Genomic DNA, 144179 nt, shown 5'->3' with positions numbered 1-144179 from the left:
TAGGTAACTTTTGATGGTGTTATAGAGGTTTTCCGGCATGTTGGCTTCGCGCAACCTCGCCAAGACGCTCGGCCACCAAAGTGAGTCGAACGCCCCAGCGAAGTCCACGGCTATCACTAGGAAGTACTTTGTATTACATCTGTTTACCTTGGTCAGGAGGTGAGTTAAGGCATCCACGGCGGAGGTTCCCCGTCTGAAGCCGAATTGGTTTGCTGAGGCCAGGCCTGCCTCATCATAGTAATGTTGGATCCGTGTGTAAAGTAGTCGTTCAAATAGCTTACTGATAACTGTCATAAGTGCAATGGGCCGATAGGAGTCCGGAAGGTGTGGTGGCTTTGTTGGATTCTTTAGGATGAGTTTAACGTTTGCCATCTTCCAGGAATTCGGGAAGATACCTTCTCTGAGACAGAGGTTATATAGGTTTAGTAGTAAGTTCGGAGCGTACTCTACCGTTTTTTTTGATAATTTCGGGTTCCAGAAGGTCCGGTCCAGGGCATCTATTTCCCTTTATTAGGTCTGCTGCATTGCTGATCTCTTCCATGGTGAAAGGGTGCTCTTTTGTTGCCGTTTGATGGGTCTCGTTGACCTGGCAAACTCGGCTCTGTTCTGTTGTCATTGTTTGTATCTCTGGATGAAAGGCAGCGTCAAGGATATTGTTGATGGTGTGTTCCCAAGTGATAGTCAAGTTTCCTTCAGGTGTTTTAGTGGCTTCAACTACTTCCCCTCTGGGAAGTTTGTTGGTGACGACCTTGTATACAAGTCCCCAAGAGGCGAGAAACGCCTATACAGCACAAATTAGAGAAAGCAAAAACCAATCCTGGGAGCGCCTGGTCTCCACCACAATAAGATATCTGCAAATTGTTGTGTACTCTACTGTTTTATATGCCTCTGAAATATGGGCCTCTGCGGCACCTTCTCTCACGAAACCCATCCTCGCCAGCAAATACTGGATACTGAATTGGGCAATACAATAACATCGTTTTGGTAACGAATGGGCCTGGAGTACTGGGGTCCATAGTTCAAATACACATATAGTTATAGTTATTACCCAGTTTATTAACAAAACAAATTATAATAAAATATAATAAGATAAAACCAGTAGCTTTCGGGACGCGTGTCCCTTTGTCAACTGACAAGTTAATACAAATTTTTGAATACAATACAACGAGCAAAGTGGCACGTTAATCATGCGTCATTGTTGTTGCACGGACGTGTGCTGCTTCTACGCCACTGATCATCCAGCAATAAAACGGTAGTTTCCAGGATGGGATGTAGATGCATGCCTTTCTGGCGATTTAATGCCTTAGAATTGTTTATTATGTTGAGTGACTCTAGCCATAGGCGGTGGCGAAAGTGTCGTGCGTGGTCCACTATCTCAAAGTCGCGTTTGGGGTCAAGATCGTGGTTGGTGGCCCAAAAATGTTCTGCGACCGCGGACTGGTCAGTTTCGGCAAGCCGGATTGCTCTGTCGTGTTCTGTGAGGCGATCTTGGAGACGTCTTGATGTCTCCCCTATGTAGCAACTGTTACAGTCTCTGCAGGTGATACGATACACCACATTGCTGCGTAAGACAGGTGTGACAGCGGTCTTCACGTTGGAGACAAGTGACCTCCGTAGCCGAGTGGGCAGGAGCGGGAGTGCAGTAGCACACGCTCTTTGTGTAGACCGGGGTTCAAGCCCCTGACTGCTGAATACGGTCGATCTGCCAACCCGCACTGGACCAGCGTGGCAGATTATGGTCCATTTCCCTCAGCATGAATTGTTGAGGAGGCTTCCATCCTGCAGTGGGTTGATAATGGCTGCACTTTACTTTTTTTTTTTTACCGTAGGTTCCTGCAGGGTAATTGCACACATTTGATGTTGTAGCTTCTAAGGACCTTCGAGATGCGTCCTGACACTCCTGGATAATACGGAATGTAGGCGGACGATATACTGACCTGCTTCGGAGGTCTTGGGTTGGATGTGAGTTCTTCTGCCTGTAACAGGCATCTGCTTAGTACATGGGGTGGATAACCGCATCTGGTTAAGTCCGTCTTCACGCGGGAGATCTCGTTACGCCTAATTGTGTCGGTGCTGGAACGGCTCCAAGCCCTGGAGAATAGGGTGCGGGCAGTGCTATTGAGATGGCTTGGTGCGTGGCCGGACCCGTAGTTGGTGAATTGACCGCACCACATGGGTTTGCGGTATACTGAGGTCTCTAGACGTGGGCCTACGCGATGTACCAGGACGTCTAGAAACGGGAGCGAACCGTTCACCTCTGATTCTATGGTAAACTTGATGAAATTAGATAGGGAGTTGAGATATTCCAGCAGTGTAGTTTCAGAACCCCTTGGTATTACGGTAAAGATATCGTCAACGTATCTACACCATGTTGTAATAGGTGTAGGTGGGTTCTGGTGTATCTGCTCCTCCAGGTCTTCCATGGCGATGTTAGCTACTACGGAACTGACAGGGGCACCCATAGCAGTGCCATGTACTTGTTTGTAGAGTGAGTCTTCAAAGGTGAAGATGCTGCTTGATAAGCATAGGTTGAGGGCGGTACAGATGTCATCAGTGGATAGTGATGTCCTGGATTGGAGGCTTAAGTCGTTCTCGAGGAGCCTTCTGGCGCAGTGCACGGCCTGTTGGACGGGAATTGAAGTGAATAGAGAAACCACGTCGAATGATGCCATGACCGAGTTGTCAGGGATAGAAATGTCCTTAATGAGGTGGATGAACTCACTGCTGTTTTTTAACGGTGTGCGATGTATTACCTATAAGAGGTGAGAGGAGGCGCGCGATATGTTTGGACAGTTCATACGTTGGGGTACTGCAGCAAGACAAGATATTCCCCTCAGACCTATAGTGTCTTGCTGCAGTACCCCAACGTATGAACTGGCCAAGTACTTCCCACAGTACAAGTCCTTCTAATGATCGGAATAGACCTCCAGAAGTTCGCTTCGGATCGCAATTTCAGCGTTCACTGACCGAACTGATTCTGCTATTGTATGGCCCCCTGATGTCGACTCTCAAACAGATATCCCCGCCTGCTATCTGAGGCGCAGAACGGCATCTCACATGATGAACTCTTTCACATGAAAATGCGAAACTGTATACAGACCAACTTAATGCACGCCTGAGATCCGTGATATCAGTGAAATATGCTGGCTTATGAGCATACGTGTGTTTTATAATTTAATTACTTTGTACAAATGTACGTGTATATATCTTTGTGTACTGTCCGCCTCAGAGCTTGTATATACCCCTAGCTATATATTTGGTATTCATTTATCTTATGGCATGTTTTAATGTCTCGTTTTAATTTAAATTATTTAATGTCATGTTTTAATTCTCATCTATTTGTGATACACGTTTTTATGGTATCACATAACCTTGTCAAGCTTCTGGCTGTCGCGGGCACATATTGGATCTTTGCTGTATATGGACGATATACGCCGATGAGCCAAAACATTATAACCACCTACCTAATATGATTGTTGGTCCTCCACGTGCAGCCGAAACATCTTGTACCCGGCAAGGCATGGACGCTACAAGATTTCTAAATGTGCCTTGTTGTATCTGGTACCAACACGTAACCAGCAGATCCTTTAACTCCTGTAAGGTCCATGGTTGAGACGCCACAGATCGGAGTTGCTGTTCCAACGCAAACCACAGATGCCCGATGGGAATGATGTCTGGGGAATTTGGAGGCCTGAGCAATACCTGGAAGTCTTCCTCATGTTCCGCGAACCAGTCTCGAACAATTCGGGTGGGGGGTAGCATGGCGCATTATCCTTCTGAAGGACGGCGCCCCCAGAGGGGAAGACCGTTGCCATGAAAGGGTGTACCTGGTCAGCAATGATATTTAGGTGGACATATGTTGTGTCTTATGTACAGCGGCACCTAAATGTTAGTTCAACTCTGCCATGGTACACTGTGATGAGTACAGAGCTCTGTGAAATGGCCAGATACAAGTATGGTGTTATGTCTGCGAAGTGTGTGTGTCTTGTTCTGTTGTTTTGTTATATCTGACCACTTAGCTACTAGGGAGCAGCGATCACCAGGATGGCTGCTCCCTAGAACCCGTCCACGCCACTTGGAGGTGGGCCACAACAACACGCGTACTGCCAAATGAAAGTGACACGGTAAGAATCCCGCATCCACTGGAGGAAAAATCAATTCCAGTAACTCTGTAATTGATTTTTTCTTGCAAAAATTTGCAACGAAATCCCGTACCACTTTGAGCCCAAACCGGTGGTACCAGCTGGTAAATAAAAAAAAAATAATAAATAAAATAAAATAAAAAAATAATAAAAAAATAAAAAACAATAATAAAAACAATTATAAAATAAAATAAAATGAAAAAAATAAAAATAATAAAAAATAAAAAAGCAATGAGTGTAAGCAAATAAAAAATAAACAATAAATAAAAAATATAAAAAATAATAAATAAAATAAATAAATAAATAAAATTAATAAATAATAAAAATAAGAATTCTCAAGAAAAATTACAATGAATGTAGGCAAATAAAAAAACACCGCCAAGAATAATGAATTGAGCAGTGGTCATGTAGATTAGTGATGGGGTGGCAATCAGCAGTAGTTGAGTCGTTAGAGAAATCAGTAGGTAAAGTCTGGTATCCCTTGTTTCATAATAAAATTTCAGGTAGACATCACCAGGGCGACACATGGCAGAACAGAAGACTCAGTGGAATTAATGCCAGAATTGTATGAAGGGAGGAAAAACATACACAGTCAACGATGATAGGTAAAATCACAATTCAGTTATAAGGCAAATATTCTGATAGTAGGGAAGCCGGTTAACTGGCGCCGTCTGTTAAAAATGTCTTTTGCAAATTCTTGGAAGGTTTCAAGAGTTTCCTTATTTGTAATTAAATCGTGTTCATTTCCAGGAACAAAGTGATGAGATGTAGTTTAGATCTCTTGCCGAAGGTAAATTGGACACGAGTAAATTACGTGTTGCAAGTCCTCGATGCCACCGCATAAGCACTAATCTGTAGTGGTCAGATTAAACTGTAAGAGCTTCGCATTCAGTGATCCATGACCTGTTATTAAGTATGATGTGCAGAGACTAGGGAAGAACCATTTCTGTACAGTGTTGGAAGAGGTAAATGAGATGTCACGTATAAACGACTTGGTTACAATACCTTTAGTAGACAAACACCACCTGGATTGCCAACGGTTGGTTAGAAGATTGCAGCATTTCTCTTTTTCTTTCTTTGGGTCAGCAGTTGGATCGACAGTAATATTAAGGAGGGTAATATGTGGACATGTGTATATGTAATGGGCGGCACCTAGAACGTCTGTTCAACTCTGCCTCGTATCTCTCTGATGAACAGTATCACTACAAATGGGCCAGATGTGTGTGTGACGTAGGTTTGTGTGTATTATGTGTGTTCTGTTGTTGTGTCTGGCCACTTGGCTACCCAGAAGCATCAGTCACCAGGACAGATGATTCTGGGTACTCGTCCACACCACGGGAAGGTGAGCCAGTCCCAGTAAAACACGCACTGTCTCAAAAGAGACGCTGATCCACCTAGTGTTGCCAGAAGGTGGGCCAGGATCCTCTGGGGACCCATTCCAGAGGGGGGGAAGAGGGAGGGAAAAAAAGAAAGAAAAATTCACCTGTAGATAATAAATGAATAAAGAAGAAAAATAAATTTTAAAAAATACTAACAAATAATAATAAATAAATAAAAGAAAAATAAGAAATAAAAAAACTAGTTATACTGATTAAAAAAAAGTAATTAATAAAATTAAGTAGACAATAAATTTCAATAAGGCCATATCTAAATGGCAATTTAAGCAGAAAAAAAAATAATAAAAGAAAGCATGTGATTTGGTCGTAGCTCATAGAAGCGTTTAAGAAAAATACATTCCAGTAGATCTAGTCCAGGACATTTGGCCTGGATTCATCCAATGAGAAAGGCAACGTTGAAGTGGGGGTGAAATACGATTCATTTAAATTTCTGATTTCAGCCTGCACAGATAAGGCAAGGGTTGGATCGTGCTCCTGGAAGAGCCTGTCTAGTATTTTATTGACAGTATTGGTCCAATTTAAAGTCTTCAGTAAAGTCTTCATTATAACTGTATTAAGGATATCTCCTGGATTTATTTTGTTTCTGCAGATTTTATAAATCAAACAATATGGCACATCATTACCAGCAGTTTTTATCAAATTTTCCAGGATTCCAATTTATTTTATTTTTTTTTTATGGTTTTGACGTATAGTTTCTTAGTATTTTTAAATTCTTGGTGTAGCCTTGAGAGTTCTGATGGTAAGATATTGTTGTTTCTTCGAGCTTTTTGAATGGTTTTTCTAGCCGATGAACTTTACGTCTTAGTATCGTGAGTTCTTGTGACTACCAAGGAGTGGTTTTGGTCGTCAAGAACTTCTTCCTTGTTGACCTAGAAGTGGCTTTCAGAACTGTCCTTTGAATGAGAAGTGCTAATTCTTCAGGATTATAGTGAGAAATAGCTTTCATATTATATGAAGGAAAATCCTGGATTATTGATTTTTCAAAGTTGCTTCAATGAATATTACGAAGCGAATATCTCACTAGGTCCCTTGGAGGTTGCCTCGGAATTTTAGCTGTTTTTACTAATAGGAAAGAGATGACCCTGTGATCAGATGTAGTCAGATCAGTGTTTACCTCCCAATTATGAATAAATGAGAGTAGGTTGTTAGTTACCAATGTAATGTCTATATTTGATTGTCGTAAGGAGGTAGAAAAGGTATAAGGCTGGCCTGGAAGGTTATTGACACTCATTTGATGAGATAAAATGAGGTTCTCTAAAAATAGTAGTAGTAGTAGTAGTAGTAGTGGCATGTGATGCAAGAAAGCAAGCGTATGAGGTTATGCAGCATCAGCTAAAAAAAAAATTACAGAACAATCCCCTCTAAATATTTGTCCAGTTCCCCTTAAATCTATTTAACCTATCAACTTCCACAACGACAGATGGAAGTTTGTTCCAGCAATTAACCACCCGCTGGCTAAATGCAAATTTCCTCACGCCTATTCTACATCTGTCCTTCCTCAATTTCAATTTATGCCCCCTTAGGTTCATAATCTGAACAAGTGGAAGAATTCCATCAGAATTCAGCGTGCTGAACCCATTCAAGGCCTTATACATCCCAATCACATCACCTCGCAGGTGCCTAGTCTCCAGCTGCTGCAATTTGCAGAACTTAAGCCTCTCCTGGGAAGAGGATCCCTTCATTCCCCTCACCAATCTTGTTGCCCTTCTCTGTATACGCTCAAGCAAATCTACATCCTTCCTAAAATGAGGCCTCCAGACCTGCACGCAGTACTCAAGGCGTGGCCTGACCATTGCCTTATACAGGGGGACAATCACCGCCTTTTCCCTGCTAACAAAATTCCTGTATATCACTGACAACACCCCATGACCTGCCCTGGCAGCCTGTCTGCATTGCTCAGAAAACTTCATATCTGACTGCACAATTACTCTCAGGTCTTTTTCATTTTATACCTTAAATGAAATGTAGTACCACACAGTTGGTACGTTTCTCTGGGGTTACTTCTACTCATATGCAGTACTTTGCATTTTTTAATGTTAAACTTCAGTTGCCACTTCTCAGCCCATCTGCCCAAATTTTCTAGATCCTTTTGCAGTAACACACTGCCATTGCTGTCATTAACAATCCTGCCAACCTTTGTATCATCTGTAAACTTCGATACTAAGCCCGATATACCTTCATCAATATCATTGATAAATATACAAAACAACAGTGGACCCACCACCGAACCCAGTAGGACTCCACTAATAACATTAGTCCACGAAGAGCAGCACCCATTGATTACCACCCTCTGTCTTCTGCCACTCAACCATCCTTTTATCCATTGTAGCAACTTACGCTTAATACCATTCTGCTCCAATTTGTACAGTAGTCTTCCATGCGCAACAGTGTCAAAAGCTTTTTTGAAATCTCAAGTATATGATATCAAAATTATTTTTTGCATCCAGTTCCTACGATGTAACCACATCGTAATAACCAATCAAATAACAGATAACTGTCAGACAAGACTTTCCCTTAACAAACCCATGCCGTGTCTGAATTATTGCTGCAGTCTTGTCTAGATGATCCTGCAATGCATCTTTAACCAGTGACTCCATTATTTTACCCGGAACAGAAGTTAAACTAACTGGTCTGTAATTACTCGTGTCACCCTTCGATCTCCCTTTGTGAATTGGGGACACATTTGCACATCTCCAGTACGTGGGGACCTCCCCTGAGTCCAAGGATGCTCTCATGATTATGGCTAAGGGTTTGCTTAGTTGCTTTGCCACCTCCTTTAATATAACTGGATAGATCCCGTCCACCCCAGGTGCCTTTCTTATGTTTAACTTCAACAATTTCTTCTCCACTTTGTTCTCAGTTATTACAAAATCATTAAGTATCCTGCTACAATTTGATAACCTTCTGTCATTTTCAAACCTTAATAATTCCTCAAGTGTGAATGTAGATGCAAAATACTCATTCAGTTTGTTTGCTATCTGAGCAGGATCATCAACACTCGAACCATCGATAACAAGTGGATCAATCAGATTCATCCCATTCCTTTTAGAGTTTATATAAGTAAAGAAATCCTTGCTGTTTTTCTTAGCATCTTTTGCCAAAGATTTCTCGTAATCTGCCTTCGCCTGCCTAACCTTCTTTGTGACCTTATATCTGCCATAGGCTTCTGAGTCGCTTGATAATTTATATGCATCCCATGCATTTTTCTTCTCTGTCACGAGTCTTATTAGTTCATTTGACAACCATTTAGGCCTGAACCTTGAACAATATTTCTTAATAGGTATGAAACGTTTAGTAGCTTCCACTATTAATTCCTTCAATGCTTCCCACTTAGAATTTGCTGTTGGTAACATCGTCAGTTGGTCCCACTGTACAGAATTTAAAATCTGTCTGAGACCACTATACTCACCTTTTTGGTAGCAAAAACCCCTTCCTTTACCCCTGATGGTAATTATTATATCTTTAAGTAAATCCCACATCAGTGCACTGTGATCACTGCCTCCTAATGGTTCCTTTATCTGCAAATTCTTAATACACGAATGATCACTGCTGATAACCAGATCAAGAGTATTACCCTCTCTGGTTGCGTCTCAAACATGCTGCTGCAGAAAACAATCATCCAATAAATCCACAAAAGTCTTACTAGTGTGTGAGTGACCAACCCATAAGTTCCAGTCTATATCTGGGAAGTTAAAATCCCCCATTATAAGACATTCTGATTTACTAGCCCACACTATTTCTCTGTATAATTGTTCATTGTACTCATTCGAGTCATTAGGCCTGTAACACACTCCTAATCTTATTTTTGGAAAAGTCATCCTCTCGTATCTGTGGATTTGCTGTGCCACGGAGAAGATTTAGAATTTGCATCCATTAAAACTGGCAGCGCTCTGGGTTAATAACGTGAAGCGCCGAGTCTACGTAATGAAGATGAGGAGCAATATCTGTAGATGGCGGGCAGCGTTGCAAATTGTGTACAAAGACTGGAAACTCTGACTATATCAAGGTTTTTATTGAAGATAATTATTGCAGATTTCGGTTCCTCATGATTGGGTTGAATTATTCTTGAGGTCATAGAGTACCCCATAACTTTATGACGGGAAGGAAATTGCTCCTGTAGGCAAATCAGATCAAAAGGCGATTCATTTACTAAACGGCGAACCTCACGGCAACCAATCTTGCCCGATGAGCATTTAACTGTAGTATATGTACTTTACCGGCTGTCGCCGGTAACGTATCACTTTTGATTCCCTTCATTTCGGAGTGAATGGTTCGTGTGGGTACAGTTTCTAAAGCTCGTAAATATCCTGGGCAAGAAGTATTCGAAAATGGAATGCTTGTGATCCTTATGTTTTCGTTTGCAAACTGAGCAGACGGGTGGTTCTTCCTTGTGAAGACATCCATTAAATACATGTCCTTGACGATTACAGTGCCCGCACGTAGGCACAATCTGTTCGCATGTGTTTGATGTGTGACCGAACATCAGACAGCAAAAACACTTTGTCTTGACAGTGAAATTTTGAACATTATGGGCTGACCATCCGATGTAGATTCGATCTAGTGAGGTAACAATGGAATGAATCCGAGGAGATACTTCCAGCATCCAGTTTGATGAATTTTTTTGATCTAGCTTTTGTCTTAAAACGAAAGCTAATTTGTTTTCCTATTTCTTCTTTCGTGATAGTAAAGTCTTTTAGATTTTTATGAAAGGTGTCATCCAGAGATGGTAGACGTCAGAGTGCCCGGCACATGGATGATTGGACCCAGGTTATTCCAGCAGAACATCGCCCAAAGCATGACACCGCCGGCACCGTCTCGTTTTCGTCCAACGGTGCATCCAAGCGCCATCACTTCACCTGGTAAACGACGCACACGTACCCGGCCGTCCACATGATACAAAAAACCAAACTATTATATTTACCACCCGAATAATTAAATTCATCAGCCGTGCTGTGTCTTATGTCTGTTAATTGTGTATGTTCTATGGTCGATTTGTCTGTTTCAGTGGAAAAAACCTTTCTATCTACGCCTGAGACCGACTAACTAAGCCACGGAGTGATCCACATGGTTCAACAGGAAACGTGATTCATCGGACCAGACAACCTTCTTCCAATCACTCAAGGTCCAGTTTCAATGCCCGCGTGCCCATTGTAGGCCCTGTCGCCGGTGAACCGTGGTTAGCATAAGCACTCAGAGCGGCTTGCGGCTACGCAGCCCCATTTTCAGCAGGGTTCGATGTACTGTGTGTTGTGACACGTTTCTCCCGTCACCATCATTCCAATTACCGGCGAATTGCGCCACAGTCTCCCTTCTGTTGCCACGTAGCATCTGGAAGAGTCTTCGCTCACCTCGAGCATCGATGAACCGTGGTCGTCCAACACCTCGCCGGCGGTTCGTGGGTTGCCACTCCTCGGACCACTTTCGGTAGGTACTGACCACGGCTGACCGTGAGCAACCCACCAGCCGTGCCGTTTCGGATAACTCTGACCACTGCGCGGTAGCACAGTGATATTGTCACTGTCCTCCCCACACTAGGTGGAAAAGACCCGGGTTCGAATCCCGTCGATAACGCGAGGAACTTTAATGGGCTTTTTTCACTCCGTGGCTGAGTTAGTCGGTCTCAGGCGTAGATAGCAAGGTTCCCCCCCAGAAACTGGGGTGTTTAGTCTAGCAAACAGACAAATCGCCCATAGAACACACGCAATTAACAGACATAAGACACACAGCAGGGCAGATGAATTTAATTATTCGGGTGACCGAAATATAATAGTTTGTTTTGTTTTTTTTCTTTTTTTTTTTTTTTTTTTTTGATATGCTCTGACCCAGTCGTCTGGCCATTACAATTTTGCCCTTGTCAAACTTGCTGAAGTCCGCTGCTTTTTCCACCTGAACAACAAGAGCAACACTGATTAACGGAGCTCAGTATCAGGTGTGTTTTATACCACGTCCCGGCCCACGCACGTTCTGTAGTTGCTTCGATTTGCATAACGACTCGCTGGTCATAATTTTTTGGCTCATCGGTGTATGTAATGTGGTTACCATGTACACAATATTGTGCAATAAAGATTTCTTCTTCTATGATTATGATTAGTATTCTTTAACACTGTGTGGAAACTGTTTTGATTCAAATCCCGCGAAGACTGGAGGAATTTTTATGGGCTTTTTTATCACACCGTGGCTGAGTTAGCAGGTCTCGGACGAAAGTTGTACATTTTTTCCCTCACGAAGCTCAAATTTTTCATTCAGCAAAATAGCAAACCGTCCATAAATACAAGCAGTTTACAGACAGAATACTCCGATGCTTCATACATAGGCATAGTTGCTCTGTCGCAAAAACATATTTGATATATGATGTTCCATCTTCCGCGTAGTATAGCAGTTGCAATTACCGTTTTCCCACATCGAATGAAAAAAGACCTGAGTTCAAATCCTGTCAATAACACGAAAAAATGTTTAAGTTTTTTCCCAAAACGTGGCTGAGTTCATCCGTCTCAGGCGAGGGTTGCATGGTTTTTTCTCCCAGAAACTTGGATTTTTCGCTCAGCAAACCTACAGAAGAATACACGCAGTTACAGACACAATATGCTTGCACCTCATAGTTGTTATTACATATCCGTTAAATAACAGTGGCGTTTTATCACTGCTATCTGTGTGTAGGCGCCTCCGTAGCCAGGTGGGAAGGAGCAGCAGTGCGTAGCACACGCTTCTTGATTAGACCGGGGTTCGAGCCCGTCACCACCAAATACGGAGGATGCGGAAAGGTCAGGGAATGACCAACGCATATTCCCGGAGCAATATGGCCTTAGTTGCTAATGCTCCTAAAAACCAAATAGCAAACAAACTGCTATCTGTACATATACAGGCCAGTTGATTGTTTTAGAATAAGAGTCAAACCATCTAAGAGGTATCAGTATATGAAGTGTCACACGATACGCTAACATTAGTTGTATCAGTATGTCTAGGCCCTCTCAGAGGTCTAGAGAGGCCCGGCCACATCCAGATTTTGAGATCCTTAGCCATAATAAAAAATAAAATAATAATAAATGAAGATACTTGAAAAAAACATAGAGCACAAAAAAAAAAAAAATGCGACATGTGCAAATGCACTAATTATTGAGAAAAAATCTATTTGAAAAATTATTGAGACCCTATTGATTTTGAGGCCCAAGATAAATCCTCATGGCTCCATTTCAGTAAATTGCGATTGTGTTTGCAATTTGAAGGATGACAAATCCAAGTTTGTGAGGAGAAATTCGAACTTCGCCAGACGTTGATCGATCCCAATCATTTTGCACCCGATGTAAAAGGGCTGAGGACATAACCATTGTCCTGGGAGAGATACATATTTTTTTCCCCCCAGAAATTTGAGATTTCCATTTGATTAAATCAGCCAAACCAACCATAGAATAAGCGAAATTTACAGACAGGATACAATGATGCCTGATGATGATGACCTTGGTACCTCGAGATAAACAACCCAGTCTCTCTCTCTCTCTCTCTCTCTCTCAAACATAATTTGTCTTACATGCTTGCTAAATGGATTCATCGAAGCATGCTTTATTGTTTCTGTGCAGTTATTAAGCCAAATTTTCATAATGTATAGAAATGGCCGCTAAGTCTGTATTGTTGTCACCACCGATTCGTTCAGTTATTTTTCTTTTGTAGGGACATAATGGAAAAACATTTTGCAATATTAGAATCTGTACTAAAATAGTATTACGAAGTACGAGTTAACAGCTTTAACTGTTATTTCGGAACGATTTTGTCACAAAAAGAGAGCGCTATAGGAAAAACAAAAATAGCTGATTTCACAGGTGCAGAGAAAGCACAGTATGCTTTATTCGTGGGAAACCAAATCCGCAATGAATAACTACACAGATATTTATCACCTGTTGATATGCACGAATCCTTCACCGCATCCCTACAAATTAAAAGTGTTAAAAGCAGGCACGGATAAGAATAAATAAAAACGAAATGCATTCTGTTGATATGGTTTGAAAATAAAGAGCACATACTCGGACATATAATTTTTAATGAAGAGCGTTCCTTTCATGTTAGTGAGAAAGGTAATACTCATTGTTAGAGTGCAGGGCTATGAGAGGACTAAAAACTATCTGCAAATCTGCAACACGTGCGGGACATTCTTAATATCTTCCATGCTTTGAGCTGAACAAAACTTTATGAACATTTCTTTATTGAAAGGACAGATAATGTCTTCGCATATCTGGATATGTTCGATGACTTTTTATTACCTGAAATCAATGATAACATTCGGGAAGCAGGAATGTTCAGTAAGATGCGTCCCTCTCCATTATCTACTGTAAGTAAGAGACTGTCTAAATTAGCAATTCCCAGGCTGCTGGACTGATTGAAGAGGTCCACTTAAGTAACTTACTCTTTCACCGGGCCTAACACTGCTCGATTTCTTTCCCTGGGGATTCATTACAGTGGCAATTTATTACCTACCGTTACCACAGTCCATCAGTGAATTGAGGGAGAGGATTACTACCGCTGTCACCCCTGTAACTCCTGCTTTGCTCCATAAATTGTGGGAGGATATTGAATTTCATCCAAATGTCTGCTGTCATCTCCATTGCGTACAAATTCAAATTATTTTATTAGAGTCACCCAGAATGTCTGCTATATACCCATTTATGTAATGTGCCTGTAAATTGCGTGTGTTCTCTGGTCGATTTACCTGTTTTGCTGGACGAAAAACACCCCAGTTTCTGGGTCCATTGCGTACTTGAGCACGTGTAAACTTTATGTATTTCTGCTTCACTTGGTTTCCTTTCATGTGAAATAGAGTCGTAATTGTATGTAGTTGCAAGGCCACTTTGCAATTACCCTTGTGGTATTAAAGATAATTGCAAGTATTGTATTTTTTAAGGAATTTTTGTAACACCAAAAATTGCTGAAAAAAGTGTTTATTGTATCATAAAAAAAGCAGCGTGTGTACCCTGTACGCAAAATATGTGTTATTTTATGTGAAAACATTCTTGTTTTGGACGAGGTTAAAGGGTCCGAACACGTTTAACATTTTAAAGCATTTATTTTATTTTATTTTTCGACAGTTTCATCAATTTGAGGTTGCAATACAATTCAATGGGTAATTTACTTACAGTGGGTTTGTGATAGCTAGAATATGATACGTACACTTCAGATTGTAAAGAGTGTAAATGTCTTTGAAACACTGCATCAATTATAGTTCTATGATTAGTAGTCAATACAGATCTAGAAGTATTTAACATTAGTCCAAATTTATTTTCTAAGAAATCAATCAAAGGTTTGGATTGAGGTCTGCAAAATTGAAATCTTCACTAAGTATCATTGGTATTCGGCCGCACTTTTTGTGAGAAAATTGTTGTGGCAGCGTAGCTCCTTCAATCGTGTAATGAAGTAAAACGAAATGGATGAATTCGATGAGGTGTTCGATCTTTTGGTTAGGTGAAATGTAAATGACCGTTTGTGTGGCTGAAGAAGGCATTCAGTCGCATAGATTTCTCCAACGGGTCGAACACTCACTGATTTTCCAACAGTTTGTCGATAAATCACTTCTATACGAGAAGTAACAATATGAGTACGATTTTCTCTCTTATGATAAACTGCTACACCGCCAGCTTGTTGATCTTCTCGTTTGAATTGAACGATACAGTCGAAGTTAGGTATGTTTATTTCTTTGCTGTTATTTAGCCATGTTTCAGAAAGTAGAAGTAAATTGGATTGTTGGGTGACTGTAACAGTGAGATCGTCACTGTGAACACTTAAACTTTGACAATTTAGAATGGAAAGATCTTGTCGTTTACTGATGAACTCGTATAAAGTATCTTGTATGGTAAGTAGAGGATTACCCGACAACCTGGTCATTTCAGCTTGAGGTGCAAGAGTGGACGTAGCGTTACTCAGTCCATGATAAAATTTCTTTTCTCCATTTGTAACAACCCATGTTTAGTCTCTAGAACAAAGTTTCCGGCATCCCCCTCTCCCCATACTTCTCCTTCAACCCATGCACGGTACTAAGTACTATAGGTTTTGATACCTTTCGTGTTTGGGGTTTTCATAAAAAAATAATGTAAATATCATTGATACCGGTAGTTGTTCGTGATATTTCTCGTATTCATAAACCACGGAACTGAAAGTACCTCCCTGAGATTTATGGATAGTAATAGCACAAGTCGATATTAGTGGAAAATGATTTCGTTTAGCCGAGATCATTTTGTTGTTATTCAACGAAACACTCGTACTTCTTGCTTGAGTACTGTTGAAACCTGTGGAGGATCTACAACACGCGACTGAGCTTAAATATGATTTTGTTTCTTTTTATATGATGCAGTCGAAGCTGGTTGTTGCAGTATACTCTGTCTAGCCGGTTCAGGAATCAATTGAAAATCCTCAAGTAATTCATTTGAACTCAAATGAATTACTGGTTTTCTGAAAAAATCTTCTGGATCGAAACCTTCAGGAAATTCTTGAATATAATTTCGTGATGTTGACGGTCCATCTTGTTGATGAGAAGTCGATGTAACGTTTTATTCTCACGCCCGCTACTTACTCTACCGAATCAACGATAGTCACTGAATTAGTATTGTTAGCGTCATTTAGGAAGTTACGTCATCTGCGTCATTTCCGTAAGAAATTTTCGTTACCAATTGCTTTTGCTTCAGTTCGAAAATGTAGTAATCTCAAAAAATATATAGTTGGACTTGTTTATCTGATCTCGTTTTGATAGACTGCGAATTTGCTCTTTTTTCGTGAGGAGTAGCTAGTTCCATTTTATGGAACAGAGTTCAAGGAAAACGTTGTGAATAAAACAAAAACAAAAAAAAACAAAAAAAAAAACAAAAAAAACTGAAAATTACATTTTTGATTCTTTTACTAATAAACCTTATATTTTACATGTACAAAATAAATAATACATTCTTAATAAAATATTTATTTTTGTTGTCACAAGAATCTCAGTGAAGGAGTGTTGATGAGAACTACATGACTGGTTATTTATCAGTAACTGATAATCTGTATTTCTGGTTAAATATAAAGGCCACCATAGCCGAGTGATCAATTCGAGAGGGTGCATAAGTACACGTGCTTCGAGTTCAAGCCGTTACTACTAAATACGGTGAACTCTTCTGATCATGTGGTCGTCCTGGAGTATAAACAGGAAATCTGTTACTTTTTATATACTGTATAACAGGCATAACTTTATGTGCTATTCTACCCAAACTTTCGCGAAAAACTCCACATAACAATTAAACACATTAATTGATGCGTTCTGCATTTACGTCAGTATATCGAGTCTGTAATTGTGTGTATTCATAAGGCGGTTTTCTGGACGAAAAACCTGAGTTTCCGGGAGGGAAAACCATGAAACTCGCATGAGATGTCGTTTTAAAATCGGGCAAGGATTGTTGCATCTGAATTTTATAAGGAAACAGTTTTAAGCTTTTTCAAACAATACTTATAAAGCGCATGTTTGTTTTAACCCCAGCTGTTGCAAAATCGTTTCAGCTATTTTCTTTCGCTACGAATGATGGCTTTCTGTATATGCGCGCTATTTGGGATAAAACCTTTTCACACAAAACACTAATTAGTAGTACTCTCACTTGCTTGCATAATTTTCCCGCTGGCATACATCACTAATCAGTTTTAAAAAAAAAATCTCGTATGTTACTGTTGAATGACTTCAAACTCACTAGTGCCAGTCCGCATCGAAAAAATATAAATATCTAAAACTGTTGCTTCTTTTTTTGATGATCCTGTGTATATAGAGTTTCGTTTTTAAATAGAACGTAGATTTTCGTTTTATAAGTCTGCTATTGCATAAAACAGTGCTTTTTAACCTATGTTCCGCATAACTTTAGGCTTTGCAGTGTGGTCTCTGGGAGTTCCTCAGAGTTTTTGTAAATTTCTGATTATTGAGTTTCCAATTTAATCTTTACACATATATGTAGACGCCTACTCTTCGGGGATGAAAGGAGAAACTGCATCTATTCTTATTTGGGCAAATTGAAAAAGTATGTAGTACATTTAAAAAGTTCCCGGAATCTCACACTGATACTGTATTTGGATGGTTTGCGGTGCGGCCGTAAGGTTTCGTGTGGCGTTGACGTTGACCTTGGTGCGCGTGCATCATAGCTGATTGATTGCGAAATTTCGCAGTTTGAATAGAGTGCTAACATCAAGTTCTTCTTTAAACTTGCAGAGAATCTTCAAGCATTACAGAAAGTTTATGGAGACGATGCTATGAAGCAAACAGCAGTTCACAGTGGTTCAATCAGTTTAAAAATGATCAGGAAACGCTGAAAGATGAACGTTGTTTCTTGACACCCTTCGACGTCACGGAACGACGAAAAAGTTATGAAAGTGAAGGGACTCGTACGAAATGATAGGCCAATGACTGTTGTTGAGATTGCTTATGAAGTTGGGGCGCCTCCGTAGCCAGGTGGGAAGGAGCAGCAGTGCGTAGCACACGCTTCTTGATTAGACCGGGGTTCGAGCCCGTCACCACCAAATACGGAGGATGCGGAAAGGTCAGGGAATGACCACCGCATATTCCCGGAGCAATATGGCCTTAGTTGCTAATGCTCCTAAAAACCAAATAACAAACAAACAAGCTTATGAAGTTGGACTGTCTGTAGGCTCAGTACACATAATCCTGAAGCAAAATTTAGGAATGCATTGCGCGTGTGTGCAAAATTTGTTCCACGCTTGCTGTCGGACGATCAAATGGACTACGGGAAAGTCATCGCAAATGATTTATTCGAAAAATCTAGGCTCCGAACTTCCTAAGAAAAGCAGTTACTGGGGATGAGAGTTTGGTGTTCACCTACGACCCTGAGATCAAGGTGAAATCATCCGAATGACACACAAAAATGTCCTCATGGCCCAAGAAGTCTTGTGCAACAAAGTCCAATATCAAAGTCATGCTGATCGTCTTTTTCGACGATGAGGGCATAGTGCACCGCGAATTTGTGACTAGGGGAGAAGTATTACTGCTACTTACTACGTTGAGGTTTTGGTACGTTTGCGTGAGAATATGAGGGGAAGATGACTTTCATGATGCAGGATGGCTGGATCCTGCATCATGAAAATGCGTTGTAACACGGCGATGGCAGTTCTTGGCTGCGAAAAAAATCACGGTCATGCAGTAGCCTCCCCAGGGCCGGTCCCAAAATTTGTGGAGCCTTTTTAAGAATTACTTGCGGCGGTAGGCTCGTTGATAGAAATGTGGATAAGAAGCGGATGATATTATTATTTAGACCATTTGAGCGCGGGGCTCTGTTCGACAGAACCGTTTGGACACTTTTAGCTTTCCCTGAGCCTCCCTACTCCTCCGACCTTGCACTGTCTGACTTCTGGCTGTTCCCTAAACTGAAAATGGGGTTTCGGGGTCGTAGTTTCGCTACAGTGGATGACAACAAAGAAAATGCCGAAGCGGCCCTACGTCGCCTCCGTATCCAGGTGGGCAGGAGCAGCAGTGCGTAGCACATGCTTTTTGATTAGACCGGGGTTCGAGCCTAGGGAATGACCACCGCATATCCCCGGAGCAATATGGCCTTAGTTGCTAATGCTACTAAAAAAATCAAATAACGGCCCTACGTGCGCTAAAAAACACAATTTTAAAGAATGTTTCAAAGCTTGCGAAGACAGACGGAGCAAGTGTATGTGCAGAGAAAGGTATTTTGAAGGTGATTAGAATAGTATGCCCAACTGTTCACCCAATAAACTTTTATAGTAAAATTCAGGGAACTTTTTGAATGTATCTCATATATTTTCGCACCGTATCATTTTATAATTTAAAAAACTTAAAAAATTTTTAAAAATTTTGTTTTGTGTTTACAAGATGCAGATTATATTTTGCATAAAATTGCAAATAAAATCCAAATCACACGCGTACAATAGTGAACTGTGAAATACAATAACTTTGACGCTAAGGTTTTTTTTTTTTTTTTAGTTTAGGTTGGCAATAGTGAATAGAGACAGAAGCTGCCGTCTGCGTCAGAGGTCCGTTCGACCGGCGCGTGTGTTCCGTTAGGAAACATGTTTATGCAGTTTTGCTAGACAGACATGCACAAGTCCACTGATAATGAATTCTTACTTTGTGATATTTGCATTTTGAAAATCTACAGCTCTGTGCTTAACATAAAAAAAAAAAAAAAAAAATCGTTATGCTTTAGATCTGGCGTGGTTAACATTTGAAGGCAAACAGGAGACCGATCGATCTTCCAGGAAGCCTTTCATTGAAAACACTTCCCACAATATTAAATAAATTTTCTGTTTATACACTAGTACGGCTCAACCTTATGGTTACAGGAGTTTTTCAAGATAGAAAGAATATAAGAACAGCACTTATATTCTAGAAACCCCACTCTACCTAAGCACTTTCGGCCGATATCTAACCCCTCAACGCTCCTGAAAATCCTGGAAAAAAGTATGCTGCCCACTTTAATGAATAAGATTCTTGGAATAAGCCGCCACAGATCCACTCCCCATCCGAAACCGATCCAAAGTGACGAACCTCCTTGAACCATGTATACTATATTGTCCGCCTTTGAACAGCACGAGGAACTCGCAATCACGTACCTGGATATTGAAGCTGCCTTTGACGCCATAAACGTATCGGCGCTCCTCCGCTTACTGGAAGACCACTATCTAATCCTCTGGTTCATAGCATCACTCCTCCATGAGAGGGTACTACTGATCGATGCCTATGGACAATCGTACAAAAAGGCGATCTCTGCTGGTGTTCTACAAGGAGGAGTCCTATCTGGCTTATTATTTACAGACATCATTGCGCCTCTTGTCCGTAACAATGAGAAGATCATCACGTATGCAGATGATATAAAAATTCTAACGCTTATTGCTTCCAACAATCACCTTGAGGCTACAACGTGTATCAATAATAGTCTCATCAACGTCGCCTCTTGCCTCAAACAGTATGAACTCTCAATCAACTCACAAAAAACAAAACTAATGGAGTTCTCTCTCAAATCAAGCCCTACAATAATAACCCCAACACTCGATGGAATTGTAATGTCTGCCACTCCTACCTATGCAGATTTGGGAATAGTATTTGACCCAAAACTTCGGTTTCATGCTCGTGTAGACAAGCTCACGTCCAGAGCAGCCTCTCTCCGATGGGCAGCTAAACAACTAATTTATGTTAAGGAGCCTCATATAATTAAGAAATTCATCAGAACAGTAATTTATCCCCCACTCCTTTATACTGCTGAAGTGTGGGCATCAGCAGCTACTACAAAGAAGAAACCAATCCTCGCTGCAGAATTCTGGCTACTTAAATGGGCTAACCGGAAAGCTTGTTTCCCACCACAGGACAGAACTACAGTCTTGGCTACTTCACCGGGGATGCAGCGACAGCGTGATATTATTGAAATACAACGACTGATAGCTACAGTTAAAAATGATCACCGGTCAGATCTCAATACCGTGCATTTGGGATTCGTGTTACTGGCACTCTCCCGCATGGCAACGGTGGTCGTGAGAGAGAGAGAGATAGATTCATCTATGTAACGTTCTGGATCTTTTCAAGCTGTCGGTCAACCATGATGCTCTGCTCGAAGGCTTTATATCTCAGACCGCTTCCTCCCAAACCAATTGTTACCGGAAGTACAGCACCTCGACGCTGACTTGCATAGGTTTTGCAGCAATAAAACCTACAGGAAAGAGGTGTTAGCAGCTCGCTCCAATCTCAGAATCCAATAAGAACAAGTTCGTGCGCCCTCCACACCATCTGCCAAGCTCTCCTGTGCCACGACAAAATTCGTTTGACAGAGAAGTGCCATTCATGTATATTATATATTTTTATTGTAAATATAACTGTATGATGTAGCTTGTAAATATAAGTGTATGATGTAGCTTGTAAATATAATTGTATGATGTAGCTTGTAAATATAACTGTATGATGTAGCTTGTAAATATAGTTAATACTACGTAATGTGAGGAAGTGTAATAACATGTTTACATTTTTAATTTTACAGTGTGCACATAACTAATTATCTATTCTGATGTGAGCCCCTGTTGGCCGTGACGGGACAATTGCAACTTCACTTACATATAAATACGTATCTCCAGTAACTTCCATTCAAATAATTTACACCAGGGGCTCACATCTGGTGAGTATGGGCTTGGCACAACCCAGGGTCCTGAACGGGATATCATCATCATTCTTCTCTTTCTTGGTGATTCCTTTCTACTTCTGACTCTCTCTCTCTCTCTCTCTCTCTCTCAGGGTAACTCGGGAATTTTTTTTTTCTTTGGCTGGTGCAGTATAAGCCTCAGGCTTCCTTGCACCATATGGCTAATAATAATAATAATAATAATAATAATACATGCGCAATTGTGAGAATAGGCTTTATTGTAGGCTCCGTTTTACTAAACTATTTTTTTAAACTGACGGTCGGTCTCTGCAGGCTGCAGCATGCCACTTGATTATATGGACTTTTTCCTTTGGTTATTGGCTTAGATGTGGAACTCACTGCTGTTTGACAACCTAAAACAAATAAACAGACTATTAGTGCACGAAATTTATAAATATTTATATTAATTAAATATTACCATACGTAAGCCCAAAACACATTTCCTACTTTTGGTTCACCCTGTAGTTTACATAACGTGTAGTTTTTATTCCTACGTAACGGACTCCATTATTTATATCTAATTTGCTGTGCTTTGAATGAAAAAATGAAATAACAGGATAAATTGCATCTGAAATTTATAATTTTGTGCTGTTTCGATAAACACTGCTGTAACTTCGTAAAAGTAATAATACGATATATATTTTTCATATGTATGATTAGTATTTATGATTTGCAGGAAGTCATGGAAAAATATACAATCCGTAAAGTAGTTGTGGTACTTAACGTCAATTATACGCAAAGAGAGTGGAATCTAAATATCCTCGTGGTTGTCCCTGTTTCCTTTCCTTTCATGATTACTCAACCGTTAGCCACTGGCACGAAATGGATATCACGACATGTTTACTTGTTTCGAGATAATATTCCTATACAATTCTGTACGTGACTCTGGCTGACAGATAGGTTGGGTATTGATTTCTTCAACAGACATCAAATTCATAAGTCTGGAAGCACTGTCATTATGTGACCAAACTTTATTGAGCTATGGGACTTCCATTTATTAGACAAGGCTGCCGTGTAAACACACTCCTTCCACTTTAATTATATTATATAAAAATAAGTTTTGATGCATGTTATTATGTACAGAACGTAAAAACAAAAATTACCCAAATGAATACAGGCGAGAGAGAACCACGCCTTTTTGTGCGTCCTACTGTCCTTGAAAGAAGTTTAAAAAAAAATGTTTTTATTTCATGAGATGGAGAAAAACTTGCTAAATAATGACAATGACAACAAATAGCCTTGGTGAAGCCACTACATACACTGAGTGATTACTAAATTATAACCACTTATCTAATACCATCGACTTCACCAGATGTCTGAAGACGTTCCCAGGGATTTGCAGCCATTATGCCTGCAAGGATTTCCGCATTGTCGGAATAGATGACACCGCTTTGCCTCATTTCTTTCAGTTTGCTTTGCAACGCTCCACATTTTCGTATTTTTTATGTATTATTATTTATTAGTTTTCTTTAAGCTTAGTGTTCTTTTTTTTAAATGTTAATGAAAATACGGAATTTTTTCTCCATCTACAATACTGAAAGGATTAGTTCTATTATTTAAGCATTAGCATTAACATTAGTAGAGGCACATGATGCAAAAAAGCAAGCTTATACAGCATCAGCAAAAAAAAAAAAAAAAAAACTCATTTTACCCAGCTGTTCACTTCAAAAGTTTGTCCAGTTGTTTCTTGAATTTATCTAAGCTATCAACTTCGATAACGACAGATGGAAACTTGTTCCAGCAAACTGCAAAAAGAGAGTATATATTTAAATTTTATTTTCTTGATTTTATACAATATATTTCCTTTTCTGTGCTTCAGATATGTTTAATTTTGGTTTACTGTTTGGTTTAGTTTTTGATTTATGTATTCTTCTTGGTGACTGGTATTGAGTCATAATATCAACACTGAAATGCTGTGAATAAATTGTGCAATATAATAATAATAACTAGGGGGCTTTGCTCGCCTATCCCCCGCGCACGCTTTTCTACCTAAAATGTAGAGGTATACGGAGTAAGTTAAATCTTTTCTACGTACCTGTCGAAAGCACTGGTCGATATCTAATCAGGAAATGACCTATGTAATTATTTACCTGTGCATTTGTAGTGTGCAGCTTTCTCAAGTAGAATAAATATCGCGGTAAAATTCCAGAACGGTGTGAACCCTCCAACATCCCCTCGACATGGTTACCTGTACGTGGTGAGGGGACCTCCCAGTGATGCTGCTGGTTTTCCAGATTAGCATCACTGGAATCTAACGCCCATACCTTGGTTCCAGGGTTACATCTTTGGAATCCGGCGTGTGCAACCGTGCGCCGCGACCCGTGTAATTCGGAAAGGGGGATCTGGTGGTTGAGGGGCCTAGCCTTAATACACCATTTTGGCCCCTTCTTCGACAAGACTGGTGGTCCCGGACCGGCCCGACTGAGATCAATCGGCGAGTAGTTCTTACTGCTAGGGTCAACTGCGTTCCAATAAGTCTCCCTCCCTTTGGTCCTGGGACAGGATTCAGGCTTATTGGAAACATGGGTATGGTACTCCTAAGCGAACTTGGCGTCCCATTCGTGTACGCAGTACCTGCTAGTTCACGAGTGGGCGTCCCCTCGTAGGACTCCGTGGTGGGTGAGGTACTTAGGCATCAGACACTTTTCCTTTACTCTCATGAGTAATTTAAATCTTTCTTCTGGGGCCCCAACAAGGCCCCTACCTAATCGAGATGAAACCACAGAAAACACCTCTGCAAAAAGAGCCAGAACTGAGGATACACCACCATCAGTGACACCGCTTTTCCTCATTCTCCATTCCACCGGAGAGCAGTCAATTGGAAAGATGTTACCCTTCTTTATCCAGAAAGGATTAGAAGGGTTGGCAAGATCACCCAAATCTGTAAAACGACTGTGTTCTGGGGACTTTTGGTCGAAGCTATAAATATAAAACAGGCGGAAAAAATCCTGAAAGCCACATCAATATGGGGAATACCTATAACCGTAACCCCCCACAAAACTTTAAACTCTTCACGAGGTGTCATTTCAGAGTGGGACCTTCTTCATGTCTCTGAAGAGATCTGCTCTGAATTGAAAGAACAAGGAGTGACGGCTATCAAAAGAATATCAATACGAAAGGATGGGAATCTCGTCCCTACCTGAGTTCTGATCTTAACATTTAACACCCCACGGCCTCCAAGTTCCATCAAGGCAGGGTACTTAAACTGCCCAGTGAGGATTTATATTCCAAACCCACTGAGGTGTTTCAAATGCCAAAAATACGGCCACTCACAAACAGCTTGTCGTGGTAATCCTGCCTGTGCTCGATGTGCGAAAGACCACGAGAGCAAGGAATGTTCAGCTTCCAAACCGATCTGTGTAAATTGCCCACAAAAACATTCTGCCTACTCCAGAGCATGCCAGCGGTGGAAGGATGAAAAAGAGATCCAAAAACTGAAAACAGCTGAATATCTCCTACCCAGAGGCTAGAAAACGCATACAACCAATAAATAGCGGGAAGCCTTCGTATGCTCAGAAGGTTTCTGCGAAGTGCACTATCGGTACACAAACAGAGATGACTGTACCACCAAGAGAGTCATTCACTCCGACTGCACGCTATTTATTGAGTTCACAAAAGCCCACCAAAAAAAAAACACAGTCAGCTGCCACTCCTATATCCGTACCTCCTAGTGCTCCACCACTACCAAAACCAAGTGGTAAAAAAGAGCAACCAATAACAGAAACAATGGATGTAGAGGACAAGGAGGTACCGACAAATCAGTCTTGGAACTCTTTGTGGAGGAAGAAATGGACACCGGACAGGGTCCATACTTCCCAAAAAGAGATAAACCCAAGACTGATAAAAGTAAGCCCTCAGCAACTCGGAAGCCACCTGATGGATGCACCAAGCCAAAATAATGGCTAAATTCCTACAATGGAATTGTCGTGGCGAAATACTGATGACATCAAGGCCCTCCTGCAAAAGCACGAACCAGTTTGCTTTTGCTTGCAGGAGACTTACCTAAAGGCAAATGATGAGCCCACCATGCGTAACATCTCAATTTTTCGTGAGGATAGAATTGCAGGTGGTCCTGCTCATAGAGGAGTCGCTATTCTTGTGGGCAACCAGACCCCAGTTCAGCCCTTGCTAATTACAATTAGCATAGAAGCTGTTGCAATTCGCCTTACAGTGGGATTTTTATTAACCGTGTGCTCTATTTATTTGCCACCTGGGACTGACATCTCCCAGGAAGACCTTGATGATCTTGTAATGCAGTTGCCTTCCCCTTTCTTACTTCTTGGGGATTTCAATGGACATAATACCCTGTGGGTAGTGCTAGCATCAATGGAAGGGGACGAGTCATAGAGCGTATGCTAAATGACAATGATCTCTCCGTTCTAAATATTGGAACAAACACCTTCCACATGCCTACCCGTACGTTTTCTGCCATTGATCTATCTATCAGCTCCCCTTCTCTTCTCCCTTTACTCACTTGGGAAGTGGAGGAGAACCCATATGGAAGTGCTCACTTCCCTGCGATAACCTGCTTACACACTGGGAGACCATGTCTGCCTTTTAGGTCACCACGGTGGAAGTTTAATCAGGATGACTGAAGTGCCTTTCAACACCTGGCAAATTTTGACATCTCTGCAGTCAGTCAGGAGCTTATCAATGATGCAGTCACGTACATAAGAGAAAATATTGTCCATGCAGCTGCAACTACAATTCCAAAAACGTCCACCCGGTTTCCTCCGTATCCAAAACCATGGTAGAATCCAAAATGCACAGCAGCCAAAAAGGCTCAAAACAAAGCTTGGGGGATATTTCGACGATATCCTACCACTGTCAATCTATTAGCCTTTAAACGTGCACGAGCTAAAGCACGCTACATAGTCACGCTACATTCCATCAGAGTCAGAAGGAATCATGGATCCGTTTTACGTCATCGATTACCCAGTCAACCAGTGCTAAGGTGGTCTGGGAAAAAATCCGGAAAATGAAGGGGAAATACACAGCACACCCCTCATCGGTCCTGGAATATAATGGATGTACTATTGCAGACTTTACTGCAATAGCCAATGCTCTTGGGGAAACATTTTCTAACATCTCTGCAACATCATCTTACTCCCCATAGTTTCTGGTCTTAAAGTACGACAGTGAAAAACAGGCCCTTAAGTTCACATCGAAGGGTTTCCACCCATATAATGGGCCATTTACTATCCACGAGCTGAAAACAGCACTTGCCCGTACAAAGGCTACCGCTGTTGCACCAGACAACATCCATTATGAAATGATCAAACATCTTTCACCAGAATCCATGCACCGTCTGCTCTTCCTGTACAACAGAATCTTTCTTGAAGAGCATTTTCCGGATACCTGGAGCAAAGCAAATATTCTTGCTTTTCGCAAGCCAGGAAAGGATCCCAAATCTCTGAAAAGCTATCGTCCTATTGCTCTGACTAGCTGTCTGTGCAAAATATTGGAGAGAATGGTCAATTCTCGTCTCTTATGGTATTTATATTCGAATGACCTTCTCTCCCGATTTCAGTGCGGCTTCCGAAGAAACAGGTCCACACTGGACCACTTAATTAGACTGGAAACATCTATCCGAGATGCTTTCCTAAAAAGAGAACACTTGGTGTCCATTTTCTTTGATATGGAAAAAGCGTACGACACAACTTGGAGATTTGGTACTTTAAAAGACCTTTACAATCTCGGTCTAAGAGGTCACCTTCCCGTTTTTATTAAATTTTTTTTATCGCCGTTATTTCCAAGTTTGTGTAGGATCCTCCCTTTCGCGGCCCTTTTGCCAAGAGGACGGGGTACCACAAGGATCTGTCTTAAGTGTCACGCTTTTTGCCATTAAAATAAATTCTGTTTCTGAACAACTTCATCCAACTATAAACAGTGCACTCTACGTCGATGACTTCAGCATATTTTCTCATTCATGCAATATGAGGGTTATTGAGAGACTGCAACAAGCTACTGACCGTCTTAACTCCTGGGCCTCGGCCAATGGTTTCAGGTTCTCACCGGAGAAGACCGTTTGCGTCCATTTTTGTCGCAAACGTAACCTCTACCCTGAGCCTGAATTACGACTTGGACAAAGCACCATTCCAGTTGTATCAGAGATGAAATTCTTGGGACTCATTTTTGACAAAAAGCTGACATTTGTCCAACATATTCGTCAGCTACGCACAAAGTGCACGAGAGGGCTTAACATTCTCCGCTCTCTCTCTTCTACCTCTTGGGGGTGCAGACCGATGCACTCTACTCTGTCTATACCGTGCACTTGTACGCTCAAAATTAGATTATGGGTCTCAGGTATATGCATCTGCCAGAAATAGCACTGTTCGTTGGCTTGACTCCATCTATCATCAAGCCATTTGTATTGCTACTGGTGCATTCAGAACATCACCTGTCCAAAGTCTGCATGTCGAAGCAAATGAACCACCCTTGTCGCTTCGACGAATGCAGTTGTCTCTACAATATGCCTTCAAGCTGAAATCCTGGCCAGACCACCCCACGTGGACATCTGTTTTTGAGCCACGATGGGAAAATCTTTATAACACACGACGCACTGCCAATCGCCTATTCGGCATTCGTGTTCAAGAGCTACTCAATGAGCTTAACATCTCGGTAGACAAGGTTGCTCGATCACCAAAGAAGAAGAAGAAAATCTTTATTGTACAGTAAAGATACAATAATGTGCCCGCCACAGCCAGGAGGCCAGGGGCTTGACAATGATATAGAAATATAAAAATATGTACAGTATAAAAATTTGTGCAGTATAAAATATTACATAACAATTAAAAACGTAGCATTAGCCATTCAATAGATATGAGTATGTACATAGTTGTGAGGCAGACAGTACACCAAGGTATGTACACGTTCATATGTACAAAGCACATATTTAAGCATATTCACACAAGTTAGAAAATTTCACAGTGCCAAATTATTGTTCGGTATTGCATTTTCTTGTGAAGACAGTTCGTCGATTTTCCTGCGACGTGCCGTTATGCACCTCATAGGAGATAGAAGATGGAGATATCAGTATGAGTCGACATCAGGGGCCAAACAAAAGGGGAACAAGTTCGGCCAACGAGCGCCTGTAATTGCGATCAGAAGCGAATTTCTGCAGGTCAACTCCGATCATTAGCAGGGCTTGTACTGTAGGAAGTACTTGTCCAGGTAGGAATCTGTCACTGATCTTCAGCCTGTTCCGTTGTAGCTGAAGAAGAGGGGTGGCTCGTAAGGACGGAAGTGGAACATGCCACTGGCATATATCCCAGAAGTCAGGGGAGTTGATTTTGCCAACCAGCATTTTGACTGTGGTCACAGTTCTCCTCATGCTGATTATTTGAGGCAGCCGTGGGATTTGGAGTTGGTCGGCCATGCTGGTGGTCCTCTGCTGAGGGGGGAGTCGATGTTTGTGGGTTGCCCACTTCAATATCCAGTATTCACTGGCGAAGATGGGCTTCATGAGAGAAGGTACTGCGGATGCCCATATTTCAGAGGCATACAGAAAGGTAGGATACACAATGGTTTCCAGATATCTGATTGTGGTTCTTGCGTCTGTGTTATGAAGAAGATGTTGACGGGCAATCCAGCGCATTCGGTTGATCTTGCGTAGAACACATTCGATGTGACAGTTGAACCTAAGGTTTGGGTCGAAGGTTACACCGAGATCTTTGTGTTTAGTAACACTTGGAATAATTGCGCCCTCCAGTGAGGGTTGTATGAATGTGGGACACTTCTTCAGAGAAAAAACCATAATAACGGATTTTTGGGGGTTCAGTTTGAGACCGAAATGGTTGAGATGGCTAGAGAAAGCTGTGATCGTATTACAGATTTCCGATGTGATCCCTCCCCTGTCGGCTGATGGTGGTATTTCCGTTAGGAACTTTATATCGTCGGCGTAGGTAATGACATCATCTCTGTTACACACAAACGGAATAAGGAGGGCTGTAAAAAGTAACCCCGATAAAACGCCACCTTGCGGCACACCAGCATTGATGGATCGGGTATAGCAGAGGTTACGATGAGTGAGGTACACTGTTCTGTTCCGGAGGAGCGAGTGCAGAAAAGCGAAAACGTCACCTTTGATCCGAAAGAAATTGGTTAGGAGATTCAGAAGGGCTGAGATGTTGAGGCTATCAAAAGCAGCTTCAATATCGGCATAAACAACCGCCATTTCTGATTTGGCCTCAAATGCATTTAAAATTTCCGTTTGGACTGCCAGAAGGTTGGAGACAGTTGATCTATTAGGGAGAACATAATGGAGTTGTTTTGATGATTGTGGAAGAAGATGGCGTGTTATATGCGGAAGAAGAACTTTTTCCAGTAGCTTTAGGAGCGTGGATGCAGTGGAGATCGGTCTATAGTGCTTCGGCTGGCTTGGTAGTTGAACTTTAGGTAGTGGGGCAAGACTGTATTTGCTCCAGGATGCCGGAAACACTCTATGGGAGAGGATGGAGTTGAACAAGTAGAGCAGAGGATCAAGGATATATGGACTGAGGCACTTTACGATGAAATGTGGGACATTATCGATGCCAGCGGTGCATGACGGACGCAGCGAGTTGATGGCCTGACGAAGCTGCTGTCGATCGATTTGAATAGAAAACAGCTCATCATCTGGACTTGAAATGGGGTCTGGTTGGTAATCATATGGTTGTGTGATGTTGTCTTGGAATCTGGCTACATAGTTGATCCATTCAACTGGATTGAAATTGGAATCTGGTTCAGAGTTATGGGTATATGGCACTTTGCCTTTGGATAAGGTCTTGTCAGTGTATTCTTTAATGGCTTGCGATTTCAGTCTATTAAACAGTGCTCTAGCTTTGGAGTACTGAGTTCGGTCATATGCTGTACCAGACTGTTTCCATTGTTTATGGAGGGACTGTTTGCACTTGAAACTGTGATTTAGCTCCGAAGACCACCAAGCATTAGTTCTAGCGGAGATACTGACCTGTTTAGCTGCTGAGAACATAGTAACAGTGTGCAACCATCTAGTTAATATGTCTAGAGCCAGTTCCGGATCTCCTGATTCGAGAACTTCCCAGGGAATTAATCTTGTTGCATAAAGGCATCTGTTCGGTTGTAGGAAGGTGGGAGAGATGATGATCTTCCTTTTGACGTAGTGGGAGACATTAAAGTTGGGCGTTGGGAGCTGCAATAGGACTACGATGGGTTCATGATCGGATTCAAAGTGAGTTTCGGGTTTAATGTCGACGCTACAGGAACCAGACGATAATATGAGATCCAGGCGATGAAGACCTCTAGTTGGGCCTTCGTTTATGATCCTGAGGCCACTAGGTGCAATCTTAGCCATAAGTGACTCATGAAGATGTTGGAGATTTGGTGGTAAGTTAAAATCCCCACAGATGAGGTGGATAGCAGATGTGTGAAGCGTATTTATTAGCCAGGATGCAATATCATTGATTGTCTGAGCATCGGGGGTTGGGGGTGTATATATTGCACCGAGATCTAATAAGCAAGAGTTGATCTTGACCGTTACTATCAATGCTTCGAATAGATTGGATTTGCTGGAGACTACATGTACGAACTCAAGTTTACTGGCATTTATGAAAACAGCAACGCCCCCACCACAGGTATGAGAGCGGGAGGTGAAGAAAGATTTGTAACCAGCAGCTTGGGCGGAGGCAATTGATTCTTGTTGTGGTTCCAGCCAGGTTTCAGACATGCAGATGACGTCAGCCATTTGGGACAGAAGCATCTGCTCAAGTGTCTCGAGCTTATTCCGAATACTACGAACATTTTGATAAAAAATCTTGAGTGTAAGGTGACACGAGACCTTCACGAGTGCTGATTCGAGGACATTATTTATTTTCTTTGTTGGCTTTTTAGCACGGTTAGTTACAATAGTTGGTATGAGCTGAGGGTGGATTTCATTGTAGCTGTGGTATTGCAGAGATTGATGAGAGGTTTTGTCATCGGGGTATGTATAGGGCTCATCATCGTGTGACCCTGATTCCTGGTTTTGGGGCTTCTGAGAATAGGAATGCCTATCAAACCGTCACGCTTGGGAGCAGTCTTGGTGGGATAGCGCATTAGCCATGGCTAGGCGTGGGGTGATATTGGATTTAGGTTCATAGTATGGCCTGAGTAGTGATCCAGACGGCCAGAGAGCAGTCGCTGATATGGAGCTGAAATTCTGTGCATCGCACTCAACTTTGAACGATGTATGCAGTGACGGACACAGTAAAGTGCAGCTCATGCATTATGTATGACGCGATATCATCTGGAGTTGTATTTGGGGCCAGTCGGGAAACGAATAGACTTCGTCGAAGACGGACAGTTGGTGGATTCATCGCCTGCAGCCTGGAGGTGGCCGAGGTGCCCATTTTAAACGATCGCCTTCTCTTTAGTACATTTGGGGTTCCCGTTTTACCTTCTTCAGGATGGCGAGGCTTACTGCAGTAACTCTGGGCCACAAGTGTAGGAGGAGGTGCAGCTACAACTTCCGCCCGGGATGGTTGTAATGTTTGCAGTGGGGGGCCGCAATTGTGGATTTCAGGTTTCTTCGGCATTGTAGGTTGATACACTCGGCTTGAGTACGAGTAAGGCTCGACGATAGTTTCAGGATTGGGTTTCCATTGCAATGTAGTAGATGGCTTCTGTGATTTGTGGAGTGGGACACTAAGTGGTTTATCTGGATTAGCTGATTCTTCCGTAGGATTGGCAGGGTTTCTGGTCTGGTTTTCCTGGCAAGGAAGTTCTTTGGCTATCTGGATCTCGGGGCAATTTAGTGTTTGGCCAGAATTCAGTGCATTAGTGCTGTAGGATAAGTTATTGTGATCCTGATTAGTAGCGCAGGTCTGAGTCGTAGCGCATTTAATAGCTGGACCACCATCATTACATGTACACAAACTTGGATCTTGAGAAAAGTTATCAGCTATGGCGGATACGTAGTTATTAGTAGTGCAGAGCATACGGTGTTTGATATCTTCAAGTATTGATGTTATAATAATTTCAAGTGATTTACGGTTCTTGAAGAGGCACGTGGAGTGGCTAGGAAACAAAGATTCAGCAAGCGAAAAGTCAGTTTGTGTAGACACATTAGTAAACATGATAGAGGGTGGGGAGTTCCTTCTTTGGGGATCTGCATGCATTGTTGGCTGTGCATGCGGGATATTGGCGAAGTCTTCTGTTTGAGTTGCTACAGTGGCGACACTGCGATGGTGGGACTTATCCTTTGCGTCTGTTAAGTTAGAGAAGCTAGAGTCTTCATCATCAGGGTCAACCGAACAGGTTGCGGCGTTAGTGATATCACAATGGGAAATAAGCCGTTCCACGGATCCGGCCCTTATATCTGGGAAGCAGTTCGTTGGATGAAATGTATCAGCAGCTGAGGTGCTGGAAGTGGGTGATGTATCATTATCATCTGCTAATGGAACTGCGATCGCTTCACCAACTTGATTATCTGTGCAACTGGTAAACTGCTCGCAGGACCTAAATTTTTTCGGCTGGTTGTTCTTGCAAGGAACGCACGTGAAATTCTTGCGACGCGGGGCATTTAATTTATGTAGGGATTTTAGGCCCGAACATGATTCGCAAAGCAGGGCGAAACATAATTTACACGAGACCACTTCACTGACTTCTTTGTTGCAGCGGCTGCAAACGACAGTAGTCGTCTTTAGTTGATTTTTGGTGTTCCTGGTCGGCATTGCAGTATGACGGAAAGCGACAGTAATGATTTTAGTAGTTACCCTACCAGGGCGGAAAAACGAAGGCGAAGCAGAACACTTTTGACAATTGCTCTAAAGGGATTAGGCGGTGTTTGTGGTAGCACAACTCCCTAGTTTATTTCAGGCGAAGTCTTTAAAACAGCCGGAGGCAATGACCTAGATACCAAGAGGTGGGAGCACTCACAGTCGTCGAACACTGGTTGTCAATAGCCAACTGCTTTTGTTCTACAGTTGGACAATGGAAGTACTGTATCGTATTGATACAATCAGTCAAGAAATAATATATTAAAAAAACATTACCTGAGGAAGATGTAAGCGATTTGGCATCATTACCGGACAGATCATCACCAGAGGAATTCTTTAGAACATCTTTCTCGAAAATCAAAACAGTATAACCGCACAAATTAGTAACTTTAATCGGAGCTGATTCGCATGCTGCCACACACTATACGCGCACGCGCTGAAATCAAAATCCCCAAGAAGTCCCTTCCACCCTGGCATGCACAAACACCAGCATGTGACTTCTCGCTCAAGATTGCGATGAAGTCTAATACTTCGTCTTCTGTCTACCTTCAGCTCTGTTCACAACACCGTGCAGAACATTCTGACTTCTTGCCAATTTATACAGACGGCTCGAAGTCAGAATCGTATGTGGGATCTGCTGATGTTTTTCCAGATAATACCATATCAGATGTTGGGGTGGGGAGAAGAAAGACCAAATAGTCACGGCGCCAGATGTTGGGGGGGGGGAAGAGAAAGAATTTGTTTCACGGCGTCAATTGTAAGGGGAAAGAGACTGAAGCCAAATAAAAGGAAATTAATTATAGTTACGGCAAATTACGGCACCTTTCATCATGCATGTTCTAGGTAACTGGTCCACTCCCCACAGGTGTTACCTGGACCTTCTGATATGGCACTTGCATTACGCCTTCACACTTTAGAAAAGTGGGATGCTCCCAGTATTTTGCATCTTCAGTGCAGATTCGGCGTAATGTGTTCGTCTCGTGGTTTTGATTAGGACTAGGTCTCGTTTACCCTCAACATAGGAGAGAGAAGAGAAACTCACCTCTCCTATTGCCGCAGTTTGGACCTTTTAGCGTTGTGTAAATATTGAGGGACTTAATGAAATTAAGTTCATCAATAACCCTTATCATTTTGATCTTATTCAAGTCTGGCGATTACTGGTATGATTAGGAGCTTAGCAATGAGGCAAAATTTCAATTTAACAAACGTTTATTGAAGATATATATAAAAACACATGTACACATCACTCACATTCTCTTAAACTCTTCCTGATTAAAACTTCATTATCAAAACATGAATTCCACCAAAACAAAGTATTACAATGATTCATTTGGTTATTTTATATCACTTTACAAAGGGTCATACCGTTAACATAGTAATATAAAAACTCTCATATATATATATATATGGCCATCGCCATTGCTTAAGTATCAACATCCTACGTTTAACCAATCCCTCAGTATAATATTTAAGAAAATGAGATAATTAAACCTTTGTATTAACCATTTAATATCCATGCTACTCTCCAAAATTATGTTCCGCGACATATAATACATATCATGCTTAACATAGTAAATCATAGGAAGGAATCATCTTCTTTTAAAACTTAGTTATTTCGTTACTATTAAAGGTTTGCCCTTTCACACGCACATCTTACACATAATAAAGCTTTTCTGCTTACCTTTTTTATCTTCACCCTTGACTCTATGGGCTGGCTTCTCTACTCGGGCGTTTTCTCCTTGCTTCTCTGGAATGGCACTTAGCTAATTCTTTACCGCACTTTTCACTTCGATATTTAACACATTACCAAAAGACTGACCGACCAACTCTTGTCAACCACTCGCAAAACTACCAACAACAACTCTGACTCCGACTACTCCCCTACTCCCATCAACAACAACAACCCCCCGATCTCGCTAAGGACCCCTTTTTAAACCAGGAGCAGCTCTCCATGTTTAGACAACTACTCCCTCTCATTGGATGTTCCAAGACCGGGGTCAGATCCCAAGTGTCTGAACAGCGCGTGATGGATAAGGAATCATCACCCCATCCTCCAGAAATTTCCACGACCATCGAATCATAGGTACGTCACAACTCTTTTGGTATAGTTACCACTGTGGCTCTGCGCATCACATGCACAATCTTGACCATTTTGGGCAAGCAAGCTTTTCTTAACACCAAAAAACACTTAGAGAGAGCTCAAGGTATTTTTTTATTATTATTTTTTTTTTTTTTTTGTTTGTTGTTTTGGTTTTTAGGAGCATTAGCAACTAAGGCCATATTGCTCCGGGATATGCGGTGGTCATTCCCTGACCTTTCCGCATCCTCCGTATTTGGTGGTGACGGGCTCGAACCCCGGTCTAATCAAGAAGCGTGTGCTACACACGGCTGCTCCTTCCCCACCTGGCTACGGAGGCGCCGCTATTGCATGTTCCGTCGTGAACGCAGTGGGAGGGGAGGTAAGGTGGTCTTTTCTATTGAAAATTTAAAAGTTATTGATTGTAGTTCCTTTGACGATTAGAAGGCTAAAACATCAAAATGAAAAAAGAAGGGATGTGCCCTTTCGTTTTCTTTTACCTGCCCTACCTTGACTCTATGGGCTGTTATTTTAATCTAAATATTGTGTCTGTTCATAAACTGATATCTAATATGATAAGATTAGTAGATTTTAATTTCCCATATACAAGTAAATCATATGAGTCTAGAATGCTCTGTCATCGTATGTCAGATATGATCAGGTGTTACTTTTTCAATCAACTAGTTAATAGGGAATTCTTGACTGCTAAAATACAGTTATCGGTTGTATTGATTGTTGAAACGAATAATGTAAACTCCTCTGAACTAGTGGTAGAGCCAGAATATAAACAGACAGAACATTTTTTGTTAGACTGATCACTGAGATTGGTACTAATTTAACTAATTTTCTTTGATTAAAGTATGAGGATGCGTGGCGTTTTTCAATCTTCAAACGTCCTCATATTTTAATCAAAGAAAATTAGTTAAAGCCCCATTTACTAATTGCAAAAAATAATTGTTATTCCACATTTCTAATTAATACATTATCTATATTTCTATAATAATAAAGATATTAGTCCATTCTGGGGATTTGTTAATGCTAGTCGAAAAAACACTAGTAATTTTATCCTTAAGTTAATTTTCGACGATAAGGTGGCTGCTTTCCCTTTAGAGATAGATTGTTTGCAAAATACTTCGAGCGAATTTATTCTGTAGATGGACAGTTCCCGTATAATGTGTCCCTCAATAACCTTGCTGAACTTCATTTGACGCATCCCTTAATGCACCTCAGGAATGACCACAAGTATGATCCTCTTTTTTCAGCCGATGAGGAGCTTTCAACACTATAGACAAGACGCTGTAAACAGCGTCGCTAGACATCGTTGTAGCTCGGTTAAATTTCTTAATGCAATTTCTTTTTAATAAATCTCATTCTTTAGGTATTTACGCTACGTATTTTAAAAACGCTTATATAATACGTGCATATAAAAAAAAAGACGCTATGACTGACATTAAAAATTATAGACCAATCACCCTTCGGCATCATGTTACCATACATTTGAGGAGGATCGGTATACACGTATCTTAGAATGAGCGAAAATTGAGTTTCGAAAGTCTTGTCTGGATAAATTGTAACTCCTACCAAATTTTAATTCCTGGATATTGTATGGTATCTTTACGTACAATAAAGATTAATATATAAAATTCCACAGATGCTGAACAAGGTTCATGGAAGCAAGTTACGAAAGTCAGGGCTGACAGAAGTTTCGGATTATGATTAAGTCGCATTATTATTTATTGTGCATGTCAAATAATAGGCCTATATTTTGTATAGCAACCATCTTATTTCACAAGGGGGGGGGGATAAAACTTTTGGCCAACTGTGTAATAATTGTAATGGTTAAATTTCGACTTCGATAGCTATAAAATGAATATGATGAATAAAATATAAATACGGATCGTATTAAAAATCATTGAACGTAAATAATAAAAAGCTTAGTCGCAAGTCTGAAAAAATAATACTTAAATGATCTATATGGATGTATATTCCATGAGTTCAAGCTCGATGAGCAAAATTATTTTATCTTCACATCCTATTTTTGTCCAATCCAACTACCTCCTCCACTACACGTACTTGACAGCATGGTTATAATCTACATAAAATCACCTTCCTGTAAAGTTCGCAGCTAAACGATATGAATACTTGTACTGTGTAGATCATTGCTTTCAGCTAAATATCATTGCTTCACTAATATTCTCTCTTTTAACTGTTAAACTCTCATTTAAGTGTATATGCAGTGGCGTATTATCATAAGCTTTGGACTTGATTCTTCTTCTTCAAGAGGAATGTTTCCATTTACAATGGGTTTCCTCAGCCTTCAAGTTATTTTTTGGTAGGATTTTTTTCCGCACACAAAGTGCAGTTCAAGGTGTCTTGATCAAATTCAAAAAAAAAAAATTCAAATTATTTTATTAGAGTCACCCAGAATTTCTTCCATATACTCGTTTATGTAATGTGTCTGTAAATTGCGTGCGTTTTCTTATCGATTTGTCTGTTTTGCTGGACGAAAATAAAGCCCAGTTTCTGTGTGTGGGTGGGGGGGATCTTGCTATCTACGCCTGAGACCGACTAACTCAGCCATGGAGTGAAAAAAGCCCATTAAAGTTCCTCGCGTCATCGACGGGGGTACCTCGGACTTGGTTCACTGTATGTATATTTTATGTAAGTTTTATTTTCTTTCAAGTTCAGCTGCACCATAGGATGATACGCCTCTGTTAATCTGCCAAACATGACGGCAGTTAATCTTAAACTTATAAAGATCCCGAGTCGTCTGCCCATTTTTTTTCCTTTTCCCTACCTGTAATTTTATTTTTATTGGTAACATCACAGCCAAAAACAGCTTATTTATACAAGGTCTGTTCAAAAGATATTCGGAATTACGTTCGTTGTTTTCAATATTGTGACGACAAAGCATGACGTGTTGTAATATGTGGCATCTTCACCTCTATACAGTAAGCTGTTCACTCGCTTATGCAGGCTGCTGTTGTTAGCCGATAACAACATGTTTTCATGTACCTTCCAGAGGTGCTTTCAAGAGTTGGAAAATCGTTAGCTTAAGTGCGTCACCTTAGAAAGACACTGTTTCGAAGGGAATTAATTCGCTTGCCACGTAAGTACGCTTATTGTGGCCGTATCATAGTGACAGTAAGTCCGAGCTTCGTTTGAATAGGCCCCGTGGAGTTCAGATCAACGGAACGCTAATAATTAAATTATTTAAAAAAAAAAAAAAAAAAATATATATATATATATATATATATATATATATATATATATATAAAGCAGCATGTGCACAAAATATGTTTTATTTTATGTGAAAACATCTATGGCGGCACTAGAGTAAAACCGTTTAAATTTTTGAACGGTTCGATCGAAACACACTACTTAGAAGGTTGATGTTGATCAACCTAAGTAGTGTGTTCTTAGAAGATAGAACTTAGAAGGTTCTATCTTCTAAGTAGACAGAACTTAGAAGGTTCTATCTGCTTCTCAAGATCAAAATCTTGAGAAGCAGATTTTATTAAAGTTTGCATTTTATTCTTGCATAATATTACTACCTGCTGCTTACTCTACATAATTAACGTTAGTGACTGACTTGGCATCGTTTAGAAAGTGACGATTTCCATATCTTTAATATGAACTTACTCTACCGAATCAACGTCAATGACTCAGTTAGCATTGTTAGCGCCATTTAGGCAGTGACGTCATTTAAAATCCAATAGCCACCTAATGGGAAGTGACGTCATTTCGTCATTTCCGTAAAAAAATTTCGTTAACAATTCGGCAGTTATGAGTTTTCTCGTTATCTTTTTTATTATTATTATTATCATTAGGCGTATGGTGCAAGGAAGCCTGAGGCTTTTGCTGCACCAGCCAAAAAAAAAAAATTTCTAAGTTACCATAAGAGAGAAGGGAATCACCAAGGAAGAGAAGAATGATGATATCCAGCTCGGGACCCTGGGTGTGCCAAGCCCATACTCACCAGATGTGAGCCCCTGGGGAGCATCTTTTGAAAGGGTGAGCATCCAAGTAATAATGTTCTTTTGCAGATTGCGGTAGAAAGAATGAGCCTTGAAGTGGTTCATTTCCGTATTGCTTTAGAATCTGGATCCAGAGAGAAGTTGGGCTGTATTTTCTCCAAAGCCTAGGTGTGGTATAGTTTCCCTTAAAATCAGTCTTGTTTCTGCGAGCAATCGGAGGTTGAAGAAAGAAGTAGTCTTAAAGTGAATTGTAGTACTTCTCTGAAATTTTGGATTTATGTGGACAGGTGTTATACAAGATGCTTTTACACACCTTCAGTCTTAGATGTTAGGCTGCCTGATGGGTTCCAAAATGGACGATGAATATTAAAAAAAAATGGCAGAACCATCATCTTGAAAAGCATGATGGTAAATTTTGGATCACATCTTCTGATTATCGAATAGTAATTTTTTGATAATACTGTACTCTGTTTTTGGCGCGTGGTACGTCATAATTGAACATTTAAACGGATTGATACGAGTATTAAACCCGTTACGCTTGGTGTCTAACCGATGATGCGCAAAGATAGCTTACCGGTATTTATGAGCATCACAAAGAGCCCCGATGCATAGCCCCTAATAAAGAAACAGATAGTTAATTAAATATACCAATAGGCTCCATGCTAATCTTGGAGTGCTACCTAGCACAGGGCTAGCGAACCTTCCAGGTGCTCACATCTGGTGAGTATGGGCTTGGCACACCCAGGGTCAGTGGTTTTCGACTTTTTTTAATAACGGCACCCCTAAGTAATTTATTTTATTTTACGGCACCCCTACTCAATTTGCTGCCTGTTAGATCCGATTCTCTCTCTATGTATATATATATATACGTATACAGTATATCTAATATTTAAAACAATGTGTTATATGATAGTTATTACAATAATATAACTATAAACAAAATTGCAATTCACAATACAAATTATATATATATAAAATAATTTTATTTTTTATATAGAGGTGCTAAATAAACATCAATTATAGATTATCACAAAATTAAACAGATATCGTACACCTTTTTATAATGAAATAAACATATAAATTAAAAAAAAATAATAATAATAAGTTTAAGTAACTTAAACCCGGTTGAAAACCTGGGTAGTGGGTCCTGAGCTGGATATCATCATTCTTCTCTTTCTTGGTGATTTCCTTCTACTTCTGATTCTTGCCCTCTCTCTCTCTCAGGATAACTTAGAAATTTTGGCTGGTGCAGCATAAGCCTCAGGCTTCCTTGCACCATGTGGCTAATAGTAATAGAGTGTGTGTGCTAAAATTGCTGATAACTTTATGAAAAAATATGGTTGCTTGCCCGTGTTCTGCTAAACTAAGTTCCTTTTATTTAACCGCTAGGTAAAAAAAAAAATCAAAAAAAAAAATCGGGATAGCGGTGTACGCTGCGTGTCGAGAAGATCTTGCATGCCACCTTGGACACGTATAGGTTCTTCGGTCCCGATCTAGCACATCTGATACTGAATTACCCTACGATTTATCGAAGATAACTGCACTTTCATAACTAAAACCACGTCGTTGTAAGTTTTATATACAAAAATGTAATGTTAACTTTACAACAACAGAACAAGAAGTAAATAGTTCTGTTTATATTTTTGGCATGCTTCATAAAATAGGGCTAGCTGTGGCATTAGGGTAACGTACATGTTTCCGTTTTAACTCCAGGATGACAACAAGGAGAGGAGTTGAACCCCGTCTCTGAAACCTCGGTCTTGATCCCCGGTCACTCAAAGCACGTGTACTTATGCACCCTACGGCGTGACCACTTTGAGAGTAGAGCCCGTACGCTTCAAAAAAAAAAAAAAAAAAAAAAAAGCTATGAACTGCTCTGGCCACACTAGTGTGGCTGAAGCAGTTATAAAGGAAACTTTTTTATTTTATTCAAGCTTCTGTTGTTTTTAAGCAGTGTGAAAATTAGATGTCATTTGTTGGGACCATGAATTGACTTATGTGGTCAGTGTTAAGGACCTGCTTTCGAATCCGTACACAAAAAATGCACAACCCATTGATAACTAAATCCTGGCCAGGAACTGTTAGAGTATAAAATGGAAGTTTATTTTTCATCGTAATTCATTATATATTATTCAATGATCAGCAGTAGTTCAGTAAAAGTAAATGAGGTTCCGTACAATAAAAATATTAACTGCGTACTGTACTCTGTTGCTATGCGCCTTTAGAATGGCAATTATTATGCTCAAAACAGATCGGTTGCTATGTTTATATCAAAGATGAACAACGCCTATTGATCTTTCATAACCTTAAAATGTTTCATAATAGCATATATCACGATAACTGAATAAAACTTTCTTTAGTGTGTCGTTTGTTAAACGCCAAGGTCATGAGGCTTCAGCAGTGGCAGTCCCAAGACTTTATAAAGAAGGGGACTAAAGCTTCCGAAATCCAGAAGATAAAACCATGCACCAGAGGCAAAACTATAAATTGTGTGCCCCACCTGATCTTAAACGACTATACGAAACTAGCTGTAGTTACCCCCAGACTTTCCTCCACTTGCGAAAGGGAAGAAAGTCTGGGGGTAACATTTACCTCCAAAATTTAGGGGTCACAAATTCACTGATTTGCTGTAAATCTTAAGTCGCGATATGAAGTCAATCACGTTCTGATTCAAGCAATTCGGAAGAGTTCGGATTTCAGTTGTCGTGCATTCGAATGAATAAACGTGCCTCTCAACTCGCCAGAAACGGGCCCGGGCCCGTTTCCTGGATGATTTGACTCCGCTCAACATTTTGAATATTATTAAGAAAGTGAAGTTGGAAGATCTATATCCCAACATACGGCTTTCTTTGCGAATTTTATTAACCACGCCAGTTTCTGTAGCTACTGGCGAGAGAAGCTTCTCAAAATTGAAATTAATAAAACCTTATGTGCGATCATCTATGTCACAAAAAAAGGTTAAATTCACTAGCCAGCCTTTCGATCGAAAACGATACAGTCCAAAACATGTATTTTTCGGGATTAATTTTCTATTAAAAAAGCTAAGAAAGTAAAATTTTCTTAATACTAAATATGTCTTCCTATTTTTGAGTCATTTTAATACTCTTTAGTCAATTTACTTTTGACTCATTTAGTAGACAGTTACTTATGCCATTCTATTTTTAAATCTTTGAATATTTACTAGTTACCCATTGATTTTTATACAGAATTATAAAGAATTTGTTGGGATTTATATTAAATAATTATACTATGTTTTATTCTTTGATACAATTTATATTATAATAAATAACATTATTATATTGCAAAATGTGGTTAATTTATTTATTTTCTAAATAATATACACTGGTGTTCAAAGAAAGTGCATCAACCCTTAAAATTGCAATTGTCGTCCGAATAACGTAAGTATACGAAATATTTCTTACAGATTGCATCAGATAAGATTGACACGCGTTGGTGATGATGTAATATTGCATTAGCTGTTACTTTCAGCTATATAAGCACACTCTGCAAGAGTTGCAGTCATTCCTTGCGTGTATCAGGATGGTGAGTTAAGTCAACTGACGCTACCAAGAAAGAGTGCTATTGTTGCTTTACGTGAGGAAGGATGTTCGTCCCGTCATATTATTATTATTATTAGCCATATGGTACAAGGAAGCCTGAGGCATATTGCTTATAGCGTGTCTTGTAATCAGTCGACAGTGAGTAGATTTCTTTCCAAACTCAAGAATACTGGTTCTGCTGATAGGAAAAAAGGAACCGGACGCAAACGAGTCTCTACGCCAAAACAGGCGTAGAGACTCGTTTATAAAAGGTTCTGCGTTTTGAAGCACTTATACCTTAAAAACCGTAAAGCTTCTTCGTCTGAGCTGAAAAGAGAATGGGAAGAACATACAGGAGTAGTAGCAAATGCAGTAACAGCTAGAAGACACGTCTTCAAAAATGGACTTGTAACCCGTTGTCCTAAGAAGCCCCTCCTCGCACAAAAAATGAAAAAGGCCCGATTAATTTGGTGTAAGGAGCATGTCAAATGGACCCCCGAGCAGTGGAAGTCAGTTATTTTCTCGGATGAGAAGAAATTCATCCTGCATGGCTCTGATGGGAAACAAACGATTAGCCGTAGACGTGGTGAAGAATGCCATCCAGACTGTATGGTGTCTAGAGTGAAATTCCCTACCAGCCAAATGAAATGGGGGTATATTTCGTGTCGCAGAGTAGGTCACCTGCAATTTATAATAGGTTCCGTAAATGCCAGTGGATACCTGGCTATATTGGAAGGCAAATTGCTGCCAACCATTAGAGATAATTTTAACCTACCAAGTAACTGCATCTTTCAGGACGACTCTGCTCCTTGTCATCGGGCGAAAAGTGTTGTTGTTATTTGGTTTTTAGGAGCATTAGCAACTAAGGCCATATTGCTCGGGGGATATGCGGAAAGGTCATTCCCTGACCTTTCCGCATCCTCCGTATTTGGTGGTCACGGGCTCGAACCCCGGTCTAATCAAGAAGCGTGTGCTACCCACTGCCGCTCCTGCCCACCTGGATACGGAGGCGCCATAGACGAAAAGTGTAAGTAGGCACTTCTGTAGTTACTTTAGCTTCATTTCTGCATTAGAGGTTCGACAGTAATGTGTTTACATTTATTACAGGTGAAAAAATGGTTGGAAGAACGGTCCATTACAACTGTTAGCTGGTCAGGAAACAGCCCAGACCTGAATCCTGTAGAGAACTGTTGGCATCGTGTGGAATCTGCAGCTGCCAGAAAGAAACCAAACACCCTTCGTGAACTCCAGGAAGCCATTATTCGTGTTTGGAACCACGAACTATTAGTTGATTATCTTCAGAAATTGATCTTGTCAATGCCTCGACGGTGTGCTGTTGTCATCAGGGCCAGAGGCGTCAATTAAATATTAGTTTGCACCTGGTGACCTTTTCATTTTGTTTTCCATTTAAAATGATAAACTGAAGCAAATCGAGGGCTTCTGATAACCTTTCAGCCATAATTGTCCTGTTTACCAAAACTGTTGTATAAAGGTTGCAAACAGAGCTGGATTTAAACTTGTTGTGATCCTAAGCTGTAACATGTATGAGGCCCTTCACAGGTTCCCTGTGACAATATTAAAAAAGAATTTTTAAGGTGGAGCGAGGACCATTGTAATATGTGGCCAAGCTGCATCTTGTTTGCTTATGTCTAAATCCGGCCCTGGTTGCAAATGCTCATTTTGGAATATTTTGATAGCACCTGTCAAATATTACTTAGCTTTGCTTTAACTATTAATAAATATCTTTTGTTTATATTTATATTTGTGATGCTAGTCATTAATGTAACATACCATTGCGAAAAAGGGTTAGAAATGTGAAATTCCTAGGTGATGCACTTTCTTTGAAAACCAGTGTATTTGATTCTCCTTCAGGTGCTCTCATATATTGTTTCTTTCTTTTTTTAATTAAAAACGTATTTTTCAGTTAATAGTAAAAATATAATGCATAAACTTAATAGGAAGTTGAAGAGGGTGCACCAAAAAATCTCACACAGGATGCTGATAGACCTTGGGTCGGTTCTGCCGTGCAGTGCCGAACCTGAATAGGAGTAGGAGCATGTATGCTTGCATGTATACCAATGCTAGAAGTATAGTAAATAAATTTGATGAATTTGAAGTGTTGGTCAAGACATCAAAGGCGGATATTGTTGAGATAGCAGAGACGTGGTGTCACACAGATATAAGGAATGCTGAACTGGAATTTTGGTAGTACAATGTGTACAGAAAGGATAGACAGGATAGAAAGGGAGGAGATGTTATGCTGTTAATTAAGAAAAACATAAAATCAAAAGAAGTGCATCCAGTTGATATAGATGAACAGTGCACTGTTAAGTCAGTTTGGTGTGACATAAGCAGTGTGAAAGCAAAAATAAGAGTAGGAGTGTGTTATAGGCCTAATGACTCGAATGAGTACAATGAACAATTGTACAGAGAAATAGAGTGGGCTAGTAAATCGGAATGTCTTATAATGGGGGATTTCAACTTCCCAGATATTGACTGGAACTTGTGGGTTGGTCACTCGCACACTAGTAAGACTTTTGTGGATTTATTGGATGATTGTTTTCTGCAGCAGCATGTTCGAGAGGCAACCAGAGAAAGTAATACTCTTGATCTGGTTATCAGCAGTGATCATTCGTGTATTAAGAATTTGCAGATAAAGGAACCACTAGGTGGCAGTGATCACAGTGTACTGATGTGGGATTTACTTAAAGATTTAATTACCATCAGGGGTAAAGGAAAGGGTTTTTGCTTCCGTAAAGGTGAGTACAGTGGTCTCCGACAGTTTTTAAATTCTGTACAGTGAGATAAACTGACGATGTTACCAACAGTAAATTCTAAGTGGGAAGCATTCAAGGAATTAATCGTGGATGCTACTAAAAGTTTCATACCTATTAAGAAATATTGTTCAAGGTTTAGGCCTAGATGATTACCTAATGAACTAATGAGACTCGTTATAGAGAAGAAAAATGCATAGGATGCATATAAATTATCAAGCGACTCAGAAGCCTATGGCAGATATAAGCTAGTCTGTAATCAGGTGACAAAGGAGGTTAGGCAGGCGAAGGTAGATTACGAGAAATCCTTGGAAAAAGATGCTAAGAAAAACAGCAAGGATTTCTTTACTTATATAAACTCTAAAAGAGAGGGGATGAATCTGATTGGTCCACGTGACATCGATGGTTCGACTGTTGATGATCCTGCTCAGATAGCAAACAAACTGAATGAGTATTTTGCATCTGCATTCACACATGAGGAATTATTAAGGTTTGAAAATGGCAGAAGGTTATCAAATTGTAGCAGGATACTTAATGATTTTGTAATAACTGAAAGCAAAGTGGAGGAGAAATTGTTGAAGTTAAACATCAGAAAAGCACCTGGGGTGGATGGGATCTATCCAGTTATATTAAAGGAGGCGGCAAAGCAACTAAGCAAACCCTTAGCCATAATTATGAGAGCATCCTTGGACTAAGGAGAGGTTCCCACGGATTGGAGATGTGCAAATGTATCCCCAATTCACAAAGGGGGATCGAAGGGTGACACGAGTAATTACAGACCAGTTAGTTTAACTTCTGTTCCGGGTAAAATAATGGAGTCGATGGTTAGTTAAAGATGCATTGCAGGATCATCTAGACAAGACTGCAGCAATAATTCAGACACAGTATGGGTTTGTTAAGGGAAAGTCTTGTCTGACAAATTTGATAGGATATTATGATGTGGTTACAAAGGAACTGGATGCAAAAAATAATTTTGATATCATATATTTGGATTTCAGGAAAGCTTTTGACACTGTTGGGCATGGAAGACTATTGTACAAATTGGAGCAGAATGGTATTAAGGGTAAGCTGCTACAATGGATAAAAGGATGGTTAAGTGGGAGAAGACAGAGGGTGGTAATCAATGGGTGCTGCTCTTCTTGGACTAATGTTATTAGTGGAGTCCCACAGGGTTCGGTGTTAGGTCCACTGTTGTTTTCTATATTTATCAATGATATTGATGAAGGTATATCAAGCTTAATGTCGAAGTTTGCAGATGATACAAAGGTTGACAGGGTTGTTAATGACAGTAATGGCAGTGTGCTACTGCAACAGGATCTAGATAATTTGGGCAGATGGGCTAAGAAGTGGCAACTGAAGTTTAACCTTGACAAATGCAAAGTACTGCATATGAGTAGAAGTAACTCCAGAGAAACGTACCAACTGTGTGATACTACACTTAAGGTGGTAGAAAATGAAAAAGACCTGGGAGTAATTGTGCAGTGAGATATGAAGTTTTCTGAGCAATGCAGACAGGCTGCCAGGGCAGGTCATGGGGTTTTGTCAATGATATATAGGAATTTTGCTAGCAGGGAAAAGGAGGTGATTATCGCTCTGTATAAGGCAATGGTCAGGCCACGCCTTGAGTACTGCGTACAGGTCTGGAGGCCTCATTTTAGGAAGGATGTAGATTTACTTGAGCGTGTACAGAGAAGGGCAGCAAGATTGGCGAGGGGAATGAAGGGATCCTCTTACCAAGAGAGGCTTAAGTTCTGCAAATTGCAGTGGCTGGAGACTAGGCACCTGCGCGGTGATCTGATTGAGGTATATAAGGCCTTGAATGGGTTGAGCACACTGAATTCTGATGGGATCCTTCCACTTGTTCAGATTACGAACCTAAGGGGGCATAAATTCAAATTAAGAAAAGACTGATGTAGATTAGATGTGCGGAAATTTGCCTTTAGCCAGCGGGTGGTTAATTGCTGGAACAAACTTCCATCTGTCGTTGTGGCAGTTGATAGGTTGAATAAATTTAAGGAGGAACTGGACAGGCATTTGGAGGGAATGGTGTGATTTTTTTTTTGGCTGATGCTGCATAAGCTCATACACTTGCTTTCTTGCATAAAATGCCACTGGTACTACCACAACTACTACTACTACCACCTGCCAATATTGTAGTGCTGCCACTTCCATGGGTACAAAAATCTCTGGAATCCACAATCGATACTTATATTTTATTTTCGTCTCCAACCCCCCTTGACCACAGTGTGGATTTTTTATTGCTATATGGTGATTAAAGCTTACTAGAATACTACTTTCGTACCCCCAACTTCTTTTCTCCCCATAAAATCCTGGGCCTGCTCTTCGACGCCTATGGAGAACGAGTAGCAGTTTTCCACATGGTCTTCTAGCTTGGGGGGAGGTAGTTTGCCCCTCTAGTGGTACCAATATTTTTTAGACTATTTCGTTCCCACCCAAGGGTTTATTGCCGAATTATTCGAACATGTGTGAGGTTGTATAGCTTCTCTCTCTCTCTCTCTCTCTCTCTCTCTCTCTCTCTCTCTCTCTCTCTCTCTCTCACGGAGACTGGAACTTTTTATTCCGTAACACAAACTAAAGGATCGTAGAATAGGCAATTTACAAACCCGATATACTGGAGCACTTATAGTCTTTTTTGATTCGGCGCTTGTTCTAAATGGTCCAATCTAACCTTAGTTTTGGAAGCTAAAACAACTGTTCTAAAATAAATGCAGTTACGCCTGCCTGTTTCTTGTGTTTCTGCATTGGCTCCGTCCCACTTGCTTGAATTACCGTGTAACTCGCTAGTAACACTTGCTTTAAATCAACACATAGCATGAAGTGCCTTTTATCACCTTCATTTGATTTCGCGAAGGCTTTTCAAATATTATATAATTTTTATTTGTTGGATTTGTTTAAAGACACAAAATTCTAATTAAAAAGAAAAGTTTGTTCATCTAATGATAACAGCTTTCTTGCCTTTTTCCCCTCTTTGTATAAAGCCATTATGAAGTTTGGATAGTTTTACCGGAAGTACATTTTTTAAGCGCGTTGGCTTGCACATGCGTGTATGCCAAGCGTTGTTGTGTTCACCATATCCGGCTGCATATAACAATTCATTGGATGGGTTTTTATGAAAATTTTATTTTAACATTAAAAATGTTTTTACTGGCGTTATTCCAAAAATTTTGTAAAGGCGTTACGGATGTGACGTCATCTTCACCTTTCCCCAGAAGTAACTTGTATTGACGCAATCATACTTGTATGATGGCAACAATAATTTATTTTCTACTGGACCAAATTTAATGAAATTTTGCACGGAGCTTCATCTTAGCTCTAGACTAGAGGAAAAACTTTCAAACCTCTGAAAATTGCAGTAGTTTTTCGGGGATAATGGAAAATATGAACATGTGATCAAGGAAATTTTCTCGCGTAATGAACGGGGTAATGTGGACGTATTGCATATCGTTGGAAAGCTTTAAGATACAAAAATATTAAGATACGAAAATTTTAAGATACAAAATTTTTTTCGAAAACTGGGAAATGCGTTAATTCGAAAACGCATCTGGTTTCAAGTCACCTGGTGTTCATGGAAAAGGCCTCTGCAGTCAGGAACTCTGTAATTCATCTGTAATGCTACTAAATAACACTGATTCGAATCTGTAAAACGTCTTTTTTATGATAAAATAAAAAAAATACGTGCGTACTGCTTGTATAACTATATGTTAAAATATTAAAACAAAATAAAATAAATGTTGTATAATAAGAATAAAATTCAATAAAATATATAAAATTAAAAGCGATAAGTTGTTTTAAATCACTAATACAGGAGCTTTCGGCAGCAGCGGCCATGTCATCAGATATAGTGCTTGCAGGATGACCGACAATCTATATGTACCACACATCTCAACAGGTCTGCGACATGAACTATGGAGTCTGCGCACGGTTCACTTCTTGTGCATTGGAACCGGAAAATGGACGGGCCACTCTAAACCGTTCATCTCTTCTTAGGATAAGGGCTTCAAAGAGTGGGTGAATGCGACAGCCCTTGTCCCTATTAAGATTGTAGTGCTCGGACGAACATATTCTTAAACTGTCCAGCCATTTCCGGTTCCAAAAGCCATGTGCCTTATCCATGATCATGGCTTCTTTAGCAGTAATGCCATGCCCAGTTTCCCAGGCATGTTCCATTGCAGCTGAACCTCCATAATTTGCAGTCTTAAGGGCTCTATTATGTTCCCCCAGGCGATCCCGCAGCCAGCGTTTCGTTTCCCCCAACAATCAGGACACTCGATTTCATATATGACCCCACTAGTGTCATTACCCGCAATAGGGGGCACCTCCGCAGCCAGATGGGAAGGAGCAGTAGTGCGTATTACATGCTTCTTGATTAGACCGGGGTTCGAGCCCGTCACCACCAAATACGGAAGATGCGGAAAGGTCAGGGAATGACCACCGCATATCCCGAAGCAGTATGGCCTTAGTTGCTAATGCTCCTAAAAAAAAACCAAACCAAACCAAAATCAAAAAACCTGCAATAGGATCTTTAGTTGTGGACACTACTGTGTGCAGCCTCCTACTTGGCAGCTGCACACAGCGTGTCTTACATGAACACAAGATACAGGAAATGGGTTCCGAAATGCCTGGATAGTAGGGGATGTATGCGGTGTCATTACAAGTTCAGTGAGACACTATGAAATGAGGACTGCTGTTATACAAGTTATTATATATATATGTAGCTTGTACTCAGTGGTGAAGCAGCACTAAGGCTGTGAACCTGGGGACCCAAAAGGAAGACTAAAATTAGAAATTTACATTAAAAAATTACGTTGTACTAGGACCCAAGCTGATAATGATATGGAGGGTTGAGATTCATAGTGGTGTAAGTCAGTCTATTCTGATTTTTGAGACAAGGTGTTTTGTGTTTGCATTCATAAAAAAAATTAAAAAATTTAATTTAATGAATTGTGATACACATGGAGGTTAAAAAAAACTAAAAATTTACATGAGCATGACAATTTTTGTTAATATTCAATTTTTTGGACAGCAGTGTTTATATAATTGACTTACACCATTATGTTTCTAAGTAGTTTACCTATTTTAAAATGGTAAATTACTGTAATGATATAACTGTGTAATCAAAATTATTATTTCATACAGAAGAGATTATATTTTTTCGCTGTAAAAAGTACACTATAACAATTTTAAAAAACCTGAGCGATAAGCACATTGGGAATTTTTTGTCAAAATAGTTAAGATTGTCTTAGTTGTTGCAGAATGATCATAAAAAAAGTTAAGATGAACATAATAAATTTAATTATAATGTAAAAGATGGTCACAAAATTAAAAAAAAATTATAGTTGGTTTTTGTTGATGTTTTCATTTTTTTTTAAAAGAAATGAGTCATCATCACTAATTCGATAATCATAAAACACTATCACCACTTCTTCCTCGTAGTCAGATAAGTGATCTAGATCGTTAACTTTTTTGAGCTTCTAATACCTTTAAAGAAGGCATGGTGAACTGGAGGGATGTATTTGAGAAGGTATAGCATGTCTCTTTTCTTTAGAAAGTTCAGCACTCTGGGACCATCATACAACTTTTCTTGTTCAGTACTTTTCAAGCCCTTAGGTCAACCCTCCTTATTGGGTTTGACATTCAGTTCCCTGAAAGGGATGTCTTCATCCAATGTACACTTGTAGAAAATCATGAATGGGTTTTCCTTTTTCATAATGGTGCCATTGTATTTTCAACCAGTTTACATTTTCACCTTCAACATTCTTCTTCCGTTTTGTTATGCCTTTTTCAAGAGTTTCTGTTTTCAAAAAAGTAATCTTGTTGCATCTTTACAACCATAAACCTGTTGTGTCTTCTGGCAGACTTCATAGTATTACCATCCATTCGAAACACAGATAATCTTGTTTTTTCCAGCTTGCTCAATCAGCCCAAAGTCTGAGTCATTTTGTAAGGTAAGAGCAGCCAGAAACCATGAATTCTATGACTTCAACTGAAGTTGCTTGAATCAGTTTCATTAACAATAATGATACCTTGATGTTCTGATTTTGGCCAGTGCATGTGTCACTGTATATCTTCACATGCTTTTTTTGTTCAACTTAATATGCTTAGTCAGGTAAGAAGCAATCTCTTGTGAACCTCTGGATGCAATGGTCTCATCCCAAATGTACATGTAGCCAAGGTTATCTATGACATCATGCAAACCTAAATTATAGCAGTACATATTGTACCTATAGTAGGCCTCAGAAACAGTTAATTTTGGGAATGGTAGAGCTTTTTGTAAATCTATCATGATTGTATAGATGTCAGAATTTCCTCGGGCATTTTTCCATCAGCCCTTTAATTGATTTCTTGCATTCTCTGCTTTTGCCAAATGAAAAACATGTCGCCCCTCTAAATTACCGGTCCTTTCTTTGTCCATTTTTATACATCAATCGACTGTTTATACTTGCCACAGGCCTTGCAAGTGTCCTTTCGAGGAAAGTGAAAATGTAAATTAAATTCTGTGTTGAAGACACGTCTATAGTAACACTCTTTAAGAGGTTCAGTCTCTCTTTGCTCACACCATTCATAATAAAGCACATACATTTTTCTTACGTTCAAGTCAGGGCTAAGGAACTTCCTGTTCAGATTATCTTTTCGAGTGTAATGATTTTGAAATTCTGGGAAAATATTAATGTGATCCTTAAGTAACTGTTTTTGTTTGTCAGTTATCTTTTGTGCCACTATATGTTTACCCCTTAAATCTTCTGCAGACTTCCCTTTACTTTTTCTAAAGCTCTTGTCACCCTTCCATCAGATACAACAAAAGTGTTGATAAAGAATTTTTTACAAACACGTACTGTGGTTTCTTTTTGAACGTAAGTCAGATTTGTACATTTCCTCCCTAACTGCCATTCTGAGGCCACCTTTGCTTTATAGGTTCATGACGTATAAGACTGCATAAATACGCATTGTCGAGAAAAATCGGCCATGGATATAAAATTATCACATTGCTTTCTCCCTTCCTCTTCTGTTAAGGACTCTATGCATATTTTTTTACAACCACAATTTAAGTTTTCGAACCGCTTACACTCAACTGTGTTCCTTTTAAGTTCACATACGCCTGACTTGAATTGCGAAGTCTTCTGGCTACAGCTCTTTTTGATTCTTTCCTTTTAGATTTTCTAGGTCTGAAGGAAGTTTCCTGGTATGCTTCTTCTGCTTGGTTGGCCTCTTGATGTGCTCCAGTTCTTGAGATTTCAACTTAAAAGACATCTTGCTACAACAATACAAACTTGAAACATAATCTCTATCATACAAGCTGTTTAGGAACAAAATGGTGTAAGTCAGACTTACTTCACTATGATTCTAAACCTTTTGCTCATATTGTTAACTATTCAAAATAAGTGCTGACATATCTCGGTTATAACTGCAACTTTGACTTACTTTGCTATGAAACTAAACAGTGGACACCTAGAGAAGGCAGGAAATATGAACAGTTCATATATATAAAATTACTGACTTACACCACTATGATCCTCAACAACCCATATGTGAATGTTCATACCATTGGAAAGATATTCACTGTATAGTGCATAGGGAATGCACTGAGTAATGAAGTGTGATGAACTATATTATGTTATCCATGTACCAGATGAACACACGTGGATATATACTTTAGGAAATTTTTCATATAGACTACATTGCACCCACAGTGAACATTTGTAGGTATGGCTTAGTCTTTTTGCAGCCATGTATGCAGTGGCACATTTGTGCATAAGCATGCATCTAGAGCCCCCAAAAAGTTTAATCCAAATACACAAAATTTTGTAGCAGTATACAACTTCAAAATCCCACAGCACTTTAAGGACTCCAACTGTTCTAAATGTGCATCCAGCTACAATTACATGTATTGTGGTTGGTTTGTATTTCTGAATGAAAAACCAGAGTTTCTGGTGGGGGGATAAAGATACCATGCAACCCTGATCCAAGACCTAATTCAGCTGTCATGTGAAAAATGCCTGTAAAAAAACAAAACCAAACCAAGATTCCCAACTTTAGCTATTGAACTGGTTACTGACCTCGGGTGAATGTTGGATAATTGCAGTGTTTAATAACGAAGTCTGCCCAAGAAGGTATAAAAGCAGATAGCATTCTTGCATCCTGTGGAAAAGGCTTAGATTTGATTGTGATTGCCAGATTTAAGTGTTTTTTTATTATTATTATTTTTTAAACTTAGCAGTTAGATGGTCTCAGAAGCAAATTGCACAGTTATTTTCTCCTCTGAAACTTGGGTTTTTCATCCTCCAAAGCAAGCAAACTGATCAGGGAAGATATACAAATTTATAGACAAATTATAGTGATGTAGGTTACATGAAACAAGATACACTATATTGCAAAAAGTAACCAGCACCTGCATGTTCCAACGAACCTTTTATTGATACATAATTTTTTGGCCTCATTATATTCTCATCAGTAGATGCTGAACTAATTTTTTATAACAGGAAGGCAGTATTTTGGTCCATTTCTCTAGCATATTAGTCAGTTCAGCTGCTGACCTGAAGATGACATTCCAGTTCACCCTAAAGGTGTTTAATGGGATTAAGCCCAGGTTTCAGGCAACCTAATGAGTCCTTTGCACACCTGTATTCAGACCAAATCACTATAGCTTAGCTGTGTAGCATGACATGCATTATCATGCTGAAAAAGAAAAGGTCCCTCCCCATACTGCTTCCATTGTGTAGGAAAAAACAGAACTGTCTCCAGAATATCAATGTATGCATGGCATCTGTTGTTCCAGGAATGACAACTGTATGTAAATGTGGTTTTTTTTTTTTAAAGTAAATATGAAAAACAATTCCAGATGATGACAATATCTGCCAAACTTCATGCCTTTGATGAATGACACTCTGTGGAAATTCCAGTTTTCTGGGCGTCCACCAAATCCAGGTATCAAATTGAAAAACTGATTCATTACCTCCTCATAAGACAGCTTTTCATATTTTGGGGACCAATTACTTTTGGTTTGAAGTCTGTTCAAATGATTCATGGTTGTAGTAACACCATGACATTTCTATTTTGTGATTACATCAGCCACCTCTAGGGTGTTGAAAGTTTTTCTACAGTGGTGTGAAAAAATTGATTGCTAATTTTCTTACTTCCTTCTAGTGTGAATACAGTTGTTTTTATACCTATTCCTGACAAGTGGATGGCAGGTATGGTTCATTTTTCCTGAATCCCAGCAGTATCCAGATAGTTATGCTAATATAGTGTATATCTGAATGTGGATTGTTTATATTTTAACAATCCATTTGTGACCATATTTTAAAAAATAAAAATCAGAAGATATGTCTGCCAAAGTGGTGATGCAACATGTAAGACTGTGTAGTGTATGTGTGAATCGCTAACATGTGACTGCCACGCAAATTGCTTGTTTCTATGAATATAAGTGTACATTGTGCACCTTAAGAGATTTTGCTGTCAAAACAGGAAGCCGGTGCTTCAAAAGCTTCAATGAATTTTATACTGGTTTATTTTTAATGCTTTTGTCTTATTGATTTTAGTGTTTTAACTTTTACAATATTATTTATATTGAAATTATTTTATAATTTATTATTTATATTGAAAATATTTTATAATTTATTATTTATAAAATTATTTTGTAATTAACAGTATTATTTATTTTGAAGATATTTTTTTGTATCACTAGTATATACTTATATAGGCTGAGTTGGCTTTGCATTATCCCCTTTTGTAAGAATGACTTGTTTGTGATGCTGGTGAAGGCTCAATGTTGGAAACAGCTGATATGACTGTAATTTCAACACGTGGCAATTAGTTCTAGAGTATCTGTGAGGAAGAATGGGTTAGCATCAAGATATTTCCGATTTCAAACATGGGATGATTGTGGGGGCAAAAAACATGCTGGTGCCAGTATCTTGACAACAGCCAACAAGGTTAAGTGCACTCCCATTCTTTGGTGTTACAGGTCTATCGTGACTGCCTCAACAGTGGTTAATAACTAGTCAAAGATCACATGTGGGACAGCCATACGTGGTTGATGCCTGTGATGAATATATCTGTGTCTCATCTCATGACACAGTAAAGTGGCCCAACTAACCACCCAGTACAATGTAGAAATAGCAAGACCAATACCAACATGGACTATGCACTGGACATTAACTTATAGACTATAGCAGTCAAAGGCTGTCACTCTGGGTGCCCATGCTCACTGCAAGGCACAAGAAACTGCACCTTGCATGTATGCATTAGCACTGGACCACTGACACATGAAATCTGTCACCTAGTCTGATGAAACCCATTTCCAATTCTATTATGCTGGTTTTATGGTTTGGAGACTGTTTACATGGCATGCCCTAGGTCTTCTGATCACCATTAATCAATGGCTCAGTGGGAATACTCACCTTTCTATCATTGCTGATCAAGTACATCCCTTCATAATGATAGTATATCCAGACAACTCTGGCATCTATCAACAGGACAATGTACCATGCCGCAAGCCCTGGTAGGTTGCTAACTGGCTTCAAGAACAAGACAGTGCATTTGTTGTCCCTGCATGACTGCCCAACTCACCCGATCTCAACCAACTGAGCACATTTGGGACCGATTGGAAAAGGACATTCCAAGCTATGATCACCACTTGACAGTGTTCTGGCATTAATGGACACATTGTACAATGCATGGGTAGCACTACCACAGGATATCCTGCAACACCTTGTGGAGTCCATGCCAAGACATGCAAATCTGTCTCAGCATGTAATCGTACTGTAAACTGCTAATGAGCAGTTTCGTTAGTTGCTGTTTATGAAACTTTATTATGGAACATCATGTTTCCAACCCTTGAGGCCAACAAGCAGAATATAAATTCTAATGATTAAGATCAAATTATGTTACTGATGATTTTAATTTTATAAATTTAGCATATTCTCTTATCATATATTACTATTGGGTTGTTTCCTGTAAGATATTAATGAAACTACGTCATATAAGTGTTTTTTTGTTTTTTTTTTCCGGTAGTTTAATTCATACTTTTAGTATTTTAGAATGAATATTGGTCTGAAAACAGTACGAGACTGCTGTTCAATATATCACTTATGGCAGTATTATTATTCTTTATCTCCAGAATACTTTTTACTGTATTTTCTGGACTATAATACATAGAATTTATCTAACACTTCTTTTACAGTAAAATTTTACCTAAAGTTCTCCTGCATTTTATGGTCTGAAGGTACACTAAGTGTGAACAGGGATTTTTATAAATTTTATTTTATTAATTTTTTTAAATCTTCACCTGTGGCTAGAGAAAGTATAGCCATCCAGGTAGCCTTCTGAAGTCTAGCACTTTTAGCATATAACCAGTTCACATCACATGTAATGGAAGCAATAAAAAGGATGGTTGCTGATGGTTCAGACCATAACATTTAACATTTGTACTAATGAGTATGAAAATACAGTAATGACAAGTTTTCAGCTTTCCACAATGAGTAAAAACCTCATTCTACTCTAACATTTTGTTTAATAAGCATTTGCGAACTTGCATTTCAAATATATGCAGTAAAATATGGTACATAATAGTCTGATATATTTCATGGATGGGTTTTGTTGTGTATTTTATTACAATATATCTGACGAGTGACAATTCAGATTTGTGTTACAGATTGAATGCCAGGTATGAACCAAACACAAATAAAAATTTAGCAATATCTATTGCTGAAATTTGAAAATGAAAGGATTTTGCTGTTTCCTTGAATTGTATTCCATCTTCACTTTTTTCATGTCGGAATGAATATCACCATCAGATCCTGCCCCATATTTTAGAATCTGGTCTTCAAAAAGCATACCAAATCTAATATCACACAATTAGTTGTAATGATGTTTAGGATAATTATGGTCACATATGGCATTCCAAATGCACAACTAGGATTCTCAAAAATAGTAAGTGTTTAGCTATTTTGTTTTAAAATATATTCACTGCTTGTAAACAATACAGAGTAATACAATATAAACAAACATATACAATAAATATACAAGTAATACGACAAACAATACAATATATATTTAAAATGGAACTTTTATTTATTTACAGGTATTTACAGATACTAAAAATTATTTATACACACTTCCCAATTTATTTCTTATTTCAGTAATATCGTCTTTCAATTGTAGTATGCATTTTTGCATCTCCTTCATCATTTTAAATAACTCAGATGCATTGTGTGTTGAAGTCTTTTCCAGAGATTCAATTTCTTTTTGTACATTTTGTAAAACATGAATAAATTCACTTCCTGTGCATTCAGAAAAATTATGTTTAACTAGGTTCACTGCAAGTTTTTTTGTTGCTGCAGCATCATCTTTCATAGTTTTGATTTCATTATTCTGTTTTTCTATGAAATCATTGATATTTGTTTCCATCTCAGACAGTTTACATTCCAAAAAGCATTGACAGCCGTGTTTATTAATTCTTGTGCTTGGGTCACTTTCTGTATTTCTGAGACTTGGAGATAAACAATTTCCAATGGAAACTGTATCTTGCAACAGAAATTGTGAATCATTTTTTACTTCTAAAATCTGATCTTGATCCACATTAGTAGAGGAAACATCCTGATACAATTTATCTTTTTCATTGTGCCTCTGATTTGAAGCCAAGTGAAATAAAGTTTCACTAACCGAGGACACAGAATTTACCTTGAGATTTCCCTGCTGATCAGCACAGTGTTTCAATTTTTCTGAAAAGATCATGCTTGTAGAAGGCTTGTAGTTTGAGGATGAAGTAGTAATATGATTAGCAGTAACACAAAATGCTTTTCTAGGTAGATTCTTAGAAATATCACTGATATTTTCTCCACTTAGCTGTACAGAATCTTTCTCCTGAAAGCAAGGTGTCAAAACTGTCAAAACATCAGAGTTCTCATTTTCTTTGCTAATTAAACTATTATTGGAAGAATTACAAGATGATACTTCTGCTATAAGTGGATTCCTTTGACTTTCCTCAGGTATCCTTGATAAAAATCTAGAATTTGTATTTCCTGAATTATTTATTATTTGCTCACTAATATTTTGAAACTGAAGTTTATCATAAATCCTTACATTTTTTGGATCATTACTGTTTAAAATATATACAGGTGCTATTGGTTCAGTAGTAGCTGTTAACATAGAAATGGATTTCAGATGTGACAGAGGTATTGAGTATAAACTTGTAGCATAGTTTAACCAATTTCTTTCAGGTAGTGACATTTCAGGAAAGGTTTCTAAAGATTTTCCAAGTAATATCCATATTCTTCCATTACACATAGCAACTCCTTTTGGCTTCTTCTTCTCACCTAATGACTAATAGAAATTATACATTTTTTAAATTTGAAGACCTATGATAATTAATTCATTATTTACGTAATAGTGGCCAGAAGCTAAGTAACAAATCCAAATTAATAGTTAAAATACTGTCTATCTAGTATATAAGTTAAATCTTGAACACTGCAATAAACCATAAAGAAAAGAAACAAAAATTGTCTAAAGTTTTAATGTCATCATATGCACTGAGTATAAAATCATAAACTTGAATTAGAGTTTATTATACACAGCCACTCCCCGTACTACTGAACTTATGGAAATTTGACTTTTATGTAGGTTTTTGCCAGCCAGTGCAAACTTTAAAAAATTGCGGAAACGTATTTTGCACCCCATAGGAATAAATGGAGGTATCGTGAAAATATCATAATGTGAACCCAATAACATTTTTTTTTTTTTTTTTGGTAATTCATTCCAAGACCTCAGAAGTTAAAATTTTTACTATATAACTAAGCTATTTATCTCTCTAAAAAGTCATTTTTATAATGGAACTTGCACTACACTTTCATCGTTAACATAATTATGTTCTGTTATACGAATCAGTTTTGAACGCCTTTGTGATATTTTTCTAAAACACTTTTCTGGAGGTCACTACCATAAAACAATAAAAACAATTTGCATTTTCTGGTTTATTGGGCTTTTCTGTTAACGGGTAGTAAACTATCTTATTGCATTTGCGATAATACCGATAACTGGAATTGGGTTTTTACGTTATGGTATTATGGTGAAACGAGTTCTCCTTCACTGAAATCTTCAATCATACAAAAATATAAATAAATAAATTTTCAGAATCTTCTCTTTATTCCTATTTACTTATTAAAATGGTGAAGGGAAAGGGACCAATGGAAAACACAAGTGCTGGCAGTGCTAGGAAACGAAACAAAATTGATTTAGAAATGAAGATGATTAATTAAGAAGTACAAACCAAGACAGAGTTTGTCATCTATTGCACGGAATTAGGTCTCACTGCTTGAACAGTGAATACTATTTTAAGGGACGATGCACTTATAAAAGAAAATGTTAAAGGACCAATGCATTTAAGATCAACAGTGATCACAAAACAGCATTCAGGTGCTGCTATACTGAAGATGGAAAAGCTATTAATAATATGGATGGAAAATCAAATTCAGAAGCAAGTGCCCCTGAGTCCAATGACCATTCAAGCAAAAGCAACAAGTATTTATGAAGATATTAAGGATAAGCAAACCCTTAGCCCTAATTATGAGATCTTCCTTGGACTCAGGAGAGATCCCCATGGACTGGAGGTGTGCAAATGTATCACCAATTCACAAAAAGATGACAAGTAAACATAGATCTGTTAGTTTAACTTGCGTTCCAGGGAAAATAATGGAGTCACTGGTTAAAGCAGCATTGCGGGATCATCTAGACAAGACTGCAGTAATAGAACACAGCATGGGTTTGTTAAAGGGAGGTCTTGTCTGACCAGTTTTTTTTTTTTTTTTTTATGAGAACCCCAAACACGAGAGGTATTATAACCTATAGTACTTAGTACCGTGCTTGGGTTGGAGGTTGAGAAGACGAAAGAAGATATTTGTTGATATTGGACTTGAACTTCTGTAGATTGTAATTTTCAGGAAATACGTATGAAGGAAGGTTGTTCCAGAAAACGGCAGTTGAATGAATAAATGAGGAAGATGAAAAGTTGGTTCTGTGGGTTTTGAAGTTGGACAGTAAATGGATGTTGGCTGGTGGCGGCACGTGTTCGGACTGTTTTGAAAGAGAGAGCGGGAATTATAGAAGCCAATTCAGAAGAACAGTGCCCATGGAAGTATCTGTAGAAGAGGCATGCAGCAGAAACAGTGCGTCTATGAGAAAGCGAGTGGAGAGACTCTGTTAGAGATGAATCATTAATTAACCTAACTGCCCTCTTCTGAATGGAATCAAGAAGCCTGAGAGAGGTTTTGGGGGCACCACCCCAGATGTGGGAACAATATTCCATGGCAGGGCGGATTTGCGATTTATACAGAGTGAGCAGCTGTTTGGGAGAAAAGTAACGCCGAGAGCGAAAGATAAAACCAAGTTTTTTAGATGCAGAGGAAGCAATATTTGTAATGTGCTTGTGCCAAGAGAGATTAGAAGTCAGGGTAATCCCCAAAAGAGATATATCACTTTGCCTAGAAATCGGAGTGTCACTAAAGATAAGCATAGGAGCAGAAGAATCCTTTTTGCGAGATATAAGACAAGATTGAGTTTTAGAAGGGTTGAAATCAACTAAGTTGTCTTTGCCCCACTGGAGAATTACCTGAAGATCGGCATTTAAGGAATTGGCAGCAGATTTTCGAGAACTTGAAGCTGATTGAGCTGGACAAGGTTTCTCAAATTGGAAAGTTGAATGCAATGTGCTATCATCGGCAAAACTGTGGATAGGATTTCCAGTCAATGGAAGAAGGTCATTGATATACAAGAGGAAAAGAGTGGGGGAAAGAACTGAACCTTGGGGGACACCGGCATTAGTGGAGAAGTTAGAAGACAGAGAGCCATCTACCATCACCCTCAGTGAGCGATCAGAGAGAAAACTGGATAACCAATTACTAAAAACAGTTGGCAAACCATAAGATGGAAGCTTGTTTAGAAGACCTTTATGCCAAACACGATCAAAAGCCTTTGAGATGTCAAGAGCAACTACTTGTGTTTCACCGAACCTTTCCATTGAATTAGTCCATAAATGGGTAACATAAGCCAGAATATCACCAGTGGATCGACACTGACGGAATCCATACTGGCGATCGTTGATCAGACGGAAGGTTTCTAGGTAGTTTAAGAGTTGGCGGTTAATTGATTTCTCCATTACTTTAGAAAGAGTAGAAGTAATTGCAATGGGACGATAATTGGATGGGAGGGATTTGTCACCCTTTTTAGGAACTGGCTGGATATGAGCAAATTTCCAAGCAGAAGGAAAAACACCTTTGGAATAAGAAAGTGAAAAAAGGCGGCAAAGAATAGGAGTAAGTTCAGGAGCACAGGTTTTGAGAACAAGTGGAGAAATACCATCAGGACCTGGAGCTTTCTTAGCATCAAGATTCATCAAAATCCTTCTGATATCCTTTTGACGGAAGACCACAGGAGGCATTGAATGGAGCGTGTTAGGAATGGTGGGAGGTGTTTTACCAAGATCATTAATACATGAGCTCAAAGAAAAATGGGATGCTAGCAGGTCAGCTTTATCCTTGGCTGAAGTGACAACAGAACCATCTGGTTTGGACAGAGGTGGGAGCAGAGATGGGCAAAAGTTGCGGCCAATAGCTTTGGCAAGAGACCAGAATGCTCGGCTACCATTAGGGCAAGAAGCAAGTTTTCTACTCTTAGCCTGTTCAAACTCTAGTTTGGACTGATTAATAACTGCTTTACAATATTGTTGCGAGCTTTGGTGTAGGCAGAAAATGAAACTGAAGAATTAGAAACAAGCCAATTACGATATGCAACGTTCTTCTCTTGAACAGCCTTAGCACATTTATTGGAAAACCAAGGTTTAGATAAAGGACGAGATTTTAAAGTGGAGTGTGGGATAAAGGATTCCATTCCTGCAAGAATAATTTCGCTGACACGATCTGAGCAAACATTGATATCAGAAGTGTTGAAACAGTAATCAGACCAAGGAAAAGAAGAAAAGAAGTCTCGCAGGTCATCCCATTTTGCATTCTTGTAATGCCAAAAACAATACGAGGTTGGGAATAGCTGTGAGATAAAAGTTCCGTTGGAGAAGAGGCAATCACCAAGTTGTGATCTGAAGTGCCTAAAGGACCTCTCACTTCAACCTTGTACTTAGAAGAGTTGTTTGTGAGAAAAAGATCAAGCGTATTGGCTGTATGATTAGGATTGTCCGGTATTCTTGTAGGTAAATGAACAATCTGTGCTAGGTCATTAGTAATTGCAAAAGCCTCAGCATCTCGACCTGCTGGGTCTGTGTGACTAGAAAATGGAAGCCAGCTGGAGTTGTGAACGTTAAAATCACCAAGGAAAATTACCTCACTGTTAGGAAAGTTGGACTGGAGAAAGTCAAGTTGCAAAGAGAGGAAGTCAAAGAGCTCCAAGTGATTAGTGGAGTTGGGAGAACGGTAGAGAGAACAGATGAATTTTACACAATGAGGTAGAGAGATTTTAAGCCAGAGAAGATCAAAGAGAGGAGATTCCAAATTGCCAAGTCTCTGACAGGGAATATCAGAACGGACATATGCACAAGTACCACCTTTGAGGCGAAAGGAATCATACAGCAAATAATTTGGACATCTGAGATGAGCAGTAGTTGAATCAACTGATAACTGAGATTCAGTCAGAAAAAGTACATGGGGTTTGGAAGACTGCAAGTGGAAATGGACATCGTTGAGATTAGAATTGAGACCACGTATATTTGTGAAATGAATTAGGAAGTCCTTGGGAGGTTTAGATCTTTTCGCAGATAAGCTTGCTCTATTATTTTGACAATTCATGGTGTATTCAATAGTAAGAAAAAGTGGGTGGGACATGCTGTATGAAGTAATGAAATTTTTGGATATGGCGTACATGTGGTAAGAATATACCCAGATCCTTGACATAACGTGGCCTCGACAATGCTCCCCGCATACACACTACTCGGACTCCCTCCAGTCACTGTCTGGCAGAGTAGAGGTAGCAAGATTATACACTAGCTGATCCGGAAGCTTCCTAGAGAGTTACCAATAGGTTCAGTCCGGTGTACTAACTAGCGGCCGGCCTGCGAACGCCGTTTTAGAGCTGTACCCTCGAAATGTAAGGAATATTGGATCTCGCCACGACATTCATCATAACCTCAAAGATCATCAATCATAGTGCATGATGGAAGAGATAGGGATAGGGAAGTTTGATTGGATACTATGATGTGGTCACTAAGGAACTGAATGTCAAAAATAATTTTGATATCATATACTTTAAGGCGGCCTCCGTAGCCAAGTGGTCAGGAGCGGGAGTGCAGTAGCACATGCTCTTTGAGTAGACCAGGGTTCAAGCCCCTGACTGCTAAATACATTCGATCTGCCAACCCGCACTGAACCAGCATGGCAGATTATGGTCCATTTCCCTTGTCATGAATTGTTGAGGAGGCTTCCATCTTGCAGTGGGTTGATAATGGCTGCAGTTTACTTTTTTAATTGGATTTCAGGAAAGCTTTTGATACTGTTGCACATGGAAGACTGCTGTACAAATTGGAGAGGTATGGCATTAAGGGTAAGTTGTTACAATGGATAAAGGGATGGTTGAGTGGGAGATGACAGAGAGCGGTAATTAATGGACACTGATCTTCATAGACAAATGTTATTAGTGGATTCCCCCAGGGTTCGGTGCTGGGCCCATTGTTGTTTTGTGTATTCATCAGTGATACTGATGAAGGTATATCAGGATTAATGTCCAAGTTTGCAGATGATACAAAGGTTGGCAGGGTTATTAATGACAGTAAAGACAGTATGCTACTCCAACTGGATCTAGATAAATTGGGCAAATGGGCTGAGAAGTGGCAACTGAAGTTTAACATTGACAAATGCAAATTACTGCATATGGAAGGCAATGGTCAGGCCACACCTTGAGTACTGTATACAGGTCTGGAGGCCTCATTTCAAGAAGGATGTAGAGCTGCTGGAATGAGTACAGAGAAGGGCAACACGATTAGTGAATGAAACAAAGGGTTGTTCTTATGAAGAAAGGCTTAAGTTTTGCAAATTACAGTGTCTGGAGACCAGGCACCAGCGAGGTGATCTGATAGAGGGGTATAAAGCCTTGAATGGTTTGAGTATGCTCAATGCCAATGGGATTCTTCCTCTTGCTCAGAATAATCACCTGAGAGGGCATAAATTCAAATTGAGGAAAGACAGATGTAGGATAGATGTGCAGAAATTTGCCTTTAGCCAGCAAGTAGTTGGTTTGTGGAACAGACTTCCATCCCTTGTTGTGGAAGTTGATAGCCTAAATAAATGTAAGGCTCAGCTGGACAGGTATTTTGAACGAATGGAAGGGTGAAATGGGAGTGGTTTTTTTTTTTTTTTTGGCTGATGCTGCATAAGCTTGCTTTCTTGCATCATATGCCTCTACTAATGCTAATGCTAATAAAAGAAATATTTTAAGGGAAGTGACCTGTAAAATAAATAAATTAAAGGAAATGACCTGTAAAATAAAATAAAATAACGGTAGCTGGCATCAGGTAATGGTGGATAAATTCCATTGTTTGCTGTCTTTAGGTAGTCTTATTGGTTACACCTTCGGCCATTTGCTTTCTGTCCTTTTCCTTGTGGCATTTTGTATGACTTGCACTTCTGTCTTTGCATTAACTTTCATAGTTATTATATATATCTGCATCCTATGCTGCTGGTTTGCGGGCTATGGTGCATTTGTTATATTCAATATATGTTTATCTATCCTCGATTTCTGCTAGTGTCAACTTACTGTTATACCAATTTAAGTCTTAGCTTTCTGCTGCTTTGCATGAAAACTAGTCTTAAAATATAGCTACTTTTGCTGTATTGCTTTAGATGGCCCTGTTCGTTGTACTTCCTGCCGCATTCCTTCATATTTATTTTTAATATATTTCTTGTTGTCCATAATTTAATGCAAAATTCATTACATATTACTTCTTAAAATTGATTTTAGAGGTCACTAGTTATTTATTTTTACAGCTCTCTCATGTTGGTTTTATTACTATAAATTATGAATGCTTGGAATGGTCCCTGTTTGATAATGCTTTGGTTGCAGCTATCGGATTGACAATTTGTGTTTTCACACTGTCATTTCCTGCCCATTTGGTTTTGTATTTCAGGTATAGATTTTCTAAAATGTGTTACGCTTTTAATTTTTTAACTGTCGTTTTTGACTGATCAGTATTTGTTTACTTCAATTCTTTTGTATTAAATTTACCATAACTTTTGAATTAAATTTATCGTAACTCTCATTATAAACACTGTGCAGGGACTACCTTGTCCATACTTTGTAGGAGTCATATTGCTTTTCTTTTTTAATTATTTTTACCTTATTTTCAAATTTCTACTCTTACATAGCTTTGGACAAGTATAGAAATGCAGTCCTTTGATGCATGGTCAGGTGTAGTCCATTGATGAAAAACCTGATCATGTATCAACTTTTATATTTATTTTTGCTGACATCGGATTTAAATGTATTTTTGCTCTATTTCCCCTTTTTGAACTATAGCTAAATTTATCCACCATCGTCTGATGCCAGCTACCATTATTTTATTTTATTTTATAGGTCACTTCCTTTAATTAATTAATTTATTTATTTTACAGGTCACTTCCTTTAAAACATTTTTTTTATGTTTCAGCTATTACTACTACTTTTTTGGGTTTTGTCTTTCCGTGTAACTCATACCTTCATTTTTATATTTATTATAACATGCATATATATACATCTGCATCCTTTGCTGCTGCTTTGTGTGCTTTGGTGTATTTGACATATTCAGTCTATTTTTATTTCCACTGTTTTTAACTCATTGGTACTATATTTGATATTTTATATAAATATATATATATTATGAAGTTAAAGAAAAATATATGTTTAAAGTGATGTGCTGAACTGAGAGGATGAAGAAATACAAATAGTTCTTCTTCCCCACCTGCACTTTCAGCTACACTAATACATATTGTCACACACTTTACTACAATTTTCATAATATAATAAACGCACTACTTAGTGTCGGAACTACCTTCCATATTACAGCTTTTTTCCTTTCCCCTCTATATTTATACTATTTGCAATTTGCCACCACATTAATACTTTTTTGGATCAGCCTGGAGGTTCAAAATGCTTTGTAGTCCTGGTTAGGCTGTTACAGTTGTATCCCCCCCCCCCTGTCGATGTTTTTTTAAAAAATGTTTTATATAGCAGCCCATGCCTACTAATGTTATTCTAACTATATTGATACCAATTTCCAAACTCCTCTCCTGTACTTTTATAATCACTTTTGGCTCTAATTCTTGTATGCCTTTATTCTTAACCCCACCAGCAACAGTACCAATATATTTGTTATATATTTGTTATGATAGCTCTTTATTAATTTTTATTACTGTTTATTCAGTTATAATTTCTTAGTACTGGTCATTCAATCATAATCTTTTTTTAAACATACAACTTACTTAGGTCTTCAAATTCTTTAAACTTTTATTCTTGCTCCTTATTCTTCCTTCTACCCTACATTTCTAGTAGTTCTGGCAATTTATGCAATGAACACTACATCTAATGAATGTTGTCATAATTCTCTCTCTCTCTCTCTCTCTCTCTCTCTCTCTCTCTCTCTCTCTCTCTCTCTCTCACACACACACACACCACTTACTATACTGATATATATATTTTATATTAAAATTTTATTCATTTAGTTGGAGTACTAAATGAATAAAATTTCAGCCCAAAAAGAGTTTTGGGCTGAAAGCCTCAGACTATGGGAAATTTACTAAATGAACAATTTAGTGAAAAGCATCACATTTTAGTTCATAGTAAATCACCAAAATAGGAGAAATGTCATTGTTTTTGTTACATCTCATATTGTAAATGCCTTCACGGTGAGTTGCCTGTTATTGCATTACCTCAACTAAGCAATGCTTCGCCAATAGAGAAGCCTACTGCTACTTAATCTTAGCAGACACCACCACTACCCAGACGGTACTGTTTCAAAGCTTGTTGGCCTCTCAATGGTGAGCAGATAGCTACCTACCCACCCACTGTTGAGAGGCTGACATGCTTTGAAAAGGTGTGTCTGGGTGTTGGTAACTGCAGAGAATAAGTAACATTAGTCTTACTAATGTGAAGCATTGCTTATTCGATGTAGTGCAATAACAGGCAACTTGTGAAGACATTCATGATATGAGATGTAACAAAAATAATGCCATTTTACCTCCTTTGGTGATTTACTACAAACTAAAACGATAAAAAACCATTGAGGGCTGTAAATATTTATAGTCTTTGAGATGCGTTCCTGGTAGGCCACCGACTCGTGCTCTCTCTGACGTGTTCTGGAGGAAAAGTGTGACGTTATCCAACGTTGTGTGTGTGTGTGTGTAGTTTAGTCACCTAACGAATCTGTCAGAGGGAAGCCAGCAACGCACTTAGCTTCTTGGAAGATTGCAGCACGTGTGGATGAATAAAACTATTTTTTTTATGCGCGATTTCCCGCTCTTCCTTCCTTTGTTGCTCTTAGTAAACAAAATGATTCCTAATGTATTTGGAAATACATCAGATATGATGCAACCACATTTCGTAAGGTTGCTATGTTTAAAATTCCTGGCACCTGGTGACACGTTGTTTCCTACAAACTACCCAATGCTGCTTATAAATAAACTCTCAATGGCCAAATTTAATTAATATTGAAATTAATCAAAGTTCAAAATTTCATTTTACATTTTAAAGTCAATATTAGGCAAATTAAAAACATGTTCAAAAGCCAACTTATTTAAATTTACTAAAAATGATACTTTGCACCAACTTGTTCGTCATTTAGTTGGAGTATCAAAGAATTTGGTCATGAATATTGTTTCTAAAATAGCAAGGATTTTTTTTAACAATTTTTATCAGTGATGATTATTTCTAAGGATGATGCATGTTTTGACTTAGATAATTAATCACATTGTATTTTCTGTCATTTTCATTGTGCCCGCCACTAATTTTGAAATCATTCTTTACTGTAGCCTAATTTTATGTTGAACACTACTTATCTGTAAGTCCATTTTCATTACTCTACTTCATTTTCATTGTGTTTTTCTAATTTTCTAAGCTGTTCTACAGTGTGCTTTACTAAACTAAGCTATTTTTGCATTATGTATCAGCTACTTATTATTTTAAATGAAGTTTTATGTTAACTAATAAACATTTTTGAGTGATTACCTGATTTACTTAAGTTTAGAGGAAAACAAGACAATATTTTGGAAAATTTCTCTGGTATCTGAAGTTGCAATTTGATATTAGCTTCCTAAAATTATAATTTAAAATAATTTATCAGTTATCATATTATTAAGATAATTTTCCTACTATTAACTTTACCAGAACAAAATAATTATTCAAATTAATTATGATTTAATTATGTTTTAAAAGGTTAGACACTTTTTAAAACTAAAAAACAAACAAAAAAAAGAACTTGTTTTTAACTTGTCTCAAGTTCATTAAAGAAATTTTTACCCTAAACCTATTATTATTTTTATCTGTTTTTCTCAGTGAAACTGCATTATATTTAGTAAAAAAAAAGGTAAAGTTGGTAGGATATGTCAAAAAAACAAAGGTATGCTGGTGAATAATAAAACAGAACTAGCCATGGATGGTATGCCATACATATATGGCAACTTCTGTTTTCAGTAATATATATAATAAACAGTTAATTGCAAATTTCCATAATTGATTGTGTAATAAAACAAACACTTTGTATACTTTGATGGTTAAAGGTTAGCTTTAATCCCTTAGCAGGGATTAAAGCTAACCTTTAACTTCATAATGATCTATCATAATATCATGTGGGAGACCATTATCACCATACTGTCATATATTTGAAATTTCAAAAACTAAATAATAATAATTATTAAATTAATATATATATATATAATAATATATATGGTAGTAGTTGAATGTACCTTGAAGGTGAGGTATAAGTAGGTCTAAGTATATATATATATAATTACTTCAAAGAACTTCTTCAAGAAGTTCAAAAAATAGATAATTATTAAATTAATACATACATATATATAATTATGAAGAAATGAATTAAAGAAAAATAAGTTTAGGATAATGCACTGAATGGGCGAGTATGGCTTGGGTTCTGAAAACAGAAGGGTCGAGGGTCCTGAGCTGGATATCATCATTCTTCTCTTTCTTGGTGATTCCCTTCTACTTTTGACTCTCTCTCATGGTAACTCCGGAATTTTTTTTTTTTTGACTGGTGCAGCATAAGCCTCAGGCTTCCTTGCACCATATAACCAATAATAATAACTGTAAGGATGGAGATATAGTGGGGCCCCAACATCCGATGGTAATTCGTTCCACAAAACCCATTGTGTGTTGAAAATATTGTAAGTTGAAACCAGTAATACATCGATTTCCTGTAATTCATTCACCAACAACACATAAAATAGTTATTTCTTGCATGTTGTACTTCATTTTTAATTAAAAATGAGTTTTTTTTTTTTTTTATAAAGATTACTTAATAAATAGTCATAAAATATCTTAAAATAAAAAACAAACAAAAAACAAAAAACTTGAAGTGCAGAGCTGATGAAATCAACGGTGGCGTAGTGGTGGTGGGACTATATCAAGCGTCACGCATCTTTTCAGTCTTTTGTTGCTACTGGAAAAGAAACTGTCCAAATGGACTGATTTTGACGACTTTTTTGTAATTTCCTGAAGTCCAGTGTCATTCTCCATAATTTTCTCCAACTGTTGTAGCTCCTGTGTTGTTAGCTCACACCCATGAGCGTCAATAAGGTCCTCTACATCCTCTTTGCCAACCTTCAGACCCATTGATTTACCAAGAGTAACAATATCATTTGTCAAAGCACCATCATCTTCAAATCCATCAATGTTATGAATAATTAAAGGCCACATCTTTCTCCAGGCTGAATTTAAGTACCTGGTGGAAACATCATTCTAAGAACTTACAATCAGCCTCACACAGTCCAGCATGTTGAACTTTGACCTCCAAAAATCTTTGAGGGTGAGAGAATTTTCACCAGAGGCCGCTGCAAAGCAACTTGTGAACATTTTCGTGATGTAGATTTTCTTAAAGTTCACAATCACTTGCTGGTTTGGTTGAAGAAGAGGAGTGGTGTTGGGTGGCAAAAGTTTGACTTGAACAAAGTCAAATTGTACCTGAAGAGATTGAACAAGGTTGGAATTATGGCCTGGCACATTATCCAGCAGGAGCAGTGCCTTCACAGGAAGCTTATTTTTCTTGAGATAACTTTTCACTGAAGGACAGAAAACTTCAAGCTCCCATTCATTGAAGACATATCCTGTAATCCAGGCCTTCTTGTTACTGCACCAAAACACTCCCAGCATGCATTTGTCGACCCTTTGTTGTTTAAATACTATGGGGGTATTAGAGTGATACACAAGCAAAGGCTTTAGCTTAAAATCTCAAGAGGCATTGGCACCCAACGGAAGAGAGAGTCTATCTTATATAGGCTTGTGCTCAGGTAAACTAGTCTCATCCTTAGTGATGTACGTGTTCCTGGGCATTCACTTCCAGAAGAGGCCAATTTCGTAAATGTTAAAAACCTGCTGAGGAAGATAACCCTCCTGATCAACTAACTCTTTGAATTAAATTTTAAAGGTCTCAGCTGTTTTATTATCAGCACTGGATGCCTCCCCATGCCTTTCAACACTTTTTGATATTCGTCCCCCCCCCCCTTTTTGAAGCGCTCGAACCAGTCTCTGCTGGCTTTAAAAGTCTTCAAAGCGCACAACACTGCCACTGGTTGATGGAGCTTGAAGTTTCAGATCATCATAGATCTGAAACAATCGTACGAGTGATGTTCTGCACACCACATGTTGAACGATAATGTTGTTGAACAATAACAAAGATGCTAATTGGTTGAGAACAATTGTATGAGTGATGTTCCGTGTGCCACGCGTCTAAAAATTTTCACCCATGTATCATTCCAGCTATATCAGAAAGCCATCGGTACCTGCAAATATCATCGGTCCTTAAAATAAAAGATCGTATGGATGGTATATCGGTTCCTAAGAATATCAGATGTCGATGTCATCATAAGTCAAGGGCCCTACTGTATATGAATATTGAATATTTCAGCAAGCAAAACTGCACTGCAGAAAATGTATAAACTTTGTTCTAAATGTATAACCATCTAAAAAACTTATGTTAAGATACATTATTATTAAATTAATTGATAAGGAATGAAGCTCGATTTTGATGTGTAATGAAGTTATATTAAATTATATAATTACCAGTTCTGAGTACTCTTCAAATAAAGTTTCCTCAAGTTTAAATGTTTTTAAAGTGGAGCTAGTATTACTTCCAACAACACACATGCCACTTGTTTCCTACAAAACAGAAAAAAAATATATATATATATATATTTTATAAAAAGTAATAAAGAAGCTTCATTTGAAATTTAGCTAGAGCTCAAATGATATATTCATAAACTTAAACTCAATATGAACCAAAGAATTTCAAAGAGAAACAATGAATCAGAGATTTCATTAAAAATTGAGTACTAGAAAAATCTGAAACATGTGATGGCTACTTGGCAAGAAGATTCTAAACGCACCCAGTAGGATTAAGCTCAAAAGATCATGCTGGTCATGCCATGCAGAAAATACTGTTAATCTCCAAATAACAGTCAGTTAGTCTGTATGATGTTCTGTGACTGGTTACAATGTAACACTATAAGACCATATGGTGGTAGGCATGCTGTGGTACAGGTACTAAGTAACATAGAAGTCCCTAATGAACTTAGTTTGTATCTACAATTACGCAGAAAGTACATTTCTCTATGGTGAATGCAGACAATATTCTGAATGCTTTAATACAAAACGTGCGAATGAATTTTTTTATGAAGCTATAAAAAAATAGCCAGGAGATGCTGGAACTGAGGTGGTGAAGCCATTTTAAGAATTGCAAGATGAGAGTCAGTGATTACTCCAGTAGGATTATGCTGATCTTCCTTTTTGATGCTAAAGGTTTTGCAGCACAGGACACCCCATAACCATATAGTGATTGCTGGAGCAATCACTGTTTGAAAGAGTTTTCAACATAGCAACCTTCGCATGTAATACACTTCTTGTGCCATTCTCTCCACTTCACAAACGTGCAGCTTTGGGTGGATGTTCTAGCAATGTGCCTCGCGTCCAATTTGGAACTACACTACAGGTTGTAGATGTAACGGGAGAGGCACAACATAAGAGAAACATCCACCCTGTAGCTTGACATGTTTCAAAAATGTACAGAATGTTGCAAGAAGTGTGTTACTTGTGAAGGTTGGTATTTTAGCATTAGTAGAGCCATATGATGCAAGAAAGCAAGAATACAGCATCCATCCATTTGCTCTAAAAGTTTATCCAGTTCTTCTTTGAATTTAAGCTATCAACTTCCACAACGACAACAACCAACTAACCGCTGGTTAAAGGCAAATTTCAGCACATCTATTCTACTCTACAACTGTCTTTCCTCGATTTGAATTTATGCCTCCTCAGGTTCGTAATCTGAGCAAATAAAAAATCCCATCAGCATTGAGCCTGCACAAGCCATGCTAGGCCTTATACACCTCAATCACATCACCTTGAAGGTGCCTAGTCTCCAGATGCTGCAATTTGCAGAACTTGGGCCTTTCTTGGTAAGAGGAACCCTTCATTCTGCTCACCAATCTTGTTGCCCTTCTCTGTACTCGTTTTAGCAACTCTACATCCTTCCTAAAATGAAGCCTCCAGGCCTGTATGCAGTACTCAAGGCATGGCCTGACCATTGCCTTAAAAAAGGGATAATTACCTCCTTTTCCCTACTAGCAAAATTCCGTACATCATTAACAAGAACCCATGACCTGTTCTGGCAACCTGTTCACTGCTCAGAAAACTTCATATCTGGCTGCACAATTACCGCCAGGTCTTTTTCATTCTCTACCACCCTGAGTGTAGTACCACAGTGTTGGTACGTTTCTCTGGGGTTACTGTTATCCACATGCAGTACTTTGCATTTGTCAATGTTAAACTTCAGTTGCCACTTCTTAGCCCATCTGCCTAACTTTTCTAGATCCTGTTGTAGTAGCATACTGTCATTAACAACCCCGCCAATCATTGTATTATCTGCAAACTTGGTCATTAAGCCTGATATACCTTCATCAATATCATTGATAAATATACAAAACTTAATGAGCCCACCAAACCCTTTGGGACTCCACTAATAACATTAGTCCATGAAGGGCAGTGTCCATTGATTACCACTCTCTGCCTTCTCCCACTCAGCCATCCTTTTATCCATTATAGCAACTTGCACTTAATGCCACACTGTTCTAATTTGTACAGTAGTCTTCCATGTGCAACAGTATCAGAAGCTTTCCAGAAATTCCAGGTGCTTTCTTATGTTTAACTTCAAAAATTTCTCCTCCACTTTGCTCTCGGTTATTACAAAATAATTTAGCTCCATGTTAGAGTATCATATTCATGTATATGATATCAGAATTATTTTTTTAGCTATCAGAATCATTTAGCTATTTGAACACATCATAGTATCCAATCAGATTGGTCAGGTAAGACTTCCCCTTAACAAATCCATGCTGTGTCTGAATTATTACTGTAGTCATGTCTAGATAATCCTGCAATGCTTCTTTAACTAATGACTCTATTATTTTCCCATGGAACAGAAATTAAACTAATAGGTCTGAAATTACTCATGTCACCCTTTGATCCCCCTTTGTGAATTCAGGATACATTTGCAAAACTCCAGTCCGTGAGAACCTCCCCTGAGTCCATGGTTGATTTCATAATTATGGCTATGAGTTTGCTTACTTCCTTTCCACCTCCTTTAATATAACTGGATAGATCCTGTCCACCTCAGGTGCCTTTATGTTTAACTTCAACAATTTCTCCTCCACTTTGCTCTCAGATATTACAAAATCATTTAGCTCCATGTTAGAGTTTAATAAGCTTCTGTCCTACACATCCCTACAGAATTCCTCATGTGTGAATGAAGATGAAAAATACTCATTCAGTTAAGCTATCTGAGCAGGATTATTAACAGTCGAACCATCAATATCAAGTGGACCAATCTGATTCATCCCTTTCCTTCTAAAGTTTATATAAGTAAAGAAGTCTTTGCTGTTTTTCTTTGAATTCTTTGCCAAAGATTTCTCATAATCTGCCTTGGCTTGCCTAACCTGATTGCGACTTGATTACATACTAGCTTATATCTACCATAGGCTTCTGTGTCGCCTGATAATTTATATGCATCCCATGCATTTTTCTTCCCTGACAAGTCTCATTAGAACTAAACCTTGAACAGTATTTCTTAGTTGGTATGAAAAGCCCAGTAGCTTCCAAGATTAATTCCTTGAATGTTTCCCATTTAGAATTTACTCTTGGTAACATCATCAGTTGTTGACACTGTATAGAATTTAAAAATTGTCTGAGATCACTGCAGTCACCTTTACGAAAGCAAAAACTTTTCGCTTTCTTTACCCCCTGATGGTAATAACATCTTTAAGTAAATCCCACATCAGTACACTGTGATCACTGCCACCTAGTGGTTCCTTTATTTGTAAATTCTTAATGCACAAATAATCACTGCTGATAATCAGATCAAGAGTATTACTCCCTCTGGTTGCCTCTCGAACATGCTACTGTAGAAAACAATCATCCAATAAATCCACAAATGTCTTGCTGGTGTGCGAGTGACCAACCACAAGTTTAAAATCCCCATTATAAGACATTCTGATTTACTGGCCCACTATTTCTCTGTACAATTGTTTGTTGTACTCATCAGAGTCATTAGGCCTATAACACAGTCCTACTCTCATTTTAGCTTTCCCAGTGCTTATGTCACACCAAACTGACTCAAAATTGCACTGTCCATCTATGTCAGTGTTCTGCAACCTGTGTGCCGCAGCATATTGGTGTTCTGCCACAAGATGACAGGTGTGCTGCGAACTTTGCTGAAGCTGTATACCTATAAATAATACTATACTTATTACGATTAGAAATTGACAACTGAAAACCTTTACCTATTGTAAGAAATTAATTGTACATTATTTACTCCAAATTATAGTTTTTATATATGTTTATAATGCTACACATTGTTATATTTCACAATACATCATTTTTACTGAAACACAACGTTGTACGTGCAGGACAATAAATTATTTTCCATGCGTGAGTATCCAACACTTGCTTTCTAAAGTTATTTAGAATTATTTTCCACGTGAGTATCCAACACTTGCTTTCTAAAGCTATTTGTGTGTTTTCCCTTCCAATATTTCTCGTTTTGTCGAGTATGGATAAGATTCGAGGCTTTCAGAATAAGTTGGATTTGTGGATACAACACATTGCAAATAGTTGGTTGAGATGTTCCCAACCGTTTGGCCACCTGCTGTTGGTAATAAAGTGGTGATGGACTTCATTAAAGAACATTTAGATAACTTGCAGCAGAAGTTCAAGGATTATTTTGTAGAGAGCATCGAAGATTTCTACTGGGCTAGTGGTCCATTTTTTGTGAATGCAAAATCTCTTCCGATGAATGTACAAGAAGAACTAACAGATCTGGAGGCAGACAGAAAATTGCGATTAAAATATAAAGTGCAGTTGGACACATTTTGGTTGTCAATAAGGAAAAATACCCGGCTAGCTCCGATATGGCAATTAATGTGTTATTACCATTTTTGATTAAATATTTGTGTGAACTGGGCTTTTTGACCTTGACTGAAATTAAAACATCAAAGAGGGAGAGACTCAGATCCATTGATGAAGAAATGAGGCTTGCATTTCCAACGATTCCGCCCCGCATCAGCCGTCTGTGTTCAGCAAAGCAGGCACAAATATCACATTGAAGGTATGCATAGTTTTGTGGTTTAATACTAATATATTTTTTTTTCTTTGCTTTGCTTTTCTTTTGTACAGTGATTTAGGGTTCATACAATGTTAATATATGCATGAGCCAATTTCTGTTGGATTATTGGAACAATAATAATTGATTCTATTGTGACTTATAGCATATTTGGGGGATTAACATTTTGATGTGCCGTGTCCTTAGATTCCTTAGATTTTGTTTGTTTCTTAACTAACAGCATAACCCCCATTCTCCCTTCCTATCTTTTCTGTATGCATTGTACTCTCCAAATTCCCTTTCTGCCTTTGATGTCTTGACCAACACTTCAAATTCATTCAAATTATTTACTATACTCCTAGCATTGGCATCATGCACCTGTCCTTACTCTTAGTTACCCTAACACAGCCCATGTATTTACTTGTTCCATGATGACTCCCACCAGTCCTTGAAATCCCCAGCACCTTGCTTTCCAGGCTGCTGCTCATTCTAATAGAAGCAGTGCAAGAATGACTTTCACCTCTGCCTACAGCTACTGTTAATCTTTTAGTCTGTGACCCACCTAATACTGCCTCGGTTTTGAGAAATAATTTTGAAAAATCTTCCTAATGCTCCACAGTTCTTATTGGTGTTATCAGTGCAGTCTCAGAACTTTTCAAACACCTCTTATATTTCCTTAATACAGCTTACCAACTAACAGGAAGATGTCTTGACAGACATTATCACTTCTTTCTGAATCAATAGCTGAGGATAAAGAATAGTGGTCACATAATAGAACAAGGAATTATGAGAGTGATCTGAAAAGTAAGGTAACACAAATATTTGTGAGAAGACATTTTAATATTACTGTTATGAAATTACTTGACAATCAAGGTACATATCTATACTATTTTTGAGCTTGGTTGTCTTTCTTATTAAAGCATTTCTTCCATTGTGGAATGGAAGGAATCAGGAGCTCTGGACATTTGTAGCAGATTTGTGATCAGTTTTTCCCTTGTTTGACAGTATCGTTAAGCATTGATTGTAGATCCACCTTTTATGAAGTAAATCAAAAGATGCCTTCCTGATCCTAAAACACACTTTCCATAACTTTCTTTGCAGTTATGGTCTTGAATTTTTCAGCTAGAGGGGATCTAGGATGCTCCTAAGTCATCAAATCTCACTTCCCTTCTGGTGCGTGCATGTGCATGATCATGCAACCTCATTTCCCATCACAATCTTGTTCAGAAACTCACTGTAACATTATTTATTAATGTTACTTTGTTACCAAATGTCATGTAATTTCATAGTGACATGATTAAATGTCTTCTGTAATGAATCAAGAACTCTACACAGTTGACTGAGTCAGCCAATCTCGTACATAACTGTTTGAATTTTCACCTGCCTGTTTGACAAAACACTACTCAGTGCTCCTAACGTCACCTGCTCAGCTTGTTGAAGGCCTGTCGCTCATTAGTTCATCAGATATGTTGACATGCCCCTGCTTAAATTCATTACACAAAAAATGCCTGTTTCTTTGATATCACATTCTCTCTGTAGACAGGCACAAGTCCTCAGTGACTCTCATTTGGGTAGTCCCCTTTTTTTCAGAAAGAGGCTTACAGAATGTACTTTAATGCCATGCCATTGAAGTACATTCTGACAATTCTCATGTTGTCATCCTCGGCTGCGGGTATAAGGTCTGTTCAAAGTGTATCCGGATAATGTTTGTTGTTCAAGATGATAGAGAATAATGTATTTAGACACATTGCATCCTTACCTTCCCACAGTAAGCCGTTCACTCACTTACAGTGGTCTCTATTTTCAGCTAGTAACAAAGACATGTTTTCATATTTAAAAATGTTGGTATGCACTGAACATGTGGTTGCTAAATTTTGCTTTAAAATTAGAAAAACCATACGTGAAACAGGTGATCTTAAAACAGCATATCGGTCTCTGCAGTGGGCTACAAACAAGTTTTTGACTGGCACCATTGTTTCAAAGTGGATAAGGAATATGTAAAAAAGTTATCCATGATCTGGATGGATTAGAAAAACCATACGTGAAACCATACGGATGGCTCTCAACTTTAACAAATGATGAAACTGAGTATTCTCAAGTGTGAAAAGGCACAATTGTCATTTGGTACAAAATAATTGGAGATTAACTGTTTGTGAAATTGTTGAAGGAATTTGTATCTCTAGTGGATCATTCCATTTCAACAAAAATTTTGAATACAGGCATGTTTCCACAAAGTTCACATCATGGCTGTTAAACAGAGGAACAATGTGAACAGGCTGCTACAACAGCTCACTGGGTCTGTCAATAATATACAGGAATTTTTCCATCAGAAATGGAAAAAAGAGATGACATTAAGAGTAAGAGATCTGCAGATTTACTCAACAAGTACAGGTCAATGTTGAAAAATAGTTGCGAGTTAGGGTTGAATGTGAAAGTGTCTGCAATATGACTCTATGTGACTGTTTTTTGTTTCCCAAACTGGAAGGACGGACGGACGGACGGACGCACACACACACACACACACACGATAGGAGGGAGTATATGATGACAGCCTTGTCTATTACTTCGGCCCTGGAGAGATTGTGCAAGGCTCAAGGGGTAGAATTTTTTTTCAGCCTGGTCGTTGCTTGTTGACAGGAGAGACTGCTTCTACGGGGATGGGGTACACTTAAATAGAAAGGGTGCAAGAATATTTGCTGATGCTATCGAAGCAGTGTTAGGTGGGTTGGAAAACTGCTAGCTTGGCGGGATACACAGACTAAAAGTTTAACAGTGGCCATAGGCAGAGTCAAAAGTGATTCTTGTACTGCTTCTATTATAATGAGCAGCAGCCTGGAAAGCAAGGCAATGGAGATTTCCAGGAGTACTGGGAGTCATAGTGGAACAAATAAATACATGGGCTGTGTTAGGGTAACTAAGATTAGAAACAGGTGCATATACACCAATGCTAGGAGTATAGTTAATAAATTTGATGAGCTTGAAGTGCTAGTCAAGACATCAAGGCACATTGTTCGGATATCAGAGACGTGTGTCACACAGACATAAGCAGTGCAGAATTGGAATTTGGGGAGTAAAATGTGTACAGAAAGGATAGACAAGACAGTTAGTTAAGAAACACATAAAATCTAAGGAAGTGCATCCAGTTGAAGTTGGTGAACAATGCAATGTTGTGTCTATTTGAGCACTGGTAAAGGAAAAATGAGAGTATGTGTGTGTTTTAGGCCTAATGAATCTGATGAGTATAATGAGCAATTGTGCAGAGAGATAGAGTGGGCTAGTAAATCAGAATATCTTATAATGGGGGATTTTAACTTTCCAGATATCGACTGGAACTTATGGGTTGGTCACTTGCACACTAGCAAGACATTTGTGGATTTATTGGATGACTGTTTTCTACAGCAACATGTTCGAGAGACAACCAGAGGGAGTAATACTCTTGATCTGATTATCAGCAGTGGTTATTCATGCATTAAGGATTTGCAGATAAAGGAACCACTGGGTGACAGTGATCACAATGTACTGATGTGGGAATTACTTAAAGATGTAACTACCATCAAGGCTAAAGGGAAGGGCTATTGCTTTCGTAAAGGTGCCTACAGAGGTCTCAGACAGTTTTTAAATTCTGTACAGTGGAATCAACTGATGATGTTATCAACAATGAATTCTAAATGGGAAGCCTTCAGGAACTTAATTTTGGAGGCTACTAGGCTTTTCATTCCAAATAAGAAATACTGTTCAAGGTTTAGGCCTAAGTGGATGTCAGATGAACTAATGAGGCTCATGGCAGAGAAGAAAAATGTGTGGGATGCATATATAAAGTATCAGGTGACACAGAAGCCTATGGCAGATATAAATTAGTCTGTAATCAAGTCACAAAGGAGGTTAGGCAGGCAAAGACAGATTACAAGAAATCCTTGGCAAAGGATGCAAAGAAAAACAGCAAAGAGTTCTTTACTTATGTAAACTCTAGAAGGAAAGGGATGAATCAGATTGGACCACTTAACATACATGGGTTGACTATTGATGATCATGCTCAGGTAGCTGATAAACTGAATGAGAATTTTGCTTCTATATATAAACATGAGGAGTTATTCAATGAGAGGAGTGCCAGTAGTTTATCAAACTCTCACAGGGAGCTATGTGATTTTGTAATAACTGAGAGCAAAGTGGAGGAGAAATTGTTGAAGTTAAACATAAAAAAGGCACCTGGGGTGGATGGGATCTATCCAGTTATATTAAAGGAGGCAGCAAAGGAAGTAAGCAAACCCTTAGCCATAATTATGAGAGCTTCCTTGGACTCAGGGGAGGTCCCCATGGACTGGAGGTGCGCAAATATATCACCAATTCACATAGGGGATTCAAAAGGTGATACAAGTAACTATAGACCTGTTAGTTTAACTTACGTTCCAGGGAAAATAATGGAACCACTGGTTAAAGAAGCATTGCAGGATCATCCAGACAAGACTGCAGTAATAGTTAAGACACAGCATGGGTTTGTTAAAGGGAGCTGTTGTCTGGCCAATTTGATTGGATACTATGATGTGGTCACAAAGGAACTGAATGCCAAAAATAATTTTGATATCATATACTTGGATTTCCAGAAAGCTTTTGATACTGTTGCACATGGAAGAGTGCTGTATAAATTGGAGAGATATGGCATTAAGGGTAAGTTGCTACAATGGATAAAACGATGGTTGAGTGGGAGATGACAGAGAGCGGTAATCAATGGACACTTCTTCATGGACAAATGTTATTAGTGGATTCCTCCAGGGTTAAGTGCTGGGCCCATTGTTGTTTTGTGTATTCATCAATGATATTGATGAAGGTATATCAGGATTAATGTCCAAGTTTGCAGATGATACAAAGGTTGGCAGGGTTGTTGTTAACAACAGTAAAGACAGTATGCTACTCCAACTGTATCTAGATAAGTTGAGAAAATGGGCTGAGAAGTGGCAACTGAAGTTTAACATTGACAAATGCAAAGTACTGCATATGGGTAGCAATAACCAAAGAGAAAGATACCAACTGTGTGATACTACACACAGGGAAGTGGAAAGTGAAAAAGACCTGGGGTAATTGTGCAGTCAAATATGAAGTTTGCTGGACAGAACAGACGGGCTGCGAGGGCAGATCATGGGGCATTGTTAATGATATATAGAAATTTTGATAGCATAGACAGGGAGGTGATTATCCCGTTATACAAGGCAATGGTCAGGCCACACCTAGAGTACTGTGTACAGGTCTGGAGACCTCATTTTTGGAATGATGTAGAGTTGCTAGAACGAGTACAAAGAAGGGCAACAAGATTGGTGAGTGGAAAAAGGGGTGCTCTTACCAAGAAAAGCTTAAGTTCTGCAAATTGCAGCACCTGGAGAGTAGGCACCTGCGAAGTGATCTGATTGAGGTGTATAAGGCCTTGAATGGGTTGAACAAGCTGAATGCTGATGGGATTCTTCCTCTTGCTCAGATTATGAACCTGAGGGGGCACAGATTCAAATTGAGGAAAGACAGTTGTAGAATAGATATGCTGAAATTGCCTTTAGCCCATGGGTTGTTGATTGGTGGAACAAACTTCCATCTTTTGTTGTGAAGTTGATAGCCTAAATAAATTTAAGACTGAGCTGGAATGGCATTTGGAACGAATGGAGGGGTGAAATGGGAGGTTTTTTTTTTTTTTTGGCTGATGCCTCATAAGCTTTCTTTCTTGCATCATATGCCTCTGCCAATGCTAATAAGGCATTGATTAAGCTACACCTTGAGTACTGCATACAGACTGGAAGCCTCATAAAGAATGTGAATCTTTGAAATGGATGCAGAGATGAATAACTTAGTGAAGGACACAAACAGATACTCTTACCTTAAGAGACTTCAGTTCTGCAAATTTCAGCACCTGAAAACTAGGTACCTGCAAGGATATCTGACTGAAGCATTTAAGGCCTTAAATAGACTAAGTAAGTTAAATGCAGATGGCACTCTAACTTTTGCTTGGATGACACACATAAGGAATCATGTATTAAAATGAAAAATGATAGTTATAAGACAAATATGCAAAATACACTTTCAGCCAAGTGATTTTTGGAACCAACAATCACTTCCATCTGGTTTTGTGTGGAGATAGACAATTTGAATAAATTTAAGGAAGAATTAGACAAATTATTAGGAGGGATGGGCAGATAGGGTGTCTTTTTTTTTCTATATAAGCTTGCTTCAATTGCCACTACTAATACTAATACAGTTGGTCCCCGGCATACGTAAGCACGAGTTATGTAACTTCGGACTTCACGTAAAGTTTTTTGGTAAAATTGTAAAGATACTTTCTGTATAATTTTTAAGAGTGAACAATAAGTATAAGTTTTTATTTTTGTTCCCATACAAACTCTATTGGATAATAACCTACAGCGTAACTAGAATCTAGGTAAATAACTAGAGTTAACATTTCATTTTCTGCTTTAAAAATTCTGAAGAAATATTCGACAACATATGTTTGAGACAGGTGAACTACGTGAAAGCACTTCAGAGAAACCCCCCACAACATTCAAGCCACACAGACTGTATCCCATCGGCTATTTCTTAGAAAAATTATACTCTAGCCCTTCGTTTCTACATCCTTTGCTTCTTTCTGGATTGTAGAGTCAGTTCAGTTTTGTTAGAGAATGAAGTAGGAGCTTTTATTTGCATTTTGTAATAATATTTGTTAAACATCAGGTTATTGTGGTGAAGTTGAAATTCACGTTGTCCAACCATTTTCAACGACTTTGTGTCAAACTATCATCGGTAGTGCGTGCTTCATTCGCATGTCATAAGGTGTGACCGCATCTCTTGTAACTTAACCCTGTGTAGTTCTTTAAAGAAAATTTCATTTTTACCTTTATCATGGTGCCACCTAAGAGAATAAGTGAAAGCGGTACTACTTCACTGCTGTCCCCAGATAATTTTCTTAATTGTTATGGTATATAATCTTAATTGCTATGGTATATAACTATTTTTCTTCATTCTTCTGAGGATATTATGTGATTTTTGTAATTTTGGCATATCAGGAACATAGTAGCAATATTTTATTAGTCATTCCCAAGTTATGCAAAACTCGACTTACGTAAGAAGTCCTGGAACATATCTCTTATGCATGTCGGGGACAGAGTGTACTGTGAGCAAGTCACTTCCAGTTTATTTGAACATGCAACCTACTAAAAGTAGAAACACACTATTATCATCTCATGAGAGCTCATGTTATTTCACTGTTAAGTGAAAACTTTGTGAAATTGGTCATAGGAGACACATTATTATCATGTCACGTTATATATGTATTCTCTTTGGGGAAAGCTCAAACAAAATGAATTGCCACAGTTCATCCTCTTTGAAATTTGTAAAAGATTTAGAAAGTACATGTGTATAGCTGAGAAAACAAATTAGAGTTAGCAGTGGATACATGACAAACTTGAACAGAACAGAAAAAGGCGAATTCCATCATTTACTACAAGATGATGAAAATTTCTTTCAGATGTACTTATGAATGAATAAAGAAGAATTTAATTTCCTATATAATCTTATTAAGGATGACATACAAGGACAAAATATGCAATTTTGAAATTCAGTCAGCTAAGTAAAAATTAGTTATATGTTTAAGGTAAGTTTAATTTTGAATAAGGTTTTATTGTCAAAATACAAAACAAAAAATATTTTAAAATTTAATAACAATAAAAAACTATTTCTCAATGCTAAGCTTGTAAAAAAATTGTTATGAGTTGTACAAATTAAAACAATCAACTTGTTCCATCTCTAAATTTGTTAATTGTTATAATGTTGGTGGGTTTTGACTATTTTTGACTTTTAGCTTATTTTGTTAACATGATAAAATTAATATTCAAATTCTTAAAAATAATTCTTGCAGGTTTGCACAAAAAAACATAGAAAGAGTCCCCAAAAAACTATATGTATAATGATTATGAGATTACAGTGGACCTCCACTTTACGATATTAATCTATTCCAGAGACACCATCATATCATGAAAATATTGTAATGTGAACCCAACAATACTGTGTTTTGGTAATTCGTTCCAAGACTTCAGAAGTTGAAATTTTTGTCATATAACTAAGAAATTTCTCTCTCTAAAAGGTCATTTTTATAACAGAAATTGTATTAGTTTTATATAAATTTATGTCAAATAAGCAAAACAGAAAAATCACTTCAACTAAAGGATGCAAAAACAAAACAAGGGTCTTAATATTATATAGTACCTCATACAATCTCACTTTTTTTTATTAGTATTTCCTCCAGTTTCCTCTGCTCATGCTATCATACCTCGTGAAATTTCTGTTCAAACAGAAAATGTGTGAGCTCCTGAAAATGTGAGTCAGCCTACAATATCATGTGATATCTTGTGAATACAGTGAATGACAACAGTGTCTCCACCTTGACAAGACATTTTTGAAATGTATCATAACTGGAGATGAAATGTGAGTTTATAGTATGATTCAAAAACCAAACAGTAATCCAGTGAAAGACTTTTCCCCTCCTCCTGATCCAAAAAGGTGCAGTGTGTGTGTGTGTGTTGCATGCAGAAAACGCCCTTAGGCCATGTTGTTATCATCATATTTTGATTGTGAGAGTTGTCCACCACAAATATAGTTCAGCAGAATAAACAATTAATAAAGAGTTCTACAATGAAGTTCTGAGATGCTTTCATGATGTAGTTTGAACAAAGACTGGAAGCAGTGGAAAGCTAAAGACTGGCTGCTTCACCATGAAAATGCATCATATTCATTGCTACTTATACAGTTTTTTGGCCAAATATGGAATTGCTTAGGCCCAGCAACTCCCATATTCTCAGATATGACTCTATGTGACTGTTTTTTGTTTCCCAAACTGGAAGGACACACACACACACACACACACACACACACACACACACACACACACACACACACACACACACACACACACACACACACACACACACACACTTCATCAGTATGTACTACATTACATTTTTCACATATGGGTATCCAGGTGTTTTTTTTTTTTTTTTTTTTTTTCAAGTATATTTCAAATAATGTTTATTTTAGTATGAATTGTCTTTAAATTTGTCCAGTATGTGCTGCCATCTCTTATCTGTGTTTCTAACTAATTGTATATACAGTTTTAATGGATGGTAGCATAAAAATAACTTGGAAAATTGAGGAAGACATTGCACCTGCTGGCCATTATTTGCTGATTTTGACTTCCAAAAGCCAAACTTGAAAAAATTATCTAGAATACAGAAGTTCATGAAATTGAATTAAATGATACAAAAATAAATGTAGAAGATATTACTGCTTCAAAAAAAAAAAATTTTTTTTTATTAATTTAAAAATAAATAAATTCTGGTTTGATTTTTCAACAATAATTTTACTCTAATTCTGGACAATCACATCAAGATAAGAAATTAATATTAAAATCACTTAGGTAAAAAGTTTTCATTTTTACAAAGATTCATGAAGAAACCCTTCAGGAGTAGGCTCCAGATGCAGACTGGATCAAAAATTCTTACCGGAGAAAACTTGTAGCGGCCTCATACTAGTGTCCATGGCCAAAAATCACACTAGCCTTCAGCCCACTGGGGTTTCCCCAGTAAGTCCACCTCTGGTAGGCTCTGTGGAGCCAACTCATTTGTGAAAGAGTTAATATCAAAATACTTTTAGGTATACAGTGAATGTCTCATTGTGGAGATAAGGGGATATCAAATTTACAATCCATGGGAGTGATTACGAATTCCCACAAATGCACCAGCTTTGCAATGTTCAAAATTTAATTCAAATGTCAAATGTTTTCAGTGCTGTTCTTATTTAAATAGTAACATAAAATAAATCTCAAAATATTTGTAATGAACTGAAATAAAAACAATTTTTAGCTCTTTTATTACAGTATTAACAAAAGTATATCTACCTACATCATATGCTAGTAAATCAGGAGTTAAAATTCCAGAAATATTATTTTTGAAGGCCACTTCAGGTTTGTCCATCTTTTCAATCAAATTACACTTGATCAAAACTATATGGGAACTTATTGGAACAGGAGTCTCAATATATCATAAAAGAGGGAAAATATTAATCAAGAATTCTACACATTCTGAAATATAAAATACAAAACTGTAAAACTGCATGAAAAGTATTCTAAAAATTTTAAGTACAGTTAAAAGTTTTTTCTTTACTTTGAGCTCTCATAAATATAAATAATATGGATTTGAATATTGCTTTTTTTTTTTTTTTAAAGACTAAAATTACTTACACCAGTACCTTGATTTGCATCATCTTCATCACATTATCTCCATAATATCATCAATTAGCTTTAGATATCCATTTTGTAATTAAATTTCATTGCCTGGGAATTTCAGCATGAATGTGCACATAAACATTCTGTTGATCCACTTTCACAAGTCCTTTTTAGTTATTTTCTTGTAGTGCATGTCCAATAGTTAATCTATGCCAATTTCCTCCATTTCCTCGAGTCAACTTGTTTGGCTAAGGTAGTAATTTCTTGGTGAACAGCCAGCATAGCATCATCCTGTGATGATAAAAATATCATCAAAATTTTGAACATTCTGGTCATATTTTATGCCAAACACCATGCACTTCAACATTACTTCAAGATCTGATAAGTCTTTATGATTTATCTTTTTGAAACTTTTATAGTTGGCTTATCTTTTCCACCTATGATTGTGAAGAACTGTACTGCAAAAGTAATGTCTTAAAATTAAAACTCCCACTGGCCATATTAAAAATCTGGTGCTGGAAGGGAAGAACACAAATTTCACATTATCTGAAGGTTCATCTAAATTGACCAAATGATGGGGGGCATTATCCAACAAAAACATGCTTTTAAAATCTAGTTTTTTTAGCACAATCTTAATCCCTGTAATGGCACAGGTAGAAACCCAACAGTGAAATAAAACATCCAGGGGGTCTTTCTGTTTGCTCATCAATGCTCATACAAGGAATGCTTTGAGGAGTTCTTTGCTGTTGCCCTGGGATTTACATAAGACTAGAAGAGGCCTAAATTTAGTTATCTGCTTATGTGCCCCTCCCCCCCACCAAGGAGTGTAAGTCAGTCTTCATTCGTTTTTGAAAACTGAGGTAGCTTCCTCTGCTTTGGGGATGCAAGTTGGGAGTACAGAGAGAAGCAACAAGATTAGTCAAGGCCATGAAAGACTCCAGTTCTGCAAATTTCAGCATTTCTAAAACAGCCTAGTCTCATCCACATTTAAAATTTGTTTCAAAGAATATCCACTCTAATGAATGATCATCACTTCCATGGAAAGCTCTGTTGCAGCAGTCTTCACTAGTTGCACTTTTATCATGAGGTTAGCATGAGCTTTGTACTCCTCAATCCAACTTTGGCACATCCAATTGTGAAATGTGCTCTGGTTGTGATTTCAGATCCTTGAATAAGCATTTTGTTTTGGATTGAATAAGTCTTTCCTTAAAGGTATTCTCCTTTGATTTTGGTCTTCAATCCATGTGACAAAGAAGGGACTACTTTTTACAATCAGACTGCTCCTGTTCAAATTACTGAATGATAAGCACAATTGTTACAGACGTTTGATTGATTTCATACAGTGCTACAGACAATGAAATGGCCAGTAGACAACACTAGTCTGGATGACTTTACCTGGGGTCGAATAATTGGGAAGCTCGAGGAAGGCTGAAGTGCGAGGAGTGTGGCTGCAGAGTTCGGTATCGCCCATAGCATCGTCTTGTGTATGGTCGGCCTTCAGAATGACAGGTACAGCTGTTCAAAGGACCAGTGGTGGTCGTCCACGAAAAACAACGCCCAGTGATGACCGCTATATACTCCTACAGGCCGAGAAGGACTGACACCAGACAGCAGGATCCATTGCAAACCAGCTGCACAGGACACAGGATGTCGCAGTTTACTCTGGCCAGGTGACTCCACAAAGGTGGACTGTTTGCCCGACGGCCAGTATGTTGTGTCCCTTTAACACCTGCCCATTGGAGACACTGTTTACAGTGGTGCATCGAACACAAGGACTGGACAGCAGTGCAATGGGGTAAGGTACTCTTTACTGATGAGAGTAGATTCAGTCTCAGCAGCGATTCTGGACATCAGCTAACCTGGTGAGAGGTTGGCACACGGTATCATCCCGCAATCACTGAAAGGGATCGATATGGCGGTTGAGGTGTTTTCATCTGGGGAGGCGTTATCTTGGATGGACGTACACAACTCCAGATACTGGAAGGCAGTACTGTAACCAGTGCATGCTACTGTACTGAGGTAATCCTTCCCCATGCGAGTCTGTTCCGAGGTGCCATTGGTCCCGAGTTCGTGTTTATGGATGATAACGGCACACCCCATCGCACTGCAGCTGTTGATATGTTTTTGGAAAGTGAGGACATTATTTGTATGGATTGACCTGCCTGTTCCACCAATCTAAATCCCATCAAACACACACACCTAGCGGCACGTCCACACCCACCAGAAAATGTTCACCAGCTGAAGATGGCGTTGACAGAGGAATGGATGATGTTACCACGAGAACTTATCAACAACGTTGTTCTAAGTGTGGACAGGCAATGCAAAGCCTGCATCGACATTAGGGGTGGCCATATCTCCTACTGAGGGCCCCCTCTTCCCTTTGTTCCATCTTGGGCAGTGATGCATCTGTATCATGGCAGCCAGTGCTATGTTGCCATTTTTGAATAATGTCACTCTGTACCGTTTTGTTTCCTTCATCATTTCTGTACCTCACAAGGTTCCTTTGGTATGCTTTTCCCATATCCAGGCCATTCCTATGAGAAGCTACAGGTGAAAACCTGACTGGTCTTTAATTTCGCACACCAGTGTAGAATATCCAAGCTTCACATCTAGTGGACTAGCTTTTTAGTTTTCTTCTTATAGATTATAGAAATGAGTGTGAAAGGCACTCATTTTTATAGAAATGAGTACCTTTCACGCTCATTTTTATAGGTATCAAAAAATAAATAAATTGGTAGGGTGAAAAAACAATTGCCACACACAAGGCACAACATAGAATGTATTTTGTAACATCCACAAAGCATAATAAAATTTAAATTCAATTATGCATTTACTCCTTAAAATATATATTATAAAAATTATATGACAAAATTATTTATACAATAAATTATATATGATAATTTTCCCCTAGTGAAGTAAATAATAATATAATTGAACAAGTCCCAAGTGGGCCCAAAAATTCCCGGCACACCTTTTGTGTCTGAATATTGCTGTCACTGCAGTATCTAAAATCTTTACATCTTACTTACATTTAAGATGTAAAATGCCCACATTTTTCATATTAATTTACAGATATTTCCCATGCATTTACCTCCCCCCCCTTTGCTGTGCCCCTTCTTGCTAAAGAGTTATTTTGGCTGTTTCAGCAGAAAATATAAATACTAGTCTACCATGACTAACCGCTATCAGTTTCTTGTCAAATATAGGATGGTTAAATTCGCTAGTGAGACTCTTATCCGACCCAGTTGCTTTCTCAGTTATAAATTCCCTTTGCCATTATTTTCTTAACTCAAGATAACAGTCGCTACACGCAGAAGTAAGTTCACAAGTCCAGGAAAATACGAACTTTCGCTCTCTGACAAACACTGTTCAGCTGTCCGATGTCAACCGCGTGAGTAAAGTGTCCCACCCGTGACCAAGCTCTGAGGAGGAGGAGGTGAAAGTTCACGCGATAAGCAGGATATACCCGGCGGACGACAGAGCGAGAGAGACGACGGTTGTTTTGTGGTGGCTTTTGGTAGAAGCAGTCGGTTAGTTAGTCTGTATGAGAGAGAGTGAAAAAATACAGTAAGTTTTTGGAAACGGGAATTACGTTACAGAATGACTGTACAGAGAGAAGCTTGAAGAACAGCGCAAGAAGATACAGAATGAGCGAGCGAAGATAGCAGAACCCGAAGGAAGGCTGCGAAAGCACGGAATCCCCTCACCGAGTTCCGCCCCCCGTAGAATGAGTCATCCGTATTTAGGTAAGTCATCCCACAGCTATACATAAACCTTACTCCTCAATAATATAATTAATTATGTTAGCATTGATAAATTGTAAAATGTCCTAATACCGCTATCTTAAATAGCGCATCACTTAGATTGTCAGTTTCACAAATTAACAATAGGTAAAGGATGTATCTTAAGCATGCTATCCTAAATAGTGCAGTATTTTTAGTATTGACCCCATCATGTTTGTACAACCATTATGTCATATGCTAGTCCTTGCCTGAGATGAAGTATCCACACGAAGAACACCTATGTGAAGAACCCATTAATTTCCAAAACATCAATAAATGCTAAGAACTCTTAAATACTTCCATAAAGTCAGTTTATATTATTGTAACCAAATGATTTAGGATTTGCTTGTCACTGCCGCTAGGGCAGTAGTTTTCATACATGTATCAATTCTATAGTGGAGTATATTAAACTATATTTTTGTTTTAAACATATGCCTCAGGCCTATCCTCTATTCACACGAATGAGTAAGCAAAGAATTATATAATAGAACTGATACCGCGGGTACTCGAATTTCTACCTATAATTGGAAAGAGTTTGAGTATTTTCACAACGCCTGATCGAAGCTGCAGTTCCTATTCCCTTGAATAGTTTACCGAGGGCCGAGATCATTGTCCTAATATGAAAAACCACTAGACAATCACATGAGTATACTGGGGTTATCATTGAACAAATGATTAAGGAAGGAAAGTGTCCCGCCATACAGATGTGTTGTCCAGAGAAGTCCGAACGAACGAAAGTAAGTAATTAATAAGCAAGCAAGAAGCATAATAAATAAAAACCTCCCAGTATAACAAAGAATATGTAAACTAATGTAATCTAAAGTTTAGTAAAACAGCAAAAAAAAAACAAACATTTAATTTTTGGCACTGACTGCAATATGTATACACAAAAAATCAGGTGTTAACAAGAAATATGACATATTACCACACAATACAATCAAACAGGAGTTGAGAACCTTCCTGACAGATAATGATGAAAACTTCAATTTTTTGGTTAAAATGGGAATTTTAATGCCAAAAATAAATAAATAATCACCTCCCATATCACCTATCCATCCCCTTTAATAGCTTGTCTAGTTCTTCCTTGAATTATTCAAACTATCTGTTTCTAAACACCAGATGGAGGTTTGTTCCAACAATCAACTACTTACTGTCTGAAGGCACATTTCCACACCTATACTGCAACCATCCTTCCTCAATTTGAATTTATTCCCCTTCATGCATATAGTCTCAAAAAGAGGAAGGATTCCAACAGCATTGAGCTTACTGATTGAGGTGTTTCAAAGCCTGAAACACCTCAATCAGATCTTGCAGGTGCCTAGTCTCCAGATACAACAATTTGCATAACTGAAACCTTTCCTGGTGATAGCACACTTGTTTCCCTCACTAATCTCTATCTTCTCTGCACCCATTCCACCAGATCCACATCCTTCCTAAAATGAGGCTTCTAGACCTGTATGTACTCAAAATGTGATACTCAGAATGTGGCCTAACTGTTGCCCTATACAATGGGATAATCACCTCCTTATCCTTGCTGGCAAAATTCTTGAATATCATTGGCAAAACTTCATGAACTGTGCTGGCAGCCTGTCTGCAGTGCTCAGAGAACTTCATATCTGACTGCAGAATTACCTTCAGGTCTTTTTCATTCTCACCACTCTAAGTGTGGTACCACACAGTTGGTATGTTAATCTGGGATTACTGCTACCCATTTGCAGTATCTTGTATTTGTCAATGTTAAACTTAAATTGCCACTTCTTAGCCCATCTACCCAATTTTTCTAGATCTTGTTGTAGTAGCTTACCCTAATTATTGCTATTAACCACTGTGTCTTGTATCATCTGCAAAATTAGACATTAAGTCCAATATGCTGTCATCAATATCATTAATAAATATCGAGAAGAATAGGCTCAGTCCTGAAACCTGGGGAACTTCACTAATAACATTAGTCCAAGAACCACTCTGTCTTCTCCTGCTCAGCCATCCCTTTATCCATAGCAGTAATTGCCCTTAATGCCACACTACTCCAATTTGTACAGAAATCTTTTATGCACAACAGTATCAAAAACTTTTCTGAATTCTAAGTATCTGATGTCAAAATTATTTTTTGCATCCATTTCCTTTCTTACTGAGTCATAGTATCCAATCAGATTGGTCAATTTTCTTGTGGGGGGATAAGCATGACTCCCAAGAAAATTTACATTTTTTATCCATAATTTTCATATTTTATTTTTCTACTTTCCTTTTAAAGCATAATTCTTCTCAGCGAAATTCTTCTCAGCCATGAGTCTGAGAAGAAAAAGGCCTAAATGGATGTCAGTTCATCTGACATCCATTTAGGCCTAAGCCTTGAATGGTATCTCTTAGTTGGTACAAAAATCTTAGTGCCTTCTATGATCACTTCCCATTTAGAATTTGCAGTTTATAACATCATCAGTTGGACCTAATGAACAGAATGTAAAAATTGTCTGAGACCACTGTAGTTGCCTCTATGAAAGAAAAATCCTTTCCCTTTGGTGTCGATAGTAGCTGCATCTTTAAGTACATCCTACATCACTGCACTGTGTTCATCATAATGGCATTTAAGAATTAATCAGTTCATTAAAAAAAACCCTTCTATTAAGTTTGATGCCTTTAGGTGTATAAAGTGGGTTTAGATGTTATTTGCTGGATCACCCACGAAACCATATAGCAATGGTATGCAGATTACACCTTTGAACGTTTAAGCTAAGGTTAACAATGTCAAGTTATAAATGCTCTCTTTCCTGGTAGTTGTCCCACAATATAAAAATATAACTTATAAATGTTTTAAGTATTTACAAGTTTGAGTTTTTCCTATGGATAGTAAAAATAACTGAGTACAAATGAACTTCGGAACCCTCTTGGTGGCACAATAGATAATGTTACTGGTTTATCTACAATGTATGGAAAAGGCCTGGGTTCAATTTTTATTACCAGCAAAAGTTCAGAAATACTTTCCTTTAAATAGCAAGAACATAATTATGAGCTTTTTACACACCATCACTAATGTACTCAATTTCAGGTGAGGGATTATGGTGTGAATGGAATGTAAAACCAGAGTTTTTCTCCCTAAAATACAGCAATTTATAGATGTGATATCCTGATATCTCAGTGCCTTAGTTGCTTTGGTGCAAGACAATGCTAAATGAATCTTTTTAACATGGGCAATAAATTTTTATGGGATTTTTCTCATTACAGTTAGTAGGTTTCAGACTAGGTAGCATTCCCCCCTCCCCAAAAAAACTGAGGTATTTTCATATTCTATTTTTCTACTCTTTTAAAGCATATTTGTTTAAATCTAATTTCAGTGCAAACAGAAATCCAATAAATCATAAGTGCAAGTTTTATAACTTACCATGAGTCTATTTTTCACATTCATGAGATTATACAAGGCTGAATTCTTATTTATCATTTCTTCCTGTGACACACTTGAAGAGCGAATCACATAAGTAAGAGGTAATTCAACTGTACAGATAAAATTATCATTCTTTATGCCTTCTATGCAACATACTCTATAAAATATTTCAAAAATGAAAAACAAAACTATAGAATAAAATTTGTAATATCATTGTTTCTTTTTAAAATTACTTTATTTTTTAAAAAAAGTAACGTTATTCGATTACTAGTCCTTAATTAGACAAGAATATGAACCGAAAACTCTATCAACAATTGATTAATACAGTAATTTAAAGCAGCGTATTGAGGAATCTAGTTGATTCCTGACTTCATTGGAGATCAACTGATAGGATTTAGTCAAATTAGTAATAACTGATTAGCAAACCCTTACAGATTAATTTAAGCTACAATTTGGAGATCCAGAGGTAAAGGAATGCATGGAAATGCTTATGTATGTCATATCAAAGATCTTAGCCTGTTTCTTATGTATGGGAATTACACATACACACACACCATCTTGCAGAGTTTCGGTAGATACTAGTTTCAACAGAAATAGAAAAATTAAATAGGTCAATGAGGGCATTTTTCAAGGAGTCACAACACTTTTCTTTCCAGAAGATAAGTTAGGGATATCTAGTTAGGTCCATAGAGGGTTTTTCTCAGTTAACTTGACTAGTGCATATTCAAAATCTGCATGCATGATGTGATTTGTGCATGAGAGGATCTACGTGAATGGCAAAATAGTCAGTTTTTTTGAGCACAGTGTTTCCATTAGTGTTTTGTTATGTTGCTCTGCTCCTTTGGAATGTTTTAAAAAGTTCCAAAAAATCTGATACCCTCCCACTCACAATTAAAAGGTCAAACTGCATAGTCCTGATAATTGATCTTTGATGTATCTTACTCTTCAAGGTGTTTTTAAGTCAGATAGGAAAGCTGTTCATTACTGGGACAAAAATCATAAGCATGGAAATGATATAGCTGAGCAGTTAGAGTAAGAGTGCAATAGTATGCTCTTTGAGTGGATCATAGTTCAAGCCTGCTAAATATGATTAACATTTGTATTCATAATTTATTGTACACTCTGGCCTGGCAATCATGCTGGAGTATACAGAACAATATTATTCTTGTTATTATTCTTGAAAATTTATTTTTATTCTTACAATATTATTATACATTATATATCTTACATTATTATTCTTACAAATTTATTCTTACAAGAAAAATTAGTAACAAGTTTGGTAACAACCAAATAAGGGAAAAATTGGTAACAACTTTATAGCAATCAACCTTGAAGTCCTTAATATACAGTCAGTCACTGTTATCAACAATATAATATGGTAGAACATTTCCAATCATGGTTTTGCCTTCCTGAGAGGTGGAAACAAGAACTTCACACTATAATGCTTTGTCAGCTAATGAAAATATAGAAGCCTTAGAAAAGAATGCTTTCCTTTCTAAATCACCAGAAAGGAGAGTGGGTATAGGATTTTCTCCTACCCCAGCAGGCAGTACACCTTTTTGTATTCATATTTCAGCATCCAATATATGTATAGGTGCCTTCTGATTAACATACAGGCTACATTCTTAAAAACTCGTATGTTAAAAGCAGATGGATGATGTCTACAGAAACTCGTAATACAAAGGAAAATATATTGCTGCACTAGTCCAAAAAAATATTTTTTTTTACACTGGAAATTACTTATGATACATCTGTAAGTATTAAAATTTCAATTTATATACTGTACACTAAGCAGCATAAGCACAAGGAAGCTTATGCTGCTTAGCTTGGCAGCAGTAGTAGGTACTACTACTGCTGCCAAGTAGTAGTAGTATCTAGTAGTAGGTACTACTACTGCTGCTAAGCTAAGGATTTTGAAGCTGGCAATATTTACATAGGTGCTAATTTTCTTTAATTTTTGGAAAATGTGATACATTTTGTTTGTAATTTTAATTTTTTAATTAAAAATTAAATGCTTAAAAATTTTGTTTACATCTTTTATTTTCAAAGAAACAAAAATAAAATGTTAATTCTGCTGAAAATTAACAAAAAAATTTTTTTTAGACAAGGTAATCCTGAGTATTAGTCTCTTCCATTTTCCAGATTAAAAGACCATTATGTGTGTAATATTTAAAATGTGCACATGCCATTTCAAATATGGCACGCTTCACAGTGCACCAAATTTGAAACATATATCTCACTTCTTGCAGAGGTACACATCTTTAATGAATACTGCATTTTGTTTTGTTGCCTTCATTTATGCAAAAACACCAAAAAATCTTTTTAAACAACTTGTATACAACTGTAGATGTTTATATAGCTAGTGGAAGAGGAACAAGCAAGCAACTCTGAATCATAAATACTACTTTGTGTAATTCAAAAAATTTCAGTGTCAGCAAGTGTGAGATACTTTTTTTTTTTTTTTTTTTTTTATTTTCCCCTTAGTAAACTCTCATTTCTAAAAATTCTAATTTTTGATAAATCCCTTTATTTTTTACACAGATCCACAGGTTAAAATGGACTTAAAAGCTGTTATAAAACAACTAATTTTGTCTTTTGGCTAATTTCTCTTTTCCTGCAAAAGAATTTGTTTAACTAGCTTCTTGCCTCCACTTTACTTATTCTATTGTTTGTTTTTGCATCTGATCTTCCATTTTCATTAAAGATTGTTCCCAGATACACAAAATTATTAATTTATCGAAATTTTTGGTTATTCAGTATACAAACTTGGTCTCTCCCAATTTTCATAACTTTTGTTTTTGTGTGACTAAATTCCATACCAAGTCCTTTGTTTTTTTTCAGATTCTTAAAGATTTTGCGCACTACTATATAATAGCATAATGTTATCAACATATAATAATAATCCATTTTTTTACATCTTACACACTAAACTTTATCAGTAAGTTTACATTCTTTTAGTAAATGGTCGATGAAAATTATAAAAAGAAGTGGCAATAAGGTGCATCCCTGCCTTATTACTGAGTTTAACCTTAAACCTTTTTCCAAGCTTCCTTCAGTCCATACCGAAGAAATACCATTTTTATAAGAACTTTTTTCCCCTTAAAAGATTATTCTTGATGCCATATTAAATACACATAAAACACGTATTTAATATGGCATATGAATAAATCTTAAGGCATGGACAATCCAGGAACTTCTATTGAAGCTAACTAAGACCTATTTGCAACAAAGGTCTTGTCAAATAAATAAAAAGACTAACAAAATCAATAAAATGATAAAATAACCTAATTTCAGAAAACTGAAACCTGCTGGCTGTCGGCAGATGCCTTTCAGTTGTTATAAGCAGATGCTATAGTCTTGAATAATCATGATAGAATGAACTTTGTGTATTCACAAGTTACTCTGAGATACACTGCTTTTAAACAAATAGCATCATTGTAAAGCTATTCTGCTAAATTTTTAAAATGAGACCTACTATGATAGCCTATTTAGAAGCTTATTGGTCTCTCATCAATAGTAGGTGTTCTCAGGAAATCTTTGATGACTTGTGAATAACAAAGCAGATCTGTGATTTTCCATTTATGTGAGATGCTTTATCTTATACTGTAATGAAACAAAATTCATGTGATCAATGTGAACTATATGATCTTATATTACTAACTGAGATCACTAGTTATCTAATAAGAGACCAGTAAGTCTCAAACATGCTGACACAGTGCATCATATTTTAAATAAATGTGCAGAATGGCCATATACAGTGAGTTTGATGACATCGACACTGACATCCATGGGCTGAGAAATTGTGAAACATCCTCCTTACAGTTCAGATTAGCCCCCAGTGATTATTACTTGTTTAGTCCCAGAAGGGCAGAAATCAAGAGGGATGACAAACTCAAGCATGGTGTTTTTAATTGACTATGCAGGCAACATACTTGTTCCTCTACACTGACACACTATTACCATTGCAGTGGTGAGGCACTAATAATGATAGCATAGAAAAAAGTAAACACTAGGCTAGCGAGGTTGAAAAAGACCAACGAGCCTGGTTTATGTTTCTTGTAAAATTATAAAAATTCAATTCAAACCTGAAAGCTCATAAATTAATATTTCGATATTATGGAGTATATGTAGAAGATACAGTGGACCCTCTTAAATGGTACTGGATAAGAAACCTCTGGGAATCTTTTCCTTCTTATGACAATTATTTATTGTCAGAAAACAACTGTCATACTTAAAATCAATTCATGTAGATCAATAATAAGTTGAACCTGATTATAAAACAGTCGTAAAATTTGTGTTTTACCATTCAAAAAACTTGACAACTGAGATTGTAAAGTTTTTTGAACAGTAATGTTACAACAAATATAAACAGGATAAATGTATGTTGATGGCAAAACTTTCTTTCATTTAGGAATCTGATCTTTTCCAAACTGCTCTCAAGAGATGACATTACTTCAGCATTCTCACTTACCTAACACTAACTAAAACAATCATTAGCTTTTATTCGTTGGTGAGGTCACACAAATTAATTTATCAATTTAGTGGAGATGGTATTTCAAAGTTTGAAACTCTTACATTACTAGCACACAGCCACTGATTCATCACCACCTCTGTAGCCAAGTGGGCAGGAGCGGCAGTGCGTAGCACACACTTCTTGATTAGACCGGGGTTCAAGCCCGTGACACCAAATATGGAGGATGTGGAAAGGTCAGGGAATGACCACTGCATATCCCCGGAGCAATATGGCCTTAGTTGCTAATGCTCCTAAAAACCAAACAGCAACAACTGATTCATCAAATTTATAAATATAAAAGCACTAGAAATTGAACAAGTTTCCAGAGCCCTATATCTTCAGCTAATAAGGACATAAGAATCAAATAACTTGCACTAGCTGAGGATGAATAGTCCCAAAAAAAATTGTAGTTTGAAGTGCTTTTGTGTTTAATTTTAAATTTAATAAATCCATTTGAGAAGCTGGTCATAGTAATAGTCACATAGAGTAAGGAAGCCACAGGCTTTTGCTGCACTGGCTAGGGGGGGAAAAGTAGATAAAAAACACAAATTAGTTGCTTCCCCCCCTCACATAGGTAACTATCCAGTTGACCTTTGAATTTATTCAAACTCTCAACCTGGACAACTTGCGAAGGCAATCGGTGACTCACTGGCTAAAAGAAAACTTCCTACAATCTAGTTTAAACCCCTTCCCCTGTAATTTGAATTTATGCCACAGATTTCTGGAATTTTCTCTAACAGTGAATATTCTGTCTTCTTTCATTTCACTAACCCCTCTCAGAACCTCATAAACCTCAATCATGTCACCTCTGAGGTGCTTAGTTACCAAGCTCAGTAGCCCATGCAATCATGGTGGTGCCTCCGTAGCCAGGTGGGAAGGAGCAGCAGTGCATAGCACACGCTTCTTGATTAGACCGGAGTTCGAGCCCATCACCACCAAATACGGAGGATGCGGAAAGGTCAGGGTATGACCACCGCATATCCCGGAGCAATATGGCCTTAGTTGCTAATGCTCCTAAAAACCAAATAAACAAATAAACAAGCAATCATGGTCTTTCGTCATATGGTCGCTCTTTTGCTCATTTCAAGATGCAAGTTGCCCGTCTTTGGACCCTTTCAAGAAGCTCGATGTCTTTTTTCAGATGAGTTCTCCATACCTCAACACAGGATTCCAAATGTGGTCTTACAGCTGCCTTATACAGTGGGACTATGACCTACAGGATAATGTTTGATAAATCGTCGATAGGACACCATAGGCTTTCCTGGCTGCCTGTTTACACTGCTCAGAAAACTTCATATCTGTCCATAGCTCCCAGATCCCTTTCTTCCTCTACTGTTTTTTAACTACCAATCTTTATGTTGTCTCCAAATTTTGCCATCAAGCTTTCTGTTCTATCATCAATGTTGTTTATAAAATCAGAAACAAGTGATCCAAGAACCGATCCTTGGGGAACCCCACTTCTGAGTTTACACCAATCGGAAGAATATTCATCAATTACAACCCTTTGCCATCTGCCCTGCAACCATCAAGCAACCTCTTATGAAGGACTGAGTAAAATGCCTTGCTAAATTTCAAATAAACTATGTCAAAATTGTTTCCTACATCCAGCTCATGAGTAACTATGTCAAAATAGCCTATTTTTGACATGGTTACTTAACATGATTTTCCCTTAACAAAACCATGTTGTGTGCTATTCAGAATGTCAGACTAACTGGTCTATAGTTACCAACTTCACTCTTAGAACAGCCTTTATGTATTGGTAATACATTGGCACTTCTCCAATACAAAGGAATATCTCCCAAGTCCAAAGATGCCCTCTTAATTAACTTCAGTGGTTCAATACACTCCCTGGGGCCTCCTTCAAAATTACTGGATATATGCCATTGGCTCCAGGAGCCTTACTTGCCTTTATGCTCGAAAGTTTTTCTAATAAACAGTCATCTGTAATTTCAGAATCACTAATTTCACATGACTTAACCTCATGCATACAGCCTCTTCTCAGTGTGAAGAGTCTTTCTTCACTAAAGACAGATACAAAGTACCTGTTCAGTTCATCTGCAACATCAGCTTAGTTGTCTAACAATTTCTCACACCCAGTGCACAAGGGATTCTTTTTCTGATTCACTTGTTTCTTCCTTAGCATTCAAAGAGGCATATGATGCAAGAAAGCAAGCTTATGCAGCATCATCCAAAAAAAAAAAAAAAAACCCTCCCATTTCACCCCTCCATTCATTCCAAATGCCTGTCCAGCTCAGCCTTAAACTTCCACAACAAAAGATAGAAGTCTGTTCCACAAATCAACTACCCACTGGCCAAAGGCAAATTTCCACACATCTATTCTACAACTGTCTTTCCTCAATTGAGGTTCTTAATCTGAGCAAGAGGAAGAATCCCATCAGCATTCAGCTTGATCAACCCATTCAAGGCCTTATACACCTCAATCAGATCACCTCGCAGGTGCCTACTCTCCAGGCATTGCAATTTGCAGAACTTAAGCCTTTCTTGGTAAGAGCACCCCCCCCCACTTTGTTCCACTCACCAATCTTGTTGCCCTTATTTGTACTCGTACTAGCAACTCTACATCCTTCCTAAAATGGTCAGGCCACACCTAGGAAGGTGTGGCCTGACCATTGCCTTGTATAATGGGATAATCACCTCCCTGACCTGCCCTGGCAGCCCGTCTGCACTGCTCAGCAAACTTCATATTTGACTGCACAATTACCCCAGGTCATTTTCACTTTCAACTACTCTGAGTGTAGTACCACACAGTTGGTACGTTTCTCTTTGGTTATTGCTACCCATATGCAGTACTTTTCATTTGTCAATGTTAAACTTCAGTTACCACTTCTCAGCCCATTTGCCCAACTTATCTAGGTCCAGTTGGAGTAGCATATTGTCTTTATTGTCATTAACAATCCTGCCAACCTTTGTATCATCTGCAAACTTGGACATTAAACCTGATATACCTTCATTTCGTCAATATCATTGATGAATACACAAAACAACAATGGTATTCAAACAATAATGATATTCATTTCATCAATATCATTGATGAGTTATTCAGCAAGGGGAATGCCAGAAGTGTATTCAACTCTGGCAGTAAGCTAGAGAATCTTGTAATAACAAAGTGGAGGAGAGATTGTTGATATAAATACAAGAAAGGCATCTGGGGTGGATGGGATCTATCCAGTTATATTAAAGGAGGCAGCAAAGGAAGTAAGCAAACACTTAGCCATAATTATGAGAGCTTCCTTGGACTCAGGGGAGGTACCCATAGACTGGAAATGTGCAAATGTGACCCCAATTCACAAAGGAGGATCAAAGGGCGACACAAGTAATTATAGACCTCTTAGTTTAACTTCTGTTCCCGGAAAATTAATGGAGGCACTGGTTAAAGAAGCACTGCAGGATCATCTGGACAAGACTTCAGTTATAGCTCAGACACAGCATGGTTTTGTTAAGGGGAAGTCTTGCCTGACCAATTTGATTGGATACTATGATGCAGTCACAAAAGAACTGGATGCAGGGAATAACTTTGATATTATATATATGTGGATCTTAGAAAGGCTTTTGATACTGTTGCACATGGAAGACTGCTGCACAAATTGGAGCAGTGTGGCATTGGAGGCAAATTGCTGCTATGGATAAAGGGGTGGTTGAGGGGGAGAAGACAGAGAGTGGTAATCAATGGACACTGCTAATCGTGGACTAATGTTATTAGTGGAGTCCCTCAGGGTTCAGTATTGGGTCCATTATTGTTTTCTGTATTTATAAATGATATTGATGATGGTATATCAAGCTTAATGTCCAAGTTTGCAGACGATACGAAGGTTGGCAGGGTTGTCAAGGACACTACTGACACTATGCTACTGCAACAGGATCTGGAAAGGTTGAGCAGATGGGCTGAGTGGTGGCAAATGAAGTTTAACATTGACAAATGTAAAGTACTACATATGGGAAACAGCAACCCCAGAGCAACGTATCAACTCTGTGGTACGACACTGACAGTGGTAGAGAATGAAAGGGACCTGGGGGTGGTTGTGCAGGCAGATATGAAGTTTTCTGAGCAGTGCAGACGGGCTGCAAGAGTAGCTCATGGTGTATTGTTGATGATATATAGGAATTTTTCTAGCAGGGATAAGGTGATTATTCCCTTGTATAAGGCAATGGTCAGGCCACACCTAGAGTACTGTATACAGGTCTGGAGGCCTCATTTCAAGAAGGATGTAGGGATGCTGGAACGAGTACCGAGAAGGGCAACAAGATTAGCAAATGGAACAAAGGGGTGCTCTTACGAAGAAAGGCTTAAGTTTTGCAAATTACAGTGTCTGGAGACTAGGCACCAGCGAGGTGATCTGATAGAGGTGTATAAAGCCTCGAATGGTTTGAGCATGCTCAATGCTGATGAGATTCTTCCTCTTGCTCAGAATAATCACCTGAGAGGGCATAAATTCAAATTGAGGAGGGACAGATGTAGGATAGACGTGAGGAAATTTGCCTTTAGCCAGCGGGTGGTTGGTTGGTGGAACAGACTTCCATCCCTTGTCGTGGAAGTTGATAGCCTAAATAAGTTTAAGGCTCAGCTGGACAGGTTTTTCGAACGAACAGAGGGGTGAAGTGGAAGTGGTTATTTTTTATTTATTTATTTATTATTTTATTGTATTTTATTTTTTTTTTTTGGCTGATGCTGCATAAGCTTGCTTTCTTGCATCAAATGCCTCTACTAACGCTAATGCTAATGAATACACAAAGCAACAATGGGCTCATCACCGAACCCTGGGAAACTCCACTAATAACATTTGTCCATGAAGAGCAGTGTCCATTTCTCTGTCATCTCCCACTCAACCATCCCTTTATCCAATGTAGCAACTTACCCATAATGCCATTCCTCTCCAATTTGTATAGCAGTCTTCCATGTGCAACAGTATCAGAATCTTTCCTGAAATCCAAGTATATGATATCAAAATTATTTTTGGCATTCAGTTCCTTTGTGACCACATCATAGTATCCAATCAAATTGGTCAGACAAGACCTCCCTTTAAGAAACCCATGCTGTGTCTTAACTATTACTGCAGTCTGGTCTAGATGATCCTGCAATGCTTCTTTAACCAGTGATTCCATTATTTTCTCTGGAACACAAGTTAAACTAATAGGTCTATAGTTACTTGTGTCACACTTTTGAACCCCCTTTATGACTTGGTGACACATTTGCACACCTCCAGTCCATGGGGACCTCCTCTGAGTCCAAGGAAGATCTCATAATTACGGCTAAGGGTTTGCTTACTTCCTTTGCTGCCTCCTTTAATATAACTGGATCGATTTCGTCCACCCCAGGTGCCTTTTTTATGTTTAACTTCAATAATTTTTGCTCCACTTTGCTCTCAGTTATTAAAAAATCACTTAGCTCCCTGTTAGAGTTTGATAAACTTCAAGTACTCTCCTCATTGAATAACTCCTCATGTGTGAATGTAGATGCAAAATACTCATTCAGTTTATCAGCTAACTTAGCATGATCCTCAATAGTCAACCCATCTATGTTAAGTGGTCCAATCTAATTCATCCCTTTTCTTCTAGAGTTTACATAAGTAAAGAACTCTTTGCTGTTTTTCTTTGCATCCTTTGCCAAGGATTTCTCTTAATCTGCCTTCGCCTGCCTAACCGCCTTTGTGACTTGATTACAAATTGTATTCACATACGTGAAAAATTCCTTGTCCCTATTCCTTGCTCTCTTATCCAATGCTTTCTCATATGCAGCCTTGGCTCTCTAACCTTATCTGTGATACTATTACAAATCAACTTGTAGCTGTTTTAAGCTTTTAGAACTTTTCATCGCTCTGTAACTATTCCATGCTATCTTTTTCTGTTCTCAGCTCCACATTCATCCACTTCAGCATCCTCCTCCTGAAATATTTTCTAAATGTTATGTATGCATTCATGGCTTCTGAGATTTTTGCTTTAAAGGTAAGAAAAAAAAAGGTATTCCATAATTAAAGTGTATTCACCTTCACTTTGCAACCTGCCCAATTAATAGATTCCATATAGCACCTTAAAATGTCAGTCTCCTCTTCTGAAATTAAAACCAGTGCCTTTACCTATAATTACTGCAACATTTTTCTTCATCTTTCAACTGACTGATCACTACCTGCCAATGGTTCCTGTATTTTAAGCCCTGTGATATCATCTAATTCATGAGTAATGATGATGTCAAGATTCTTCTCACCACTAGTATTCTCTGAAATGCTGATTGCCTATTCATCATACTCCTCACAATCTTCTAGTCTGTAGTTTACTCCCATTCTCATTATACCTTTGTTTCCAACACCACAGATTCTACGTAGGCAGACAACTTCAGACTCAGCAAAAGCTCTTTTTGCACTCAGGCTGCTTTTGACAAGAAGCACGACATGACCACCATCTTCTATCTTTCCTAAATAAATGATACGTACTACAGTGGAACTCATCATCCCCAATTTCTGTTAGCCCTATTATGTCAGCATTAATGGTCCTAACAAGGAGTTCAAATTCAGCCATTTTGTTGACAATAGTTCTGACATTACTGTAGACACAGTTAAGACTTAAGTATTCTACAGTTTACTATCCTGATACACCCCTTGAAGTTACTTAGGCTTGTTTCCCGATCTTTCTCATCCCACCCATTTGAAATGTTGCTATCCTCAGAACATCTTGCCAACATCAGTTGTTGTGGCAACAAACAAGAATTCTCGAGGTGAATATAGGTCATGAGGTGAGCATACTGATGTTTTAGATGTGTAAGTAATTCTTTCCTATTACATTAGATGTTTTGGAAGAGATAAGCGTTGCAAATGAAAGATGGTTTTTACAACATTTAATTCAATACTATTGAATTTAAACAAAGATTGAAGTCTCATCAAAAAGAAAATTTTTGTAGAATTATTTAATGACAGCCTTCTAAATTTTAATTAGCTTAATATCCAATGGAAGAAATGTTATCTGAAAAATTACTGCCTTGTTTCTGACTGCTATCAGTACAGTTCTCCGTCTTAACAGGCTTGAGAGATTTTTCAGTATTTAATAGAATGCATTTTTCTGCTAAGTATTGATTTGGTTTGTTCACTAACTGTAGATTGTTTTTTTATTCATAAGTTTTGGAAGTGTAGAGGCAATTATTCATGTACACTTATTGTTCAAGAATGCATATATAGTGTAACGAAGGAAAGAAAAAGGATGTCTGTGAAAGAAATTAAGTGTTAGAAAGATTTAATAAAAGTGAACCACTAAAATATTTGCATATAATTAAAGGCAATGATAATTTTCTTTATCCTAAAAGTACCAGGTGGCTTAAAGGTACCTACCAAGTTTAAATCTTTATTTCATCATAACTATTGAGAGTAAAAAACTTATTCTAACGGTATGCAAATTAACTACTCATGGAATTTATTTTTATTTATTGTGCTGCAGGCATGAAAATTGCAAAATAGTGTCATATACCCTGGAGCAGCAGATTTTTATAACTGAGGAATACTCTCATTTAGTAGAGATCCCTGAAGCCATTAGGAGAGCTTTTACAATGGACTTTTGGTGCCAGAATAGAGTCAGATAGGTACCTAATCATTAACCTTGTCCAGAAGTTTTGGAAGACAGGATCCATTCTGCAAAAATATTTCAACACAGCTGGCTCTCAATCACAAGAACTGAGATGAACATTCAAAAAGTGAGAGGAACATTCGAGAGAATAATATTTATCAATCTCCTGGTAGACTTCAAAAAAGTCTACCGGGAGAGCTTATCAAGAACAGGGTATCAAGTGCAGCAGTCTGTAGCACGTCCTCAAGTCTGACCTGCATTTGTTTCCATCATCATCATCAGCCATTTTCAATCCACTGCAGGATGAAGGCCTCTCCAGCAACCATACAAGATCCAAACATGACAGCCACTCAAGGAGAGCAATGCTATTGCGAGATTGGGCTTTGTTAACTGTGCTGGACACATCTCCAAAGGAAGAAATTGACCCTGCCCTAATCTGGTTTTCTGACCTTGATGGATTTGAAAACAAGCAGAAATGGCAAATCTGGGGGTCTGAAAATTACCACATCACAGTCTCAGCAAGTCCACATCCAAAGAACATTACTGTTTGTTGCACTATCTCCACTTATGGAATTTGTAGCCCAATATTCAAGGGGTGAGGGAGGAAATGTTACCTCATTCAGTTACAGATGCTTGCTTGAAAATGATTTCATTCCCTCGTTGCAGGGTTTCCATGGCTCAAGATGGAACGCAACTCAATCATTCATAGCTATTTTTGAACTTTGGAATGAACATTTTGGGGAGAATGTCACTGCTTTGGACCATTGGAAGTACTATGGAAACGGCAGTAAATGGCCTGCCTATTCCCCAGATCTCAGTCAATTTGACCTCTTTCTGGAGATATGTCAAAGATCATTTACCAGAGCAACTCAAGGATCTTTGAACTGAAATCATCAATTCAACGTTGCAATTTTGAGATTTCAATAGTGGTTCTCCAAACATCTGTAACAAATTTTAGAGTAAGGCTGAGAAAAATCACTGAAGTGGAAGGACACCATGTCGAACACTGTCATATAAATTCCACGAGTATTTCATTTGCATACCATTTGAATAAACTCTGTTCTTTCAATTGTTATGGAGAAATAAAGATTTAAACTTGGCAGGTACCTCTTGGGCCACCCAGTAAAAGTCCATTATATAATCAAATTTCCATATGCATTTAAGATTAATTTTACTATTACTATAAAGGAATATACTTTGCTACCGACCTCCCTAATGTAATTTCAAATGGCTGATCAGATGACTGAAAAGTTCCATCCAAAGAAGTCTTGTGACACTGTAATATTAAGTTGCATTTACCACATAATAATATATATTATAATTATGAAAATATGATACTTACAAAGATAAACAATTAAAAGCTTTTATAAATTCACTTATAGTTTTATTTCATTCATAAAATGAAAAATTAAAATTCAAGATGCATAATGAATCATGTTTTACCATTAGATTATTCTTTTCCTATACTAATCACACAGTGGCACCATTTCATTCTCATTAAAGCAATAAAGGAGATAAAAAAAATTAAAGGCTTAAATGATAAATATTAGTATTACACTGGTGTGCAAAACTTAAGGACCAACACTATTTCTAAAGGTTACAACCACGAAATCTTTACTTAAGGTACTCTTTACTGATGAGAGTAGATTTAGTCTCAGCAGCGATTCTGGACATCAGCTAATCTGGCAAGAGGTTGGCACACGGTATCACTCCACAAACATCACTGAAAGGGATCGATATGGTGGTCAAGGTGTTCTCGTCTGGGGAGGCGTTATCTTTGATGGACGTACACAACTCCAGATACTAGAAGGCAGTACTGTAATCGGTGCATGCTACTATACTGAGGTAATCCTTCCCCATGTGAGTCTGTTCCGAGGTGCCATTGGCCCCAAGTTTGTGTTTATGGATTATAACGGCACACCCCATCGCACTGCAGCTGCTGATATGCTTTTGATAAGTGAGGACATTGTTCATATGGATTGGACTTCCCGTTCCACTGATCTAAATTCCATCAAACACATATGAGACGCTCTAGGTAGACACCTAGCAGCATGTCTATGCCCACCAGAAAATGTTCACCAGCTGAAGATGGTGCTGACAGAGGAATGGACGATGTTACTACAAGAACTTATCAACAACATTGTTCTAAGTATGGACAGGCGGCACAAAGCCTGCATCGACATTAGGGGTGGCCATATCTCCTACTGAGGACCACCTCTTCCCTTTGTTCCATCTTTGGCAGTAATGCATCCGTATCATGGCAGCCAGTGCAATGTTGCCATTTTTGAATAAAGTCCCTCTGTACCATTTTTTGTTTCCATTTTTGAATAAAGTCCTTCTGTACCACTTTGTTTCCATTGTTGTGTCGGTGTTGTTTCCTTCATCATTTCTGTACCTCACGAGGTTCCTTTGGTATGCTTTTCCCATATCCAGACCACTCCTATGAGAAGCTACAGGTGAAAACCTGACTGGTCCTTAAATTTTGCACACCAGTGTATTATGGCAAAATGATGCAATGAAGAGAACATATAGTATTGGCCAAAAAAAAAAACCTCCCCTTGTAACCCACTTCATTTGCCCATCCCTTCTAATACAAATTAGAGCAGTATGCATTAAGGGGAAGTTGCTACAATGGATAAAAGGATGGTTAAGTGAGAGAAGACAGAGAGTGGTAATTTAATGGAACACTGCTCTTGGTGAACTAATATTATTAGTGAATCCACCAGAGTTCAGTATTGGGTCTCTTGTTGTTTTCTGTATTTATTAATGATATCGATGAAGGTATATCAAGCTTAATGTCCAAGTTTTGCAGATGATACGAAGGTTGGCAGGGTTGTTAATGACACTAATGACAGTGCTACTGCAACAGGATGTAAAAAAATTGAGCAGATGGGTTGAGAGGTGGCAACTGAAGTTTACCATTGACAAATGCAAAGTACTTCATATGGGTAGCAGTAACCCCAAAGAAATGTATCAACTCTGTGGTACTACACTCAGTAGTGGAGAATGAAAAAGACCTGGGATTAATTCTGCAGTCAGATATGAAGTTTTCTGAGCAGTGGGCTGCCAGAGCAGGTCATGGGGTTTGTCAATGATATACAGGAATTTTTCTAGAAAGGATAAGGAGGTGCTTATCCCCTTGTATAAATGGTCAGACTACACCTTGAGTACTGCATACAGGTCTGGAGACCTCATTTTAGGAAGGTACTCTGTACTCATTCTAGAGTTGCTAGAATGAGTACAGAGAAGGGCAATGAGACTGGTGAGGGGAACAAAGGAATGCTCTTACCAAGAAAGGCTTAAGTTCTGCAAATTGCAGTGTCTGGAGACTGGGCACTTGTGAGGTGATCTGATTGAGGTGTATAAGGCCTTGAATGGTTTGAGCAGGCTCAATGCTGATGGGATTCTTCCTCTTGCTCAGATTACAAACCTGAGGGGGCATGAATTCAAATTGAGGAAAGACAGTTGTAGAATAGATTTGCGAAAATTTGTCTTCAGCCAGCGAGTAGTTGATTCTTGGAACAAACTTCCATTTGTCGTTGTGGAAGTTGATAGCTAAAATAAATTCAAAGAAGTGGACAAACCTTTTGAGCAAATGAATGGGTGAAATGAGAAGTTATTTTATTTTTTATTTATTTATTTTTTTTGGCTGATCCTATATAAGCTTGCTTTCTGGCATCATATGCCTCAACTAATGCTAATGCTAATAATTTGTTCAATCCCTTTTTTAAATTGATTCAGATTTCCTCCTTACACAACACTAACTGGAAATTTATTCCAAAAATCAAAATTTTTATAGCTCCATTCCTGTTGCAATGATCTTTTATTCCTTCTTTAACTATTGGCTCTATTAATTTTACCTAGAATAGACATTAATCTTACAGTATAATTATTACTATAATTAATTCACTTCATACTGAAGTGAATTAATTTTGGCTGAAGGTAAATTTACAGACATCTATTCTGAAACCATCTGGTTTTTTATTTGTTCCCTTTTGTGTTTTTCACTTGATACAGCTACCTCAACATTTAGTTTACTCAACCCTTTTAAGCCTTGAGTACTTCTAGTCTTGTCTTAACTATTAATTCTAGTCTTAAATTTTAAGTGCCCCCCATAGGCATCTGGTTTTCAGAAAAGAATATTGTTTTCTGCTCCTCATCTAATCTTGTTGCTCTTCTCTGCACTCTTTCCAAAAGCTCTGTTTCCTAAAATGAGATTATACAATGGTATAATCACCTCTTTATCCTTTGTGGCAAAGTCCCTATATAAAGCACTGACAGTAGCCCATGCATTTTTTGAGCAATCTGCCTCCATTGCTCAGAGAACTTCATGTTGGGCTATGATTACACTAATGTCTTTTTCACTATCAAGTTTAGTTCTACCCAAAAGGTAGAACCAAACATAATAGTTAAAGTAGCATGTAATTATTAATCTGTATTATCAGCAAACCTTTAGACATAAAGTTTGAATACTTACATCAATATCATTAATAAACATTAGAAACAGTAAAGGACTCAAGCACTGAACCCTGTGAAACCCCACTTATAATATTAGTCAATGAAAGAGCAATGGTCATTTATAGCTGTCTCCTACCATTTAACTATCCCTTTATTCATAGCAATACCTTTTTCCTCATCCAATATTGCTCCAATATATATAACAATCCTTTGATATTATCTTTTATTATTTCTTTAACTATCGGCTCTATTAGTTTTCCTGGAAGAGACATTAAACCTAGAGATCTGTAATTAATTCACTTCACCCCTGTGAATAGTAGAGACATTTGTATTTTTTTTCTTTTCTACTTACCTTGACTCCAAGGATTCAGTGCAAGTCCCTAAAGAAATCCTAGATCGTTTCACTCGGGATTATCCCTTTTGTGAATTTTAATATACCTGCACAAATTCCTGTACTTTACTTTACTTTTATTTACTTTAAAATTCAAGGGTTTCTCTCTCCAACTTCCTTTCAGTTGTTTTCAGTTATCATAAAATCATTTAGTTCCAGTAAGTTATTAAAGAGACTTCTGGTGTAAAACCTTCAAGTGTGAAGTGAAAAACTATTCAATTTATCAGCAACCAGTACAGATCCATCAATATTCTATTCATATCACATGGACCTCTGTGGTTTCTCTCTTTGCTTCTAGCCTTAACGTAAATAATTATTTGCTACTTTTCTTTGTTCTCTTAGCAAAAGACTTCTCATAATCTACCTCATTAAACGTAACTTCTTGAGTAACTTGATTAAAGACTAATTAATATTAGCATACGATGCAAGAAAGCAAGCTTATACAGCATCAATCAAAAAAAAAAAAAAAAAAAAAAAAAAAACTTCCCATTTCACCCATCCATTCAATCCAAAAGTTTGTCCACTTCTTCCTTGAATTTATTTATGCTATCAACTTCCACAGCGACAGATGGAAGTTTGTTCCAGCAATCAACTACCTGCTAGCTAAAGTAAAATTTCCGCACATCTATTTGACAACTGTCTTTCCTCAATTTCAGTTTATGCCCCCTCAGATGTTTGTAATCTGAGCAAGAGGAAGAATCCCATCGGTATTGAGCCTGCTCAATCCATTCAAGGCCTTATACACCTCAATCAGATCTCCGCACAGATGTCTAATCTCCAGACACTGCAATTTGCAGAACTTAAACCCTTTCTCGGTAAGAGTAACCCTTTGTTCCTGTCACCAATCTCATTTTGCCCCTCTCTGTACTCATTCCAGTATATATCAGAAATAAAAATACTAATGAAGAAAGAGGAATATTTCAAGGGTTATAATGAATGAAAAAGGGTAAATAGTTGCTAAATAGTTAAAAACAGTATCATATTATCCTATAAAAATGCCAAATTAAATAATTATTGGTGTGTCAGTATATGCTTGGTTCCAGTGTACTTACTGATGATCTCTGGTGATAATGTAATTGTACCTTTAAGTGTTTTAGTTAACTGGTTTTACTAAATGAAATAGCATGCTTAATATTAATGTCATCAAAAATTTATTTTAATTTTGAAGTATGTACTACAGGTAACCCCCAATTTATGCGGATTCACTTTTACATGGTTCATTTGAAAGAGAAACCTCAAAGCTTGGGTGATGCAAACAATTTTTGAAGACTGGTTCAAAAATTATTTTTGTCCATCGGTTAAGGATTATTGCTCTAAAATTGGTGTTGAACCTCAAGCTTTAATGTTATTAGATAATGTTCCTGGTCATCCTTAATTTGGAATCACTTGGTGATTTTCCAACTGAAATTTCATTTCTACCTCCCAACACAACATCAGTGTTGCAGCCTATGGATCAAAGAGTAATAACCACATTCAAGGCATACTATTTAAGGCGAACATTTCAACAGTTAATTGCAGACACTGATGGTCAAGACAAGGACAGTATGAGAGAGTGGTGGAAAAAATTTAGCATCCTACAGGCATAGATGAGCCAGGGAAAGAAGTTTCAACACCTTGCTTAAAAGGAGTATGGAAAAAATTATTCCTAAAAAATGAAGAGAGTTCACCCTCAGATACAAGTTCCAGAATTGTCAAAGAGATCAGTAACATGGCAACTGAAGCAGGAATCGACAATGTAACAACAGATGATCTGAATGAATTACTAAATGCCCACAATCAACCTTGGAAAAATGAAGAGCTGCAAGACCTAGAATTTAATGCAGCATTCATAATAAAAGTTCTGTCACTGCATGATCAATGCATGAATTTGTTAGAGGAGCATGGCAGTGAGTTTGCAAGGATAGATGCAGTTAGACGAGGTTGCGATCAGATGATAGACTGTTATAAGCAAATTTTACGAACAAAACAAGGCAAGCAAGGCAGACCACATTTGATTCGTATTTTGGAAAAAAAATAAAATAAATCTCTTATGACATGAATGAGTTATGTGATTTTTGTTCCAAGTCATTTTGAAAACTTACAATATGTATGTAATTAAAGTTTGTGTGTACTTTATGTGTTTATGTAATTTATGTGTACTTTAAATAAAAGTTTCGTACTATTTCATTGTATTTTGAATATAAATGATGTTTCAAGATATTTTGTACACTGCATTAATATGAGAAAAGAAAAAAATCAATCAATAAAATCGGTCAAAAGACGTGAAAAAAGAAAACGGTATCCCGGTTTAACACAGAAATTCGCTTTACGTGGATTTCTTGGAACACATCTCCTGCCATGGGCGTCCACAGAAAATTTTCTATGGGGGGGCAAAGCTTGGAGACAAATAATTACATCAATAAATTTTTAATTTTTTTAAATAATTATTTAATTAAACAAATAGATTATAGAATACAGTATTGCATCAATACAAAAACACATACGTAATGTGTATAAATTTACAATATAAAGGAAACAAGAATTTATATATATATATATATAACAGTTTTTTTAGTAAATTATAATACCAACTAGATAAATTGGAGAATTTAGCATAAAAGTATTATGGATGCAAACTATACTCATTTTTGTTTGCCATTTGCCACATGGCAAACAGAAACAGATAGCTTCAGCTAATTATTGATGGGATATATTGAGTGGAGCTAGCCTTAACATTCCATTCAATGTATCCATATATCTATAATTAGCTATATTATCATTTTAATTTTACTGTTTTATATTATTTTATTTTATGTGTTTATTTATAGGGTACAACAAAGAAGTCCAACTTAGGTTACCTAAACTTGGCCCTTTGAACTAATGAGTATAGTTTGCACCCCTAATACATTTATGCTAAATTCTCCAATTTACTAGTTGGTATTACAATTAACTAAAAATTGTTATATACAGACAGATGTAATGTACAATCATAAATTTGATGGCATTAATCTGTCACTCTTTCTCCTTTTCTATTTCTTATATTCTTTGACATAACTTCATATATATATAGATAATAATAATTTCAATAATCATGTATTGTATAAGAATTGAATTCACCGTCAATCGCTTGCAAACCTATTGATGACATTTTCAATAAATTTCTTCTTTACTGCTTCCTCTTCTAGTTTCTTCCTGTGCACACTAATCATACATAAACCTTATAAGTGAGTTTCGGAGATAGTGGACACCTTAACCATGTTTTCACACGTCTCAAGGTGCTAAACTTCTTTCAATGGTACAGGTCGTAACAGGTAATGTCATACCAATAGTTATTGCCGAATTAATAGAAGGGAAATAGTCGCAATGTTCCAAAACTTCTGGTAAAGTTTGGGGAATATCAGTCAATGAACCAAAAACAGGAACTCTGTTTTATTGCTGCAATAGATGAAACACGTGTTCTATGGTTACCCCGCCGTGGGCCAAAACCGGCCAACCCATAATAAAATTTTAAGGCAGACAAAGCATCCCATGGTCGAGGGTGTAAGGTTACATATCTCAATCACTTTTACGATTATAATTTGTGGAATTTTTTACTTGATCCCAGGGAGGGGCAAGTGCCCTGTTCTCCCCCTCTCTGCAGACGCCCATGTCCCCCAGAGGGGGGAAAACAGGGTTTGTCTGTATATATGTTTCTACCCCAGAAAAAGCCCAATAGTAAACTACAAAGCTTTTTTTTTTCTGGGGCAGTGATCCAGATGACATATTTTCATTCTCCCACAAAAAAATGGATATATGTTGATAACATATATAAAAAAAAGCATCTGAAAGGAAGCATTCCATATGAATAGCTATTCCAAAATTTTGTTTGTCGGTATCACAAGTTTTCACACTAAACTTTAGAAAACAGTTTAATCTTTTTTCTTGAAGACTCTGCACTTTATCTAGCTTGCATTTACTAGAAACAATACATTTAATTCATGGTAGATCATCATGGAAGTTGATGAAAATAATTAAAATGTTCAAATCAAAATATGCATTTGATAAATACCTCTTTAAAGTTAAATATAAATGACTTATTTTTAAATTTTTAAATTTTAAATATAAAAGGACACATGGGAGAAACAATGTAAAAACATGGACAATATTAAATATTACTATTCAGGGTATATATTTGAAATTTCAAGTTTCCTAGGAAAGCAAAAAACCTGCTTATCTTACCATCAACTTTTCTTCTGTTGCAAATAGAAAATAAGATGCAGAAGTATTCCATGCACCACTAAGAAACCTAAAGTAATATAATACCAATAAATAAAAATATACAAAAGCAGCATTTTTATTTTAAAAAAAAAAATTTAAATACCTACAATTTCAACAGTATATTTTGGGCTTCAATATTACACAAGTTTCCAAAATATTGAATTAATTTAATTTTAAAAAAAATGGTATTTAAGCATTTATAAAAAGAGGTACCCCTTCCGATTGATCGTTGTGAGTAGCAGTGATTAGCATGCCTAATCCACTATGGTTATCTTAGTTAGGGTGTTTATCCCCCCCCTTGCTGCTGTTTTAAAATTGGGAACTCATTTTTTGATTTTAAAATAGCGGCAAGAAGGGATAAACACCCTAAGACTAACCATAATGGGCTAGGCATGTCAACCACTGCTACTCGCAATGATCCATCGGAAGGGGTACCAGATTGTAAAGACCAACTCAAAACTTATATAGATGTTAAACCTTGAGTAAAACTCTGCTATGGAATTATGATGTTAAAAACTAGTTTGATTAATAATGTATAAGTCTTATTAGCAGGTAATTTAGTTAAAATTAATTCATTATCAGCTGCAGAAATGTTAGCAGCCACACAACAATCAAGCTCATCACAGCAAATCAGTATTTCCAGAGGGTAGGCTAGAACTCTCTCAGTATGCCAATGTGATGTCATCACTGACTCTGAAAGTTAATGTTAATACAGATATTCAAAAGCAAGGAAGACTGCCATTTTTTTTTTTTTTTTTTTTTTTTTTTTTTATGAAAACCCCAAACACGAGAGGTATTAGAACCTATTTACCATGCTTGGGTTGGAGGTTGAGAAGACGAAAGAAGATATTTGTTGACATTGGACTTGAACTTCTGTAGACTCTAATTTTCAGGAAATAGGTATGAAGGAAGGTTGTTCCAGAAAACGGCAGTTGAATGAATAAATGGGGAAGATGTCAAGTTGGTTCTATGACATTGAAGTTGGACATTAAATGGATGTTGGCTGGTGGTGGCACGTGTTTGGACTGTTTTGAAAGAGAGAGCGGGAATTATAGAAGCCAATTCAGAAGAACAGTACCCATGGAAGTATCCGTATAAAAAAGGCATGCAGCCGAAACAGTAAGTCTATGGGACAGCGAATGGAGAGAGACTGTTCGAGAGGAGTCATTAATTAACTTAACTGCTCTCTTCTGAATGGAATCTAGAAGCCTGAGAGGTTTTGGGGGCACCGTCCCAGATGTGGGAACAATATTCCAAGGTAGGGCGGATTTGCGATTTGTACAGAGTGAACAGCTGTTTGGAAGAAAAGTAATGCCGAGAGTGAAAGAGAAAACAAAGTTTTTTAGATGCAGAGGAAGCAATATTTGTAATGTGCTTGTGCCAAGAGAGATTAGAAGTCAGGGTAATTTTCAAAAAAATTAAGAAAACATTAATTCTGCTGAAACTTAGAAAAGACATAAAATAAAAAACATCAATTTGGCACTATGTATCTTGTTTCCCACAGTGTAGTGGACATCAGAAGAGAATATTGGTTTTCGTGTTATTGTCTTTACTCTTTGAAAACAATAATAAATCTTTCAAAAACAACTAGGATAAGAATGCAAATGTTTATCAAACTAGTGGGAGAAGAAAAACAAGTAACCTGAAACTTTAAACAAACACAGCATTGCACTTGTCCCATATCATGCTCCTCTTCAAGTAGATAGCAAAATAGTTAAAGAAACTGGCAGCTAATCTGACAGGTTCTTGCACACAATTTCTTACAAAAACCATAAAATATAATTTCAGGAACTATTGCAGTAAAAGTTTGATTATATTCAGAAAGATAGAAAAAAATTTCAGATTTTTAATCATTGATTAATGGTTAACATGAGAATATTATTGCCATATTATATGTATATGCAAAGATTATATGTATATAATTTTTTCATATACAGTAAACCCCCGCTATTTGTGGGGGTTACATTCTTGAGAAATACCGCGAATACCGAAAACGCGAATACTGAGTTATGGCTCCCATAGTAATAAAGGGGTTCCGTTCCAAAGTATGAAATATATAAGAAAAACTAGTCTAAAATTTTGTCTATGTATGTATTATATGTACCTTCATATTATGATTATGTACAAAGACAGCACATAGTGAAATGCAAGCATATGGCATCGAAATGAAAATAAGAAACAATTTAATATTAAATGTAATATTTATTAGAAATTTCAAACAAATCTTTCAAACCAGCGCCTTTGCTAGCAAAAAAAACTTATCCCGCCAGTGCTATCACCAGTTTCGCTAAACTGTTGATAAAGGAGTTTTGCCTTTTCGCGAATGATGAGTGAACATAACGGAATTTTATTTTGAGTTCGGTCTTCTATCCACAGATTTAAAGCTTTTTCCATTTTTTCTAATTTAACATCACGAGTTACAGAGCAAATTTTTGAAGCAATTAGCGCATTTTCACAGACACTACGGTGGATTTTTTCTTCCGATTTCTTGATTGATCGTACCGTTGACTCATTGATTTTATAATATTTTGCCACTGAGGAGACACTTTCACCATTAGAAATTTTGTCCAATAACTCAATTTTATTCGCTAATGTCATCACCTTCTTTGATCTTTTCACATTTCCCTTGTTATTCGTAGCCATATTTTTGTACGGGTTAGAAAAAACTTGTCCACAATAAAGTCACTTTCTTCCGTTAACACGCTCGAAAAAATCTGTTTTACACTGCAAAACAGTAGATTTATCACTTTTGTAAACATATCAATTTATAAATTGATAAATTTATTCAATTTATAAACATATAAATTAAAAGCAAACGATGAAACCTTCCATGACAAGCGCATAACACATATTGAACAAGGATTAGCGAGAAACATCCACGCTCGCGATTTTGTCACCCCTCTCCCCCCACCCACTGAGCGCTGTTTTGACCGGGAAAGATAATTCTAGCCACGCCCATGTTTTTTTATGGCGGAAAATATTCACAGCGCTTTAAAATTCACATTTTTTTAGGTTTCATTTTATATTAAATCAGCGACTGCGAATACAGATACCGCGAATAGCAGGGGTTTACTTCTACCCCCCCAGTCTTCAGCCTCCCCTCCCTCCCACTTTTATCTTTCATCTAATGTATAGCCCACACGTCTAAATTTAATAACAACAAAATTCTGCCCGACCTATTAGGCCTTTTAACACATCTTTCTAGCGTTCAACCCCAACCAGCGATTTCCTAACAGCAATCTCCTTAAGAATTAACGTCAAACGCATACATATATATATTTTTTTTTTATTTATTTTTTTTTTATTACTATTTTATTTTATTTTTTACTTTTATTATTATTTTTTTTTTAGGTCCTAGCCACTGAAATCCCAGGAAACTAGGTGGCAGGACCTGCCGGAGCAACTCGTCATGATTCTGGACACCCGGTTAGCCTCCACGTGGCAAGGTATGGGCAACGTCGGGCCCCACCAGGGGCCTGGCGGCCAATAAGCCGGACAAACAATGGGCACAACAGATCACACTGCACAGACATGGCCCACACACTTTCAAGTCTCTGCCTTGACAGTGTACTGTCCTCAATACAGCGAACATACGCGGAGATGGGAGAAATCCCAGGTGCCGTCTGACACAAACATACCTTATACCTTATGTACATTGCCGGATTATATGTATATGCAAAGGATGAATATACAAGGGGAGGCTGAAAAGTAATGCTGCTTATAAACCATAACTTTTGTAGGAATAGAGATAAATATGATATAGAAAAATTCCTGATATATAAAGGACTTTTGCTAGCAAGGATAAGGAGATGATTATACCATTGTATAAGTCAATGGTCAGGCCACATCTTGAATACTGCATACAGACCTCGGCCTCATTTTAGGAAGGATGTAGAGCTGCTGGAATGAGTACAGAGAAGGGCAACAAGATTGGTGAGGAGAACAAAGGGGTACTCTTACCAAGAAAGGTTTCAGTTCTGCAAACTGCAGAATCTGGATACTAGGCACATGTGAGGTGATCTGACTGAGGTGTTCAAGGCTTTGAATAGTTTGAACAAGCTCAATGCTGATGGGATTCTTCCACTTGCTCAGATTATGCATGAGGGGGGTATAAATTCAAGTTGAAGAATAGCAGCAGAATAACTGTGTGGAAGTTTGCCTTTAGCCAGCAAGTGGTTGATTGTTGGAACGAACTTCCTTGTGTTGTGGAAGTTGATAGCTTAAATAAATTCAAGGAAGAACTAGACAAGCTATAGGATGGAATGGATAGGTGAAATGGGAATTTTTTTTTTTGGCTGATGCTGTATAAACTTGCTTTCTTGCATCTTAATTTCACATATCACTTTTCTATATACACTCTGCCCTAATTCAATACATCTCATCCAGCACTTAAGGTTTTGTATGGCAATCAAGTAAAGATGAGGGCCCAACCATCTTGCTACACTGCTTTAATTTCTTCATTGAAGTTATATCTTAGAGATGTCCTTCAAGCTGGGGGGGGAGTCACAGAATTAAATACCAGCATACGGTTTTTTGTTTTGGTTTTTTTTTTTAGGAGCATTAGCAACTAAGGCCATATTGCTCCGGGATATGCGGTGGTCATTCCCTGACCTTTCCGCATCCTCCATATTTGGTGGTGACGGGCTCGAACCCCGGTCTAATCAAGAAGCGTGTGCTATGCACTGCTGCTCCTTCCCACCTGGCTACGGAGGCGCCCCACCAGCATACGGAGAACACAGAACAACTTCACACTGTTCAAAATCAAAATTCTTGCCAGTATTGCACATCTGCAGTGAGGTTGCATATTGTCATGTTGAAGCAAAAATGCTGCACTGATAGGTCTTGCTCATTTGATTCTCTTTTTCAGAATGTCTCTCAATGTACTAGACTAAATTAATTATGGTCCCTTTTCCAAAAATTCAGTATGGATAACATACAGTCACAAAAAACAGTCAATATCATTTCACTAGCTGATGCTTATACTCTGAATTTTTTCCTGAACATAAAAATATGTTGTGGTAAAATTCCTTAACCTGTCACTTGTTCTAGTGGTGAAACCAGAATTCACCTTCAGTAACAATTAACATTTATACACAGCTAGTAATCTTTGATGAATTTTGACGTCAAAAATTTTCAGCAGGTCAGAAACTAACTGTATGTCATTTGAACCATATGTTCAAAGAAGCTTTCATTTAAATTTTTAAGTGAACAATATACATAATATGCCAGTATGCGCAAGCACGCATGCACACTAACTTTTGCTTCACATCAACTAGGTTCTTGATGTAGATAAACTATTAGCTATATAGGAACCCTAGTTGGAACTTACTGCATCTGCAGCCCATTCCAACTAGCACAGTAGTTATGAACTATGAGATATTTCCTTTTCAACTTGCCTTCAATTAAAATTTTATATATATGTTATGCTACACTGCATTGAAATCAGAAGGAATATTTTGGAAGGCACTGACAAAAGTATACAATGATTGCCAAGACATTTCTGTCTCCTCTGAGTTGAGCTAGTGCTTTCAAAGGGAGCAAATTTTGTACCCTCTTCAGTAACCATCCATTATAGCTCCTGACAAACCTGCATGCGAACTTTCTGTTGCTCAAGTGCGAGTCGTTTTGGAACCCAGTATATACAAATGTGTCATATGCAAATGCTCATGGAGAATACGTGTATGCTTCATACTGATGTTCTCAACACATCTCTGCCCTTTGCCTTACTGTTATACGGTGTTCTTCTTTCATGATTACAGTAGTGTTTAAGGTTTCTGTGATAACAGCAGAGATTGGAGCTCCAGGACCGCTGATTCATTTATTTATAGTTGTTCATGTTAGGTGGTTTGTAATTGAATCATGTCCATCTTTAAACACTCTAAGCCACCAACAAATTGTGCTATATGGAAGTGTAGATTCTCACCATAAGCCTCTTTTAACATTTCATATGCTTCAGCTGATGTTTTCTTGGGACAATTTTAGAGCAGCATACTGTTCCTCGCATGTCACATTCATTGTTACATAGGCAAAACTGAACAGGCACAAATTTGACTGACTGCCAAGGTTACACCATGTGCATGAGTCAAGTGTGCAGTTGTTATGTGATGTAGCTTGGTTTGGTCTTAAATTCTGCAGCTCTGCTAGAAATAGCAACAGTATGGTTGTTCATGAAAAAATTATGATTATTCTTTATTGAAGAGCTCTCATAAGCAGATAATGAAGAAAATTGGGTTTTTAATTCTTTTAAACCTGTACCTGCATTTTGTAAAATGAGGTCCACAGTGCAGTATTACCAGTCCTTGTAAAAAATAAAATTAAATTAAAATAATAATAAAAAAAAGTTACCAGTCCCCCCTATCACCACCACTGCTGACAGAAGAGACTTATTACCTCTACTTTACTAACTCAGCTGATCAGCAACCATAAATCTCACCTATCACCAGAACAGCTTTGGGTTGATTAGCAAACAAAGTGTGTAGTTTCAAGCAAAAAGATTAACAACTAATGGTTAGTAATCCAGAATTAATAGTTAAAAGCAATGACAGATGAAAATATTTTCCAAAACATAATACATGACAAAATTATAAAAGCAACATAAAAATGTTCATCAGCACTATCTGCTCTTTTAAGTTTTTAAAGATTTATTTATATTATATTGTAGCATAGTTCATGTATCAGATAAGTTATACATAAATATATTACCTCTTGTTGGATGGCAAAGTGCATATCTTTTGAACAGCCTCACCATCTTCCCTAACTATATATAAAAAAAATTCCAGTTCAATAAATATATAAAACAGGTTTCCCAAAGGATGCCACCTGCAATCTGAAATAAATAAAAAAAAATATATATATATATATATATATTTGCTGTTTAAAATTACAATCTCAGTGTAATCAAAATTGAATTTTGATTACACTGAGATTGTACATCTGAAAATTTGAAATTATGAAAGTTACTAATATTGATCTGCCAAAGTAAAATATACTTATTTGTATATTTTAATATACAAATAAGTATAATTTTAATAAATATACTTCTACAACAGGTGGAAGTTTGATCCAACAATCAACTACTCTCTGGCTGAAAGCAAATTTTCACAAGTCATTCTGCAAATATTTTTTTCCCTTTTTAAATCACATTCTCTTGTTTTGTGTGTCTTGACCAAGAAAGAGTAAGAATGCCATCTGCATTTAGTTTACTCAACCAAATTAATGCCTTAAGCACTTCAAACACTTCTCTTGTGTAAAGCTGCTCCAGCTAAATTTAAAAAAAAAAAAAACATCTTCTGCCAGCTAGTAGGGACCACAAAAAGTAAAATTTCACCATTATCACTGGCTAATCTTTTTTAAATACTTTTTTTAGTATTTAAAAAAGATTATAGCTATAAAGACACTTGCAACATTTCAAATGAAAAAAAAAAAGTATATAATAATAACTGTATATTAAATTACCTAATCTATTAGGATTAGTTACATTATTAATATTTTCTTCATGTATGAGGACAAAATGAAATTGCGATTCTTTTCTCAATATTTTCCATACGTTCAAGATAATATCTGTTTCTTGTGAGTGGATTATAATAATATGATGAGGAAACTGCTCTGTAGTACTCCAGCTAATGTGATGTATCATTCTAAAAAAGAAAAAAAAAAACAACTAAATAAAATTACATATACTGTACACATATCATATATACTGAGTGATCAATGAATTATGACCACCCCCTATGAAAACTGAATGCAACCCACTGACCATGTGAGGTATGAAAGTGCAGTGTTAGTCGACCTACGTAGCATAGATAAGGTGTCAGTGGTTCGGTATGTAGTAAAATTCCGAGCATAATGGGTAAAAGGAAGGATTTATCAGACCTCGATAAAGGACAGATTGTAAGTGCTCAACGAGCTGGTGCCTCAATTTCCAAAACGGCTAAACTGGTGGGGTGTTTGAGAGCCGCCGTAGTTAAAGTGTACCAGGACTGGCGTCAAAATGGTCAAACAATGACTGGATGGCAAAACTGCAAAGGTCAGCGAAAGGTTCATGTTAGAGGTGAGCACCGGGTCCGACGACACGAACAGGCACAACACTGTTGAAGAGTTGACTACCCAATACAACATGGGCCAACCCAGAACAATATCTGGCATGACCATGCATCGCACGCTCGCACGTATGGGCTATACCAGCAGACAACCCCTACAGCATCCTCTCCTAACCAAGGTTCATCGGTGTAAAACACTCGCCTGATGCAAAGAGCATGCAAGTTGGATGTCAGACGACTGGAAGAAAGTATGTTGGTCAGATGAGTCACATTATTTACTCCACACCGTGGCCATTGTCATTTGGTTTTTTTTTTAGGAGCATTAGCAACTAAGGCCATATTGCTCCGGGGATAATGCGGTGGTCATTCCCTGATCTTACCGCATCCTCTGTATTTGGTGGCCACGGGCTCGAACCCCGGTCTAATCAAGAAGGGTGTGCTATGCACTGCTGCTCCTGCCCACCTGGCTACGTAGACGCCTTCCACATGGTCGTGTATGGATTTGGCATCAACAACAACAACATGAGGCTCTTGATCCATCATGCATGGTATCAAAAGTGCAGGCCTGTGGCGGTCGTTGTATGGTGTGGGGCATGTTTTACTGGCAGGAACTTGGACCACTGGTGCATGTGGATCAACGTATCAGTGGTCTCCGCTATCATCAACTGCTTGTTGACTGTGTACACCCTGCTATGTTACCCTTTTTCCCGAATGGCAATGGTGTCTTCAAAGAAGACAATGCACCGAGCCATCAGGCACTTGTTGTGCAGGAATGGTTTGAGGAACACAGTTCTGACTTCCAGCATATCGATTGGGCTCTGAACTCCCCCGATATCAATCCCATAGAACACTTGTGGGATACTATGGAAAGGCATATCAGGCATCAGGATACACCAATCACCTCCATACCTGCATTGCTGACCGCATTACACACAACTTGGATGGCCATACCTCCCAAATGCTTCTGACATCTTGTTGAATCAATGCCACGTCGGATAGCTGCTGTACTGAGGATAAAAGGAGGACCTACAAAGTATTAGGTAGGTGTCTATAATTCAGTGATCACTCAGTGTATATGGAAACAATACAAAACTGAAATACTGGTAAGAATGTTTCCAAGTGCAAGTTACAATTATTATCATGGATGCAATTCCTATATTTCTCACGTGCAAATTATCACTAAATTATGATGCATATTGATCATTTCTCTATCACTAGTAGGAGTTTTAATTATAATTAGCCAGAAACTTGGTAGCTTTTTCATTCTTTTAATGAGCAAATTTTCAGTCTTCTATTGAGCAAATTAGATTCTCATTCTTCTAATCAGCAAATTCTCAATTCTAATTTCTAATTCCTCCAATGACCAGATGATTTCTGTGAAATCATCTGGTCATTGGAGACTGCAGAAACAGTAGATTTCAAAAATTTATATTAGGTTAGAATAAATAATTTTATTTTTACTACACCATACTTATAAAGTGTTCTCATTAGCATACCAAAATTAATGAGAAACTAATGTCTACTAGTAAAAAGAAGTACCTAACTTGTTCTTTCTGTGAATTGCAAGCCCAGAACAATAGGATCATCAGCTAGATAATCACTGTAATATACTGTAATGTGGTTTCTTGACAATTTTGGTATGCACTGGTAATGCTTTATTTTAGATAATATCCAGAAAAAAACCAATTAACCTCAATCATGGAAAATTCATCAAAATCAGCTTGTCTATTATCCCCCCACCAGTGTAAGTTACAAGAAAGACTAACCAAATTTAACCATTTTATATTTATGTCTATTAATTTACATTTATGTTTATTTAAGTTTAATTATTATCATTTATGTTTAATGGTGATGAAGGTTAAGATTGCACTGCTGAAGTGGCAACATTGTAACTACTAAAATTTTTTTTTTTTTTTTTTTAACTGAAATGCAAGGGCCAACCCAGAACAATATCTGGCATGACCATGCATCGTACGCTCACATGTATGGGCTATACCAGCAGACAACCCCTACGGCATCCCCTTCACAAACCACATAGGGAAATGCATTGGTCAATAATGATTTAGATTTATTTACTTATGGATGGTATCTGCTAGGGATTTCCAGCCTAAGACACACAGACTGGACATGGACCATATAACATCCTTTTTAATAATAAAGAAGCAACAAGACATTATGTAAATTAATGGTTAATATTATAATTAACTATGAAGAATACTATCTTGCATAACAGGTATTTTTTACAACATAAAATTGAATTTGAATTGGAAAATTCATAAGAGTATATATACTAGGTAGCAAAGAGGAATGTAAGGAGACAATGAGTTACTGAAGTTTTCTGAAGAAGTGAGAGTACTAATGGCTATACTTAAGTAGAGAATGATAATTTTCTGAATGTGAGAAAAAGGATTGGAAGGACTTTCTTATACTCCTGATGGAATTATCTCCATCTTTTAATACCTGTCCATCTTTGGTAAGGGCTGTAGACAAACAGGAACTGACACACAACAAGAATAACTTGTTGCTCCCCGTGAGTTATTCTGAGTTTTTCAGCCAGCATAATATGCAAATCAGCCCATGAAGCACCTCTACAAACAAAATATACTATTTCAGATATGAGCAACACGCTCTAGTGCCATTAAGTTTGGTACTTAATGATGCATGGGCAACTAAAGCCATATTGTGACACTGGTGCAAAAAAAATAATTTTTTAATTTTGCCTCTACAGGTTGACCAGTATTTTTAGGAACTGTAAGGTTCATAGTGTTTTATATGAAGTGTACTTTCTATATTTACTATCTTCATAATAGTAACATGATTATCTTTTCTAGAATAGAAAAGCAAATAGAAGTGCAAGCTTTGGAAAGTAAGTTGACAGTGGAAGAAAAAGAAGGCGGCTGACAAATGTCATGTTTTATCAGATGGAATCTGGTACAGATTACTAAGTTGTACTGCATGACTCAGGAAAATACATTAATACTTTTACTATTCTGTTGGTTTTTTTTGGTTTTTTTTCCCCTAATGGCATATATGCTTGTTTTCTTGCATCATTTTGCCACTGCTAATACTGATAGATTTCATGATCCTTGATTATCCACCTTAAAATGAGGGTCAGCAAATAAAGGGGGTCAGTTTTATTTATATAAAGCCTACTGTGTGATCATAGATAACAAATGTCAAGCTATCACCCAATAAAGAGTTGCAGTAAAGTTTTCCATAACTTTGAAAGATACTGCCAGTGAACTTTTTTCATTCAATTAATTGCTAAATAGCTATTCAAAATTACACTGAGATATTCTTTTTGAACAATCTTTTTGAACAATCACCTCAGCAAGAGCAGCTTTTATTCACTTCCCCCCATTATTACTTTATAATAAGTTCCATTATTTATCTATTTTATTTTTATGAAAAACCAGTAATATAACATTTGTGTGACCTACCCTTACCTTTAATGCATCATGCTAAATCTGACTTACCCCCATCTTTGCATTAAATAATTTGTGAATGGTCCCTAACATTCGGTGGTGTTAGTGTGTTGACTCACTATGGTTGCACAATTGTAACATGTATGATGCTGGACTTTCCACACTCAAGGACAAAATTGTGCAACCCTGTATTCGTCTTCAATTTAGTGTTTGGCTTTAATTATATCACCTTATGCAAATATCACTGCAATAATAAAAATGAAGACAAAAATTTAAAAATATACCGTACAGGTATTTTGTCTTAATTTAACATAAAATATATTAATATAATAAAATATGACTAGCCTGAATAAAATGTACTAAAATATGACTAACTTGCAGCTAGACTTACAAGTCTAGCTTCAGATTAGTCATATTTTGTACTTTACAAATGAGCTTGGGTACCTTTGCAACTGAGTGACAAAAAATTTAGGAAGACTATTTGGCTGCAGAATAATCAAGTACCTACTGTATAAAGCTTTTTCTCATTTCAATGAAAACACGTTTGTAATTTAAATAATTATTACTAAAACAGTTATATTTCAACTAAATACTATACTGTGTCATCACTTTACCAAGACCTTTAAAACACCAAGGTCACTCTTATAAATAATCATGATTAAATTAATCATTCGTTTGTGTCACCAATGAAAGGAGTAACTATGAGTATGACTGATCTTAAATTAAAACTTGGTGCATTATTAGATGAATCTGTGTCACTGAAGAAATGATCAGATGACCTTCAGAAAAATAAAACTTGGGACTTGTCAAGGGCACTAAAATATTTAGTGATCTGCCAGCTGATGCATCCAGATTCAGAACTCAGTATGGTATGGTATGGTCAAGTACATACTGTCCTGGCTCAAAAAAGCCTTCTATTTTATTCAGGGAAACAGGCAACGATTTCTGAAAAAAATATATATGCCAGAACCTAAAAATTTATGATATTATCAACAGGTTGTCAGCTTTTAGTGGGGGGGGGGGGGGTGGAAGAATATTATTATTTGTAATACCATAGATCAGAATGTATTCGTGTCTGCAATTCTGCCCAGGCAACAATAGGAGAGACACAGTATGCTAAAAGCCTTATGGATTAATTCAAAACTTGAGGGACAGTGCAAGGCTTTGGGGGAAAAAGATTTATCCTCATGGCCAACCCTAATAGAAATCTTATCTATTCTGTAGAGATAGAATGCATTTGAACAGAGGTGGGAGTACAAGGTTATTTGATGATCTCACTGAGGAGGCCTTAAGGGGTTCAGAAAACTGCTAATCAGGGGAAGAGGAACAGAGTAATACAGTGGTAACACAGGGTAATACAGTATTTTTGTTACAACATGGGTCAAATTATCACTTAGACAAATCAGGAATTCTTGTATGAGGCCACAAATGCCACAGAGTTTTCTGATTTTGGAAAGACATGCTGAGGTAAAAAAATTTAAGTAAACAGGAAGCTATTGCTAGGGCAGTAAATTTAAATAACATTAAAGGATGTGTTAGGACAGTAAACAATACAAGAACTTAATCTGAACTGTGTTAGGACTGTTATCAATAAAATGAGTAAGTTTAAAACTCCTAGTTAGGACAACTAACACAAACATAATTAAGTTAATGGAAACTGAATTATACAAAAACAGAGAACATTGAGTTCCTCATGATATGCATAATCAATCAATGTATTTAGGAAGGGCAGCCAGGAGAGAATGAGTGGGAGGATGTGCTTTGGGGATCACATTATTTGTCAAATGCAGTCTGTATATGATAAGCGCATTCCCATACTTGAAATTAACACATGCTAGAATTGGGTCTGTGTGATTAGTATTAGTATTAAATTTAAATGGCTTAAATTTATTCAAACTACCCAATTTCCACAACACCAGATGAAACTTTGTTCCAACAATCAATTACTCTCTGGCTGAAAGCAAATTTCTGCACATCCATCCTTTTTCAATTTAAATTTATGTCCCCTTGTATTATCTGAGAAAGAATAAGGATGCCATCAGCATTTAGTTCACTCGATCCATTTAAAGCCTTAACACTGACCCTGTCACACAGGGTCAATGAGACCCCACACAACATTTCAGCAATTTGTGCTCTTTATTCTACTCCTACACAGCTGAAACTCCTAGCTGCTGTTTTTCAAAATGTTTTCTTTGATTTCTCCACTGAAAATTCCAGACATCTCTGTTAATTATCACACAATTAGGAAAAAATTCAAGAATTAAGTTAAATCTAATTATATGCACATGTTGAGTGGCACCTGTCACAGATAATTATTTATGCATGTTTTCAATAATGCTTCAATTAGTAACACACTCTGGAAACACTGAAGCATTGTCTGGAATCAAACTGTTAATGCACATGCTTCATGTTTTGTGTGGCAGATGCTCCTGTTAATGACAGGCTGATGCAGTGGTGTGTTATTCTATAGGCAAAAGAAGATATCTGCCCCGAGGGAGGCCCCGATCAGAGAGTCCCCAAAATCACTGTTTAAAAAACTCATTGCTGTGTTTTACTAATATTTTTTAAGTGATTTTTTTTTTTAATCAGAAACTGAATTTTCTACCTGCCAAGGTCAATGAACTTTACTTGAAGATTAATTTGAAAATTGCACTTTTTTTTTCAAAAATGGTTTTTACTGGTTTTGATGAAATTTTATATATTTAGTTCTTATGTCACATAATTTGTTTGTTTTGTTGTCACAATAAAATGAAATTGAAAATGTTCTTTATTAGTTTTTTTTTCTTTAGATGGGCCCCAAATTCCATTTTGCTTTGGGCCCCATGAAGGTATAACATGCCACTGGGCTGATGTCCAACTGCTTGCATTTGTTGAAGTGCAAAGGTTTTTTGATTTGTATTTTGCTCACTGACAGGTCTAAAGGGAGTTTTAATTTCAAAAATTAATTTAAAATATATGCTTTTAATACAAAAATGGATTTTTCACATTTGTGTTCAAAAAAAAAGATTGAAAATAAAGGTGGCAACAAAAAATGTAACAATTTTGAATTTTTTGCTGATTTTTCAAATGACATGTGTGAGGTTGAAGTGACTGTGCATACATAGAGGAAGAATAATCCTTCATACTACTAGTGATTGGTTAAACAATTCAGTCAGGTCTCCTGAGACAGCAAAAAGCAAAGGAAAAATGCAAATGAGATACAGTACAAAGATCAAAAGACTGTGAAGAGCATAATAAGAGTCTCTATATATATTTGAAATGGGAAATAAATGTGAGTGCCTTGTTATGGGGGATTTTAATCTTTCCCTTATTGATTAGCAGAACTGGGAGTGAAACCCATCACAGAGGGAGGTCAAAATTTTTAAATCAAATAGATAATTTCTATCTATATCAGCAAGTTAAGAAAGTACTAGGGGCAAGAATATTCTGTACATGATCATTACTTATGATGCTTACAGTATCATAGGGTTGACAGTATAGGGAACCCTTAGTGATGAGCGATCATGAAGTGCTAAAGAGGTAGATGATGTGGATCTCGATTATTAACGGGGTTTTAATATAAAAAAAAAGGGACTATGTAAGTTTAAGATGCTACATGGCCAATATCAACTGGGAAGACAGTGTATATAGGGAGAATATAAATGAATTATGGAATAACTTTAACGCCACTATAACAGAACCCACACACAGAGCATGAGATGGATGAATATGGAACTGGCCAGTTTAAAAGAGCAGAAAAAGAAAGCATAGAACAGTTACAGAGCAATGGAAATTACTGAAGCATATAACAGAAAGAAATGGTTAGTCAAGCAAAGGCCAACTATGAAAAATCACTGGCTAAAAGAGCAAAGAAAGTGGACAAAGGATTTTAAATGTATATAAATACAAAGGAAAGAGCAAATCAGATTAGACCCTTACAGAATGGTTGTGGAAAAGTATTGACATCCCAACTAACAAATTGAATGGATATTCGCATCAGTCTTTAGCGATGAAAGATCCATCTGATAAAGAGAAACTTCCCCAGTGAACCTGAGCACTGTAATATCAGTAATACAGCGATTACAGAGGACTGCTTACTAGAAAAACTTTTGAGCCTGAAAATAAGCATGGTTTGGGTAAGTTGTATATGTCCAGTTATTTGGAAGAAAGCAGTAAGGAAAAACATTACACCATTAAGGTTAATTATGGAAAAGTCTTTACGTGGTAGCTCTAATAGATGCAGGGATGATTCCCTTCGATTGGAAAAGTACCATTGTATCACTAATCAAGAAGAATGAAGTGAGTGGATAACTACAGACCAGTCAGCTTAACATTAGTGAGAGGGAAGATCATGGTAATGATGATTAAGAATACTATTATATTCTTAATCATTGTAGCCTGGGTCATCTGGATACAAACCATTTTCTCAAGGAAACTAAGCATGATTTTGTTAAAGAAAAATCATGCTTAATTAACCTGATAAACTGCATTGATAGTGTCATTCATGACTGGGACAAAGAAAATAACTCGATCATTGTTTATTGGCAAAGCATTTGATTCTGCACAAGATATTGCTATATAAGTTGGAACATACTGGAATCCTTAGATGGATTATGGGATGGCAACATAACAGGAAGCAAAGTGTTGTAATTAATGATTACTCTTCAGAGCAGACTAGGGTTAGAAGTGGTCTGTCAGGAATCACTGCTTTAAGCACTCCTGTTTCTGAGTTTAAGTGACACTGATGAAGGAATATGGCCTCATCATTAACCACTCTCCCAATCATTACATCATATGCACAATTTGCAGATGATATGATGATTGGGAGAGTGGTTAATGATGAGTGTCAAGCAAGAAGCAACACTCCTTCTAAATGACTTGGATAGGTCTCAAGGATGCCAAGAAAAGTGGCAACTACATTTTAATGCTGCAAAATCAAGTTTTATACTGAGGAAGATCTCTAAAGTAAATTTGGGGGATACTATTTTCCAGGAATTTTTGGTGCACTGTCCACTTTGGCACACTGTCTACTTGTATATTATTTCTATACAGGCATGTGTTTAGGAATCAGTTTTGTGGGTTGATAACAAACCATTCTGGCACAGTGTACCACAATAGTTTGGTACATTATGTTCATCTTGTCATTCTTAGGTATTATTTCTGTACAAGTGTGTGTTCACAAGTTGATCAGAATGTTACGTGGGCCAAAAAAAATTATTATTCCCTTTCGTCAGGTCAGTTAACTGCAATCTCAAATGAAGAGGCCTTTAATAATTCAAACTCAAAAGGATTTAAACTCAAAACTTACCAAATAAGTGGTAAGTGGAAAATCCAATACATCGTAGAAGACTACACAGTGACAGAAACGCTGGGGGATGTGTGTGGTTGAATTGAAGTTGCATACTCTGCAGAAGTTAAGCCATAAACTCAACTCTATTAGCAGTGAAATCAAGAAATTTGAAGCCTGTGTGATGGCTCAAGAAAATCCTTTTTCCCAACGAAAAACGGATATAGAGTATAATTAAATTTTAAAAAATAATAATAAAACAATACAATTAAAGTGGAGTGATCAAATGTATGGGGGACTTCTTATGCTATGTCACAAATAACATAATGGAAGTAGTTTCTTAGAGCATAAGTATTACTACTTTTTGTAAACAAATCTTGTATGGCTTTTCAAAAGAATACTTATTCCAAAATTAGTTTTTCTTATTTGACAAATAGAAATATTCTATTGTTAATATGATATACAAACCTATATTTTCCCAAAAGTATGCTTGAGGAATAAACTGTGCTGTCGGATGGAAAGGATTTTGAGTATATAGTTGAGACAGGAGTTATATATACAGAGGACCCATCTGTCCATAGCAAACCCCATACTTGATTGAAGCCTAAAAAATAAATAAACAAGTATATTGTCTAAGAAAATATGGTACTTGATGCACAGGTTAATGAAATGCTGACACATTTCATTAATATACAGAACATAGTAGAAACAATGAAACCACACCTTGAAAGAACAAACTTTTTAAACACAATTTTTTTTTCATATAAAAAAAAAATAATAATAAAAAAGCTGCAAAACAAAAAAATATATATATCCTCTAGTCTACTATGCATGTGTATGCACAGATAGCAATCTGGTCTGTGTAACAGAGCTTGCTGTCACCTTTGACTAAAATAAAATTAAATATTTATGCTGCACAAACAGTATCATAAGTAACCAATCTTTTGATTTTAATCCTATATATGAACACTTGGTGTATAAAATGTATAAAATTTAATGTTATCAACAGCAAATTCAAAATGGGAAGCATTCAAAGAATTAATCTTGGAAGCTACTAGGCTTTTCATACCAACAAAGAAATATTGATCAAGATTTTGGCCTAAATGTATGTCAGATGAACTAATTAGACATCTGACAGAGAAGAAAAATGCATGGGATACATATAAATTAACATGTGACACAGAAGCCTATGATAGATATAAGCTGGTCTGTAACCAAGTTACAAAGGAGTTAGGCAGGCGAAGGCAAAATACGAGAAATCTTTGGCAAAGGATGCAAAGAAAAACAGCAAAGAATTCTTTACTTATGTAAACTCTAGAAGAAGGGGGATGAATCAGATTTGTCCACTTGATATCGATGGTTCAACTGTTGATGATCCTGCTCAGGTAGCTAACAAACTAAATGAATATTTTGCATCAACATTCACACATGAGGAGTTATTTAGGGAGGGGAATGCCAGAGGTGTATTCAACTTTGGCAGTAAGCTAGATAATCTTGTAATAACTGACAGTAAAGTGGAGGAGAAATTGTTGAAGATAAATACAAGAAAGGCACCTGGGGTGGATGAAATCTATCCAGTTATATTAAAGGCAGTGGCAAAGGCAATAAGCACATCCTTAGCCATAATTATGAGAGCTTCCCTGGACTCAGGGGAGGTACCCATGGACTGGAGATGTGCAAATGTGACCTCAATCCACAAAGGAAGTTCAAAGGGAGACTCGAGTAATTACAGACCTGTTAGTTTAACTTCTGTTCCAGTGAAATTAATGGCGACACTGGTTAAAGAAGCATTACAGGATTACAAGACTTCAGTTATAGCTCGGACACAGCATGGATTTGTTAAGGGGAAGTCTTGTCTGACTAATTTGATTGGATACTATGATGTAGTCACAAAGGAACTGGATGCAAAGAATAACTTTGATATCATATATTTGGATCTTAGAAAAGCCTTTGATACTGTTGCACATGGAAGACTGCTGCACAAGTTGGAGCAGTGAGGCATTGGAAGCAAATTGCTGCAATGGATAAAGGGATGGTTGAGTGGGAGAAGACAGTGTTAATCAATGGATACTGCTCATCATGGACTAATGTTGTTAGTGGAGTCCCTCAGGGTTCAGTGTTCGGTCCATTGTTGTTTTCTGTATTTATAAATGATATTGATGATGGTATATCAAGCTTAATGTCCAAGTTTGCAGATGATACAAAGGTTGGCAGGGTTGTTAAGGACGCTAATGACAGTATGCTGCTGCAACAGGATCTAGAAAAGTTGAGCAGATGGGCTGAGAGGTGGCAAACGAAGTTTAACATTGACAAATATAAAGGCAGTAATATAAAAGTAATATAGTATATAAAAGTGGTATATATACTGCTTCCCATACTACATATAGGAAGCAGTAACCCCAGAGTGACGTATCAACTCTGTGGTACTACACTGACAGTGTTATAGAACGAAAAGGATCTGGGGGTAATTGTGGAGGCAGATATGAAGTTTTCTGAGCAGTGTAGGTGGTCTGCAAGAGTAGCTCATGGTGTCTTGTCAATGATATACAGGAATTTTTCTAACAGGGATAAGGAGGTGATTATCCCCTTGTATAAGGCAATGGTCAGGCCACATCTTGACTACTGTATACAGGTCTGGAGGCCTCATTTTAAGAAGGGTGTAGAGCTGTTGGAACAAGTACAGAGAAGGGCAATAAAATTAGTGAATGAAACAAAGGGTTGCTCATATGAAGAAAGGCTTAAATTTTGCAAATTACAGTGTCTGGAGACTAGGCACCTGCGAGGCGATCTGATTGAGGTGTATAAAGCCTTGAATGGTTTGAGCATGCTCCATGCGGATGGGATTTTTCCTCTTGCTCAGAATAATCGCCTGAGAGGGCATAAATTCAAATTGAGGAAAGACGGTTGTAGGATAGATGTGCAGAAGTTTGCCTTTAGCCAGCAGGTGGTTGATTGCTGGAACAAACTTCCATCTGTCATAGAAGTTGATTGAAAGCCGACTGGGCTAGCCGGGTGGGTAAAGTGCCTGCCTGGCAACCCAAAGGTCGCAGGTTTGATTCCCGCCTCGGGCTTGGATCAAAGTACTACAAAAAAACCTTGGGGGGTGCATTATGGCCACAGAAGCCTATGCGCCAACAACTACCAAAAAAAATAGAAGTTGATAGCTTAAACAGATTAAAGGCAGAACTTGACAAACATTTGGAGTGAGTGGATGGGTGAAATAAGGGTTTTTTTTTTTTTTTGCTGATGCTATATAAGCTTGCTTTCTTGCATCATGTGCCTTTGCTAATGCTAAAATACTTTTACTATTTTACACACCAAAAATAGTAAAACTTATAATTTAAATATCTATTAAAATTACTTAAGTGTTAATATTCCTACAGTATGATATTTTTGTCAATGTTAAACTTCAATTGGCATTTCACAGCCCATCTACTTAATTTTTCTAGGTCTTGTTGCAGCAGCATACCTATATTGCTATCACAATCCCGGGGGCTCACATCTGGTGAGTATGGGCTTGGCACAACCAGGGTCCTGAGCTGGATATCATCATTCTTCTTTTTCATGATGATTCCCTTCTACTTCACTCTCTCGGGGTAATTCAGAATTTTTTTTTTTTGCCTGGTGCAGCATAAGCCTCAGGCTTCCTTGCACCATATGGCTAATAATAATAATAATTAACCATTCTCCCAACTTTTGTATCATCTTCAAACTTACACAGCAAGTCTGATATACCTTCATCAATATCATTAATATATAGAGAAAACAACAATGGGCCCAACACTGAACCCTGGGGACTCTATTAATAATTACTCACTATCTTCTCCCACTCAACCATTCTTTACCCAGAATAGTAACTTACCCTTAATGCCACACTGCACCAATTTGTACAGCAGTCTTATGTGCAAAAGTATCAAAAGCTTTCCTGGAAATTAAATACAGTATACGATATCAAAATTATTATTTTTTTGCATCCAGTTCCTTTGTCACTGCTTCATAGTATCCAATCAAATTGGTCAGACAAGATCTCCCCCCAACAAACCTATGCTATGAGTGAAGTATAACTGCACTCCTGTCTAGGTGGTCCTGCATCACTTCTTTAACCAGTGACTCCAGTATTTTCCCTTGAACAGAAGTTAAGCTGTAATTACTGATGTCACCCTTTGAGAACTGCAGATACATTTTAACAGGCCCTCCCCTGAGTCTAGAGATGCTTTCATAATTACAGCTGAGAGTTTGCTTACTTCCTTTGCTTCTTCCCTTAATATAATTGGATAGATCCCATCCATCCTAATGCCTTTCCTATGTTTAACTTCAACGTTTTCTCCTACGCTTTCCTCTCAGTTATTACAAAATCGTTTAGCTCCGTTAGAGAATAATAAACTTCTGACATCTATTTCACTAAAAAATTCCTCATGTGTGAATATATATGCAAAATACCTATTCAGTTTGTCAGCAACCTGAGCAGCATCATCAACAGTTAAATCATCGATATCAAGTGGCTCGATGTGATTCATCCCCTTCTTTCTAGCGTTTACTAGAAAAATAAATGCACAAGGCGTAATAAACTATGAATCTGAAATCACTACAGAACTGCCTGTGTATTTACACAATATTTTGTTCGTAATAATGAACCACAACAGTAGTGTAAAAGACATCGATTTAATTGTATCTCATATTGTGACTACCTTCACAACGAGTTACCATGATATTGCACTACCTACCCACCTACCGAGGTTAGGCCAATAAGCCTTGAAACGGTGCCTTCTGGGTGGTGGTGGTACCCTCCAAGAATGAATAACAATAGTCTTCTCCACTGGTGAATCATTTGAGGTAGTGCAATATCATGGTAACTCGTGAAGGTAGTTATATTAGATACAATTAAATGTAATATGAGATACAATTAAATTGATGCCTTTTACACTACTGTAGTGGTTCACTACTATGAACAAAATATTGTGTATATACACTGCCAGTTCTGTAGTGAATTCTAGTGTTTACTTAAGTATTTGCTGTCTCTGCTATTTTTCTTTGCATCCTTTGCCAAATATTTCTCATAATACGCCTTGGCTTGCATAACCTCCTTTGTCACTTGATTGCAGACTAGTTTATACCTACCATACACTTCTGTATCACCTTAAAATTATTCATCCCATGCATTTTTCTTCTCTGCCACTTGTCTCATTAGATCATCATCTTAGGTCTAAGCCTTGAACAGTATTTCTTCTTAGTTGGTATGAAAAGCCTAGTAGCTTCCAAGATTATTGTTAAAATTTAAATTTAAAAACTAGTCTCCTTTACAAAAGCAAAACCTTTCCCTTTACGGTAATTACAACTTTAAGTAAATCCCACAACAATATACCGTGATCACTGCTACCTTGTGGTTCTTTTATCTGCAGATTCTTAATACATGAAAAACCACTGCTGATAATCAGATCAAGAATATTGCTCTCTCTGTCTTGTTGCCTCTCTAACATGTAGAAAATGGTTGTCCAATAAATCCACAAAACATCTCACTAGTGTTTTGGTGACCAACCCACAAGTTCCAATCAATATCTGAAAATTTAAAATCCTCATTACAATACATTACTGGTCCATTCTATTTCTCTATTTAGTTGTTCATTGTACTCATCACAGTCATTAAGTCTACACAATACACCTACTTTCATTTTTATTTTTCCATTGCTTATGTCACACCAAACTGACTGAATACTGCACTGGCCACCCATATCAACTGGATGCAATGTATTAGATTTCGTGTGCCTCTTAACTAAGAGTATAACCCCTGCCTCCTTCCTGTCTCTCCTTTTTGTATACCCCATATTCAGATTCTGCATCTCTTATCTGAATGACACCATGTCTTTGATATCCACACAATGTCTGCATTTAGTTGACTTTCTTGGAATAACATGCTTTACAAAAATAAATTTAAATACAGAACAGTCCATCTACTCAGGGCTCTTAAGGTTTATTCGATATGCAAAAAGAAGAAGAAAAAATTTACTACCAGTACTTGAACAAACTACAACACCATTCCTGTTGTTAGGTTTCATTTCTAAAATTTAATTCAAAGTTGTTAAACTTCCAAAAAAAAGAAATAAAACAGGTTAAAAAGTTCAAAAATGTTGAAATATTCAATGCCCAATACAAGTTGGTACATATTTGTAATGAATGGTTGCATTCAAAAATCAGAACCAATGAGAATTGGTGTATAATGTTTGCATGCGATTGCTAAACTTTTGACAAAAATATATATATATTTAAGATTGCTTTTGTTGTTAAATATTACTGTTCCATTTTTAATATTTTTTTTCAGTCCATTTGAACAATGATGATTATCACATACTGCTTTCACTGTCAGAAAGCATTCTCAAAGGGGCATGCAAGTCATCTGCAATTTTTGTGAATGAGTATAGAAAAGTTATTTCAATAGTTTTTACTTTCACTGATAAAGATCTTTTAGAATATGAGGTGCAATCCCATAAATCTTTGCGACTACAAGATAGGCAAGTCTAGCTCCACTCACTGTTTGCTTACACAGACTACTAATCACCACGATTTTGTGTTACAGAGAACGCCATTTCTCAAATGACTACAGCTGGCAAGATATTATTATATTACAGCTGGCTGGTACAGGTCAGTAAACCTGACCTATGTTTTTTAGTAGACTAACAATTTCAATACTTTCTCCTCCTTTACAGCTTTCACATTTGGTTAGTCAAAAAAAGGTTAGGTTAATTTACACCGTTAATTTGGGACAGATTAAAGCAAAGAATGGTGTCCATAATCTTTAGTGTATGATATTGTTTATGACCACAGTTTTTTGCTTGAATCTGTTTCAAATTAGTGGCGCAACATAACCTAACCTTTTTTTTAATTAAACAAAAATGGAATCTATTAAAAAAAAAACACTTTTGTAACATTCAGTATACAGCCTTTCATGCAAAGGAGACAATTATTCACAGAACTAAATCTTCCAATCACAGTGAGGCATTGTTAGAGCTAGACTTGCCCATCATTTGTAGTCACAATGATATATGGGATTGCACTTCATATTCTAAAGTTTAACTGCGCTTTTATAATTATTTTATTAAGTTGAGGGTGTAGTTACCTTTGCTTTTCATGTATTACCAATTTTGACATTAATTTTTATTGAATAATCCTATAATTATGAAACTATTATACACCAAGAATATCACAAGAGTTATCTAAGATGGATGTCATCCTCAGCTATGGGTCACACCACAATAGTAAATGTGCACACAGCCCACTAGCAGCATTACAAGATAAATATATTTTCGCGTTTTCTCTTTGTACAAAAATATAAATCAATCAATACGCTATCACGTGACCATCAACATCTATGAACATTAGTGTTATCAGAGTGGAGGCGAATGAGGTGCTTGCCTCACGTGAAAAGCTGAAAGGGGCGCCAAAAGAAATATTAAATAATTGCCAATGTTGCAATCATTAAAAGTAGGGCACAATTTTTCATTCTTGCCTCAGGTACTAATATGGCTCTGCACAGCCCTGAGTGTTATGAATTTTATTTAATTAATTAAATTTTTGGTAAAACATTGGAATAGTGTACCCTCGGCATGACCAACGAATGTCGAAAAAAATCACGTGATTATGCCTCCTGTCACGTAACAAATCACAGAGAAAAGCCTCCAGACAAACAGACGGCCACATGACACACCTAAACCCACACTCCTTTTGCTTGAATCCATCCCCAATTAGTGTAGTAAACTAACCTATCCTTTTCACTAAAATGAAAATCTATTAAAAAACTCATACTTCTTTTGCTTGAATCCATCCCAAAGTCACGTAAAAACAATCTTTTTCACCAAACAAAAAGGAAAGTCGATTAAAAACATGACCCTTCCTATAAGTTTTTTTTTTTTTTTAATTACAACTCTCTTTCTCAGTTCATGTAACACGAAGTACACCATATCCTCCTAGGGGCTCACATCTGGTGAGTATGGGCTTGGCACACCCAGGGTCCTGAGCTGGATATCATCATTCTTCTTTTTCTTAGTGATCCCCTTCTATTCTCTCTCTCTTTCTCTCTCGGGGTAATTCAGAAAAATTTATTTTTTTTTTGGCTGGTGCAGCATAAGCCTCAGGCTTCCTTGTACCATATGGCTAATAATAATAATAATAATATTACAATTCAGCCAAATTGTATACATTTTATCTCCCTTATGTGTCACTATTTACCATTGTTTTTATATAAGTTAAGCAATGTTAATCTATGAAAGTTGAAGACACTTGGGAGGTAGTGGGGGGGGGGTTCAAAACAAGCGTCAAAAGCCGCAATCCGTGATCCAGACATTACTGGACTCAATCTTTTTGGATTAAGTTAACTTCGCAATGTTTTGAGATCCCACACATTTAATTGGTTAATGTGTGAATATGAACAAACCTGAGTTACACGCGACAAGTGAATATTAAAAAAACACAGCAAAATTTATTTAATTCTTACAATTTTTCATGTAATTGAATGCAGCCCTCTTCATTACGCACATTCCCAAATCCATAATTTAACCCTTATACTATCTAAATTCTGAAGACAGCAACCGTCACCTATCAATTCTCGTAATTGAAATCACAAAAACTACTATTGTTTTCTTTTCGTATGGTTCACAAACAAGAAAAGGAAAGGGAGAAAAGGTCTCTTATGATTGCATCAAACGTCGTTGGGTATCTAGCGGCCGAGCGAGCGAGACACCAAACGACACTATGCTAAACTAAATGTGAAGATTCACATATACACGTCAGTCAAAACATTTATTATTATTATTATTATTATTAGACATATGATGTCTTGTTTCTTACTTGGAATTACTTAGTAATGGTAAATGCTATATTTGCTGTAAATTATGTAAATTATTTTGTAAATTATTGCTTTTCTTCAAAGCTTGAAGATTATTATGTAATTATTATGATTATTATGCTGTAAATTATGTAAATTATTTAAGCTTAAGCTAAGCTATACATACGATCTAGTTATCACATTACAGCACATAAAGACTCCTTAAAAAATCAAGAGTAAATTATTTTGTAAATTATTGCTTTTCTTCAAAGCTTGAAGATTATTAATTAATATCAATCATAAGCTTGAGGATGTGTCTGGAAACTAACGTTAAACTGAAGTATAACCTTGACAATGATTTCAATTCTGTACAATGGGATCAACTGATGATGTTAAACAGCAAATTCTAAGTGGGAAACATTCAAGAAATTAATCGTGAAAGCTACTAAAAGTTTCATACTTATTAATTAAGAAATATTGTTGAAGGTTTAGGCCTAAATGGTTATCAAATGAACTAATGAGACTCGTGACAGAGAAGAAAAATGCATGGGATGCATATAAATTATCAGGCAACACAGAAGCCTATAAGCTAGTCTGTAATCAAGTCACAAAGGAGGTTAGGCAGACGAAGGCAGATTACGAGAATTCTTTGGCAAAGGAAGCTAAGAAAAACAGCAAGGATTTCTTTACTTATATAAACTCTAAAAGGAAGGGGATGAGTCTGATTGGACCACCTGATATCGATGGTTCGACTGTTGATGATCCTGCTCAGATAGCAAACAAACTGAATGAGTATTTTGCGTCTACATTTACACATGAGGAGTCATTAAGGTTTAAAAATGCCAGAAGGTTATCAAATTTTAGCATAGCGCTTAATGATTTTGTAATAACAGAGCAAAGTGGAAGATAAATTACTGAAGTTAAACATAAAAGAGGCACCTGGGGTAGATGGGGTCTATCCAGTTATGTTAAAGGAGGTGGCAAAGGAAGCAAGCAAACCGTTAGCCATAATTATGAGAGCATCCTTGGACTCAGGGGAGGTCCCCACGGACTGGAGATGTGCAAATCTATCCCCAATTCACAAAGGGGGATCGAAGGGTGACACGAGTAATTACAGACCAGTTAGTTTAACTTCTATTCCAGTTAAAATAATGGAATCACTGGTTAAAGATGCATTGCAGGATCATCTAGACAAGACTGCAGCAATAATTCAGACACAGCATGGGTTTGTTAAGGGAAAGTCTTGTCTGACAAATTTGATTGGTTATTATGATGTGGTTACAAAGGAACTGGATGCAAAAAATAATTTTGATATCATATAATTGAATTTCAGGAAAGCTTTTGACACTGTGCGCATGGAAGACTATTGTACAAATTGGAGCAGAATGGTATTAAGGGTAAATTGCTACAATGGATAAAAAATATATATGGATAGTTGAGTGGGAAAAGACAGAGTGGTAATCAATGGGTGCTGCTCTTTGTGGACTAATGTTATTAGTGGAGTTCCACAGGGTTCGCTGTTGGGTCCACTGTTGTTTTGTATATTTATCAATGATATTGATGAAGGTATATGAGGCTTAGTGTCCAAGTTAGCAGATCATACAAAGGTATCATCTGCAAACTTAATGACAGTAATGGCAGTGTGCTACTGCAACAGGATCTAGAAAATTTGGGCAGATGGGCTGAGAAGTGGCAACTGAAGTTTAACCTTGACAAATGCAAAGTACTGCATATGGGTAGAAGTAACCACAGAGAAACGTACCAACTGTGTGGTACTACACTTAAGGTGGTAGAAAATGAAAAAGACCTGGGAGTGATTGTGCAGTCAGATATGAAGTTTTCTGAACAATGCAAACAGGTTGCCAGGCCAGGTCATGGGGTTTTGTCAATGATATATAGGAATTTTGCCAGCAAGGAAAAGGAGGTGATTGTCCCTCTGTATAAGGCAATAGTAAGGCCACGCCTTGAATACTGCGTACAGGCTGGAGGCCTCATTTTAGGAAGGATGTAGATTTGCTTGAGAGTGTACAGAGAAGGGCAACAAGATTGGTGAGGGGGAATGAAGGGATCCTCTCACCAAGAGAGGCTTAAGTTCTGCAAATTGCCGTGGCTGGAGACTAGGCATCTGCGAGGTGATCTGATTGAGGTAAATAAGGCCTTGAATGGGTTGAGCACGCTGAATTCTGATGGGATTCTTCCACTTGTTGAGATTACGAACCTAAGGCGGCAAAAATTCAAATTATGCCCCTTTAAGATCGTAATTTCAACATATTTGGAAGTTGATAGGTTTCAACTTTCACATATGTTGATAGGTTAAATTAATTTAAGGAGGAACTGGACAAATATTTAGAGAGATTTGTTTTGTAAATTTTTTTTTTTTTTTTTTTGGCGATGCTGCATAAGCTCATGCACTTGCTTTCTTGTATCACGTGCCACTACTACTACTACTATCTCCTGATGTTATATATACTGTTTCCATATGATGTAAATAGTTGCAATTTTTCATGTTGTAAATAATTGCATCTCTTCAAGGTTTGAAGATATGTTTGGAAGATGACTCCTGCTTTTATTTGATGTAATTATATTCTGTACATAACTTCATTTCTTCAGAGTTTGTGGAGGTGACAGTCGACTACCTCCACTCTCTTTGACTTTTGCTGTTTTATATGCTGTAAATATACGCTGTAAACAATTTAATTTCTTCAGAATTTGAAGAAGTGACAAGAAAACAACTTCCACTCTTCATACTACTACTTTTCCTTTTTCATTCTACTAACTGCTATTTCATGATAGGTCCCCTCTGTGATCCTTCTCTTTTCTACTCTATTTATCCAATCCCATCCATTACCCATACTTTACTTGACTTGTATACAGGGTGTTTCAGTTAAACGTTTCAGAACTTCTAAGAGGGGTAGGGTACATCCTGACAACTCGAAATCATATAGCAATGTGGGGTCGGAAATGCTTTCCTGAAGCGGTGTTGTACACAGAAGCACCATAAAGAAAAGAGACCGTAAGTGAGAAATCGTTTTAATAATACATGAAAAGAAGCAAAAGGTACATGGATTAAAGTAAGTGTTCGAAGTTTCTTCCACGGGCTACAATGCACGCCTCACATCTCCGACGCATGGACATCCGAACATTCTGGAATACTCTAGGCGAATTTCGAATTTCTTCGGCAGCTACTGCGATTCTTGCAACCAGCTCCTCAGCATTGTCAACAGGGGTGTCATAAACTAGCGATTTCATATGACCCCAGAAATAAAAATCAAGACACGATAGGTCGGGTGACCGAGCAGGCCAACGCACGGGACCACCACGTCCGATCCACTGTTGACCAAATGTGACATCCAGGTAGTTACGAACATCTCCGCTATAATGGGCAGGGGCTCCATCGTGTTGGAACCACATTGTCTGTTGCGTCGATGCA

At 37.6% G+C, this 144179-nt stretch overlaps 1 protein-coding gene across 1 annotated transcript; it reads right to left on the bottom strand.

The window, feature by feature from the left end:
* Nucleotides 1-57894: 57894 nt before the first annotated feature.
* LOC150081443 (uncharacterized) lies at nt 57895-140575 on the bottom strand. Its single transcript, XM_090380203.1, has 10 exons — nt 140420-140575; nt 132403-132538; nt 122660-122841; nt 121907-121961; nt 115166-115232; nt 107328-107395; nt 94041-94197; nt 86560-86688; nt 72049-72144; nt 57895-59115 (listed from the first exon to the last, which is right to left on the bottom strand). Exons 1-10 carry the CDS (start codon nt 140472-140474, stop codon nt 57895-57897), a joined length of 2166 nt encoding a protein of 721 aa, XP_090236329.1. The 5' UTR covers nt 140475-140575.
* Between the last annotated feature and the right edge of the window lie 3604 nt (nt 140576-144179).

The sequence above is a fragment of the Mastigoproctus giganteus genome, chromosome 8, assembly GCF_048544385.1.
Source record: "Mastigoproctus giganteus isolate SK-2022 chromosome 8, ASM4854438v1, whole genome shotgun sequence".
NCBI classification, from domain to species: Eukaryota; Metazoa; Arthropoda; class Arachnida; order Uropygi; family Thelyphonidae; genus Mastigoproctus; species Mastigoproctus giganteus.
The sequence above is the reverse complement of the archived record's forward strand: the minus strand, read 5'-3'. Positions and strand labels throughout refer to the sequence as shown.

Bases quoted from the DNA above. Each gene is read 5' to 3' on its own strand.
- LOC150081443 (XM_090380203.1), bottom strand. From the start codon at position 140,474: ATGGATTTGGGAATGTGCGTAATGAAGAGGGCTGCATTCAATTACATG. The intron at 122,842-132,402 runs GTTTGTATATCA...TTTCTTTTTTAG, and splicing joins ATACTTTTGGGAAAATATAG to AATGATACATCACATTAGCT. The intron at 86,689-94,040 runs GTAAGTTATAAA...TGATATATTGAG, and splicing joins ATGTGAAAAATAGACTCATG to ACTCCTGTTCCAATAAGTTC.